This window comes from Gymnogyps californianus, chromosome 28 (assembly GCF_018139145.2).
Source record: "Gymnogyps californianus isolate 813 chromosome 28, ASM1813914v2, whole genome shotgun sequence".
NCBI lineage: Eukaryota > Metazoa > Chordata > Aves > Accipitriformes > Cathartidae > Gymnogyps > Gymnogyps californianus.
This window is the reverse complement of record NC_059498.1, coordinates 6,317,457-6,429,461: the sequence shown is the minus strand read 5'-3', so window position 1 is coordinate 6,429,461 and position 112,005 is coordinate 6,317,457. Positions and strand designations below refer to the sequence as shown.

Below are 112,005 nucleotides of genomic sequence, written 5' to 3'. Positions count from 1 at the left end.
TCTGCTCTTTTGCCCCCTTTGAAAACACCTGATGTAAATGCTTATTGCAGGGCTGGAGCCATTTCTAGTTCTACAGGTATTTGTCATTAACCAGCAACACCGCTAACACTGGAATGGGTTTTAAGCACACCCACAATAACAAGGCCTTAAGGAAGTGGAGTCAATCTGAAGCCACTTGGCATCCTTACCTGTATCCTTGTCCTTGGCTTTGTACACCTGCCCATATGTCCCTTCTCCAATAATCCCAATGATATCAAACTTGTCCACGCAACGCTTCCCCCAGTCGCTTTCCGTCTGTCTCCTTTCCCCATACCGAGGACAACAGATTCTGGAAGAGGGAAGAGGACTGTGAGACACCCGAGCGCTCCCCCTCACCCGCCATCCCACAAACAAATGCCCGTTTGCCTGTTTTAAGCTGTACCCTAAAAACAAAAAGCAAAGGTCAGGCACCCTGTCTTTACACTCCTAGCAACTGAGCGTTCAGTAGAGTTTAATGAACTATGCTATATAATCTCAACTACTCCAGATACAGGCACATTATCCTTCTATTTCATTCGGCTACTAAAGCACGCCAGCCAGAACACTCTCACTATCAGACCTTTTCACTTCAGTTATGCATTTATCAGCTGCATACGGCTAACGAGCAACACATTGTTCCTCCTGGGGAAATAAGGAGTGCAAAGAGTGGGGAAGACAAGCAAAATGGATATTATGCTATAGCAGAACCATTTTGCTATAGCCTACCGGGGGCATGCAGTTAGCTACACAGATTTCTACAAAGATCTCATTATCTACTTTTAACTGAGAGTAGCTTGAAGGAGAACCAAACCAGTATCTTTATCTAAAAAATACTAAAGAATTATGCTACAGTAGGACAAAAAAAAAAAAAAAAAAAAAAAATCAATGTTTGGAATCTTTTGCAGAAACACTGAACATTTGATTTTTATATAAAACAAAATGCAGCTAGCACTCTGTGTACAAAACACCAAGGGAGCTTGCTTCCTTGACAATTACATAAATTTTGTTATCAGGGGAAGTTGTACGCCTTGCAATGTGACCAATACTTCAATTGTGCATGAAGAAAAGGTGTATGTCTCCTATTCGGAATAACCAATTCCTAGAAGCACCATGAGCTTTGTATAGGGCTACTCATCAGGAGGTTTCTTTGGTCTGCAGGTTACAGGCTAAATCAAAAGATGAGAGCGCTTTCAGGGTAGATGCGGCTGGAGATTGAGTATGACGCACTCCAGCAATTTCTACCACTGAAAGGGTCAAAGCAGAAGACAACAGAACCTGTCACAGCTTCAGTATAACGCCTGAACCGTAGTCTCCATTTCATGCACAATTTATACAACCTCCTCTTCTTCCCAAACTGCCGTACTGTTAACTCTCAGACAGATGGGGCAAGCAGCCTTCAACTGGGTGATCCAAATACGAAACAACCCACAGAAAACAGGTAATATACCATAAGAAAAAACAGAAATATGAACTCGTTTTCTCCACATTACACTTACCTCCTCCATAAAGACAGCACTCAAATCTGGGGACAAAAGACTTTACAAAACTGAACTAAATCCAGCTAAAGACCTATAAGTAAGTGCACGTTAAGTGTTCTCCCCACCCAATACATAGTGGGGAGGCTGCTGAGAGCTGGCTAAGCAGCTGCCAGATTCAATTCCAAGAATGACTGCGCTTTCAACAGCACTATCTCCACACAGAGCATAGGGCATGCAGTCAGCTCTTCTAGGAGTGCTGCAGTATAACGCTGAAACCTAAAGCTTTGGAAGCCTAGACTGACATCTGTGTGAAGAAACAGAAAGCCTAAGAACTCAAAAAAGCTGAAAAAAAAAAAAAAAGCCAGCCTTACTTTGGTCTCTTTTTGAACGGTTGCTGAGGTGGTGTGGCTGCCTTTGGTTCCGGGGAGTCAGGAGGAGATGGGTCCCCTCCAGGGAGCTCTGGAGGGAGCGGGAGGTCCGTGAGTAAGTGTCGTGGTCTCTGCTCTCTATCTTTCTTCACAGGTTTTGGAGGAAGAATCTCTTTTGGACTAAACTCCGAAAAGTTAATACAATACAAACGTCAGACTTAACAGCCAATTAACAAACAAAAAAGCCTACTGCAGGACAACAGCTCTCTATTTGAGAATGTAAAGTTAGGAGCCCAAGTTTAAGTGCCAAAATTAGATTAGCCAAGTATAAAACAAAACAGCCTTAAATTTTAGAACGATAATACATCAGGAGAGAAAAGTGTTAGGTTTGAACCACTGTCCTCAAATAAACACACAGCTCTCTGCAACTAGAACTTGCTCATTTTGCACAAATAAGTAGTTATTCTGAGTTTCCTGTAAGACAGCTCAGGTTATCAGCCAGCACCCACTTTCTGACCCTTACTTCCTCTATTTAGTCCATTTATCATAGTGAAATTAAATGCATGACTTGTTAAGGACCACTATAAATACAAACCCAGAATTAAATCTCTCTACATAAGTAACTTCTAACTTCTTAGCAAGGACTGAAATGTAGCTCTAACTTGTGAAAATTGCTGAGAAACCAAAAGTTCACTTTAAAAAAAAAAAAATCAAGTTACCAATGGCATCAGAAGCTTGGTTTAGACTGGCAAGAGTCTCATAAGCAGGACCTAATTTCTCTCTCATGTATGCAGCGGGGAGAATTCCTAGGTCTGAATAGTCAGGAATTCTTCTCCACGCAAACCTCCACTTCACCAGGAAAAGATTAAGAGACACAACCAACCTTCCAAGGTTCGTTTTTAGGGCAGCCTGCAGGAGGTTTGCTGTTTGTCAGCATCACCAGGTCTAACGCTTCAGCACAGAGGAACTCTGCATAAATGAACTGATGGAAGTAGGTCATTCTCCTAATTTTTTTATTAGACACTGCCTAATCTGCACGACAATCTCTTGTGAAATATTGTTAAGAAACAAGCAAGACAAAGAAGGATACTATTCTGGCACCGAGCTCTGACATCTTCTGTAAGAGATGGGGGAGCAATCTTATCCCACTGCTAAGAAGTCACCAGGCAGCTGCAGAACTAATCGCACGTCACGCCAGCCTAGACCTCTGGAGGAAAGCGCTCGCTGACGGGCACTATTACCAGCGGTGCATATCCTAGAAATACCAGAAGTGGGAGAGCTGTACGGGCTGAAGCTCACCCCCCATTAACTGCAAATTCTTAATGTGCAGAATAATCCCCAGCCGGGTCACTTCACCAAGGCAGAATCCATGTTAAACCTCAGAAGAGGTTCTTCAAAGCTGGATCTAGACAGCCAGGGCCTAAAGCTGCATGTAGGAGGCAAGAGACTTTGTTCCAACAGAGCAGATCAACTAGGTTTTGCTTTCTTTACGGCTTTCATATGTGTATTTGAAGCACTGATCTAATGTCCAGTTCTTACAGATTGCACGTTCACAGTAACAAAAAAAGCAGTTGTTTGTTTGACTTTGTGTTTAATCCACCTCTAATTGGCAATTAATTTGTTCCTGACAGTATTTAAATATCTAGCAGAATATGCTAAGCTTGGGCCCTTTGACCCTGTCAAAAAGATTCAGGCTTTTTCCAGACACACATCAAAAGCCAACTTCTTTGCAAGACTTCTTGGGAAGGGCGAAGGTGTGTTTGTAGGTTTAACCTGCAGGTGCCCAGCCTCCCAGGAGGTCCTTTCTCTCCTCTTACCAAATAGTCACCATTTTCTCGCTGACACACTGTTATCTGTGCTTAGTTATGTACAGCTTAGTTAATCTATTCGCATATCAGCACTACTGCTACTAGATGGTTACTGTAACTTTAATCACACCCAGAACATTTGGACATTTCACCAGGCATTTCTTTCCAAGTGAGAAAGCCAAACAGACCCTTCAGAGTTGCCCAAGCAGAAAAACGACAAAGTGCAAACGCCAACTGCCTAACAAAGACTCCTAGAAGCTACCTCCCCTCTTCCCTTCCCCTAAAATAACAGGAATGCGATCAGTCAGGTCTGCATTTTTAACTATGCTAGTGCTGTGAACAGTCAGCCAGATGTTCCCAGGAGCCTATGCAAGCTATGCAATTTCCGAGTGCAACATCAAACACGTACAAAGTTTGTACCACTTGCTCCTAAACAGCTTTTCCTCTCCTCCTGCTACACCTCCTGCTAGGTGAAGCGACCCACGGTGCGCCTTGACTGCTGTGAAGTCTAAAAGCATTATAGACAGATGATAAGTCTTGAGAGCTCAGCAAGCAACGAGAAAAGTTAAGAGTCTCTAATTGAATGAGGCGTGTTTTGAACTTCCACACTTCAAAGCACGTTTCCAAATCCTATGCTTACCACGGTCTCAGAGCTGGAGCGTTCTCCCAGTCTCAGCATGTGAAAACAGAAGTCTATCTAAAAAAGTTTTGTTCGTAAATACGAAGGCAGTTGATTAAGAGTGAGCTTCTGCACGCAGTCAGTGCCATATGCAACTGCCACTACACTCAGCAAAATGAAGTGGGATTTCCCATCCTTTTATTGGGAAAAAGTCACCGTAAATCCATTTACTCAGCTTAGCAACCAGCTGTATTATCGCCCACACTCCTAAGTTCATAGTGATGGCAGAGAACACACAGTTTTACAAAACTAAGCCACACCTGGGTGGTAAAAAAGAGCTCTAGGTGTGAGTGGCTAAAAAAGTAAAATACAATTTCTGCATTCGGAAATAAGGGAACACAGCAGCAGAGTCTTGCTTAGACTGGCATCTGAGCTGGGAAAAAATCTGCAATCTGTCAAAAGCTACTGCTCATCACAGATACATTTAAACTAAATAGATATTTGCTGAACAACATTACACAGCTTAGGAAGGGTAACATAAACATGCACAAGCCTAACTTTTACGTTGATCGCAGTGACATTACCCTAATTTACATCAATACTAGGACAAACTATGAAAATCAATTAAATGAATCAGAATATGTAACATACTGTGTTCACTTAAACCACAGGGTAATTATATCAAGTCATAACTATTGTGTAACACACTATTCATTAAAAACACACTTTACTAACCAATGAGATACCTAGTACATCTTTAGCGATGGTTCGAAAGATACAGAAGTTGTTAGGAAACTACAGGCTAAGCAGATCAAGTAGAAAAAAAATATCAGTGTGACCTTACGTTAAACAGCACTACAACATACTAACAGCTACAAAAGGAAAAAAATATTTTTTTCTTCTTCTCCACCTCCATTTCGGATATTCTGTTCCATTCCCCTCTTCCCCCCACCAAAAAAAAACCCACAGTAAGGTTTTTCAGACAAGTTCATATTACAAGCCAAGACCACCACCAGCCAAGACCCAGAGCAGCGAGAGCTACAATTACAGGACAGAATTAAGTCTGCATGTTTTGATTAGAAATGATAGGAAACAAAGTTGAACTAGGTGTAGTTTCACTCTTTCATTTTCAAACAAACAATACCTACTTCTTAAGCAATAAGGATTGTATTAATTATTCAATAATTAAGACAATACTTAAGTTAAACCAATGCCATTTCTTACATGTGGGCATGGCCTGCACATTTGATGAATTTGGAACAGAAATTAACTCTGGTTTGTGTTCTTGTATTGGAATTGTTAAGCTCTTTCCTGTTACTTAAGTACAGGTTTTGGAGGAATTAAACAAAAAAGCAAATTCAAAATAAGCCTGTGCAAATGGCTGCAATGCAAGGGGGTGTATAATTCCAGATCCATGTTTCATTACTGTAATAAATATGAACAAAGAGCGATGTGAAATCTTTACTAACCAGCATTGAAACAGCAGCCAAACCTCTCTTTCTCAGCGAGGTAAGATGTAACTACCTGCACAGGATCATAAAACTCTCCACATAAACCTGACAAGGCCAAAACCAGGAATGGCCGTGCAATAATGCATTTATACCAGCGGCATAGTCCTCAGCGTACTCTGCAGGATAAGCTAGCAACCGCCAAACTAACCAAAAGAATCTGTTTATTTCAATGTTTGGCTTTTAAATGCAAACAGGATGCTCTTGCGTGACCTTACCTATCCAAGTCATCTTCCCCAACTAAAATAGGGGGGAGCGGAAGCGGAGGCAACGTTGAAGTTTTCAGGTGTGGGATAGCAGCCGTCACAGACACTTGTGTTTTTGTAGCGACTTGGACAGAGGACTGAGAGTTCACCTGAGAGGATAAAGTAGACGTCCTTGGGTGGGAAGAAGATGGCAAAGATGTTGGGGCTGAAGTAGGGACCTGAACGGGAGTCAGTTGGGATGGTGGCAAAGGTGGAACAGCAGGCGACGGAGGCAAAGGCGGCAACGGCGGAGTTGGAGGTGGTGGTGTGGTTGTCGGCAGAGGTGGAGGAGGTGATTTTATTGAGGGTAGTGGGGGTGGAATCTCCTTCTCTGCTGTGTCTGTGTCTTTTGGAGATAGGAGGTCCTCTACCACTGCTACAGGCTTCGAGTCTTTTGTTCCCGTCTGTTTTGGATCTCTAACTGGAACAGGATGTTTCCTCTCCGAGTTCTCCTCTGCCTTGATTTTTGTTGTCTCTGCAGGGGCTTTAGTCTCTGCATTCGTATACAGTAAATTAACTAATTCTGTATCTGAAGATGACTTTTCAGATTTAACAGTTTTGATGACCTTTTTAGATTCTGTTCCAGACTCCTTAAGTTCAGCTAAGCTGTTCTCCTTTCTAGACAGGAAAACAGGCGAGCCCTTTGCCTCCTTTCCATCCACCTTGGCTGCAGCTGCTGCCGCTGCCGCTCGCTCCTTTTTCTTCCTGCTGAGTTCTGCCCCCAGACTGGAGTTCAGCGGTAGCCTTGTCGGTGATATACTGGAATGGCGACTGCGTGACCCAGACCTCTGCTTTTTACTGTGAGATGATGAATGTCTTGAATAGCCAGGACTTCGGCTTCGGGACTTCACAGACTTCCTGTGGAGAGAACGGGGAGAAGATAAATGAAACGAAGCATCTCTCAACCTCTGAGCTACTCACCACCAACAACAGCTCCCTTTGAAAATAATTTAAATCCATTATTTGTCAACTAAGTTCAGAGAGTCCGTAACACCTGTCAGGAGAGACTAAAGCTACTGAAACAAGTTTATTGACTAAAGCAGTACAAGTTTCAGGTCATCATCCATCCTTCCAATGTCAGGACTACCCTCACAATCATACTGTTAAGACAGAAACAAAGGATCAAGATTGGACAAGCAAGCCTCAAGGTAAAGACGAGATCACAGATGCATGCACTAAACAGAAGACTCCAGTTGAGAGGATGAGCTGGCAGTTTATACGAATCTTTCACAGTAATTACGTACAACTTTAAAGGAAACAACGGATAAAATATGACTGCCCTCACGGGAATGCTGCCTCAGGAAACACCTCACTTCAAGCTAATTTTTCCCCCTGGTTCTTTTACTATCATCAGAACTCAAATTTCCGTATTGTGATTCAGGAGAAGGAAAAAAACCCAGGAATTTTAATCCTGTTTGAGGTATGTCCAGAGGGTCTCAGTCTTCCTCTACAACAAATGGGCTCTAAATTAGGTATATATGCAGAAATAAAAAAACCACACTGAAAGCCTGTGTTGCGATACAAGCAACAAGCAAGGCAGGAAACACCTCACACCATCAGGGTACACACAGTGAGCACGGGGTGAACCTAGTCAGAAGACAGCAGTAACCACAAGCTCAGTGGAGACTGATGTGGAAACAAGATAAAAAAAATAAAATGGAACTGGAAGCTGGTACTTTCAGTGTCCATATCAAAATAACTGACAAGACAGAACTGTTTCCTCCAGTTCCAGAGGAGGAACTAGGACTGTGCAGGTTATGAGACAGCATACTTTAAACTGTACGCATGGTAGGCTCTGATGGGTTTAGAAGCTGTGTGAGCCAACAGGAAAACAAGAAATCTTGATATCAGATCCTATGAGTACTATGAAACTATGCTCAAAGTTTAGTTTTATTCTGGATTTATTACTCAGAACATATCTATTTTTGAAAATACGGAATTCTCTCAAAACATAGTTCCACAGTAGTAATAAAAAAAACAACTAACAGCAAGCAGGTTTAAACCCAGTAGATGCTGGCTTGCTTGCAACCATACTCAGAATGTAATTAACAACACAATCTAAACTGTTTGTAGTGCTACACAATATTATCCTGAGACAACAAACATTTGGAAAATAAACTGGAGAACTGAGACAGACTACTGCAAAGTTCCTTGCTAGACACCACCAGCACCTTCAAGGATGGGCAGAGTTGTGATTGCACGGGAGGTGAAGGGTCTCGCCACACAGTGGCATGGAGTTTAACAGAACCCTCTTTCCTTGCTACTCCAAGCACAAGCATTCTGCCCTCTCACTAGCAAGTACAACCCCAAACCTCGTGCTAACAGTGGTCAAAGAACACTATGACTGTAGGTAGTCCTTACCTTTAGACTTACAAAATAAATATACAACTAGGAGAAAAAAAACAGTGTCATCTGAAGTCACTCAACTATTTTCCTCTTCAACACACTGTTCTGTAATGGGAACGCTGCCTCAGTATCGTCTCTTTTTCCAAGGTTTCTGCTTAATGAATTAACGCTCTCGGACGCAGTTTACCATTTGGATAGCAGTTCACCTGCCGCATCCCAGTGCAAAGTTGCCAGGAGCTGAAAAAGCCGTTACGTTTTCACTATGCTCAAAGATGTTCGCCGGCTAAGGAAAACATTCCTAATGAATCTTGTAGGATGTAGTTTACTGCAACCACAAATAGTTTTGGGGTTAGCATTCCCTATTACAATTTTTTCAGGATAGATTATTTAAGATGCCGCGATACTCCGTTTCCTGCTCCCTGTCTCCCATCCTCCCTCATGACTGCCCCCCAACAGTTACTCCAATTCAACTGGTTGCAGAGCAACATTCTCAACAAGATCACTCAGCAGATCTGATATAAAGTAAACTTCTTAAAATAAGGTAAAATTGGACTTTTGGAGAAGTGCTACATTAGAAATGCAGCCACCAAAGACACCTGCATAGACACAAGCAAGGGAAAGGTAACGCTGGAGGAAGCAGTGGGGTGCGCAGACAGGACCGCCTTGCGCAAGGATTGCTGCGGAAGGAGTTGCACCACAGAACCAGCACCTCCAAGGGCTGGGGATGACTCCCTGACCTTCCACCAGCAAATATGCGTGCCCCTCTGTTCCACCAGGGCCAAATCCACTTATTCCCTCCCAGCAGTCTTCGTCGCTCCACAGGCACCACTCACGCTTTTTTCTCTTCAGTCGTCTAATGATAATTACCTATAGTTATTATACAAAGAGCTGTTGTTTCTAAGCCCATTTCCCAGCTTGGCGTTTACGGCTTCTTTGTTAGACCTGAAAAAGGCACTGCATCCAGAAGCTTGCCTGCTTTCCCAGCTATATCAACGCAACCAGTAACAGACCACTCCACAACAAATCTTACCTCATATCATTAGACCATCAACAGCCCCAACACCACTACAGCACTTGCTGAGGGGCGGTCTTCCACAGCAACACTTGCTTTTATCACCGCTGGATATCTCAAAAAAGATGCAATGACAGAAGATGCACAGGCAGATTTCGCTTTTTGAAGATACTCTTTCCATCCTCCGGAATGATCTTTTCGTGGCTTTACCTGCAGCTAGTTAGTTAGCACTTTTACCCCTTTTACCCTTAATGCGTGTTAAGGCAACACTCTACAGCTTACTTGCTTTGCTAAGATTATCAGGGACGAGCAGGGGGTAATTCAGTCTCACATGCAGTTCTTTTTCTGGATAAAAATGCTCTGGGGTTAAAAAACACCTTGTTGTCTCTCTAGCACTAGAAACTAGAAGTACAAGATAATTCACAGTTGTCATGGTTAGTAACATAAAGAAGTCAGAGATGATGGCTCATCTAAAAACCCAAATAAAAAAAGCATTATTAGATTAATTCAACTGATACAATCAGAAGATTAGAATGGTCTTTGGAGGAGGGAATGCTAGAATCCTCCAGACCTCCTCACGCTGAAAGTGACCATGGCTAATAGCCGTTAGCAGAGGTGACCCTGAATCAGTTGGCAGAACAAAGCCCCACATCTACATACTTCCAGATTATCCACTATACAGACTCCTAGGAACATCTACAGACATTAAAATGTTTTACCTGCTCCAAGCCACAACAGAAGTTAAGAGTAAAGTGGAAACTAGTATCTGGGAAGCCTGACCGCATGCCCTGTGCTCTAATTGCTCAGGGAACAAGCTCAAACAGAAGGCCAACGTTTCTTATTTATGAATGCCCCACGACCTTTTGCCGTGGCAAGGATCTGCATAACACTGGCCACTAGTACAGCACGTGCACACACTCATACTTAGCTGCTATACTTAGTACAGAGCACAACCCACCTTCGGCAAGCTGAAGGACTCTGGAATTTTTTCTTCTTCTAGTTTTAGCTTCAGTGACAACAGTTGCTACAAGGAATGGCAAGCCACATCTGTTATTCTCCCTACTGACCAAATCATCCTCATTTCCTCCTAAATTGAACGCAAGTTGTTTTGCACAGCCATTTGAAATGCAAACATTCTGTATTTTCTCCAGTCAGCACAGCACATTGATTCGTTTTCCTAACACTGTATTTTGGACATGGAGATTAAAGAAAATACAGAATGCACTAAAAAAAATCCCCTGTATTGTCAGTCAGTGGAAATAATCCAGTGTCCCAGAAAAGCCTGTGTTACCTCTTCTGAAGAATTTAAGCCATAGTCAGATGTTCACCGCCTAAGTGAGTGTGCCAGTTAAAGACGTTTTCTCTCCCAAACTGTTCCTGCCCCTCCGCAGGAGCCAACAGAAGAGATCACGCAGTCACTCCCCAGCTACTCTGGTGCAAAGTCAGCTGCCTCCATTTACACACTCATCCGCAGCACATCAACCAAAGCGGGCTTCAGTGAAGCTGGCAAGGAAGGCTCAGCCGACCCACTCCTTCAGGTGAGCTCCCGAACAGCCGTCAGCAGAGGGGCAGCCCCACCTCTGGCTTCTGGAGCAGGCGTTTGACCATAAACTTACACCGACTGCCTCACCGTACAGCCTGCAAGCTCAGTGAAGCAAAACCAACAATGAATTACAACTTAAAATTTGCCTAACATATGGAAAACACATTAAATTCCCTCTGTCCCTTTACTAGAATCACTTCAGGCGGATGTTTTCTGAAGGCATAATCCGTATTTTTTGTTCTGCTTTAAAAGAATATATCACACAGTCAGTAAGTTATCTGCCCAGAAAAGAGAGAAGAGTAGTAGGCTATCAATTGAAGTCAGAGATTCAAAGAATTCAGTACAAGCTGAGCGTAAACAGTGAGTAACCTTTGGAATCTATTTTGGTTTGGGGTCTAGCATTCTGTCAGTGAGTCAAAGATGCCCTTAAAAAGTTTCTTACACGGGAATGTAAGTTCAGGGAAGCAGCAGAGAGTGCTTCAAAGTTGCTCCCATAATTAAGATCAGGAAAATATAACTGCTTGATTTCTCAAGTCAGAAGCAACTAGCCATTTACAGAAAGAGTAAGCTTCAGGTTCTCCTGGGAAGTGGAGTAACCTGGGGGGAAACACACCTCTTAGTATACCACTCCAGTTTCCACACGGTTCTTCCCTGGTTAGGGCTGAACATGGACATTTAACAGGCGCCGTAATACACAATTATATCATGAAGTATACATACGTTTTCTACCGCTGTATACTTACTCTTCCAAGAGTATTAGCAAATAACGTGTAAGAGCAGTGCCACCAGGGCAAAAAGGATTGAGGGGAGGGAGAAGAAAAACCATCAAGGACTATCCCTCAGAACCTCTCAGGTGTACACAGAGAAAACAGGGCAGAGGAGAAACAGCCTGAAGGAAGTTTTCACTATGTAAAATCACAGCAGAATAAGTAGATTTTACGTAACAGCTTCCCGGGTGCTAAAACCAAGACACCTCTCTCACAGCAAGGACAAAGGCACTATTTCAAGCCCACTATGGAAGACAGTATTCCTGAAGTTAAGAGAAGAGCTCTAGTAACAAAGGCCGAATTCCAAAAGCCCCGAGTTCTTTGGGAACTGCTGATCACATAAATGTGCTCTGGAGGCAGCCTCTTCACTCGCAGCTCCTGTTTGGACCAGAGGATGCAGTACAGCTAACACAGCGCAGAGCATTTCTATAGCTATTACATTCCAGGTCACATCTTAATTGCCATGGAGCTACAACCAAAGCTCCACAGCACCCATGGTGACAACTGGAAACTCACTTAACATAAGCTGAAGCTAGAAAAAAAAAAAAAAAGAATCAACATTAGACTATGTATTCGTGCATATAACAGGATGATTAACGAACATCTGAAATAAACCACACAGAACTACCTTCAAATAATAGTTTCCTTCCGTAGCAAGGTTACTGACTAAAGAAAAAAAGAGAAAATTATACTTAAGCCAGAATACAGCTGGTTCCTACTCGCCCTTCCAGAATGCCCCGATTTCAGAATGGAAGCAAGAAACTCTAGTACTGAGAAAAGAAAGTTTAGGCTAGAAAGATGGAGTTTACATGTGGTCATCTCTAATTCAAGGAAAAAGAAAAAGACAAGTCAGTTCAGAAAGAGCAAAATACACCCAAAACAAGCCACCCTCCTGAAAGGCATGATCAAGTTTCCACACGTAGTAAACAGATAAAGGCTTCCAGAAATAGGTGAAAACCTTCTCCCTGGCTGAACCTCTCGCCAGGCAAGCGCGTTAGATCCCGCATCAGGAGCTGAACGGCTCCGTCTCCCTTCAGAGCAGAACCCTCCCCAGGAGCCTCGGCCCTTCTGCGGGGGCCACCTCCAGAGGTGGGTGTAATTTAATCCCAGGAGCTCATTCAGCCCTAGGCCTCTCTGCTGAGAGCCAACATGGACGCTGCCTACCGCCAGTCAGCGAGGTGTTTTCCAAAGCGTGAACACCATTTTAAAGGGAATTGCCACGAGCCCAACCAAAGCAACTCCACACAGATCACTCTGCAGCCAGATTAGGCAGCCAGCGACCTGGGCCCCACCGAGATGAGGAAGGGGGTTAACCCCTCCCATGCCCAGAGCCACCCCGACCGCCCCCAGACACTTCCCCGTTCCCCAGGGCAAGGAAGGCAACGCAGAGAGCACGCACCTGGCGATGGGGCTTCGGCTCACGGACCGCTTCGCGGCGAAAGGGCTGCTCGAGCGCCGTCGGCCGTAAGGGCTCGGTGACCTGCCGCTGTACGACCCGCTGCCTCTCTCGTAGCTCGAGGAGCGCCTCCTGTTATAGGGGCTTATGGACCTCTGCCGCCGGCTGTAAGGGCTGGGAGAGCGAGTGTTCGACTGGTAGGCCACGGGCTCCTTGTAGGGTGGGCTGATCGACTGCCGGCGCGAGGAGCCGCCGGGGCTCTTCCTGTAGGGATCGTAGTTACTGGATGTGTGAGAGCGGGGAGGGCTGAGATCATACTCCTGGATGTAGGAGGCTCCTGAGGGGCTGTCGTCTAATTTAGGGCTGTCAGACCATTTTCTGTGAGGACTTCTGGATTTCCGCTTCGGACTGTCAATTGTTTTGTAACTTTTTGGAGCATCCCTTTTCCGATGGCTTTTACTGCGCTCTTTGTGGCTGGACTTGAGCTCCCGATCCTTCCTGGATTTCTCCTTGTGCGCTTTGGCTGACCGGGACTCCTTGTTGCTGCTCTTTGAGGACAGTGACTTGGGGTGCTCCTCGCTTTCAAGGAGTCTCTTGGAGGATCCCGATATTCTCTCCTTGGTGGACCCGGACCTGCTGGATGCCTCCAGGCTCTTTTCCAACTTCCTCTCTTTTTCTGCCTGTTTGCTCTTCATCAGCTCACGAATGCGCTTGTGCTGGTGGTGCCGGTGCTTCTGTATCCTCTCGCTCCTGTCCGCTTTCCTTTCCTCGTTCTCCCTCCTGTCCAGCTTGAGGGCCACATCATCTGAGAAGGTATCCGAATCCGAACTGATGTCATCGTACTCCACCAGCGGCTTGATCATCGCGCCCAAGGGTGCCGCTGTCTCCTGGGCTGCCAGCGGTGACTCCTTGGAGTGCCTGGACTTATGCCTCTTGTGCCTGGAGGCCAGCCGGTGCCTCTCCTTGCTGTTCGAACTCCCGCTGCCAGGCGCGTGCTGCGAGGACCCCCCGCCGCCCCCATCCTTCTTGCCCCCATGTCTCTCCGGATTTGGCATTCCTCCTCCACTGTGCTCGAGAGAGGGGAGGGGGGGGAATCCTCCAAAACCCCCAAAACTTCAAACTTCCTCAGCGCCCGCTCCTCGCACCATTCACCCCGGCCTCGGCCCTCCCTGCCGCCAACACCCCCTCCTACATGGGGAGCGGGGCAGGGAGCGCGGCCCCGCGGCGCCTCGAGGCCCCGGAGGAGGCGGAAGGGGGGGGCGGGGTGGGGGGAAGGAACCGGGAGGGGAGGGGGAAGGGCACCGGCCTCACCGCCTCATCCGAGGGGCCCAGGCCCGGAGGGCAGCGCCGCCGCGGGGGCGCCCCGGGAAGGCGGGGCCTGGGCCCGCGATCCCTCCCCACCCCCTCAGCACCGGGCGCCCGGGCCCCGTCGGCCGCCGCGCGGATCCCTCAGCCGGAAGGCCCACGGGGCACCGCCACCACCGCCCGCGTCCCCCCCCCTGCCCGGCCCGGCCCGGCCCGGCGCGCCCCGCCGCCGCCGCCGCCGCCCCCCGCTCACTTCCCAAAGCGAAACGGCTCCGCGTCCAAGGGGGGCACCCGCCAACTCTCGCGAGACCCGGCCGCCTCTCGCGAGAACGCCGCCGCCCTCCGCCCCACCGGCCGGCTGCCCGCCGATCCCGCGAGACCTCGCGGAGGAGACTGGAGGGGAGGGGAGGCGGGGTGGGGGAAGCCGCGCTCGTCCTCTCGCGAGAGCCGGGCCGCCTCCGCGCGCGCCGCCCGATGACGCGCTCGCCGGCTTCGAGTGAAACTTTATTGGGGCGCCGGGCGGGGACAGCCCGCCCCCCCCCGCCCCGCCCCTCAACAAATCTTTATGGCGGCGCCGCCGCCGGCGGGCAGCTGCGCGCTCCGCCCCTCGGCGCCGCGAAGCCTGTCACGGTGTGCTGGCCCCGGCCTCCCGCCGCTCTCCTCCGGGTTGAGTTTTAAGGCTGATTCCGCGGGTCGCTGCTCGGCCTGCCCGGGAGGAACGCGCTCACCGAAGCGCTGGGGTTGATGCTGCGGGCGGTAACGGGGCGGTGAACGCGCGGCTGCTCCGCGCCGGGCGCCGCCACCGCGCTTGAAGGAGGCTGGGAGAGGGGGCGGAGCTTACCGCTACACGCCCCGCCCGCCGCGTTCCGCGCGCGCGCGCGCGCGCTCCCGCTCCCGCCCTCTCGCGAGACGTGGCGCCACGTCTCGCGAGAGGGCGGGAGCACCGCCCGCAGCGTAGCCGCGGCCGGAGGGATGGCGGCAGGCGCCGCCGTGTGAGACCGGCGGGCAGCGGCCCGGCCGCGGCTCACCCCCCCCTTCCCCCCCCTTCCCCCTCCCCCCTTTCCCCGCTCCCGGCCCGACGCGACGCCGGTGCTGCGGCCCGTCGGGGGCCGCCCGTCCCCGCCCGCGGCATGAAGGCGGCGCCGGGCAGCGCCGAGGGTGAGTGCCCCCCGGAGGGGCGCGGCTGGCGCTAGGGTTTCCCGCCGTCCCTGTGAGGAAACGGGGAGGGAGGGGGGGGGGCCCGGCATCTCCGAGGCACCGGCGCGGTGGTCGGCGAGGCTCCGTGTCGGGCTAGGGCTGAGGTGTCTCCCCCCGAAGGGCTGCGGCCCGGCGGGAGGGCGAGGATCCCGCGGCCGGTGGCACCATGCCGGGCTTTTTCTCCGGCGCCGTGACTCGCTCCCCCGGCCGGGCCTCTGGGTCTTCGTGCTGGCTGCCGGGTGGTTCCATTTTTGAAGGAAATAAAGGCGAATGTTCACCTGAGGCTCTAACTTGGCTGAAATCTGGCAGAATTGTCCCTGGGCTTGACGGGATCTTATCGATGTACGTAAATACCTGGAGAAAGAGCGTAAAGCAGAGGGAGCCCGGCTCGTTTGGGAGGTGAACCAGAGGCCATGGGCACAAACTGAAAAGCAGGAGGCTCCACCTGAGCGTCAGGAAACACTTTTTCGCTGTGAGGGTGCCCGAGCACTCAAACGGCGTGCCCAGAGAGGTGGTGGAGTCTCCGTCCTTGGAGATGCTCAGGAGCAGTCTGGACACGGTCCTGGACAACCTGGTCGAGGTGGCCCTGCTTGGGCCAGGTGACCTCCGGAGGTCCCGTCCAGCCTCAACGGTTCTGTGATTCTAACGTAGCTGAGAGGTATAAAGTGTCTGCAAACGCCTAGCAAACGTTTATTTCTTTCTTACGCTTGGATTTGATGGGGTCAGCATTAGGTCTATGAACTGTACGTGCATCAGTAACGAAAACAAACCCTTGAAACTTTGCAGGTGAGGGCTTACAAGGTTGCGTGCTGTGGCAGTTAAAATGTCGTAGGCATCTGTTTGCCTTGGACCCACTAGTGCCAGTGACAGGGTTTATTTTGGCAGTGAAGTCCGCTGGGATTTTTTTGACAAACGCAAGTGTAGAAGAAGCTGTCTCTCAGCAAAAAAAGACAAAATTATAGTACTCCTGAAAGCTGCGTTCTCCTTGTGCATGTGTCCAACTAGATAGTAGGGAAAAAATGAACCATTTAAACTTGGAACTTTTTTAGCTAAACTGTCCAACACTAGTTTTTTGCTTAGTCACTGATCCTGTATCCCTCCTTTTCTCTCATCAGAGAGAGATTATTCATAACGGTGGAACTTCCTGAAGTACACAGAAATGAGCTTGTAGAACCACCAGTAGTACATGGGAGTCTGTGAGGTATGAGCGGTGTTTTGTAAAGGCTGAGTAGGTTCCAGGTTGGTAGAGATCTGTGATCCTGCCCAGTCGTCCACTGCTTCGTTATCTGACGGTGTACGGAGCCGTGCCCTGGCTCTGGAACAGCACCGAGAAGACACCAGCCCTCGGGTTTCAAGCTTGCGTGAAGTTGGAATGTGTCTGATCAGAGAATTTGTGACCACTGGCAACTGGACTGATTTGGTTGAGGTTTTCAGTGGTGGAAGGGTCTGTGAAGATCTTTATTGTGCAGGAGGTTGGAGAGTGGGAAGAGTGAACAGTGGAGGGGAATCCAGGAAACGAAGCTTAACCTCGCTTCTTTAACACCATGTTTTCTACACTCTCTGTTTCCTGTCCCGGGGAAGCTTCATCTTTAGACCATGCCGTTGTATCTTCAAACAGTGTCCCCATGTATTCCTGTCATGCCAGAATTAACCTGATGGGGCCACGTCATTCAGAGTCCGTGCAGAATAGGAGCCGGGCTTTTCCCGACAGGCCCGTAGGCATTTTATGGTCCTTTAGGTTTTGATAGCTTGTGATATATCCTTAACATTTACTTAACCTTAAGGTCTAGGTCGCAGGGATAAATCAGCAGTAAATAGTTTTTTTAAATCATGTTTACCTTAAAGGTGGAAAGTGTTTTCATTACAACTGCCAAGCTGTTTTAATTGTAGAACTGCAAATACTGTCTCGTCCTCTTTTCTGAATATTCCCCTGTCTTACAGAAACGGAGAAGCTGAATAAGATGAGTACCCTCTTAGAAAGACTTCACGCAAAGTACAACCAAAACAGACCTTGGACAGAAACCATGAAGTTAGTCCGTCAAGTCATGGTGAGCATTGTCAGGATCTCAGCAGGAGGGCTTCTGGAGTTTCTTTAGTAATAATTTTGTGGTCGGTTTGTTAGATCTCTTCAAAGTGCGTTACCTTTTGTTCAAGCCTTGACTTCCTCCTGGGCCAGTGTGGTTGAGGCGTGCCAGTTCTCGCACCCCGCAGCGTGCAGGGGAGGGAGTGATGTCCGTACCCTTTCTGTCTGGCGTGCCTTTGCCTTCCCCCATTGCAGCCTCCCCCTCTGCAGCCTAACTGACGTGGGGCAGCTGTCAGCTCAGCGCCGGGAAAAGGGTCGAACTTGGGGTTTCAGCCAGTGCTGAGAAGCCCAAACCGTTCTGCCACTTGCTGTTTCAGGCTGTTGTGTTTTGTAAAGCCAGTTTGCTGCCCGTTCAGTGATATTCAAAACTCGGTGTTGGCTTAGTCAAACGTGAGTTTGAAATATTGGTCTCTGGATGGGGGGAAGGAGGAGCAGGAGGCAAGGGAGAGCTACATCAAAGGCTTCTGCATGTATTGTGGTGTTAAAAGTTTGCCTGTCTCATGATTTCTCTGTCGTCTCTTATATAACTCTTAGCTTATGCCTATTAAAAAGTTGCTACAGTCTGTTCTTCCAGATGAGCAAGTTGCTTAAAAGAAAATCAATCAATTCCAGGCCTGCCTTTGTTACCTGCTTCCAAAACAGATACTGTTCTCCTACAGGAATCAAAATGAGGATGTAATTTTGGGATGAAATCTAATCTGGTTTTAATTGCCTAAATAAACCTCACTTGACTGAATGAAAGTTGCAATAATTTCCTCTTACTGAGTGATACACAAAAAGGACGTTTTTCTTCTTTCTGACTAAGGAAAAGCGAGTTGTGATGAACTCTGGGGGGCACCAACATCTGGTGAGCTGTTTGGAGACTTTGCAGAAGGCGTTAAAAGGTTGGTACGTTCTGTGCGTGCACTTTACAAACTGCTTAACAGTGATACGCTATGGAAATACTCCAAGTCATACAAGCAAGCAAGGTTGTTGCTAGCACGTTTCACTGTGTTCCTAGCGCATGTGTGCTCACGTTTACATAAGCACGCTTATCTCAGTGCCAGTCAGTACCCGTCAAGATTGCCTGTGTTACTTTTATTGTAAATGCCCATACCTGAATTTCACTTGTGGAAGAAAATCCATTCTCTCTTTGCAGTTCTGAGAACATTTGGTTTTCTCTATGCAAATTGTTCTGCCTGTATTTTGAGTACAGATAATGTATATAGTTGCACATGTGGAGGTGTGACCAGACGTGGGAGGGAGTAACTGGTTGAGGTTGGTTTTCATGCTGATGTCTTATTCCTGGGGAAGTGTCGAATCATTTCACTAAGCCTTGTTTTTTTCTCTCTCCACCTAGTATCTTCTCTGCCGGCCATGACAGATCGCTTAGAGTCTATAGCTAGACAAAATGGGTAGGTCTTCTCCTTTATTTTATGGCAAAAGCTTTTCCTGTTTATCTGTACGCATCGTAATCTCACTGCTGGTTTGATTGGTTTTTGTGTGCATCTCATAGCAATTTTTGTTTTGTTTTGTATGTAAGCCTTGGATCTCACCTTAGTGCAAATGGCACTGAATGTTACATCACTTCAGACATGTTCTATGTGGAAGTCCAGTTAGATCCTACAGGGCTGCTGTGTGATGTCAAGGTGGCTCACCACGGAGAAAACCCTGTGGTACGTATTACTGACAAAGATGAGGGTAATGCCTTTGTGCTTTTGGAACTGCCATTTTGGCTCCCTTGTGTTCGAGCAGAGGAAACGGATTGTATTGAATGTTCCGCTAGACCTAGCGTTACACCTTTGCTCCTTGTTCCAGTGGAAAATAAAAGCCTCCGTGGAGTAGTCTGTTCTTGTGGGTTAATCTGATCGATGTAGTGTACGTGTGCAAGGACCGTTTTACTGATGGTCTCTCTTTTTTTCTGAGTGGTCTTATAACTGGCAAAATTATTTGAGGATGTTATCGCTGTGTTTCTGAGAATTTTGTTTCTGGAGGAAGGATAGGGAAATTAATCTTATAAAACTTAGATCTGTGAATGGAAAGTACTAAAACGTGGAATGCTGAAAGAAAATGGCTTTACTTCCCTTCTGCACGTGTATGAGAGTTTGAACTTGCTATTTACATTGGCCTAGCCACTCTTCTGAAAACGGACCATTTTTAATATCTCTATAGAAGATCATAGGTTTTCAACCTAAGGCTTTACAATTTTAAAAGTTTATTTCAAATCAGTCATTTAAGAGGAAGTAGTATTGCTTCAGTTTTTCCCAGAGGGGGTTGACGAGCAGAACTAGAACCATAGCAATCTGTAGTTGTGAGCATTGTGTTGCTTCTCATGAAAAGCTGATGCTAGAAATTTTACTGTCCTAATATTTTACAGTTGCTGTACTGCACAAAGACTGAAATTGCTGCATTCGACATTGATATCGTTGTATGTTCTTTCCTTTTCAGAGTTGTCCAGAATTGGTGCAACATCTGAGGTGAGCAACAAGAGTTGTTTGTAGTGTTTTCTGACGGGCTTCTCTTTGCAGTAGTGATCTGATGCTATTTTATGTCTGGAAACGCAAAATGTTTCATAACTGTTCCTTCCCCACAAAGTCCCTCTACTTCTCCAGGGGATTTTCTGGCTTTGGTTCAGATACTTCTGATTCCAGCTGCTGTGCATGGTATCTTGGAAGTCACAGCACAACATTCATCAGAATCATTAAAGCTGCATCATTTAAAGAACACATTTTGTAGCTTTCACGTAGCAAAAGTCTTTTAAGTGTCTTAGTGTCTGTATTAATAGAACTTTTTAAAATAAAACCTTATCTGCTACAAATTTGAATACATGTTACTTTTTCTCCCACTTCCTTTCAGAGAGAAAAATTTTGATGAATTTTCTAAGCATCTAAGGGGGCTTGTGAACCTGTATAAGTTGCCAGGAGACAAGTAAGTCTAGAACATGTATTATACTTATTTACAACCACATATATAACATTAAACAAATCTACAAACTTTTTGTTCTGTGCTTCAGTTTTCATTGCGTGTGATCCTACTGACCTCATCACCATGGCTTGCATGTGCACACAGTGGGTGGGGAGGATTTAATGTGAAGTGGGAATGCAGAATGAAAAGTTGTAATTTCTAAATGCTCAATCTGATGGCAAGTACTGCAGCTTGTCAGCCAGCAGTTCTGTGAGCTGAATTTCATTGCACAATTCCTTTCTATTTTTCTTATATTGTTTTGTGTTTTTTTTTCCTAGCAAACTTAAAACTAAAATGTACTTAGCTCTGCAGTCCTTAGAGTTGGATCTCTCAAAAATGGCAGGGATGTATTGGTAAGGACATCTGTACGGTTTGTTGTTTTTTTTGTTGCTTTGTTTTTACTTAATAATGCTGATTCTGATCATGCCAAGTATTGTATATCCAGGAAGTGTCCCATCAGTGCCTGTATAGTCTGACATTATTGCTAAGAGTACAATGCTGAGGCTACAGAAGGCCTGTGCTAGCAGGGGAATGAGAGAGAGAGAGAGAGAAAAATTGCTTAGAGCTTTCTGAGCAATTCCTTTTTAACTGCAGAATTTAATTGAAAGAAAGTCTGGAAGGTAAAAAGTTTGTAACTAGATGGATTAGTGGTAACGTGTTTTACAGTAAGAAATTGAGAAACATTTGGCCATTTTTCGCTGCTGTAGATTCAGTGGATAAACCATCCATGCTGTAGAGAGTAAAGTAGCTTTTGTTTTGCCTATAACAGTGTGAAATTTAAGATTGCTACCTCTGTGTGACCGAGAAGCATATATATTGAGCTAAAATCTTAGACTGCCATCAGCACATGAATTTTGGCTTCAGGTATGACTCTGGCTTGTTACAGACCTGTGACTGCCTCTCTTGCAGGCAAGCCACCAATGCAAATCCCCTCGACAAGATTCTTCATGGCAGTGTTGGCTATCTCACCCCCAGGAGTGGAGGTATCTTTCGTTAACCCTTAGAAAAGAAAAGAATAAAATGACTTTGTTCAGGGTCCCCTTTGTGGATGTTAGTTTCACATTAAATGATGATAATAAAGGAAAATGCTAATCAAACTAAAAGGGGGACAAGGTGGTTGAGTATTTTTAAGTCCCATATGATCCAGAAAGCCAGCTTTTCTTTACAAAGCCACACTGTATGGCAATGGCCACGTCTGTGTCTCTTGACAGCAGAGAACAACTCTTTCAGGGTGCACCAGCAGCTCTGCACAGTGTGTGCTGTGTTACAGTGCAAATATTATGTGGTTACAGGGGTTAAGAATGATCAGGTTAACTTGTATCGTCAGGATGCTTGTTCAAAAGCTTCTCTCCCGCAGGTCTCCTGATGAATCTCAAGTATTATGTCTCGCCCTATGATTTATTTGAAGATGGCACTGGAGCCCCCGTTATTTTGCATGAGAACAATGGTAGGTCAGCTTTAGAAGCTAGTGTGGACTACTATGGCTTGAAGGAGAGAAGAAAGCAGAATTCCAACAGTCTAGCTCCCCTCTGCTGTCACCCTGTAATGCAGGAAAATCATAGGTTGACTTATAGAGGACACGGGTTCAATAAGCCCGTGTGTAACTGCTGGCTCAGTTGACCGTCTTCTCGAACCTCGTGGCTATTCTGGAGTTTGAACTGGACTGCTACCCAGGGTGATGGGGTGACAGAGCCTTTTTCCTTAGGGTGAATTTCATCGTTAATGTGATTTATTTTATTGTGGGAATACTTGTGTCTCTGCCATCTTACTGGAAGATTATTTTTCATGCATGTACATGGACATCTCTCTCTTGCTAAAATGACAGAACTAAACACCAATTAAATTTGAGGCTGGTCTTGGAAAAGAAGAGGGTGAAATTGTCCAAAATCATTATTTGTTTTGCTTTGTAAAGAGCATACGACAAACTTGCAAATGTATTTGGAATATATTTTAAGACTTATGCAATTGGTCTACCTTGCAAGAGAAAAATAGAGCATTAGGTAGCATAACTAGTTTGGCTGTAGTCCATTTAGTGATAAAGGTGAACGCTGAAAACTGCTTTGTGGAGGAAGTAAGATACTTCCACCGTAGTGATATTTAATTCATAAAGCTTGCATTGGTTTTTTTTTTCCACCAGCTTATGTTGTTGGTTTTTTTCCTTGCCTCCTCTTGCAGTTCCTCGGTCTTTGGGTATGAATGTGTCAGTAACAGTTGAGGGAACCATGACTATGTACAAACTTCCAATTGCACCACTGATTATGGGCTCTCATCCAGTTGACAGCAAAGGGTAAGCAAAGGACATGTCTGCCAGCCTTTCTCAGCAGCCTTGTTTAGACGCAAACTCAACGTTCAGTCCTCTGTTGAAGTCAGAGTGGGGACATGACTGCATGATGTCATAGCATATATAAAGCACTTATGTGCTGTCTGTAAGCCAAGAAATATGTATTTCACGCATGTGACATGCTTTTGAGGAGTGTCTTAATTTTTAAGAAGGTATAACAATCTGCTTGTATTTGAGCAAACAGTAAATTGCATGTCTGGCGCTCATAGCAGAAGCCGGAGTCATGCCCTGCACCTAACAAGATCTTGTATCAACCCAATATTTCAGAACTCCGTCTTTCTCGTCAATCACCAGTGCCAACAGTGTGGACTTACCAGCTTGTTTCTTCCTGAAATTCCCACGTCCCATTCCAGTGTCTCGAGCTTTCATTCAGAAACTTCAGGGCTGCACAGGTGGGTTGCAGATCTGTCAGACAGATGCTCCCTAGGTTTTTATTAATAAACTGCTGCTCATTTTTAAAGTGTGCCAGCAAAGTTGCTCAAGGTTTTGCGGTGTTTTCAGTAAAACCTGGATAAGTTTCTTTTACGAGATGGTAACACCCTCTCTGACCCACCATCTCTTTCTGGCTGCCAGGTGCTATCATTCTGTGCCATCTTGTTCCCTCAGGTATTCCATTGTTCGACACACCGCCAACGTTTGTACCCTTGTATGAGTTGATCACACAGTTTGAGTTATCCAAGGAGGCTGATCCTCTACCTTTAAACCACAATATGCGCTTCTATGCAGTAAGTATGTTGTTACAACCAGGGTGTTATACTTGGAGATGTGCAGTTTGGGGTTTTCATCTGTTTCAGGTATCTTTCAAGTGGGATAAAGGAAATTGGTACAGCATTTATTCATAGGCAAAAACTATGCTATCCAAGCACTAGAATTCAGATACTGACATGACCACAGTAATTAGGAAAATCAGGTAATGAAAAATCCATTGCTGTTGAAGTGCAGCTGCAGGAATGACAGCAGAGGTGTGGGACTGAGCCTTCCCAGATTCTGTCCCTTCCTCTTGTTCGGACTGTGATGTGTGGCTGAATGAATCGCGTCGCTTTGGGAGAAATGCTAGTTCTTAAATTTGTCCATGGCAGATCTCCTGTTAACTTCAGAGGATTTCTCTTTTCCTCGGAAGGGATGCCATACCATATGAAACTGTTTTAGTGGGGACAGTGAATACTGTTCTGCAGTACTACTTCTGAGGAGCTGAAATCGTGTTTTGCTTGTTCAGATGGGAAGGAAAGTGTCTTCATTGTTTGTCATTTTCAGCCAGAAAGGTGGCTTGGCGTCACTTGGATCTGGGGCCTGCTCTTTCCTTCCTAGATGTCTGTTATTGCCTTGTACCCAGCAGCAACAGGAGTAAAGCAGAAATTGTTTGTCAGGCTCTTCCAGGACAGCAGCACTGTTACTTTCTGAACAAAGATGCTCCTCTCCCAGATGGAAGAAGCCTTCAAGGAACTCTGATTAGTAGAATCGCCTTCCAACACCCTGGACGCGTTCCTCTCATCCTCAATTTGATCAGACATCAGGTGGCGTACAACACGCTCATTGGCAGCTGTGTCAAGCGGACAGTTTTAAAAGAAGGTGGGTACCGCATCGAGTGGAATATAATGTGTGGATAATAAGAAACCCTGGGTGATTTTCCCAGGTGTAGGAATAAGAAATGAGGCCCGTGCTGCTTTCCTTTTTTTTTCTTTTTCTTTTTTTTATTTCCTCCCCCCCCCGGGAGTATTGAGCTGGTGCCTCTCATTCATCTCCTGTGTTCCCTAATTTAAGAGTTTCTGTGTCTTTCAGATTCTCCTGGGATCCTGCAGTTTGAAGTTTGTCCTCTCTCTGACTCCTGTTTTAGTGTATCCTTTCAGCATCCTGTGAATGACTCCCTGGTGTGTGGTAAGTGGACTCGGTAAAAGCATGAGTGTGTTTATGGGAAGGAAGGCAGGGTTTTCTTCCACTGTGACCAGGATTTTGATCTCTTCCAAATGCCTTCTCTCTTTTAGTGGTAATGGATGTGCAAGACTCTACTCATGTGAACTGTAAGCTGTACAAAGGGCTGTCCGATGCTCTTATCTGTACAGATGATTTCATTGCCAAAGTTGTTCAAAGGTAAGCTGGATTTTTTTGTGCCGCCATGCACTCCAAATCATCTAAATGAACTCTGTGTCTATCTCGTATTTATCCTAGCGGTTTTGGAGCCGTTCTGTCTGTGGGTGAGTTTTGGTAGTGGTTGTTTGGAAGAGAGGAAAGCTTGGAGCCCTACTGAAAATTCCTTTCTAGGCGTTGAGCTGTAGCTACTTATTTTTGAGTGCGTGTCTGAGGTGCCTGTCTATTTACGCCTTCTCCTGTAGTTGGTTTCTTTCTAAGTCTTGTAAAATGTGGAAGAGCTCCCCTGCAGTTTGTCGTTTACACAGGCCTTTTATCAAGGTTCCTCCACCCCAGCCACCATTCAGAACGCAGCAGAATGTTAACAGGGCACAGCACAGACCCTTTGAGCGAGAACAGCTATTTTTTCTCTCAGAACGTTATAGGCTTGTTGTCCTCGAGTAGAATGTGGCATTATCGTTGATTTTTACAGGGTTGCAGGAAATTAGGCTTGCCAAGCTTAGACAAAGGTGTTTTCTGGCTGAATCAGAGTAACAACCCAGATGGCATCCTGTGCTTGAACTACAAGATCATGATCTGTCAGTTATTAGTTATTAGAGTTAATTGGTTGATTAATTCTCCCTTTGTGATTGCAGGGCAATGCATAAAGGCACAGTTGTCTCGTGGCTAGATAAGCGTGATGGGATAAGTGTAAATACAAGCAGAACAGCAGGGCGTTTACAGTGCCTGGACCTGTTGCTCTCTTGTGCCCAAGAGCCTTACCGCTTGCTTTACGTCGGATGAAGTTGTTAAAACATCTTCAGTGAACGTTGCTATAGGGCAGCAAAAGGCACGCTAAACCCTTTGTCTTGTGTCTTGCAGATGTATGTCCATTCCTGTCACCATGAGAGCAATTCGTAGAAAAGCAGAAACGATTCAAGCAGACACACCAGCCTTGTCCCTCATTGCAGAGACAGTAGAAGACATGGTGAAGAAAAACCTTCCCCCAGCCAGCAGCCCAGGGTATGGCATGACCACAGGCAGCAACCCAATGAGTGGTACCACTACCCCAACAAACACTTTTCCTGGGGGGCCCATCACTACTTTGTTTAACATGAGCATAAGCATGAAAGAGAGGCATGACTCGGTGGGCCATGGGGAGGACTTCAGCAAAGTGTCTCAGAACCCTATTCTCACTAGTTTGTTGCAGATCACAGGGAATGTGGGGTCTACCATTGGCTCAAGTCCAACCCCTCCCCATCACACACCACCACCAGTATCCTCACCAGCAAGCAACACCAAGAACCACCCCATGCTCATGAACCTTCTTAAAGAGAATCCCCCTCAGGATTTCTCCACTCTGTACGGGAGCAGCCCTCTCGAAAGGCAGAACTCTTCCTCTGGCTCCCCCAGAATGGAAATGGGCCCTGGGGGGAATAAGCAAAAGAAAAAAAAATCCCGCATGCCGGCCGACAAGCCCAAGCATCAGACTGAGGATGATTTCCAGAGGGAGCTCTTTTCAATGGATGTTGACTCCCAGAATCCCATTTTTGATGTCAACATGACTGCAGATGCCCTGGACACCCCTCATATTACTCCAGCACCCAGCCAATGCAGCACTCCTCCTACTACATACCCGCAGCCTATACCTCACTCGCAGCCCAGTATTCAGAGAATGGTTCGACTTTCTAGTTCGGACAGCATTGGAGCCGATGTTACTGATATCCTTTCGGATATAGCAGAGGAGGCTTCCAAGCTACCCACCACTAACGAGGACTGTCCACCCATTGGTACTCCAGTGAGAGACTCTTCTAGTTCAGGACATTCACAAAGTGCCCTCTTTGACCCAGATGTTTTTCAGACTAACAATAGCGAGAACCCGTACACAGATCCAGCAGACCTGATAGCAGACGCTGCTGTGAGCCCCAACAGCGATTCTTCAAACCATTTTTTTCCAGATGGAGTAGATTTCAATCCTGACTTGCTGAACAGTCAGAGTCAAAGTGGCTTTGGGGAGGAGTACTTTGATGAGAGCAGTCAGAGTGGAGACACTGATGATTTCAAGGGCTATGCATCCCAGGCTCTAACTACTTTGGGGGTGCAAGTCTTGGGGGCTGATGGGGGGGAAAATAAATTTAAGGGGAGCAATCAGTCCGATACGGTAGATTTTAGTATTATTGCAGCCGCAAGCAAAGCACTGGGGTCCTCTGACATCATGGAGCACCACAGTGGAGGTCAGAGCCCTTTACTGAATACAGGGGATTTAGGCAAAGAAAAGTCTCAGAAACGGGTAAAGGAAGGCAATGGTTCTGGAAGTAACATGGCGGGTCCCGGGATAGACGGGAAGCCGGGGAAGCGCAGCCGGACGCCATCCAGTGATGGTAAAAGTAAAGAGAAACTTCCAAAGCGGAAGAAGCAGGAGACAGATGGGAAATCTCCGTCTCACAGTTCATCAAACAGGCCTTTCACGCCACCAGCAAGCACAGGTGGGTCCAAATCTCCTGGGAGTTCAGGCAGATCTCAGACTCCTCCCGGTGTAGCTACTCCTCCTATTCCAAAAATAACCATTCAGATCCCAAAAGGAACAGTGACTGTTGGCAAACCGTCTTCACACGGCCAGTATACGAGTAGTGGCTCTGTCACCTCCTCCAGCAGCAAAAGCCATCATAGCCATTCTTCCTCCTCCTCCTCTTCTTCCTCTTCTTCAACCTCAGGCAAAATTAAAAGCAGCAAATCGGAAGGGTCTTCTGGCTCAAAGATGAGCAGCAGCCTCTACTCAAGCCAAGGCGGCTCAAGTTCAGGTCAGTCCAAAAGCTCAGCGCAGTCGGTGGGAAAGCCTGGATCCTCCCCCATCACCAAACATGGCCTCAGCAGCGGTTCTGGAAGTACCAAGATGAAACCTCAAGGAAAGCCATCGTCACTTATGAACCCTTCCATGAGTAAACCAAACATCTCTCCGTCTCATTCTAGACCTTCGGGAGGTTCTGACAAGCTTGCTTCTCCCATGAAACCTGTCCCAGGTACTCCCCCGTCATCTAAAGCAAAGTCACCTATCAGTTCAGGTTCCGGAGGCTCCCATATGTCTGGGACCGGATCAAGCTCAAGTATGAAATCGTCTTCAGGAATGGGATCCTCTGGGTCTATGTCACAGAAACCACCTCCTTCATCAAATTCTTCGACGGCATCTTCATCTTCCTTTTCGTCTAGTGGGTCTTCCATGTCTTCATCTCAAAACCAGCATGGAAGTTCCAAAGGCAAGTCTCCAAGCAGAAACAAGAAGCCATCTCTGACTGCAGTCATAGACAAACTTAAACATGGGGTTGTCACTAGCGGGCCTGGTGGAGATGACCCAATGGATGGACAAATGGGGCCAAGTTCCAATTCCTCAAGCCATACTATGTCCTCCAAACACAATATGTCCGGAGGTGAGTTCCAGGGCAAACGTGAGAAGAGTGACAAAGAGAAATCTAAAGTCTCTGTTTCTGGAGGATCTGTTGACTCTTCCAAGAAGACTTCAGATTCCAAAAATGTTGGAAGCACTGGAGTGGCCAAAATTATCATCAGCAAACACGATGGTGGTTCCCCTAGCATTAAAGCCAAAGTAACTTTGCAGAAACCTGGGGAAGGAGGTGGGGATAGCCTAAGGCCTCAGATGGCTTCTTCCAAAAGCTATGGGTCCCCTCTGATCAGTGGATCTACTCCAAAACATGAACGCTGCTCTCCCAGCCACAGTAAGTCACCAGCATACACTCCCCAAAACATAGACAGTGAGAGCGAGTCGGGCTCTTCCATAGCGGAGAAATCCTATCAGAACAGCCCCAGCTCTGACGATGGCATTAGGCCTTTGCCTGAATATAGCTCAGAAAAACACAAGAAGCACAAAAAAGAGAAGAAAAAAGTGAAAGACAAGGACCGGGACAGAGATCGGGATCGGGATAAAGACAGAGACAAGAAGAAATCTCACAGCATGAAGCCAGAGAGCTGGTCTAAGTCCCCAATTTCAGCTGACCAGTCTCTCTCCATGACAAGCAGCGCTATCCTTTCGGCTGAGCGACCATCCCGGGCTAGCCCTGAGTTTTTGATCGGGGAAGAAGATGACGATCTCATGGATGTTGCTCTAATCGGCAATTAATTTTCTTAGTGTCTTTAAAAGATGAGCTGTATGCAGGACCTGCGGGTTCTAGAGGTCGCAAGAAAGGAACCGTTCATTGCAAACCTGCCACGCTGATTTTTACGGGGTGTGTTTGACGAGGAAAAAAAGTATTTCCAAGGATCTCCAAAGTCTGAACAGAAAGTGTGAGTGCCGGCAGCTCATTCAGCAAGCCAGGTTCCTGACTGTGGCCTTCATCCTGCGGACACTTACACTCATTCTTAATTTATAAGTATTAATAGCCCCATTAGAGTTAATGGGCATAAAGCTAAGTATGTGTGTAAGTGTGGGAGCAGACCCCAAACTGGTGCAAACAGAAACATAGGCTATTCTGGGAGAGTCCGAGTTCCTCTGCCCCTCTTCCCGTTCAGAATAAGTTGCTTTTGTATTTAGGAAGTTTTAAACTAATTATTTTAGGACATGTTTTAGGGTTGGGTTTTATTCTTTTTAAAAGGGTGGTTGGAAGGAAAAAAAAAAAGGGGGTTTGAATTTATTTTATTTTTGTGGCATTTCTTCATTCAATGCCTGATTCAGTGTGGTGCTGAGGAACTTTGTCTTCCTCGGATACGAGCTGCTCTGCAGAATCGGGCACTGTGTTCTGATGGATATCAGGATTTTATTCCAGGTCGCAGTGATGAAGGATTGCTGTCTTACGTTTTGACTTCCCTTTCATTTTAGCTATTTATTTATGTCCATATCTGACTGCCTTGTGCTGCTTGTTTTCACGCAATCTCTGTTTTAATTGTATGATGCAGAGCCCAAAGGGACTTGGGAGTTTGGGTAGAGCCCACGGATTGGGGCAGCTCTGCATCCGTGCAGCCACTGTAGCTTTGGTGAAGTTGGTGAAATTCCGGCATGCGTTGGAGCAAATCTGAATTGAAAAGGGACTCCGCTGCCTTCATCCGAGCCTTGCTTCCTTGTAAGCCTAGCAAACAGAGCTTCCCCAGAATCCCCTGATGCTGCATTTGTAAAGCGATGGACTGTAAGCCGCACACGTCCCAGTCCTGCGAACACTTTAGAGCCATGTTTAATTTATCCACTACGAATACTTCCATTAATGTCGATAGAACAGCTAGTGTGCATTCACGGTTGAAAAAACGGGCCTTGTTTTCTCAATCTGTTTCTGTTTCTGAGCCCTTCAGGGTTTCATTTGGGTTTTTGCTTTTTTTCTTTTAACTTGCAGCGTGCTTCTCAGATAGTAATTCTGGTAATGCACACAAGCATTGCCTTCTCTCTCTGGGAAGTTGTTAGCCTGGCAGTGCGAGTCAGCCGTGTCCTGGTGTTAGCACGGACACTGCTGGAAAAACAGCCCCTAACTGGTTCATCTGGGATAAGAGTTGCAGCAGAAGCAGTGATTTCCTTAAAAGATGGATTTTCTCCTTTTGGCTGGAATTAAGAGCATGACTCAGGCATCCTCTATGGTCTTATCTTGTGGTCCCTGAAAGGAAAAGAGACTCAGGAGAGCGTTTTATTTTTAAAAGCAGTTAAATCTGATTCACTGAAGAGGAATGTTCAAAATCAAGAGTTCTGCGAACACATCTCCTTTTGAATTACGTACTGAGCGGAATCCTGCTCCCGTTGGATTTGGCTGTTGATTCCTGGAGGCCAGGATTTCCCCCGTGGGAATGAGATTATACTTCGCGTTTGGAGATGCAGTCTGAAAAGATGTCAAGGATTTGAGTTTTCTTTTAAACGACAGAGATTTCCAGTCCTGCTTACGGTCTGACCCCCGTCATCCCCCAGGCAAGCTGTTTCTTTTCTGGCTCATTCAGAGCCGTAGCAAGGCCGATGTCTGTTCCGCAGGGTGGCAACTATTCAGTTCATTGATTTAGGAATTTTTCACCTCTTCCTCCTGCCTTCAGCTTAATTCCAGGGCTCCTGCAGAATGCAGGAGCCTGAATTTCTCCAAAGCCCCCCCCCCACCTCCCAGGCCCTGGAGAGCTCTCCCTTCTTGTATTTTCCACCCTTCATCCTTTGCTCCTTGTGGTCTGCATACCGTAGCTTCCCCCTCACCGGTGCTCCCATCTTCATGTGCTGAGATGATAGGAAAACAGTAAATGAAAGTCTGAACGTGGAGCAAATGACGTTATCTTACGCAGCATTGGAATCGTATGACTGTGGGGTGTCTGTGAAGAGGACGTAAGAAACACACCACCAGAGGAATTTATCTTGAGACCCTGCTACAGCGGCCGCATCTCGGGAATGATGCCTGTTCAGACTCCAGCGGGTCGTCATCCGTTTTCATCCTGCCCCTCTTGGTTGTTTGGGGTTTTTTTTTAAGTTGTTTCGTTTTGCAGAAGAAGTTGTTTTGTTTTACAAAAGCCCTTCGATGCGTTCGGGGTTGTGTGAAGGCATAAACAGCCTTCGAAAAGAAGCGCTCTTCAAGCTGAATCAGGGCTGGGGATTTCACGGGACAGTTTGGGTTGGACTTGTCGTTAGTCGGAGTCACGTTGTACCGGTGTGAAACACGGTAAAAATTGGCAGGAAATACCGTTCGGCTTCATAATTAACACAAAAATGCGTTTTAAAGGAAAGAGCTGCACGTGTTTCCTCTCCGCTCGCCCCAGACCAAAGTTCAATATCCTAAATTTCTCCTGCGGAAGGCGGGCATCGCCGTCGCCTGCGGAAATAGAGGGAAGAAAGTCTCCTCCCGGCCTCCCTGGCGCGGCTGCTGCGAGAGGCGCGAGTCCCGGACCGCGGGGGCAGCGGTTCCAAGGTTTTCGCCCCATTTTGGTGCGCTCTCCCCTTCCCCTTCGTGTGATATAAATCATGTGAGAGAGAGAGAGAGACCGGAGCCGGCTGCACGACGCTTCTGTCGCCGTGATGAGAGATGAGGTACGCGACCACACGGACGTTTTGACGTGTAAATGCTGGGTCTCTGACAAATGTTTTATTTTTAAAATATTTTTGCGTATTCTCGACAATTATTTTACATCTTTCAGTATTGGAAAGATAAAAAGTGTAAACAAAATAAAAGCCAAACCTTTTAATCTCAGGTGGTGAAGCGTACAGGGAGATTAAAAGAAAATGGTTCTTTCCTGAGTGGTCGTGATGTAAATACCCGCCTGGAAATGTGCTTTTTTTTGTAGATCCCCGGCTCCTCTGGCATTCCCTTTGGACGTGGAGTGTACTTCCAACTTTTTTGGAAATATTGCAAAGAACGTGTTTATTTACATGCAAATAAAGCTCTTTGGTACAAAGAGGTCTCCGGGCTCTGGAAGCGGGGGCGGGGGTTCCCTGCCACGCTTGATTTTCCCGCGGGAATGACATCACTGTGACGCCACGCCATGCCGGCCCGTGATTGGCCGAGCTCCGCGGCCTCCCCGCTCCTCCCGGAAGGGAGCGGAGAGGAGGGGGACGGACCCCCCCCCCTCCCCGGGACCCCCGATCCCCGCGGCGGCACGGGGGGGCGCGCCCCCCCCCCCCCGGATATCAGGGGGAGGATCCCCGGATATCACGGGGGGGGGGGCGTCCTGCAGCCCCGGTGTCGCGGGGGGCGGGCCGCCCCTCGCAGCTCCCCCCCCTCCCCCCCCCCCCCGGTGCGACCGGGGGGGGGGGGGGGCGGGAGGACCCTTGACGGCGGCGCGATGGGGGCGGCGGCCTGCGGGGTAGGTGGGGGCGGCGGGGGGGGGGTCTGTCCGTCTGTGCCCCCTCCCCCCCCCCCCCGCGTCCCCGCCGCAGCGCGCGCCGCGCCCCCCGCCTACCCCCCCGCCGCCGCCGCCGCCGCCGCCGCCGCGCGCCGTGCCCGGCGGTGGCCAATGAGCGCGCGCGTTGCTGGCAGGTGCGGAGTGTTTTTGTTTTGGGTTGAAGTTGAGGCCGGAGGAGACGCGGCGGCGGCGGGCGGAGGCCGCGGAGCCCCGGCACCCCCTGCCCTCCTCCCTCCGCCGGCCTTCCTCCCTTCCTTTCCCCCCTCCTCCTCTCCGCCGGCCCCGCCCGCCCCCGGCCCCGCCATGCGGAGGGAGATGAACGGGGTCACTAAGAGCCGCTTTGAGGTGAGGCCCCGGCCGGCTCCGGGGGTGAGGCTGCCCGGCTCGGCTGAGGAGATGGGGGGCGGGGCCAGGCCGCAGTGTGTCCGTCCTGTTCCCCCCCCACCCCGGCCCGCGTTAGGGTGGGGGGCCCTCGCCCCCCACCCACCCGGGACAACCGGTCATCGCGGCCCTGTGGCAAAGGCGGGGGGAGGGGTGGGGTGGGGTGCATGGGGGGCCCCTGTATGAATGGGGCTGGGGGGGCTTTACCACAGGCCTGGTGCGGGGGGAGCCCTGCGGGTGTGGGCGGGCAGGGCGGTGGGTTCGGGCCTGCTTCCCCTCCCCGTCCTCCCGGGGTGTGAAACTTCTTGCCCCCGTTCCCCCCCGTGTACATCTGCCGGCGTTCCCCCCTCAGATGCAAACTCCCCCCCGGGGGGGGGGGCTGCGGGGGGGGGGGGGGTGCAGGGCTGCTGCCAACGTGTTGCTGCGGGTGTGAGCGCTGCCAAGCGAAGTTGATGATGGAGCAGGGGATGTGGGAAATAGAGCCTGGAAAACAAGCCAGGCTGGGCTGGGCCGGGAGGGGCTGGGGGGGGGGGAGGCTCGGGGAGGGGAAGGTGGCCCCGGCACGTCTTTTTTTTGGGCAGTAGCCGGGAAAAATTTGATTACGGGGAGGCTGGGGGATGGAGAGGACGGAAGGAGCAGAGGGTAAACAATAAGATCTATTCAAAGAATATGGCACAAAGCAGCCTATCGAGCCAGGGCTGCTTCCAGCTCTGCATTGTTGTAACAGCTGTCTTCCCCGGGTGGGGGAGGAGGTTGGTATCGGGAGTGAGAGCAGCAGCAGCAGGGTTTACTTTTCATCGCTGTAAGAGGCTGTTGTGGAGGATGAAAATACCTGCCCGTTCCTTCTCTCGACCGCCCGGCTCCTGTTGTGTGCGAGGACAACATGGGAGGAAAAGAGCCCGGAATGGTAAAGATGTGGCTGTGTCCCCCCCCCGCCTTCATAGAGAGGGGACGGGAAGGCTGTCAAGGGAAAATACTGGTTATTGGTAAACTGAAGAGTGTCTGGTTCCACAGCGAACAGCATTAAATTCCCCAGGAAACTGGCCCTGGAGTTGAGAAAGGTGCAGAAAATAATGGTTTTGTAATATTGCACATGAAATTATTTTCTTCCTCTATCAAATCCATATCAGCCGCTGTAAATAAGTAGCAGCATGTGTGTTTAGAATGGTTCCAGATTAAACAGTGTTATAATATTTATGTTTCTGTAGCATCCAAATGATAAAAACATTGAACTAAACCTGGGAACTCTGAAAGAGAAGGCTGCATGCGCAACGTGTTTTATCCAGCGTTATTGTTTTTACCGTTCTAGTCTGTTCTTGGCTACACAGATTATTTAATTTTTTTTTCTGAGAGCTTTTTTTTTTTTTTATTACTGCGGAGTGGCTGGTTACAGAGCAGAGTAAAGAATAAAAACACATCGGTAGCAGTCTTCTGTGGGGAAACATCATCTCATACGGCAACGACCTTTTTTGCTTGCTTAGCCTTTGTCTTGAAATACTAGAGTTCATTCCAGTATTGGGAGAGCTTTTCATCAGGGTTGTACCAAAACAAGATTAACCCAATTCGTTGTGGAAGACGAGTGGGGAAGAGCTTTGTTTTGTTTGGTTTTGATGTTTGTTTTTTTTTTTTTGCTGGAATTGTATGTTACTTTCTTCCTATAGTAAAAAATGGACAAGTGGAAAATAAGCAAAATGCTCAAAGAGTATTTGAGGTCTAAATTAATTTTTTTTTTTTTACTCTTTGTACAGGAAGAGTCAGTGTATTATAGAAAGGCTTACTTTGAGCTACAAGAAGTGCCTTTAAACATTATCCCACTTCTTGGATATGTTTTGGTTAGTAAATCGAGGGCATGGTTTTATTAGCCTTAGCATTGATTATCTCTGACCCACTCACCTATATATCCTGGAAGGGACGAGTTTAGAACTCTTTTGCTTTAAATATGTGCTTTTCTAGTGAGGGTGTTTTGGTCTGAAAAGCTTCTAAAATGTTAGTGTAATCACACTTATAAATAGATTTATTTTTCAGAGGGGAAGTATGGGTAGAAATTCAGCCATGCTTTCTAGAAAACAGTTTGTAATGTTTCTGCTTTAAAAGCAAAGGTCCTATTCACTGACAAGAGCGTGCCTTTTAGTGTAATAGTTCATATTTAATGTGACATAAGGACAATTATGCAAAAATGTGTTGAGACTGGAAGCTGCTATTCAAAATTGTTGAATTTTGTAAGATCAACGAAGACAGCACGGGGTTGAATGCTTGGTGATTAGTACTCCTCCTACATAGCCCTCTGCAATACCTCGGGATTAGACACAGAGCTGACTGCCGTGGTAGTTTCCTGGCTGAGGAGTGGTAAGTAGGGCCGTTGAGCGTCTGGAGTCTTATCTTGGGGTAGAAACAGCTTGATGCAGAGTTGTGACTAATGTGTATAGTGTCTGTTTCAGACTTTAAATAACAAGTGAGTTATTGAGGGGGAGTTTGGTTCGGGTTTTCAGACTTAGTTTATTGTCTTTTGTTAAGCACGTAAACAGATTCCTGAACTATTGTTGGGTAAAACTATTGTTGGGTAATTTTAAAATCCAATCTAGATTGGATTTAATAATCATTTCTTCTTACTGTAGTAATAAAATATGGTAATGGAATATGGGCTAAGCTTCTTAAATTTGACTTGCATATGGGTTTCTGGTACGTATGTGTAGCCAGCTGTCCATTCCTGGAAGAATGGAACTCTTTCTTTTAAATGAAAGAATGAACTCTGGCATGCCCAGCCAAAGGAGCATATTCTAAATAAGTCCCTTTATAGGAGGTGTGGCTACCACAGAGAAAATGACCACTTACTGTAGCAAAGCAAACAAAAAGGGAAAACATTACCCAGATTGACTCCTAATTTTCTGTGGTGTCGGTTTAATGTGGAACATGCCCTGACAGATCACGAGCCTGGCTTATAGTTGGGGTTTCTCTGCTTCCTGTCGTACCTACTATGTGATGCCTGATGAGCTACAACTAAATAATAGCAAAGAGGAGGGGATGTCGTCTCCTGATGCTTTTGATTGACTGGTACTCTGCTCTTTGAGGGCTTGTTTACCTTCCAAAGGCCCTAGTTCTCATCACTTCGTTAATCTGTTTCATCCGCGCTCTTCTGGCCTGGGATGTCATCTGGAGACCAGGTGTCTTAGGCTCGCTTTCACTAGCTCGCTGCTCTCCCTAACTCATCATCAAAAAATAAACAACGTCTTCTAGGGCAGAGGGCTCCTCTGAGCTTTCTGGTTTGCAGAGTGGAGTGGATGTGGTCGGGCAGCACCGCTCTGAGATGGTTAGCGCTTACATAGATGCGTGCACAGAGCTGGAAGAGATGATCCGGCACAAAACTACCTGCCTATGATCAGGAGCAGCGTTTTATATGAAACAGTGGCTTCTTTGGTATTAGACCAACCGTGGGAGAAGTTGTGGACGTCTTCAGCACAGACAGACTCCTGGCTTTTAAGCTTTCCCCGTGCAGACATCTCTTGCTCTGCAGTGTCTTGTGTTCCATTGAACCATGTTGTCAGGCTTAAATATAGTTGCTTTTTTTTCAGACTGTGAGCAATACATGTAGTCTCCTCTACATCCTTAAACAAAAACAACACAAAAAAAAGCATCATCCTTTCCAGCTTCCTCAGGGAGTCTTCAAAACCTCCAATTAGCAGGAGTTGATTCTGGCTGTAAAGCATTTCTTTATGGGGCAGTTTATCCTATTTTAAAAAAAAAAGTGAACACCAGGGATGTGTCTGAGGAACGAGCGCGTGTACGAGCCTTGCGAGCACCTTCAGCCGGCAAATGCATCAATCCAGTGCATGTCACAGCATTTCTCTCATCCTAGGATTCAGGATCCTCAATGTGAGGGAATTCTAACTGTTCTGAACTGTGCTAGTGGCCTCCATAGTTCCTAGGTCTTGCTTGAATTTATATCTGCCATGAAATGGGGTAAGCTGAAAGCAAAACGAGAAACTTAAAATGCTTCAAAATCGAGTTGCCTTCTAATAATTAATCCTGTCTGCGTTCAGAAAGCCGAATTGAATAACCTCAATTACCCTAATCCCATTTTTGAATCTGCTGGGTTCCTGGCTCTTAAATGCTGTTTCCATATTTCAGGGTTGCTTGGCTTTACGGTTTAGAGCCGATCCTTTTGGGGTTGTCTTTGTTCCCTTTGCTGGGCTGCTCCTGTGCTTCTTTCTATCCTTCTGGTTAGGGCTTTGTTATTTCAAGCAATGGAGGTTGTGTAAACAGACGGACACAAACAAAGCGGGCAGGGAGTATGGATAACTCTTTGCATCCCGTGGTGTCTCTCCTTGCTGTTTTCTAGCAGAAACTTGCAAAAACTGATGTTACACTTACCATGGCGTTTTATTTTATATGGCAAGAGAAACTGTTGCTGACATAACACAGTAAAGACATGAGGTAGTGGAGTTGAATCGAAACAGTTTTGTTTGGCAGGTATCTAATAATGTGGCTCCTAAGTAATGAGAAACACTGTCAAAATAAAAAATACAGACTTGGGGGGGGGTGGGGTGTCAAAGCTGATGGCTTTTCCATACTCTTGTTTGCTCCCCCTACCCCCATTTAATTTTTTTATTTTGGTGTTACCTCATGCCAGAGTTTTATGTGTAATACTTTTTAAGCCAGCACTTCTTTTTTGGCAGATGAATAATAAAGTGTTACTTTATTGTGTACAAAGTGGTTGTTTAAACATTAAGATAGTAAGAGATGTAAAAGGTAACTCGTGTTTCTCACCCCCACTGTGCTGGTCCTGTGGCTGCGCTCCGTGCTCTAGTAAAGGAAAGAAGAATTCGGCGAGATTTGGAAGCAAAAGTCAAATTGGTTGCGCAAAAGATACTTGACCCAGGTTGCAGGAGACTGGGGAGGATTAAACAGGAAGGCGGCTTTTTGTTGGAGGAGGGGGCAATGGGGGGAAATCTTAGTTGCTGTGAATTTCTCCTTTGCAATCTACGTGCCGTGTTTTGCCGTACAGGTGCCATATGGACAAGTTGCCAAAAGCCAAAGGCAGCATAGTGCGGGGGAACAAGTTAGTTATAAAATTGACCGATAAAGAAAAGGTATTTCAGAAACCAATTCTGATTGCTTTTCTTTTGCATCTTTTTGTTAAATTGGTGCTGGGGGAGGTTTTGGTCTCCCAGCTCTTTCACCTTGTAGCCTTTGTACTAGGCAGCCGCAAGCACATCCCTGCCATAATTAGGTAGAGCGACAGCTTTACAAGCGTTGGATTATGTGTGTGCTTTGACCTTAGCCCGTGTCACCTGAGAGACCAAGCTCGTGTCGCAAATTTTTATATCCCCCCCCCTCCCCCCCCCCCCCCCCCCCCCCCCCCAAATGGGATTCTCTTCTTTCTTTCTTCTTCCTCTGCAAGGAGTTGTGCTTGCAAGTTGGGTAACAGTGGAAATGTTGGCCCTGGCAAACAGTAATTTCAGCAGGAAATATAAGCAGAAATGCCAGAAAACCTGTATTTCCTCCCCTGTCCCTTGCTGACATTTGTGCAGTAAATGCTGGGGCAGCACCCGATAAGGACTTGTCCCTAATTTGGCCCGAGCTGTGCGAAGAGCAGTGCATTGGGCCTGAGGTTTGGGTTGTTTGTGTATGGCACTGGTGGGGGCTCTTCTTGCAGGTTATTGAGGCGAACACCTCCTCGGTGCCGAAACAGAGGTTCCCCAAGGTGGTTTCACTTGGAGCTGCCAGTCGGAGCAGCCACTGCAAATGATAGCTCAGGGACCGTGTGCGTTCCCGGTGAGAGGTACTTGACTGCTTGGGCTGTGTCCGTCCTGTATGGCAGCTTGCACAACAGGAAAGGGAGTTAGAGAGCCTGTATGCACACCTATGGCTCATTTTATTTTAGATACCATTATTAATTGGGGCCTGGGATAGATCAGGTAATTATTGTTTTCACTGTTGGATTACCTTCCTATGCGTTTCATTTGACTCATACCATTATGAAAGTCAACCCGATGAATGTTCTAGCCTTATTGATATGGTATGAAACATTTAACTGCACAGCTGTGTGGAGGGGCCCAAGTCTTTGTGTGGCTGATGGCTGTACGTGCCTGGCTGATCCGTCAGGTTTGCTTTCAGATCGACCATCCTTTTATGCGCGGCAAACTCACCCAATGCCCTTCACACCTCATCTCAGGTAGGGGTTTTCTTGAGACACCATCATTTGACTTTATTTCCAACTATGTATGCCAATAATACCATCATCATCTCTTACATAATAGCTGAGTACAAACCCAGTAGTGAAAAAAACTTATTACCAGTAACGTAGAACTGTAGGCTTTGGAGAGGGGCAGAACTATAAGAAACTTGTTTATCAAAGAAGCTTATTTGAATTGTGATGAGCCTTGGTACATACTTGGAGAGCTAGAGGAGTCTCAGTTTTGGCCTGAAAATATTGAAGCATGTCGCTGTTTTTGGGTTTGGTTTTTTCTTGGGTTTTTTTTTTTTTTTAAATCCATTCAAAGGGTATTTGTAGTAAACAGCTACCCTGCTAAAATGAGCTTCTAAAAAGAAAAAAAATAAATAGTGATAGTGGGTGTTGTATAGCACAGTCCATGGCCATAGGCTGTGTCCCTGTGAACTCAGGAAGTCTTTGTCTTATTTATACTCTCCTTCTTTGTTGGCCTTGGATGTTGTTCTTACGGGCAACGGTGTATATTTAAAACTTTGAAGGGTGTGTGTGAGAAAGTAGAATCATCTTAAATCAAATATCTGTAATAGGTCATAAAATACCCGGATGACCACTCGTAGGATGCAGAGGTTTTTAATGGAGCTAAAAAAAGTAGACGCCCAAAAACAGCTTTGATGACACTGTATGTGGTATTTTTGCTTCTCACTGCTTGCCCCGTCTATTTAACGTATAATGCCAACTAACTTTGACCTCTGCAGTTCTTGGACGTGCGAGCTATTGCTGACGTTTTCAGAGAGTGTTTTTCATTCAGCACCAGATACAACTTCTGGTAAAGACAAAGCCGATTAACTGCAAGCTTCTGCCTCCCCAATCTGTCACCAGGCTGCTTCAGGTTCTGCCCTGTGTCCCTGCCAGGACTGTCCAGTGGAAACTACTCAGATGTGTATCTCCTGCAGCCTGTGTCAGCCGGGAGAAGTCGGGTAACCAAAACACTGAGAATGGCTAGTGCTGGTGGTGTCTTTTAAAGTGCAATTTAAAAATGAACACAGTGAGCCTTCAGGTGTAGTTGTGGGATGCTTTGTTTGTGGAAAACTGTCTTGGCTCCGAAACAGGGTTAGAAGAACAAAACAGATGAACAAAAAGCATATCAATGTGCCCGTTTGGTAACTGACAGCAGTTTCTAGTTTTTAAAAAAAATTGAATATAGCACATGTGGTACTTCCAGTTGAAATGGTATTTCTTAAATCAGAAGTAGTCTTCTAGTATCGCACCTGCACATCTGACTTTGAAGTTTTACTTTTTGAACGCAACAACATGACCTTGTATATTTGCACATAAATCACCTGATGAATTTCTTCTCCGTGGCAGTTTCTGCGTTACACTGCTACGTCAGAGGTGTGCACAGCAGGCAGTTCTTTATCATGGGCTTGATTTCTATAGGGCTTTACTAGTTTTTTTTCCAGCCTCATGCTTTTAGCATTGCTGATTAAAAAAAAATATATATAAAAAAAGGCTATTTATTTAACTTTGTTACTGAATGCAGAATAGAGTCAGGCTGCACAGAAAGGTAGCTCATCCATAGCCCAGCTATTCATCACCAGCAGAAATTTAAGCTTTTCCAAAGCAATGAGAAGCAGATGAGGACGAAGTGATCTGACAGTATGTTGAGTAAATTGCCTATTGAGCTATTTTTAAGAATATTAAGCTATAGTAAGCCTTTTCGGCCAGGGTGTATTTCGTCTCTGTTTTGTACTGCTTAGTCACGATTTTGTTTGAGCAGAGCCCTGGTTGTGAGCCAGGCTGGGCGAGGGTGCCTGTGGCACGGTGCGTGGCAGGAGGGCGGCCGGCTGCTTCGCCTTCCCGGGTTCCACTGACACAAATGCTGCGGGAGGACGCCGGAGCATCACGACTGCTAACGATAGAGCTTGTCACAGCGGCGGCTTTATTCCACAGCCAGCCATTTTCCTTGGAGACTTAACACAGATTAAATTGGATGTGTTTTTGTTTTGGTTTTGTTTTTTTTTAAAAGTCCTGTGTAACTGAAGGCTAGAAGGAAAATTCACCCAGTCTGAACTGCTTGTGGATGTAAACAACTTTATGGTTTGTATCGTGTCCTCCAAAGAGCCTTGTATTTCACTGTCACTGCTGTGTGACTTATCTCTGCAGCGTAATTTTTTCTTTGCCTCCAGTAAGGCAGCTCAGCCTGCTTAAACTCTTGCTTCCTTAAATCTTGTACTGGGGAAGGAGCACTTGTGAACTAATACTCAATGCATGTCAGTTATGTTTCAGTTACTTGAGCCCTGTAACAGTAGTAGAATTTTTTTTTCCCAAAATGAACAGAACTAGAGGCGAGGTGTTAGTATATATTGACAGGGTTTGTAAGAAGTCACTGCAAAGCTTCACTGAGCTTTTCCAAAGGAAATACAGAATGAATTCCACATTTTTCTCGTTTTGTGTTTTATGCTCAGGTCTCTTTACTAGATCGGAGCTGTGTGCTATGAGCTAGGTTTGGCGTGTGTCTTGTCTTGTTTCGATTACTCTGTAGTGGGCTTGTTCATCTCCTCCATATGAACCATAGCAGATAAAAGTGATATAAATACTACCGGTAATAGTAGATTTTTGGATGTGAGCCAGCAGCCGTATAGCTGAAGAACACCTCACAGGGCATCTCTGACTCGTCAGGATTTGAACTCTTTGAATGAATTTGCACAGATGTTTCACTTCTTTCACTTCAGACCAGCAAAAGGCTCTTTTCTAGCTCTGAAGTTTAATCTCCAGAGTGTCTTGATGATACAGATTGGGTGGGGATGCAAACTGACAAAATATGCCAGCAACATATGTAATCCTTAATTTATGATGGCAGCTGCTGATTCCCCACCTTTCCTAGTTTAAAAACAGTTTCCAGAATGCATTATTTACTCTCTAATAATTGCAGTCTGTTTTCTGTCTTGGTTTTAATGGCTTAATTTCCTGTGGTTATAAGCAGTTGTGGAGGGTCTGGCCAGCATTTGCTTGTGGACCAAGGATAGTGAGCTCTAGGTCTAAACAGCAGCTAAAATTCCATCCTTAGTGCGTGGTTACCTTTTTCTTTTGTGTTTGTAAGGCTGCTGTAAGAAGTTTGTCTTACACCGTTTCTGTTACGCAAGTAAACGAGTTGCAGTATTTTAAAATTATAATATTTACTAATGTTTCATAGATTTTTAAGAGGGTATGCTTTTTATCTGTATTATTTTGCATGAAGTTTGCTTAAAATAGAGACATGAAACACTTCATTGGTTGTGTCTGTACTTACTTTCAGAAATGTTCATAGTTCTCATTTCCTGCTGCCCACCTGTATGGATGTGTCTCTGTTGTCTGGTTGGTTGGGTTTTGGTACCGAAAATGGATGTCCATCTTCTTTCTCTCCCTCCCTTTGCATCAGCCTGGTCGTGTCCTCAGCCATGGCAGCACACACTGCTTTTTGTTCATGCTTCTTGGGCAGTTTCAGATTTTCTGTCTGCATTCTCAAGGGGCTGGGTGTGCCAGACACCGTGTTATTTTTCACTTGAGTGAACATTAAGGTGGGTAACTGTGGGTCTCGGTGTAACGACTGAGTCGAGTGCCTTTGCTAGCCTTATAGCCACTGATTCCATAAAGCTCCAAATAAGCTTCATCCCTTTTTCTCCATTGAGCTTTGAATTCTCTGCTTTAGAAGAAAAGTGTTCGAGTTCAAAGTCCGCATCTAGGCTAGCACTGTGCACTCAGTTTTTGGCTTTGGCACTGATGCTTCTAAAGTTAAGCCTCCTGTGATTTTTATATGTTTTTTAAGACAACCATCCCCCTCCCCGTGCTGATGCCAGATGCAGTCTCGGGTGAAAACCAGCTGTGTTTGTCGGCAGTGCAGTAAATACTTCCACCCTAGCTGATGTATGCAGCAGCTGTATTACGCTGCTGGCTCGCCGGTGTTTAGCTTGCATCAAGTACAAATATGGACAACTACTTGATATCCTGTTAATGTTGATGGTAGCTTGTTTCTTGTCCAACTGAACATACTACTATTAAGTTCAGTATTTTTCAGGACGATACAGGTCTCGAATACCACTGCCTCTGTGTGTGACCGTGTTTGTGTCCGGGTAAAAGAGCACGGAGAGGGGTGGTGCTCCTTTCCTCCTCGGTGCCCGTAACAATATACGTTTTTATGCAGAAACAAGCTCTGCAAACAGTCAGATTGAAAGTGAATGATTGCTTGTGATCAACCTTGAAACTTTACGCCAGTAAATTCCCTCATGTTTGTTGACAAAGTAGGATTTTGGTGGCACTGGGACGTGGCACCGTACGTTGGTCAGTTCAGGTTCTGAAGCTCCGGCATCAGAGCTGCTTGGAGTATGTGAGTGTCTGTGCATCTTAGAGATGTGCCTTAATTGTAGACCACTTGTGTTACGCTGCAGATCAGCTCTGTCCTTTTCCTGCTGCTTGTCTCTTTAGTGGGCAAAATTCTGTGGAACAAAATTTTGGGAAAATTTATGGTGTTTTTCAGTGGCTGCTGTTGCACAGGCAAGGCAGTCTGGTATGTCTTTATGTCTAAACTGCACTTTATTGAAAAAAGTCCCTGCTGCTATTCTAGTGGAAATCTTTTTGGTATGTCAGACGACTGAACTGTTGTTCTCTTAAAAATGCAGCCAGTAAGCTAAGAATTGCTTACAGAGAGTAGTGTTGAGCATTTAGGGTAATGCAAAATAAATGTGCTTTGTATTCTGTACGTTAATATTCCTAACTACTTCCAGTAAACTGTAAATGTTGAAATAACTCATTTAGAAACTTCTCAAGTGTATTTTTCCAAACACAAAAAAGTGAAAAACGAAACTTTTGTTCCCTGTAGGAACACCCCTCCAGCCCTTCCCCAACAATAAAATCAAAACCATTGCCAGATGTGACATTTACAGGAGAACATTGCCCCCTCCCTCTGCCAGCCCAGACCGCAGAAGAGCTCTGCAGCCAAGAGCCTGCCTAGAGCCGGGGTCCGCAGCAGCTCATGTGGAGTTTTTCCAGCTCTCTGTAAGCTGGGAACGACGACTTTGTGCCAATGTGCGTTTGCAGACTTTCTGTGGAACTGGGGGTATGGGGAGCGTAACTGGTCTGGAAGCAAAGATTAAATTTTGCAGAAACTGTTGTATAAACACTCTTCTTGCTGGAGAAGCTTTTACATGCTGCTGTGGAATAAGTCAATCAACCTGATATTGAGACCTTCGTATTAATACAGCAACTTTTTTCTCAGATGGAAACTTCTAAAATACAGCGAAATGTATATTGAGTATGGATTTCCTGAGAGGAGCTGTAGGTGTTGGCTGTACCACCTTCTGTATTAGCATTTGCCAGTGACATAGGTTTGTGTCATGTAATAGGGAGAAGTTACGCAGTCTGTCCATGAACACAGCAGCTGAATCAGTCCAGCATGTGGACACTTTGTTTACATGCTAAATATTGACCGTATCCGATCGCTCTGGGCAGGATGGATAGTGTAGCACCAGACCTGAAGGAGAGAACCAAGATGAGTCTCCATGCTTGTACGGCTTTTGAAGCCTGGTCCATGACAATGCAAGACTTGCTCAAAGGCTAAATGAGTGGCTGCAATAATGACACAATACACTCTATTTTAACTCAAACGCATGCCTGCCAAGGGTTGCTTCACTTAGAGAGCTTGCATCAACTGTTGTTCACGCCCCTCTTTGCAGGCATGATGAGTACCGTATATACGTAGGTGTTTCTTGTGCAGGGACACTCATAATTATGTGCTGTCATCCATGGCACGCTCAGCTGCAAAGTGCTGTCATCTGGATCTTGTCTTGATGTCATACAGATGACCCAGTTTGCATTGCTGTGCCCTGTAATGAATGGCTGACATGACCAGCGCCTGAACAGCAGCTCTTGTCTTCTACACTGTTAGCAGTGCCTCGCAGCAGATAAATCTGTTTATTAGCCCCACACAGAGCACTTACAGACTGCTGCAGGACTGGACAACCAGATGAATTGAGCCAGTTTGCAAAACTTTTAATATTCTGAAAGGCAAGGGAAAAGTTATTAAAACAAATGGACAATTACATGTTGTGCTAAGTGACTTCAGTGTAAGGCTGCAAGAACTGTATCTTTTGAGCGCTTTTGTCCATTTGTTTTCATAAATTTGCTTGATTTGAATGCTTCTGGATGACGGTGCACTGGAGAGAAGCACAGCAGTGCCCATAAATACATCCTGGGAAGTACCAGTTTTCTGTCTTCTGGGTTATAATCTCCAGGCTTTCAGTTAGTATGGTAGAGTGCAGGAAGGAATACTTGAATTCAGGGGACAACTAGCGAGTTCCTGTGGATGACTGAAGGTTGGATGATCCTTGTCCTCACTCCTAGCTCCTCTGGCCATCTACTCTTAAAAACCATGGCAAAACAGGCCCCTCTGGGTGCGCCTGTCAAATGCTGAATGCACCAGACTGTTCTAAACTGGGAGCCAAATAGTTACAATTCCCCTTCTATTGAATAGTAAATGTAAACAGTGTATTAACATTTTAATTGGTTTGCGAGATAAAGGATTGATCTGTGGATTAAGTCCCCCAGTTTTGTCATTTCTTTGGGCTTACAAAGCTGGTGTCAAACGCAGGAGTTGCCGTTAGATGGATCGTGATTGTTCTCCCTTGTGAGCCCCTGTTGGAATAGGGGAAGTATTTCCATGTGCAATGCTGTTGAAGTGTGTATATGCAAAATATCTCATGGATTGTAAAACGTTTTTCAGTGTGAAGTATAAAACTGCTGGCAGATATAGGCCCTGGAAAACTCTGCAGGTTCTGCCCGTTTTCTAGCTTTGGTAGAAGAACTGGGCAATACAATATTTGCAGGAAGATTAAATCATCTTAACCGAGCAATGACCAAATCCTGTGTGTGCTCTGGCACCGTGTTGCTCCAGCTGCCCAGGGCAGCAAAGCCATCGCTTCCGCTATCTGTAGATCTTACTCTGAAGACCAGTAAGAGATTTATAGTAACATAACTGGGAAAAGCAGCACTCTCTATTTTATGCTTTGTCATCTGAGCACCAAGTTTTGAAGGAAGGCTTGAGAAAACAGGTCTGGTGATGTACCCTGGCACTTCACAGCCTTCCAGTGGAGGGGGAATTCCAGAGCCAAGGTTCTCCCACGGAGCACATCCTGCCTCGGCCCTGTCATGTTTCAGTCCAAGGACTTTTTTAGTAAGAGAAAAAACAAACGTTCCTTTAGTGTAGTACTGGTCAAAGGGTAGCTTCTATAGAAAAACAATTTAAGGCTTTGATTTGCACTGGAATCAAGGTAAGCTTTTTCTACTGAGCAATGTAATGGGCAGAAGTCAAGAAGTTACCTGTGTTTTGCACAAGGCTGTTTGTGAGTGTCCTTGATGTGCAATCTCGGTTAACAACAGGCAGTGACTATTGCCTGCATTCTCACAGTAAAATTTGAGTTCAGACAAAGCCTTGTTGCCAATACAGATCAGACAGAAAAGGCCGGCTGGCTGGCTGCTTCTGGAATCTCTATTTTAATACTTCCTGCCCCTTGCCTGTTCTCTTCTAGTCTGGTTCCTTTTCGGAAGTCTCCTACTGCTATCTGATTTGCTCCTTCAATTTCTCTCACCCTTTTTCGTGAGGGAGGTGGAGGGTGCTGGTTCAGATGTAAAATTCTGGCCTGGACAATAATGGGAAAGAGGATAGATCTGCCTGTTTACTATTGTTCTTGTAACTGGGGGAAGAAAAATCATAGTCTCATTTTTCCATGAATAATTCCTCTGCATTTCTCCTTCATTAGAGCGTTCTCCAGAATTTCCTTAATTTCCCAGCCGATCAGTTAAGCCGTCTAATTAGATGATCCAGTCCCAGAATGCCCACATGCGTTAGCTCCTTTCACAGCCTCGGCAGCGTCTGTCCTGACCCGCTGTGGCACTCTGCAGTTATCTGCCAGGCGTCAGCTAGCGTTCGTGACCGAGTCTGAACACGGTCCTTGACTCGAGGAGATGCTCTTCTGCCCTAGTCTCTGAGGGAACAGACTTCACAGAATTTGTGTTAGCTGGGGAAAGGGCAAAACTTCCATTTTAATTATCTGCAAAGTGGGCTGAGTCGTTGCCTGTCTAGTGGACCGTTTAGGACTTGCTAACTTGTGATATCTTCTGGTGGGAAGTGATAAAAGCGTCTGTGGGGGGAAAACAACACTTTTCTTCTGTGTGACATTTTGGGAAAGAATGCTGGAGAGTTCGTGTCCCACTTCAGCATCATGCTTCAGTATCTTGAGATAATTAAAAAGCAAACTGTGATTTAGAAACACAGCTTTTAAGTTTGACTGACTCTAAAAGCATTGGTTTTGGCGTTCTCTTGTAATGATGGCATTATTCTGTTGTCAGTTTGTTATCACTGATTGGAGCGTATTAAAAAGCTACTTAGCGGCAGCACGTTAGCTTTTCACGTTAAGCTATGATGGTTTCTTTGCTAGGTGATGGGGTTGGATCGATGCTCAGGTACAGAATATTTGCTGCTTGGAGAAGCTGTTGTCTGTCAGTGAGGCCTAGTGTGCAGCTTCATAAGCCACTAAGATCTTACTTTCCTTTTTTAACTCTTAATCTGATCCTCTGCCACTTAAGTGACCTAGCTGATGCTGGTTTTATTTGCTTTGCATACATACGACTAAATTGATTCAGACCACTTAGTCAACTGATTAGAATCAGCTTTTTCAGACTGTAATTTCAGCAGCAGTTTTTACCAGGTATGTAGCTCAGGAAGATCAGCTCTTAGTTGTTCCAGAGGTTAAAGAGAAAGTTTATTAATGAAATTAAAGCTCATTCTCATTGTTCCCTGCTTTGCTTTTGGAAATGTTGAAGGCATGCTTCTAAATGGAATGAGGCATCACTGCTCAGCAGTCTTAGTTCACAGATCACTCTAATCATTCCTCCCACAGGCGTAAGTGTGTGGAGGTTGTTTGTTTGTTTTTTCACCATGGCAAGACAATACCAAGTCTTTTAAATATATGTAGATACTTCTCAAGAAACACATGAGGCTTTGCTGTCTGTTTTTTCTTAGGACTCGTTTGAAAAGAGACGTTTCTCTCATTCTCACAGCTAGTGAGATGATTTTTAGCTGCTCCAAAAATCCATTTCAGATTTGTAAATTGGCCACTATGATGATGCTTTGCATGGGATACAACAAACAGCTTTGGCTTCATTGCCTTGGAAGAACACGGTGTTTTCCCAGAATCATCTTTCCTCCTGATGCAGCACCAAAGATCATGTCTCCCTTTAAACAATGCTTCATGATTAAAAAAAATACTGTTTGCCCCTAAGCTCCTAAGGGCTGCCCTCAAACAATTTGCTGCGAGAACGATACGGGCGCTGTAGTAGTTTTTCGTTAGGCTCCTGTTCACCGGCACTCTGCTCCCTTTTCTGTTACGGAAACCAGTCCTGCTATGCCTGCATCTTCAGCCTCCATGTGTTGGATGTTAGGGCTGCTTGATCACTCTTGTCATAGCCCTTCCCTCCAGCCCGTTTGCCATATGTTTGTTTGATGCGTAGTTACACTTCACCGTTTTAAAGTGCCTGTGCTTTGGTGTGCCTTCACAGAACTGTGACACAGATGGAAGCCCGTAGTAATGCTGTAGGTGATACCTTCCTATAGCCAGGGCCAGCCGACAAGTACGCCCTAATTATCATTTACTTTAATAGATAAATTAAAAATCTCTGTTTATATTTAATCTATCAATCCGCAGAGCATTCTTGGACCATTTTTTAAACTATATTGCATGTAACATTCTATCCAACTGTGATCCAATCCAGGAGTTTGAAAGCTTGAGCACAAAGTTTATCTTTTGAGAATTTATTGGGCCAGATGTCTCTCTTGAAATGGCCTCGTTAACCAGCAACTTCTTCCCTAGAGTAAAGTAGGTTTTGTTTCCTTAATGAAAATATATGGCTAAATTGTTTAAATTGTTTTTGTTTACAGATGTTCTCAAACAATGATGAAGCTGTGATCAACAAAAAACTTCCAAAAGAGCTGCTGCTTCGGTAAGCCTTCTTTCAGTTTGTGAGCTTGGAGGCCGTGTTGTGTATTGTTGTTTGCAGCCAGTAGCTGATTTTGCTGGTATGCTCATAAATCGTGAGCTTGCATTGGGTCACTTGTAAAGCCATAGACAAACAGAAGCAGATCAAAGGTCTGCATCAGCAGCGGTTTATGCTAAATATTTTTAGGTTTTGTATTTTAAAATGCTAAATTAGTGTGCTGGTTGCCTGTTTTGTAGATGGAAGAACTATAGGACTAAACAAGTCCTTAATGAAAATAAATGGTAAGTATGGGCTACTGTGTAGAACAGGATTCTGCCTCTCTCTAAATAGTGTTCAATTTAAAAAAAGTTAGTTCCTCTGCTCCAGTTACGCTCGAACAGACTTTGTCCTGTTCCTCATCAATAAGGGACAGATGTTCAGCACCTGACAGGATGGTCCTGTTGGCAGAGATCAAACCGATCAGACTTTGGATCTCGGTAGACAACTCTGCCCTCTCCCTCTGCTGCCCTTCCGTACACACACACGTATGTACCTTTTGGCGTTTGCCTTCCCCAGTGCAAGAGTAGTGTGATGATGTGTGTGTGATTGTACCTCAGTCGTCACAGTTTGGCATCTTGAAGTAAAGGCGTGTTCATCAGTGCTTTAAGCTGAGATATTGACTGTAAATGGTGAAGGCAATTGCAGGTGGCAGCTTGAATTATTAAGACAAAATTTTTACGCTGAAAGAAACTGTGTAGTACTGTCGACACTCAGTGGCAATAAAAAGTCTGGGGAGAGGAGCTCTGACACAGGAAACTGCTTCTAGTTCACTTGTGAAATAAAATGAATAGGAGAAAAGTCTGACTTTCTTTTTTGTTTTGACTGCACTGCCACCTTTGTTCTCTGTAATGGTATCTCCAATCTGATTCAGTTTCTTTTATTCCAGTATTATTCATCCAAAAGCAAGATGTATGGTTTCTAAAGCCCTCCTTGCTACTACTGTGGGTATTTGGTTTTTGAGCCTGGCGTACAGGCAAATGATTGTCCATGCTGTATAGAGATTGCTGTGTAAAAAATCAGCGTCCAGTACCTGGAAGAGACAAGCACCCTGTGGGAGGAGCAGGATGGAGTAACAAACACGATAGCATGCCCTAGCCCAGATGAGTTTGCACAGTTTTTTGCAGGTGACAGCAGTTGTCTTCACCCAGCACTTGCCCTGAACCATTGGCATGGACATGTTGTAGCAAAAGGGGAATTTGGAGAGTGAGAAAAATGTCTCTCTGGATTTTCTGAGAGGGGGATTCTTTTTCTCATGGGAGAAAGTAGGTACTGGTATTGCAGATGCAACAAAAACAGGATTTGCCCTTGTGGTAAGGTGACAAGACACAGGTAGGCTGGGGACAGGTTGTGAAGAGCACTGACATGTGAGGCAAGGAGTTCGTGTGGCATAGGGAAAGCAGGGAATCTGGTAGGGAGAAAAAGGTTGGAGGGTGGAATTTAATTGATATTTTGCATGGACTTCAGGGGAATAGGTGTGTGGTCGCTGGGCTCCCAAGGAGCAGGACCTTGATTAGAGCATGGGTGAGCTTTCTGGTAGATTGGTCAAAGTGGAATGATCCTGAGTGGGACCAATAAGCACATCTTGGTCTGTAGGGAGTGGCTGGTGTTGAGGAACATTACTAGACAATTGGAGAAGGATTTGTGGTAAGTAGGAGGGAAGGTCCTGCACCGAGCAGGGAATTTCGTTGGTACGAGCCACAGCGTGGCTGAGTTCTCAGCAGTACGCACGCTTCTGCCCTGTGGAAATGTTTTTATCTCTTGTGTCTTGATGTCACTGATCATCCTGACCTGCTGTAGAACAGAGCAAGTGTTCAGGATTGTGTGGAACCTAGGAGAAATCAGGAGACTGAGTTTATAAATGTTAAAGTTCATAAGTAATGGTTTTGAGAGTTGGAATTCACTGTTAGCATACTGTGAAAATTAATTAGTATGGATTGACAGTGCAGCCTTTGAAAGAGAAACTTGGATGCATTTATCTGCAGGAATCTCCTGTAAATGAGTGTCACTGTCTACAAGACAAAGACTTATGTGTTTAAGCAGTGCTACTGTGTAATGTCTTGTTCTCTGGTTTGTTCATTCTGCAGATGGCATTGATGTCTCATGTATGTGGTTGCAAAGTGGAAAGCTGTACTTGAGCAAAATAAAGAGTAGGAGGATATAAAAGGGGTGAACAGCAGCCTTTGTCACACCCCAAGATACAGAAATGTGCAACTCCAGTAATGCTTTTGTCTGGGAGGATGGGGTGGAGGTGTAAAGTGCTCTGGAGGGCTGTCCTCAGAAATCTCTCCTTTAAACGTGTCCGTAATTCAGCTGTCATGTCATGTTCTGCCCTGCCACACTACTGGTAACGGTGGTGTTTGTCCTGCATTACCCAGAGAGCAGGACTCTTAGACAAAGCTGTCCTGCAGCACGTGCGTAGAGAGGTCAGCTGATGGGTCACAAATCCTTGTCCTGATACCGCTGTACCTGCTTCAGCTTTGTCTCCTGCCCACTGAGTTTGTAGGAGCTTACACCTTTATACGTGAATATACCTTTACACGCTTACAAATGAGCCAAACCAGCAAAAAGCGAAGTTCCGTTCACCACCCTCGTTCCTCTGCTGCTGCCAGCTCCTCTTTGGGCAGCGTCTGGCTGGGTGACTCTGAACGGTGAGTTCGTGGTCCACGTTGGCTCTGGCTGTGGTCGTTTCCCCAGAAAGGGCATCATGTGCCTGTTTCCCTGTGCTGGCATTAACGATGCCCTGTTGAAAAGGTGCATTCATTCTTTGAGGGCTGCCTGCCAGTCGCTTTTTGTCTGCAAGCCAAACCCCAGCCGCAAGCCTGGATTTTCTGTGGCAGTGGTGGTCTCTGCTGGTTTCCTGAAGAAGGTTTACTCTCAGCGTGACGTGGGGCTGCTAAACAGCTTACGCTTGGCAGGTGAAGGGGACTGGGCTGCAGGAGTTTGTCTTTTCCTTGCTGGTTCATGGGCAGGTCAGGCACTTTTCAATTCCCTCCTGGCGTAAGCGGCTTTTACTCCGTGCCACCTCCTGCTACCTGCTAGCCCATTTTCAGCACATCCAGTCGCTGGCACTGGCTTTGCCATCTGACCTTCAAGCCCCGTGTTGATTTATTCCTCGGGAGCTTGAGTTCTGCTTGGGACAAGGAAGCGACAGAGCGTGGGGGGGACCGGTGAGTTGGCAGCAAAGTTGTCGTTTCTCTCCTCCTGGCCAGCCCATTGGCATAAAATGAGTATGGAGCGAAATTTAACTTGAATGGTGGGTCACTGACACAAATTGGTGTTGATAATTTTAGAAGGCTAAAGGTCTAAGCTAGCTCACCTCAAAGCCCGCAGCATCCAGGGATTTCATTAAAGTCTTGACCCTAATCTAATTAGAGTGGCAGTGGGAAAGTGAGGAGTCCTAGAAAACACTAAGTGGATTAAGAGGTTGAAACCTGAAAAATGCTCTAACTGCACTGTGTTTTAGCTAAATTGTCTGGTGCTGGACTGTTCAGGCAAAGTCCTAAACATAGTGACTGACTTTGCAGTGAAACTATTCTGCTGCAATACCGGACTTGTTTTAATTCCTGTTTGGAATACTCAGTCTGCCTTCGCCTGTGATCACCGTTTGATGATAAAGTTACTGGTGTGGATTATTTTCTTACTGTCAACTCTGAAGAGTAAAAAGACCAATGTAAGAGTACAGCAGTCAGCTGTGAGCAAAACAGAAATCCTGTGTGTTGGATGTAAAAATAAACATCCCAGCTATGTGCCTTTTCATCTATTAACGCAGAATCAGGGAAACCATTATTCAAGTAGTACTGTTCAACCTGCTGCTACTTACTCTTCTCTGCTTTCTTTCACCAGATAAACTGAATCTGACCAGAGCAGCAGATATTTTCTAAGGATTTGGTGCTTTGGAACAATTCCAGGAGGAATTGACCCTCTGTTACTGAGAGAGGGTCTGGAGCTGACTCCAAATTTCCTGTCAGCCCAGTATGTTTCCTTGTTGTCAAGCCCAGTTTTAATTGAGCCATAGGGTAATAGCAAGAATACATATTATTTCAAGTGAACATATAGATTACCTTTGCTTTATGTTATACTGTGCAGATTGCTGAAAAGAGACCCAGCATTTATGACCCGTACTGTACTCCTGTTGGAAGACGACGACTGCTCAATCATTGCTTAGCCATGTGGGCAGGTTGTTTGTGGGTTTTTGGGTTGGGTTTTTGGGTTGTTTTGTTGTTTTTTTTTTTTTTTAATGTTCCTCAGCAGCTCCTTGGAGAAGAAAAAGCCCGTCCTCAGGGCTGTGTTAGAAAACTTAGCTCGGGTCATTGTGCCTGCAAGACTTTAACTGTGCTTCTGCTGTTCTCTCCAGTTCACGTGAAGGGTTGCAGTTGGAGCCAATTCTGAAACGGCCAAAATGCACGACAGAGTAGTGACCGCTGCTGAAGGAGTAATTTTTGCATTCCGATTCTGCTGAGTCATTGGCTAATATTCTTGAACAAATGCAAGAGCAGTTCAGAAAACACTGAAAAATGCTCTTAAGCTTTTCAGAGCCAAAGTCTCCGAGTTAGACAAGGGAACTCTGGGCGAAGCTCAGCAATGTTAACCTCAGAGGTGAGAGGGGCAAGTTTTTGCTGTGTCGACATCCCTTTTACTGTGTGGGTAGACTGGGAAGGGAGGAGCAGGAAGTAGAAAAGAATTTGGCCAAGACCTAATAGCCCTGATAGAGGGATGAGATGGTTAATAATAGCCTGGGATTTCCATGGAGAAAGCAATTTTAATGAAAATATAGAAAGCTTGCGTAGTTATTGACCTAGCCGCTGTTCCCATGGAGTTCGATATTTTTTTGCTCCTACGATGGGAATCTAGGGTGAAAGTAAGAATTTTCCCTAGCTTCTATCATTTCCCTAGGCTTTCCTTGTATTGTTGTACATTGACATTGTGCTAAATAAATCCTCAGTGCGCACATACATGCACAAATAAATGACATTTAATTCAAGGGGAAGACTTATCTGTAAGCACTGAGTATGGAACTGCTTCTGAAATCCAGAAGTGGGTTCCCAAAACAGTGTTACGGTAAAGAACGTTAGCTCTTTTCCAGATGTTTTAACTGTGTATATCTCAGCATGTCACTGTAAATTTTGTCTCATGATGAGATGCATAAGGAACATATGAGAAGTATCTTGAACCAAACTCCTTGAATCTGTGAGTATCTTTGGGCAGTGTAGAAACACAGGAGAGTATGTGGCTGTTTATTCTGCCATATTCTGACTTAACTGAATGTTCGGCTGTTAAGCTACGCCATACCTGTAAGCGTCTGTGTTTTGATAAATAGTCTGCATTCATCCTCTATCAGTAATGTCCTTTTCTCTTCCACCAACGTGGATGTTTCTAAAGTGCTTTTTATATACCTGCTGGTCAAGAAAGCTTGATCATGCAGTTGTATCATATCGTATCATCTCAGCCTTGCTTGGGTCCTCTCCTAAAATTTGAAAATCCAGGATTTGCTATTTGTATATAGCAGTATACAAATACATGGGTCTCTGAAGGTGTGCAGCACATACTAGCATGCATACAAAACTTGGTGTCAGTAGCAAAAGCCTGGATAACCCCTCATCGTTTATCTCTAGGACAAAATGCAGTTTATCTGTGATGCGCACGATGTTTGTTCATTGTTCTCAGCATCTCTTCCCCCAGCTTTATCAGTATCTGTGCTATTTATTCAAATGTATTCTTTGTACTTATCTGGGCAGATGAGTACATCGTACGGCTTTCTTGTTTTTATATGAGAGTTTCAGTAACGCATTGGTACAGGGTGTGCGTTAAGTTTGTCGCACAAAAAGAACATGCTGCCGGCAACTTCTTCTTGTTTCTGAGCCTCTCCCAGCAGAGGCAGGTCTGCTGAGAATATAGGAAAGCTATGTATGCCCCCCAAGCCCATAGTCTTGTGGGGAGATGACTCAAGTGTTGCAGGTATCCAAACGGTTGCTAATCTGGGTATGCACTGTTCTCTTGAGAAAGTCTGGAGATTTTTGGAGCAGTGGAGTTTTGTTTGTTCTCAGAATTTCTCCTGGACAACCATACTTTATCTGACAAGAGTACTTTATAAAATAGTGTATAGCATTGGAACAAAATTGCTTGCCCCATACCTTTAACAGTTGCATCTGATAACATTTGCCTTCTCTTTCTGGTGGTCTTCAAGTTTAAAATATTGAAGCGTATCTGCAAGTATTTTCTTGTAGTCAAACACTTGTATTATCTTTGCAAAAACATTTCATCCTGTGGTTTTATAATTGCTGTCAAAGAGAATGAGACCTTACTGTATTGCTGCTGTCCACTTGACCTCTGTTTTGTGACATATGATTGTTTGAACAACCATAAACCATAAAATAACTATATTGGTATATTGGTACAGATTTGGGAGCTTTAAATGGGCTTGGTACTTCCTGCATTCACAGGTCGGGGTGTATATGCCTGAGGTAAAAGCAGGGATGTCTTAGCCCAGTATAGCATTGCAAAGTGTTACTGTCTAATTCCTTTATCCCAATAAATAGGACAGCAACACCAGGGTGTTGGCCTGAACACTGGGGTGTGCCCTGGCAGAGGAATGACATACCACAGAGGAGTGACCGCATCGCTGTACTGACACAATCCAACGAATCATCTGGCTGTGCAAGTTGCTTTGCAGCGTGGCAGAGCAAAATACTCCTCCTACCTCTGTGTTAACAACGCTTCATATTTAGCACAGCTGTGTGGAAAAGAAGAAATAATCCATGCACCGAAATCAGGCTGTCATGTCGCTTTGATCTATTAACTGTTAATTATTACAGTGCCCGCTTTTGGAGAGCTGTTGCTAAAGATGTTGGTTTTGTTGAACAGAGGTGCTGGGCACAGCGATGCTCCGGTGTCGAATAGGAGCCAAAACAGCCCAACGTGACTGTTCTGCCATATCCTGACTTAACTGAACGTTTGACTGTTAAGCTACACAATACCTGTAAGCGTCTGTTTTGTTAAATAATCGTTCGGTTTACTGTCAGTAAATACTACAAGGTGTGAGATTAATATTTCACAGTGGCTCAGTATCTGTCTTTTGCTTTCATTTGTTAACTGCTAGGTCTGCGCTTCTTTTCACAGTTCAGCTTTCAACTGAATTACAAAGAAGTTTTGCTGTCTCCAGTCCTTTTTTTTTTTTTCTTTGTTTTCCATGTTCTCTTTGTTTTAAATGCAGATAACCAATAAAGTGTCTTTTACTTCTGTTACAGAATTTTCTCTTTCCTGGATGTGGTCACTCTGTGTCGTTGTGCTCAAGTTTCCAGGGTAAGAACCTTCCTCCTTGCTGGTGGATTTTAACAGTTGATTGGATTTGGGTGACAGTCCTCTCGCTCCAGCCTTCCCTAGCATGTCAAACCGGGAGGATTTGTACCAGGGAGCTTTGTGCAACTCAACTATTGTTATTTAGTGTCCTGTATTGACGCCACAATACCAGAAACTTCTGATAGCACCAGTGAAGGGGGACTCAAAGCTTGAATACCATTTTGCCAGTGTCCCAGGCCCTGAGCAGGTTACGAAGGGGAGGTGGCTGACTTTTTGCCCAAGAACTCTCCAGTCAGCCTGGGTTTGTACAGGAGGCCTGCGCTGATGAAAATAGCAAACTTGGATGAGTCTAAAATGGCATCATGGGATTTTTGGTGGAGATATAGAAATTTTGATTCACAAAGATGCTGCACAGTCAATGAAAGTTTACTTTCCTACTTAGATGTAGTTGAAGTAAGCATGGAAGAAAAAAATGAGTGTCTGTTTTGTTTAGGGCTGTGTTTTTTCCTTAAGTAGCTCATAGTTTTGTGGGCTTCAGCTAATGAAATCCAGCTTGGATTATTTGCTTGGGAAAATTCCTCCAACTGCAGGTCCAGTTATCTAGAGCTACCAGATCTGTTCAGATACTTTATCCTGCCAGTATCTAATAAGACACACAGGGGAAGCATTACTGCAGCAAGAGTGGAAGGTCGGTTGCATGGAAAGGTGTTTGCAGTGGTGTGTTCACCGTACTGGCAGAGCCGGTGCTGAGTGACACCTGTACAAAACTGGTCAATCTTGGGTTCAAACTTGAACCATAACTTGTTTCATTATTCAGAGTACATAAGAATAAAAAAGGCTATGCTTAAACATTTTTAATTGCATTAAAAAATATCCTGTGTGATGTCTAGGCATTACGGTTAACATCCCATGTTCTCTGCATAACATAGGTCTTCTAGTGAAAGATCTTCCAGCTGAAATTCACTGCTCTAGCAGAACAATATTGACCAAAATGGGCTGTCAAAGATACTTGCCAATGTCAAGGTGTACTCCCGTTTTTTGTCGCTTGCTCCTGTTTACACAGTCCACAGGGCATCAGAGAATGTGTTAGTCATTATGTGACACAGCATGTACGGTAAAGGACTAAAGGATCTGCACAGAGCTACAGGAAGGCTGTATGTAATGTTCCTTACGTTACACATTAAAATATGCTGTGTTATAACTTGCATCCACTGATGCATTTCTTTTCCACTGGAGCTATTACTCTTCTCATGGCGGTAACTAGACCTTAAAACAAATATCAGCAACGAGATTTAAAATGCAGAAAATCAATTAATGCTTACAGTTCTGTTGGCTGTTCTAAGTCTATACATGGCTTGCACAAGAACTAGTATATTGTGATGGAGATGTAGCTTAGTGCATGTAATAGATGTAGTATAAAAATATGCCTATATACATGCACTCTTTCATAATGATGGACTCATGATTATTATGAGATCTAGTTGTTTACTTTGATTATGTAATTAAAACTTCAAGTAAGGTACTGTGTTGCCAACCTTTTTGATTCATTAAGGGCAGAATTACTAACGTTCAGTTCCTGGTTCTCATTTGGAGCATGAACCACATGAGATTTTGTTTGTTTGTTTAAAAAAACCAAACCAAACACTTAAGTCAGAGGTAGTAAACACTGTCACTCCGGCAGTGGTACATAGTTCTCAGGTAAGAGCCGGATGCTTTATCTGGACAGCTTACAAAGCTTTGAATTTCTCCATCTGTGGGACGCAGCATGCACCAAGCTGTGGAACTGCCTTGAACACCTCTTTCTGCTGGAGGCAAGAGAGAAGGTGTGCAAGATGACAGCCTCACCCCCACCGCTTACGGGATCTCACTGCGTAGTCCTCCGTCCCAGCGCCACCGAGTCCTCCACGCCCTCAGACTAGCTTCACTTCTCTTGTCAGTGTAGATGCCTGGTGTAGGGTCTGCTCTGGGACTCGCCCATGTCCTGGTATCCTTCATCTTCGTGCTGGTCCTGCTAGCATCCTCTAAAGGCGTTGGTTTAGCTGGTGATGCTGCAGAGGGGATTAGATTCCAGCCAGGACTGTGAAGATGCCCACGCTCCAGCACGGCCTCCTGTCCTGGGCTCAGCATCTACGCCTCCCGTGGGAGCAGAAGTGGCTGGGGCACCGCGGGCTTGCCTGTTTTGGGGACTTGCGAAGAGTGTGCCGTGTAGGTGAGGGGACTCTTGTCCGAGCAAGTGATTCTGGTAACTGTACAGTTTTCCTTGTTGGCTGTAATTACTTGTTGCTTTTACATCTGAGACAGAATGTTGTTTCTGAAAGGAACAAACTGTAACTAGGTCCCCACTGGCGGTTTTTTTCATATTAACAACACATTTACATTTTTTCCCCCGATAAAGGCATGGAATGTTCTGGCCCTGGATGGCAGTAACTGGCAGCGAATTGACCTGTTTGATTTCCAGAGGGATATTGAGGTATAATTAAGTGACATACAAACCCATTTTTCTTGTTAAAATGTAATTACAGCCTAGAATGGATTAATACTCCCAGCGTAACCCTTTTACCTTCCCTGGAGATAGAAATCATTAATTTCAGTTCTTCTTAGCTTCAGAGAGTCTTTAAAGTCTTGGCAATCCATTCAGCTTTTGAAAATGGACAGAATTATACATCTGTATCAAGACTTAAAGGTAGTAATAGAAGGAAAGTATTTTTGTATGTGTTCTGAATACAGAAATAAGTAGAATAGGTATGTTCTTGTGGAAAACGACTGCTTCTCTATAGCACAATTTAGGCTACTTCTCCTTTCACTCAAAAGGAATGTTAACATAGCGCTGACTTGGACCATTAAGACTGAATGTCTTTCGAAACATAGCCTGCGATATGTCTATCCTTTCCTGTCTATCTTTAATATCAAAAATTGAAACAGAAGTGAAGGTGATTCAGGGGGACGAGGTCAAAATTGTTCCTAAAAGATGCAGCTTTGGAAATGCTTCATTGTAGCTGTTATAAATCTGTTAGATGGGACTACTCGGCGCTGATAGGAATGGATGCTGTTGTTGTGCTGTTCTTAAAATTAAAATTGCATTAATCAGGAAAAGGGACGAGGAAAAAAAACCAACACCTTAAGTTTCTTATCAGAATGTTATATCCTCTCTAAAACATGTTGGAGGAGGGCGATAGGGAGTCTTATCGTTTTATCTCATTAGAGGCATAAACCAGATGATGACTGAAGATTCACACCTCGTGGGAGCTGGTGGGAAATACATTATTTGTGGAGGAAAGAGTGAAAATAATCTCTTTCTGCCAGCTGTGTATCTAAGCAGCTGACACGCATGGATAAAGAAAGAGGCCTCTGATACTGTGACGTCTGCATGCTTGCAGGGGTCTAAGTGGCCTGAGACTTCTTGAAGGAAGTAAATGGTGTGATTTTTGTTCTTGATAATTAATACTTTGTCTCTTAACATGCCTTGAAAGTTCTGGACCCATATAATTATTTACTTTCATAGAGATAGAGCAAAGTTATCAGTGGTGCCTGGTCTATGGAGGTAGCAGGAAACGTGGACAGAGCTGCTCAGCCTTGCTGCTGTCGTCGGTCTGCGTAGGAGGGAGAGAGGCAGGAGTGCTGTGAATACAAACTAGGCTTTTCTCATTCTTGAGTGGTTTTTGCATGGTTTTAATGTCTCTTTGTTCTCTAATGCCACTCTATACATCAAACACATGTTCTTGCATAAGCACAGACTTCCCCTTTTAAAACAAAATGCTTGAATATGTTGTACCTAACCTAAAAGTACCTGCTAGACTTTCTCGTGTCCTAAATGTTGTTTGCTTTAAAGGAATGTAAATCCATCAGTTGATGTACATTCCATATATTATATAAACGTGTTTGAATTGTCTAATTCAAGCATGTGAATTCATAGGCTCGCTAGAGGAACTGCAAAACCACATGGACTGTTTCAGATTCTCCAGCCCTTCTACACGGATGTGCAGGTTGAGCTTCAGTCCTCCGTCAGCCTTCAGCCAGGGCAGCGCCTCAGCAGCACACTGCGGCTATCGAGCTGCTCCCGTAGCCCCTGAAAGCAAGTGGCCAGATGTCACCAGAAACTCATGCAGATATCTAGTTAGGCTGGTGTCCCTTGTTTTGATTGTGGTATTACGTTGTACTGAGCCTGATGCTTGATGGGGTTTTTTGGACTGGAAAAAGATTATAGAAGAATATCTTCATTATAGAGGTCTTAAATGCCAACTAGTACCTGAAGAGCTGAGTGATGTTCCTGTTCTGTGATGAACAACCACATAGACTGAAGTAGAGGGGAAGGTTTTTGGATTTCTGGACACTGATGCAAATATTCCCTCAATGGTTTTTGCACTTCATTCACAGTGAGAAATAGCTGGGTAAATGCTAGCTTATAGCGGGGTCTTTGGAGGCTTCCACTGATTACAAATTAGACATTAAAAAAGCATTTTTCTAGATCTCTTGAAGACAAATGTTTGAATCCCTTTTTCTGTGAGAATAAAATTCGTGGGCTGTTTCTGCCTCATCTCTATTTTGAATAGAAATTTAAGTATATCCATTTATAGTACATTGACTGTACTTGTAAATCTTACTGCCCATGGTGTAGCAATGGCATTGCTTCTTTCATCTTTCTTGGGCAGTCTGTATTGATGTCCGGGAGCTCTGAACTGGAGGAAGTTCCTCAGTCATTAGCCTGAGCGGCTTTAGGTGGTTGTTCCTTGTCTCTCCATCTTCAGAAGCTGAATACTTCTCCCTCTCCCTGCCTTAGATTATTATCGTGGCATTTTTGTTTTCTTAGCACTGTTACCTAGAATAACAAACTGTTGTTAATCTGCAAAATTTTGAATTCAACTTTTTGAATGATCAGGTGACTTCTGGATTTTAATGTAATTCTTTCTGTCTCTGACAGGGCCGAGTAGTTGAGAATATTTCTAAAAGATGTGGGGGTTTCTTGCGGAAGTTAAGCCTGCGTGGCTGTCTAGGAGTGGGAGACAATGCATTAAGGTAGTAGTATGGCTTCTTTCTGCTCTTAAACGTGATGTAAAGAATGATTCAGTTTCTACAACCGCAGAGGATTGGAATAATTTGTGAACACTTTGGAACTGAGATCTTTAGCCTGTGTGTCTAACTTAAAACATTGAGAGCGGTAACATATAAGCCTTTTTAATTTATCATTTTTTAACTTCACACAGTAGCCATTTTTCTCAATTCTCATTAAAATAATGCCAGCTGCTGCTACGGGCTAAGTAGTAATTGGCACTGAATTACAAGCTCTTGCCTTTAGGCTGGGAAATCCCAAGGCAAGATATGGGGCAACATAAATTATTTATTTTATTTATTTACTTATTTATTTTGTTTGAGACAATTTTACAAAGTTGTATCTGATGTGTTACGGTTAAAACAAATGCTGTAAAACATCTGGAAGTCTATTGCCTGAAAAATACTGTGTTTTTCCTTTCCTTTAATAAAGGACATTTGCACAGAACTGCAGAAATATTGAAGTATTGAACCTAAATGGCTGTACCAAGATCACAGATGCGTGAGTACAATCCTTTTCTGTGTTTGCCCTGTCGTCCCCTTTTCTGTGTGCACCATGTTATATTCACCATCCCTTTTTTTAAGGGAAGGCCAGGCTTGTTTGTGCGGTAGATAATATAATGCATGTCATACAAAATGTATATGACTGGGAATAAATCTATTGCATGAGTGTGTCTTGTATGCTCTCTTGCAGTACGTGTACCAGCCTCAGTAAGTTCTGCTCTAAACTCAGGCACCTTGATTTGGCTTCCTGCACTTCCATAACCAACCTGTCTCTGAAAGCGCTGAGGTAGGAGTCAACAACATTGACTTTTGCCAGTTGATTCCAGATAGTGTGACCCACCATTGCCCCGTGTGTCTCCTGTGCCTTGGAGGAGACTGACACGGGCTGAGGTGTAACTGTGGTTAGAATTGAGGCATTCCCCAGCAGAGCTCAACATTCACACGTTGTGCCTCCTGGTTTGCCAAGACAGAGGAGGATGACTTAGTAAAAGCTGCCCTCGACCTTGTTTGTATCCGTCCTGATGGTTCTTAGCAGTAGAAGAAGAGTTATATTCTGTTAAAGTCTTGGAGGAGGGATTTTGGGGGAGACAAAAGTCTTAGTCTGCCTTTTTAAAATGCTCGTTTACTAACAGTCAGCTTCTTCATTGTAAGTGTACCATTGCGTACTTAGCAATTGTTTACATAGCTAGAAGGTGAACACCAGCATGTGACTATTTGTCTTTTTAAACTGCTTAGGAGACATATAACTGCTTAAATCTGCTAAATGGAATTGCCAAGTAATCTAGAAAAGGAAGGGACAGACAGACATTGGTGGGAAGATATTGGGACAGAGAAAAGGAGGCAAAAAAAACACTAAAGGTAACAATAGAGGCCAAGCTATTAAAAAAACCCAAACAAACAAACATTCAAGTGATGTACCAGTGAAATAAAAAAAAATCCAGGAAAGCTGTATCATGGGGAAAAAAGTACTGGAGGGTGAATCTAGACACCAGAAGAAAACACAGATTTGAAAGAACAAATGAATGATTAAATTATTTTTGTAGCTACATTAAAATACTTTGAGCCTGGTTTTTCCTTCCCTTGAGGGTCTTCATCCTTGTCCCTAACGTCACATGGTCAAATCTGTGCTGCAGCTATCTTGAATACATGATAGGATGCATATCTCTTCCTAATTACAAATTACACTTGAGTGTTACTCCTACTGGCAGCCATTTGCAAATGCAAAGTTACACCTGGACAGTTAGAAGCGGCATGGCAGAAATCGACCCTATTTTTGGTTTTCGTTGAGGGTGGTTTGGTTGTACTCAGATCCAGAAAGCCCATAGTGTCTGTCCTTGTATAGGAGCTGGGAGGCGTCCAAAATGGGATAAATCGGTGATCTTTTACCCTGCTAATACCCTGCTGTAGAGCTCCTGATGCTGCCTCTGGAGAGCTCTTCACATCTGGAGATGATGTTTGACAGAAGTGTTCCCCGTGGGTGCGTGGGGTGTGGGTGTACATCTGTGCTCATGTGGGTTCCAGAAATGGGAATTTCCTAGGTTCTGGCTTGAAGCAGGATTTCTTTCCAAAACAAAACCAAGTTTCCACACGCTTTTCCTTTCACCTCCGAAGTGAGGGATGCCCACTGCTGGAACAGCTGAATATCTCCTGGTGCGACCAAGTGACTAAGGATGGCATCCAGGCTCTGGTGAGAGGCTGTGGTGGACTCAAAGCCCTGTTTCTGAAAGGCTGCACGCAGGTACGGCTCTGTGGAGAGTGCTCAAATTGAATAATAACAGCTGGCTTATTTCTGCTGTAACTGAAAGTATGGGGATAAAGTAGTGTGGATTTTTCTATTTCTAGAGATGTTACGTTACTGAAATTACTCACAATCTGTCTGTTGGAGATTAACTGCTTTTATTGAAATTCTTTAATAGCTTTGAGCTCAGCATGAATAGTGGGACAGTGAACAAATTGCATATCTAGCTGTAGAATCATTCTTTTTTCCCGTCGGGAGCACGTTGAGCAAACTTTTTTTAAAGAGGAGATAAGTTTGTTATTCATGGCTAGACCCATCCGTTTCTGAAGGCTCAGAAAATTTTAGGAAGTATGACAGTATTCATCTGCGCTGGTGATAGAATTTCCTCTACGTGTTGTTTGGATCTTCTAGGTAGTCAAAGAGAATCACCGTATACGTGACTCCTTGAAAAGACATCTCTGCAGCCCGTCAGGAACTTAATACTATTCCCTCAAGTATATTGTATAGCTCTTGAGCTGTAACAGTATATTTTGAAGAGGCTGCAGAGACTGTGATGCTTGTACTTTGGAATATATAAATGGTGCACTCACTCTTACAGCTGAAAGGGGGTTTTTTGCCCCCTTTGTTATACTTGTTGTTATTTAGACTAACTTCCTTTAATCTTTCTTTACTGTCTTACCTGGTGAACCATTGGGGAGTTTAATATGTTAAATACTTCCCTGTATTACAACTTCACTAAGGAGTTGTATCGATTATGAACTGGGGCATGGGGAACATCAACCTTGACCGTTACTCTTTTAAGGAGCAAGAGCTTCTTGCAAAGCTATTTCACAAAGAATGTGGGGACTAACTCTTATTTTTTTTTTATTTAAGTGAGCTGGGGTCTTTTTAATGCAGACAGATAGGCTAGCAAGGAGCAAATGTGTATCTCGGAATCTTGTCCTTGAAAAAGGAGAGTAAAACTGACCCCGCAGGAGTTGAAACCTGTGACCCAGAGACTCCCGAGAGTTTAAGAGCCTCAAGGTAGACCTGGAAAACGATCTGTGATCTGTTAGGTCCTTGTACCCGAACACTGACAGCGCTTACTTGGTTTGGATTTGTTTTTTTTTTTTCTTGGGGGTAAGGATTCCTTAAGTATGAGTCAGTAGATGCCATTTTTGTCTGCTGTGTATAGATAAACAGCTATATGTTTTTATTTTGCAAAAAGCATATTTCTCCTGTGCGTGGAAACAGAAAGTCCTGAAAGGTTATTATGATAAGCAAAGCAATAATACACTGGTTATGTGCACAAAGCAGTAATACCCTTGTGTGCACAAGAAAGCCCAGCTGTAAGGGCTATAGTCAGTAGTTTTTCTAAATTTATACTACTGTTGGATTTTTAATACGTGAGATGGGTATACATGACTCTAAAAATGACTTGATTAAAGATATAACAATCTCAGCCTATTTTGAGAATTCAGGTCATAGAAACAGCTTGAGTTCCTAGTAATTTATGGAGTCGTGAGTAATATTGATGGCAATACATCCTTGTTATCAATTACTTGCCATCTGTTCTTATAGATTTAAGAATAGCAGGCTTTTTTATCATCAGAAAGCAACCTGGCTATGTTTGTGCTCCTCACATTGAAATAAGGCTTTTTTTGGGGTTCCAGTATTGCAATATAAAAATAGCGTCACTTGTAGGCCCTCACTAGTGAAGCATTTCCTTAATGCCTGTAAATAGTTTCTGATTTCACTACTTGCTTTGTTAATTATGCATGCTTGATCACATCAGCTTTTCTTTAAATCAGTAACTTAGTGCTGTGGGTCTTTGAACTCCGTTCCTGAGATGGTAAAAAAAAAAAAAAAAAAAGACATGCACTTATTTCTGTGTATTTTGAGACTGCATTGCATTGCCCTCCTCCCCCGTAGGTATCCAAACCACAGATGCTTTATTGTTCTCAGAGCTTTATTTTGAAGATCGCTTCAAGTATTAACAGGTTGCTTCAGTCTCTAAATTTTTCTTTCCAGCTTGAGGATGAAGCTCTGAAATACATTGGTGCACATTGTCCTGAGCTGGTGACTTTAAACCTTCAAACATGCTTAGTAAGTAAAGCTTCCTATGATTTCCCAACTCAGTCATCGTTGTGCATTTAGAGGCCATCTCTAAGCAGAACCATGCAGAATGTCCTCCATCCCAGAAACATCGTCATCTGTGCAGACAGGGCAATTGTAAATTTACGAGACTTTTAAAAATAGTTGATGAAAAACAGCTTTTTGGTAGCATTCAGTAACGTTGAATAAGCCCCCAAAACAGTGTCATAGCATTCACTTTGTGAGAATTGTTTGTCTCTTTGCCCTGCCCACGGGGCTTCTAAACTCATTTGCAGGACTAGCTGGAAAAATTCTTTCCATCGGGCTGGAGTGTTTGTGTGGTGATCTAGCCAGGCGGTTCCTCTGGTCTTTTTATAAAATTGAACCAAGAGGTGCAGTTTCCCTGCACAGAAGGGCTCTAAACCAGTTATTCTGCAGTGCCAAAAATGTATATTTATGCCAAAAAATAAATTGGAATGGGCTGTTTGTACATACCATTATGTGGTTAGTCTGACGCAGTGAGTAACTGGACAGTCTCTTCCTTTTCCGTGCAAGCGGGCAAGGCCCTTGGGGGCTGCAGGGCTGTCCTTTCCCAGTCCTGGTTAAGGAGTAGCTTTACCAGTTACTAGACTGGCTAGAGACTGGTGCCCGTCCATCTGAGACTGGGTGCTTGCAAAGGAGGAGCTGAACTGTTAGTGAGTTCCAGACCTGTGTCTGGGGTCTAGGGGAGAGGCAGCAAGGGGAGAGGCAGACAGGCAGAAGGGAGGAGAAAACTAACAAGGTTCTTGTTCGCCTTAACTGAAAATACCAAGTTCCACTCAGTTTCTATTTCATCTCGCTCCAGAACTTGGGCTTACCGGCCCACAGACTTGCTGTTTGCTATTTTAAAAGAAGCGATGCCAGTCCCTAGGTTGCTGCTTTTCTGTGGGAATTGAGTCTGGCTGCCTCTGAAAATCCAGAACCTAGGAATTAAGTGAGGTTTAACCTGGTCCTCCAGCATGCACAGCCTCTGCCACCTATTGTCCCTTTTTCCCTTATCCCACTGCCTGCGTTGCTCTTGATCCCGTGCGGCTCCTTGGCACAGCCACACTGAGTCCCAGCCCCTTCTGCTCTTCCTTATGTGGGGAAACATCTGGAGCAGATGTGTGCCCGTTGCCATCCCAGAGCAAAGCACGTGGGGCTGGACGGACCCTTTGCGTCCGGGGACGCGGCGGGTCGATGGAGCCGCTGTGCCACGGGGTGAATTTAACGTGATTTTGGCTGTAAGCCTGTCTCTTGCAGTTCAGGTTTTGGTCCCAAACCACTGAAGTATATTTTTAAAAGGCTGTTTGTGAAAACAACCTGCTGCTTATTTTGTGGGTAACTCCGTTAGGTGCTTTTCTTGTCTTGAGTTTCAGCCAAGAAGGTCTTTGCAAGCAAGGGTTGCAAAGGAAGGCAGGAGACAGAGTCTAGGCCTGCTGCTGCCATGCCTTCCCCCATCGCTCGCGTGGCCCAGCTCAGAAACGTTTCTGTCCATGTGGAATCACTTTCCAAATGTTTACAAGTCACTTCAATGTGGCTTACGCTGTTTCAACTGCTCCAGTGAAATATTTGAATGCATTTTTGGGTTGAAAGAAGTGTAACTTGGCCTCAGTTAAGTGCCTGGTTGGAAGTCTGGGAAGGAAAATAGGCAGTGCCTTGCACCTCACCTACGTTGTTATGGCTTGTGATGTTGTTATTGTTTTTCTTGTAGCAAATAACAGATGATGGTCTCATTACAATATGCAGAGGATGCCACAAGTTACAATCCTTGTGTGCTTCAGGCTGCTCTAACATTACAGATGCCATCTTGAATGCCCTGGGACAGAACTGCCCAAGGCTTAGGTAAGTTTTCACCGCCGAGTTACCCGAGCTCCAGTGACCTGTTGCATGTTGAGCAAAGGATCTTGGTGACGTGGTCGTGTAGTATTTGAGCCGTTTTAGACTCTGAAGGCCTTTCTGAAAGGGCACTTTTTATCACTGAGCTTTTTCCAGGCATTTGCTATGGGATGGTCATAGTTGTACCCGAACTTCTGGTTTCTAAACTTGTGCGAGTAAAACAGTGGTAAAAGAGCTCCATGCCGTGGTGGTGTGTGCTGCCAATAGACTTGCTTAGTAGCAGTCTCCTTTTACACCATTGTGTATCTACTTTTGTTCTTTTATGAAAAACAAGTTGAGTACTTTTGTACTGAGAACTGAAAACCCGTTTAAACAACATTGTTTCCTCTTGACATGTGATATTAACAGGTTTTTCACCATGATTTTGTAGCAGATGGAATTTGTGCAAACTTTCACTCTGCTTGACAGAGTGGGCTTCCAGTGACATCTCTGCAGGTGCTTGCTTTTTTTTATTATTTTTTAAGACTTTTTTTTATTAGGACAAGTTTCTTCAGGAAGACTTCGCTATAATTCAGAAAATAGCCAGGTGCAGAAAGAAGAGACAGTTTTATTATCTGACATCTGTAACAGCGGAGTGGCCTGTGTTAAATGGCATAAAATACATGTCTTCCAGGGGAAAACAAAACACAACTGTTTTCTGTGATATCTCATTTAAAGAATTATGGGTACAAAGTGCAGCATACAAGTATATGGAAACCAGTTTTGAAAGAGGAAGGTAAAATACAATTTCGGTTCCAAGTGGTTTCTGTGTTTACATTCAGCTTCAGCTGCAGCTTTACAGCGTTAAGCTCCATACGGTAAAGTGCGTAATGCACGTCAGGGAAGTTGGCTTCCTTTTCTATAAAGGTAGATAAATAGTTAACACTGCGAAGGAAACAGCTGTAGAGCTGCGGTAACTGCCAGAAAGTTTATCTGTTGTCACAGAAGCAAGCAGTTCGCCCTTAGAAGACTTCAGACTCTTCTATCGTGGCATTAAATATTTATTCTCTAATGCTCATCTGCCAGGTTGTTGTGTATTACACCCTTTTTCACAACGAGATCTGTAGTTGGGGTGGAAACCAGAGGAGATCACTCGGGGAGGTTGTGGAGTGTCCAGCAATGAAGGTTTTTAAGAGCACCTTAGTCCAACGCTTGTCGGATTAGACCTCCCTGCCTCGTAGCGGGGTACGGACTGGATGACCCTTGGAGTTCCCTTGTAGCTTGACTTCTTTTTTTCTTTCCCTGTGACCTACACTCAGGTATAGAGGGTGGATGCTCTGTGCAAATTATCCTCTCAGAGAGCACAGCCTAAACCGGGTCAAACTTTTCTGGGTTGCTGGAAGCTTTTAATGAAACACTGAAAAGCAAAATGACTCCACCATGGTTATTATAAATTCTTTCTGTGCAGAATATTAGAAGTTGCAAGGTGTTCTCAGCTAACAGATGTGGGCTTCACCACTCTAGCTAGGGTAAGTGCTCATTTCCACTTTTTCGTCCAGTATCTTTGCTTTCTTTTCATGATAGATACGAACAAGCAGTAGCTTTCTCTTGAATGTAGATTTTTGTAATGCTTTTGATCTCGATGTTTGAGTGGAAGCTAAGTTACAAAAATCAGGTTGTATGTAATCTTTGGCGTTGTCCTGACCCACACATCTAGGAGGATGTGCATCCAAACTACATGAAATGTTAAATACTTGGGAGTTATAAACTTTGCTGTTTGTTTTTCTAGATTAATCTGTGTTGTGTACAAGTGACCCTAAATTTAACTATCTCTACTTTCTATGGATAAAAACCTTAGTGCCTTTAAATAAGTGAAATTGCTAGACTTCCTTTACTATACTTGGTGCTGTTCGTAAAGAAGCAGAAACTTTCCTTCCAGTCATGATGTTTCATGGAGAAAAACCTTCCTTTTTAAAAAGAACTGTCTTTATTGTAGTTGTGTTTGTATTTGCTGTCTGAACTTTGCACTTAGTTTGTGTGTTCGGTCTTCTGTTTGTTCCTAGAACTGCCATGAGCTTGAAAAAATGGACCTGGAAGAGTGTGTCCAGGTAGGAGGTGCCACCTTTGGCTGTTTCTCTTTTAGCACAGTCACAGCAGTGTGGAAAGATGGTGAAAAAGTAGTAGATTGTCCCCAAATGAGAACTCTATTTAGAATCCTGAGCAAAAAGATTGGATGTATGTGGATAAGAAAATATTGCTTTTGTAGTTTGATCCTTTGTTCATATTTCGTAGTAATGACTGCTGCTGTAAATAATAAAAAAATCTTTAATAGTAATAGATGTGTCCTGAAGGTCACGTAATAGATGTGTGAATTGTGACCCTTGACACAAGGTGAAGTCCCAGAGTTGGAGCTTTATGCGTAAGGCAAGGGAAGGTTTGCACTACATATATTGCGAAAATGGAAGTTACCTCTGTTTTGAAAAACCATAGCCAGATTGTTTGAACAGCAATGATTTTATAGAGGACATGGCAACAACTTGAAATAAAACTGGGGTGCCCATGCTGCCATTAGCCTTCCTCAAAGGCAGTGGGACGTAACGTAATGAGTCTGTTATGGTTGAGTCTCTTATAACCCTGTGCTGCAGCCGTCTTCCTTAGTTTTAAGGAGGTCTCTCGTATGTGACTACACCCTGTTCTGTAGGGTATGTGCCATAAGCTGATAACCATTTCAAGGTAGCATTTACAGGGGAAAATAGCTGAATTTACTCAAGATCCCATGCAAAATCTCTACCCCTAAGGATAGATTTGAAACTGATTCAGATAAAGACAGTGGAGATAACAGGATTTTGCTTCCTGCCATGAAAACAGCGCAACCCCAGTATTCTGTACTTCCTGATGTTTACAGGGCAGAAATTCAGGAGATCACAAGAGGAAATTACAATAGTCCAGACAGGAAGTGATTTAAAGTTAACCCAAAAAAGGAAGAAGAAAAACTGGGCTGTGTCCTTGGACTGACTGCATTGAACAAAGACAGCCCAGCAAGTTCCCTTCTGAAGGCTTTTAGATTAGAAAGCCATTGTGTTGAGTCTCTTTCTTCCTGAAGAATAAAGAGGAACAATTCGGCAATCCACCAAACTGTTGGAAGGGGATTTGAACACCTCTTGTACTTTCAGAGACAAACATTTCGGAGACATTGTGGTGTTGAAGAGCTCTCCTCACTTGCTTCTCTTAATTGTGAGCTTATTTCATGAGAGCCGCTTAAGGAGGTTCAAAAAACCAGCAGTACCTCTGCCTTAACAGTCCTTTAAGGACATGAGTTGATTTCTGTAAGGGAGTGGAAGAATCTGTACATCTGAAAGTTGGTCACGCAGGAGATGAGTTCCCGAGGGGCTCAGGAGAGTGACTGTGGGGAACACTGTCGTGGATTAGGCAAAAGTTTGCAGTTTTTCTTTCGTAGGGGGAAAGAAGTCCTGTGCAAAGCACCCAGCATGAAAGGGCTTTTTCTTTTTTTTCCAGATAACAGACAGTACACTAATCCAGCTTTCCATACACTGTCCACGGCTTCAGGTTCTGGTGAGTATTATAAGTGAAACTTTCAGCATTTTCTTTCTATAAACAAAGGGATTTTAAGCACTGCCTGTGGGGATTTGTCTCTTTGACTTCATAGACGTGTTGCGAAGGCTTGGAAGAATTCGGCTAGAAACTTGACCCTGAAGAACCTATTGTCCCTCCCCTACTGCTAGCATTAATCGTAAGCCAGGCACCCACAGCTGCCTGAAAATGAATTATAGGACACTGGATTCTCCTGGTACCAGCCTCTGGCTGTCCTCAGCAAGCCTGGCAGGATCTGTCTGCAAACCGGGCTGTCAGTCCGTCTGTAGAGGCGAGGAAACTGCAGCCCTTCTCACCTGTAGTATGGAGCTGGGCAACTGAGACCTGGAAAGCTTGCTGGCTCTGGAAAGCAATGTTCCTCTTGGTCTAAATTTGTGGGAATTTAGTCTTGGTCTCCTCTGCGTCCCTGTGTGTACTGCTGCGTTGTCATCATGAGGAAACGTGTCCTGGGAGGTGGGGGGATGCAGTCAGTGGGTTCTCCTGTGCCGCCATCCCTTCTGCACGCTGTGCCCCTCAACAAAGCAACAGCCTGATGCTATCTCCTAGCTCAAGCCCTGCTTCCTCCTCAAGAACTTTTAAGATACAGCCCTCCCCAAAAAATGCACCAAGTAGGTGACATTAGATTTCTGCTGGTTCTTGGACCCAGTGTCAGGGTCCTTCCCGTGATGTGTAAGGCCACAGATTGTACAAAGGTGGTTTCTTCGATAGCAGAGGTATTTATTCTGTTTCTGTGCCGTCCTGTCTCCTGGCCCTGTGGGTCTCATCTTTCAGCAGCTGCCTTTCCCATTACGCTTCGGCTATGAGTTTCCCCTTGCAGGCACGTTAGTCATTGGAGGCCCGCAGAGCCCAGCGGCCGCGGTCTGGAGCGCAGCAGTGGCTCCAGTACAAGGAGGGAGCATAGACCTGTCCAAAACACCAGTGTGGCAAACCAGCCCAAACCTATGAAGCGCGAGCCATCTTCTCTCTTGTCCCACAGCGTCCCCCGGCAGGGTGTTGGCTTGTGTTTGCCGATGGCAGGGGCTGCTAACGTGCTGTGTTTGGATGCAGAGCTTGTCCCACTGTGAGCTGATCACGGACGATGGGATTCGTCACTTGGGAAACGGCGCCTGCGCACACGACCGCTTGGAGGTGATCGAGCTGGACAACTGCCCTTTGATCACGGACGCCTCCCTGGAGCACCTGAAAAGCTGCCACAGCTTGGAGAGGATAGAACTGTACGACTGTCAGCAAATCACGCGGGCAGGGATCAAGAGACTCAGGGTAAAAAAAGAAATTAAAACGCCGCTAAGGCTGTGACTTGAACACTTTATCCGGTGGGGAGGAGGGAGGGCTGAGGTTTCAGATTCCTCGTGATCTGGTGCTCATTCTTAAAGGTATTGTGAGAACCATCATCTATGAATTTAATAGCTGTCGTGCACTCAGAAGATTGGATGGGGATGAACGCTAGCTGGTAGGGAAGAGAGATAATTGCTGTGTCCACTGAGTAGTAGCAGAAAGGAACAGAGGAGACGCAGCGTGCAAATGCTCATTTTACGGGCACTCGTACATGACAGTGCTCTTCTAAACGGGGGACCGAGAGTTTGTGCCACAGCAGATGTGCAGAATGGCACCTCCTCTCCACTGCTTATGTGCTCAGCGTAGACTGTCGTGCGCTTTATACTGACGCTTCCCATATAAATAACTCGGGCTAATCCTGTAGTAGAGTCGGTCTGCTGTAGGGGAGGCTGCGTGGCCATGTGCGTGGGACAGAGCCAGGGCCGCTCTGGCACTAGCTGCCGGTCATCTAAGGCGCTCTGTGTCCCAGTGAGTCCCTCCTGAGTCTATTTCTCCATCTGTAAAAGAGGAGTAATGATAACATTTTATTTACAAAGAGAACATGGATCTGTACAGTTAGATGTTGTTCTGTTCCCCACAGGATTAACGGGGAGGAAAGAGCATCATTTTTTCTTATTCCCTGTAACTCTGTTTTCTGGTAACTTGCTAATCCACAGGCTGTGGGAAAATCACGCTGGTGAACTGAAAGAGTTCGACTCTGGTTTTTATGTGTGTATTAGTTTGTAGTCTGCAGACAAATAAGCCAGGCCTATTTCAGCTTCTCTTTGACTCTTGCACTGCCACTGCCCTTGTCACTTACACGTTGTGTTTGTCTTTTCAGACCCATTTACCCAATATTAAAGTCCATGCCTACTTCGCGCCTGTGACTCCACCTCCTTCGGTTGGAGGCAGCAGACAACGCTTCTGCAGATGTTGCATCATCCTATGACACTGGAAGCGGTCATCCTTGCAAACTGAGTATTTAATTACACTTGTAGAATTACGGTGGACACCAGTATCTTCGAGGAAAGCGATACCAGTGTCATTTGCAAGGGCCAGTGAGCAGGGCTGCGGTGCCAGGCCCCTGTAGCCACCCATACACGTACATATACACGCCTGACCCGTTCCAGCAAACTGATGAACTCTGCAGTATGGGAGCTGGAGCTGTGTTGACTTTTTCTGTAGGTGGATTGGTATAATTCTGAACCATTCCTACTGGGCATGCTCAGATGAAATCGTTGCGGTAAGGAGGGGAGGTTTTTGCGATCCCAGAATGACTCTTGCTGCTGTTGAGGTTGGAATAGTAACTGAAATCCTTTGAAATGGGGAGAGGGGGAGAGGAAAGGAACATGCTTTAACCCTGCATCTGTTGTCCAGAAGAAAAAAAAACAAAAAAAAAAACCTGAAACCTGAAAACCCCATCAAGTTTTGTGTCCATTTTTCAGTGAGGGAATGAAACAGCAGCTGTTGTGAGACATGATTTACTTGTGCTTCTCTACTTCCCGTTCCCTGCTGACCACCCTGAGCATGCTCACATTGAAGGTTCATCTGTTTCTTCTGTGTTCCGTAGCATCCAGCTCAGAGGCTTCCTAGATTGTTGTGATATAGCTTGAAATCTGTAATGTCAGGCTCAGTTTTTTTTACCCTCCCTACATCCTGCTTTTTTTTTTTTACAGATTTCTAATTCAGTAATTTTTTGAGATTTACCAAACAAAAGTTATGAATCAATAATTTAAATTTAAAAAAAAATACTTTTTACCATTAGAAGCCTGAGCCTGGAATGACCTGTTAGGAAGATTTTTAAATGGCGAGTGAGCTGCGCTACAGGCTAGGCTCTTGAAGGCTTCTTGGCCTGTTTTTAGCAGTGATCGGGTGTCCGAATTTGTTTTGCATTTCAGGTTTTATCCGAGTGACAAGAATATAACTCTTGATATAGGGAAAAAGTTACAGTCTCTGTTCCAGTGACTGTAAGTTCCCTACTCCTCCTGTCCTGTCCCTCCGACCCTTCATCCTGCCCCCAAGGAAAAGCAAAGTAGAAATCTTTTTGCTTGTTGCCCTGATCAAGAAATAATGACTCGCTAATGGAAGCGGGACGAACAGCAGGATGGAAAATACGCCCTCGATTATTGTCGCGGTTTTGTACGCTGAGGTGCGAGCGCTGGGTGATTTTGCTGACTTTTGCATCTTCCGCAGGTAAGTGTCTGAAATGGGGGTTTGCTCTGTGCCAGTCCGTCCCAGCTGCCAGGGGTGTGGGTTCATAGCAGCTGGTTTTGAGGCATTTCGGGCAAGATTAGCCCAGGCGCTTCAGAAGAGCATAGACAGCCCGGGCCAGCTCTGTGAACTCCCGGTTCCTTGATGCTGGCGGTTCCAGATGCCCAGTATGAAATATGGGAACAGATGGGCAGATGCCAAGGGTTTAACGGGGCAGAACTTGGTCAAACTCGAACAGGTTTGTGGAAGACGAGCTGATGTGGAAGTAATTGCGCTCTTCCTGCTGTCTGCACCCTGGGATGGAAGGGAGCGCACTGTGTTTACGGAGGGCTCCCAGCTGACTGAGAGAGGAGCAAGTCTGTTTAATCATCCTGGCTGCCAGCAGCCAAGGCAGTGATGCTTCACCTTTACGCTGAAGAATCTTGCGGTGGGGGAAGAGCAGGGAGCAGCACGAGGAATGGCTATTTTAGGGTCCCGGGGGCTTGGTTTCTCACTGGGGGTTTGCTTTGCGGACAGCGTGTTGCTTCCCAGCCTCTTATCGCTGTCGGAGCTATTCAGGCAGTCAGAAGGGTCGCTTAGTACCACCGAAGCTGTATCCCCCTTCATCTACAACTTAAATTTCCCCACCCCATCCGTATATGCTTAACAAAGTCTTGCAGATGCAGAGTCTGCTGGGAGGAAATCCAGTATGCTGCGTTTAAAAGGATACTGTCAGTTCCTTTCCTGTAGATCGCTTTTAATCTGTTATATTTATTCAGATCCTCTTAGCGCTGTGGATTCTCTCTCTCCTCAACGAGCGTGTTCCTATACTTCATTTGCAGAAGTCCTTTCTCCGATTTTTCAGGGTGGCAGAAGAGAATGGCGCTTCCCATGGTAACAGACTGACTCTGAGCGGGCGGGTGCGCCTGGGGCAGCACCCGGCAATCACAGTGTTTGCACAACTCTGGGAAGAACACTCTGTTTAGTTTATACTGTGGCAGGGGAGAGCTAAAATGGATTTGCAAGCCAGGGTGTAGTTGGCTGACTGATTTTCTTTGTAACAGAGCAGAGTTTTCAATGGAAAACTCAAGAATACAGAACCCAAAGTATATATATATTATTTTTTTTTTTCCCCCCAGACAGGGTGACAGCATTAAGGTAGCTCAAACTACTTGACAGTGTCCTTTTAAGTCAACTATCCATCTACAAATGGACTCTTCCTTATGTTTGTATTTATAAATACCAATAAACACCATTTTCCAAGCCGTGTCTTACTAGAGGAATACCTTTGTAGAGAAAAAAAAAAAAAAAAACCCCAAACCTCCTGCACGTGGCAGCGTACCGGACACGGGCTGTGTTTGGGAATGCTGTTTCTGCTCGGCACGCCTGCGCCCTTGTTTCTGCTGGGCTGGTGAGGAGTGGTAGGTGCTGGGTCGAGCGCCGGCCCTGGGTTTGAGCTGGTGGCTGCGGAGGGCGTCGAGCACTGAGATGCAGGGCCCATCGTTTAGAGGAATGTCTTTGTACTGTCGTTTTGAGGGGTAAGTGGTGCAAAATGGTGGCTCTGCTGAAAGGTTCGGTGACGAGCAAGCCCCGACTGAAAAAAAAAACCAATTTTGCAAGCTCCCAACTTGTGCCAAATGCATCTTTTCCAGCCTCCGCACTAGACCAGCTGGACCAGGTCCTTGATTTGAGACCCAGAGCTGTTCTCTACACGTTGGCCCTTTCCTTGTCCTCCCTTGAAAAACCAGCGTGCACCCCAGAACCCTAAGGTGCCTCTGTAAAAGTTGTGTCCCACAGTCGCAGGGCGGAGGCTGGACTGCCTGTTACCACCTCGAAAAAGCAAGTGTTTTGCTCTTAACCTGGAGCTGCCGTTCGGCGCCTGACCCCGGCCACGCAGCGCAGCCCGGCTGGAGCTGCCCTGGCCCCGGCGTGCGCTCGGGCTTCGTGAGCAGAGGGGTGCGGAGACGAAGGGACCTCCCTAGGGAAGCAGCCCGCGGCCGCCTGGGCTGCTGCTGCTGAGATCCCCCAGGGAGGTGGTGTGAGGAGATCTAACGCAACCAAAAATTAGGCTTTTTCTGGTCTTTCGAGACACACCGCAGCACTTTTTATCCCAATTCTGTGACTGCTCCCGGAGAGGATGAGGATGCGGCAAGTGTAACATGCTGTCACAGTGGTTATTTAAAACAAGAACTTTAACAAATTCCTGTTTTCTAAACATCATTGTAATTTCCTTTTTTTTTTTTTTTTTTTTTTTTAATTTTACTTTGAATGTGTTGTTCATGGCTGGCCCATGGTGTCATGGTTTTTGGGTTGGGTTTTTTGGGTTTTTTTGGGTTTTGGGTTTGGTTTTTTTTTTTTTGCTGGGGCGGGGGGTGGATGGGAGATCAGTATGACAAGGTTCTTCGCTACAGTGTCCCGTGGTGGGGGTGTGCCCCAAAAATGAGGTTTAAAACACCTTGGCCTCTTCTGATGAAGGATTGTGTGGTTGGGGGGGTGGTTTTGGTTTGGGTTTTTTTTTTTTTTTTTCTGTTTTGCCTTGTTTTCTGGCATCCAAGCAAGCCGGCCGAGGTTTCTGTTCTCTCTCCGTGCCGAAGCCTGGCCGAGGCCCCCAGCTCCGCTCACAGGTGCCGGGGTCCCTGTGCCGCGGCTTTGGGAGTTGCATGGGGCCAAAAAAAAAAGGTGTTGGGGGGGAGAAGCCACTTTCCTCTTTCATTCACAGCTTCAGCCCCCGCTCAGGCAGCCTGGGCCGTGCCTCCCCGGCCCCTCGCTCCCCCCTCGGCTTGCACCCCCGGGGACCGTTCCTGGGCTGCTGGCCGAGCGCTCGGCAGCCCCGGTGGCTGCTGTCACCAGGGCTCCCGTACGGAGGGGACGTCTCGGCATGGGATCCCATCACCGGTGACAGCTCGCCTGGTCCCCGGTTCCCTGGCACTGCCCTGCGGGCTCCGGCTGTCGTGGTGAGAGGGTCGGCTCAGCAGAGCCGGCGGTGCTGGGCTTCGCTGCCCTTGCTGCAGCCGGCAGTACCTGCTCTCCGCGCCGGCAGCTTTACTTGCATGGGGGTTTGGGGTCGGTTGTGTTGGGGTTTTTTTTTGTTTTTTGGGTGGTTTTTTTTTGTTTTTGTGTTTTTGTTTTTTTTTTTTTAAGAGATGAGGAAATGCATCCCCTGCTCTCACCAGCTGGTGAGCCCATGGGGCTGGCCAGGTTGTGCCAGCCTGCCCAGGGCACCCAAGGCTGCGGGGGGGGGGGCTGGGAAATGCCACCCACTGCCAGCAATCCTGCACCCCCCCCAGTACCCTGCCTTTCCCTGGGGCTCCTCATGCTGCAGCCACGAACCTCCCTCCATCCCTAAAGGTGCCTCTGAGCTCACCTTGGTTTTCCCCTCTGGAACTCAGCGTCCGCTAGAACGGGATTATTCCCCCTCCTCTATGCAAACCCCGAGCGTTCAATGTTCTCCTCTCCCTGCTTGGCCCAGCCGGTGCGGGACCTGGGGGTCGGCGCGGGGGCTGCTGTCCCCACAGAGCCCCGTGCTGGGGGACACGCCGGGCCCCCTCGGTATTTTTATCGCATTTTTAAACTCGGGTGGGCTCACGGTGTCTGTTCAGTCTGATGTACTGGACACACGAGCTGGAACCTTGTCATACGCTCCCTTGATTATATATATATATATAAAAAAAAATAGATCTGTAAAATATTATTTTAATGATATTGTAATCTGTGCTTTCCTTGACACTGTGTGGATATAATAATGCCATTAACTAAAAGTAAATATATATATATATATCTCTAGCTAGGTTGTCCCTTGTCTGTGTGATACGCCGTACACAGTCTCCGCAGGGCAGCGAGGGTCTGGTGGTGGAGGGACAGTCGGGAAAGGGCTCGTGGGCCGGAGCTCCGGCTCCCCTCGGCAGTGTTTTGGGGAGGGTCATGGGTGTTTCCTTCTCCCCACCCTGCACCCACCAGCGATGGGGCCAGGGGCCCGCATCTGTCTTGGCCCCCGTGCTCGCTGCCCTCCCCTGGGGGATGTCCCAGTGCCCTCCCTGCTTCTGGCCGGCGTCCTTTGCCTCCTCTCGGTCTCTGTCCTTCCTCTCTGGGGAAATCTCCCGCCGGCTTGTTTATCCCAAACCCGTCCTTTGCCCTGCGAGTCGTTTCCTCCCGAAGGCGTCCCCCCTCTCGCTTCACCACCCGCCTCTGCCCTCTGTGCCAGCAGCGGCCACACCGGACAGTGCTCCGGGGAAGGACTCGGTGTTAAAAATAACCCGTTCCCCCAGCCAAAACGCAGAAATTGAGGCTTTACTGGGTTTTGCCAGTCGGGGCTGCCCTGGGCTCTCTGCCATGGCCGGCTCCGTCCCCGTGGGGTGGGACAGGACCTGCTCTGCCCGGGCTTCCCCCTTGCCGACCCAACGGCTGCCGGGGTCTCACCGGGGAAGCGGGGCTGTCCCCGTGCCCAGCCCTGCTCGCCAACCCAGCCCAGGGGCTCCTCAAGGCTGTGGGGCTGCTCCCACCCTGCAGCGGGTGCAGGACCCCGGGGACCCCTCGCCCAAACCCCAGCAGGCGCCGCAGGGACGAGGCTGTGCTTGGGGCTGGCTCCCTCCGTCCTTTAATACGCAACAGGGATGAAGTGCAGGCAATGCGGCGGGTGCGGGGACACAGCTGCTCTCAGTCCAGGGAGAAAGGGATGGAGGCGAGGGGGCAGCCAGGACGGGACCCCTTCCTCTTGCCCCTCTGCACGAGGGGCCGGTGAGCCTGGCAGGGATGGAGGGAGGGCTTTCGGGGACGGTGCCAGCCTCGGGCTCCTCTCTCCATCCCCGCACAGCTCGCTCCGGTACTAGCAGGAGATCTCCCTTCCCAGGGGTGATGCAGCTCCGGGGGCCAGGTCCTACCGCAGCACGAGGTGGTAGCCCTCCGGGCCGTGTGCTGCCCAGAGACACGGCTCAGCTGGGGCCCTCGGCCCCTGCCCGCAGCCCCTGGTCACCGAGTTACCTTTGCCAACGGCCGCCACGAAGCACGTCTCATCCAGGAGGTTCCTGATCATCTGTGGGGCAGTGGGGTGAGGTGAGGGGGCCAGGCTGGGGCTGCGTGTCCCATCCCGGAGCCCGGACCCCCATCCCGCTGCAGCGAGGGGCACCCGTGGGGGCTGAGCCTTGGCTGGGAGCAGGTTGGGGACCCCGAGGGGCCGGGATGGCTGCGGGGTCCAGCACCACCCGGGTGTGTCACCCCCCTGGTCCTTACCACGTCGCTGACGAGGATGTGGATGCCGGAGGGTCCCTGCCGGGACACCCGCAGGATCTGGCCCGCGGGCAGCCCCAGCAGCTCGGCCAGCTTCCCAGTCAGCTCGGCTGCCGTCAGCTCCTCCAGGTGCACCTCCTGGTACAGCCCTGGGGACAGGACGGGGACGGGGAGGGGGCAACGAGCGTGGACCCTCCGTCCCTGCGCTGCCCCGCGCCGACCCACATACCTGAGCATCCATCCTCTGCACCTTCGGCCCCGCCGGCAGGCTCCCGTGACACGTAGAGGGTCAGCCGGGGCCGCGGGCACCTGCAGAGGCAAAGAGGGGTCTGGCGGGGGGGCGCAGGATCCGGCCAGGCACCGCAGAGGCTCCCGGGGGTCCCCCGAAAGAGGCGCTGAGGACCCTCGTGGGATATCCGAGCCCACCTGCCCGTCAGCGCGTTGCAGAGGCGGATGCCGTCAGGGGCTCCGCAGATCTGGATCAGGTCCCTGCGGGAGAGCTTCAGCAGGTCGGCGCCTGCGGACAGGGGGGCTCAGGGGGGTGGCAGCCGCAGGGGCTGGCTCTGCCCCCCCCGCCCCGGCCCGGCGCTGCCCGCGGCCTCACCTGCGAAGTTGGCGAAGACACGGGCGTAGGCAGAGAAGCGATGCTTGTGCAGCCACTGCTGCGTCTCCAGGGGGGATGCGCAGGGGCTCAGCGCCTGCCGGCAGCGGGAGTGGAGCCTCAGCCGGGGCATGAACCGAGCCGGCACGTTCTCAGCCCAGCCAGCCTCTCTTCGGGGGAGATGGGGGGCTATAGGGGTGCACGAGGCTGCACCGATGGCACCCTCACCTCACCAGGACTCTCCGCAGGGCTCTCGGCAGCGCAGGCAGGCGACACGCACACCCTGCAGGGAGTGGGGCTGGGGCTGAGTGGGGGACCCTGGCAGTGGGTGGGGGTCCAGGGGGGCCCTGCGTACCTCTCAGGGCTCAGCAGCTTGAAGGGGTGAGGAGACGGCAGCCCTGGGGTGCCCGGGGGGCTGTGGGGTGCACCCAGTGCGTCCGGCCACGGGGCGCACTGAGGATGGAGGGAGGGTGTCAGGAGGTGCAGGGTCCCGGGGGGGGGCACCCTGGCCTGCAGGGAGGGGTGCCAGGGCGGGTCCCACCTCGGCCAGCACGGTGCTCTCGTAGGCCGGCTGGAATTTCTCCCGCTCCGGCGCCGGCTGCTTCTCCACCTTCTCCCGGTCCGTCTTCTGCTTCCTGTCGGCACCCTTGGGCTGCGCCGGGGGCTGTGAGTGCGGCCCCGGGACCACCGCCGTGGCAGCCGACAGGGACCCCGGACCCCCAGGCACCCAGATCCTTGAGCCACGCAGACCCCTGGGGTGCTCAGACCCCCATACACCCACCCCCCCCGTGCACCCACCCCCCCATGCACCCAGACCCTTGTGCATCCAGCCCCCCGGGGTGCTGCGGTGGGCAGCTGACCCATGCTCAGAGCAGGATTTGCCAGGAACGGGGGGGCACTGGTCACCCTGGGGTCGCTGGTGCCCCCCCCTTGATACCTTGAACACCTTGACGAGGCAGCTGGCAGAGTGGAGGTGCTCGGGGGGGTCCCCCTTGCCCCCCACCCCGAAGGTGTCGATCTGGATGCGGAAAGGGACACCTTTCTCCCCCCCGTTCTTCCGCAGCGTGAACTCGGTGCTGATGCAGTGAACCTGGCCGGGGACAGCGGGGTCGGGGGGGGCTCCCGTGACCCCCCCCCGGCCCCCCCTGAGCCCCCCAGCCTCTGGCCAGGCCTGGCTCCCACCTGCACGAAGACGGACGTCCTCCTCGAGGGGTCCCAGAGGAACTCCACCGTGTTGAGCAGCGTGGGGTGGATTTGGGGTTCGAGGATGCCGACGGAGAGCGGGATGTCTGCGGGAGGGGGGTGAGCACGGCCCCCCCAGCCCCCCCCCCCCAGCCCCCCCGCCCGCCACCAGCGCTCACCGATGTCGAGGATGCGATCGCCTGGGCGGCTCCATCGCCAGCCCTCCAGCTGCTGCTGCTCCGAGTACTGCAGCCGCCGGTCGTGGAAGACCACCCGCACCACGCTCTGCACCGCAGGATCAGGCCCGCGCCACCAGCCATGGCCACGGGCTGAGCCCACGGCCACGGCCCCTCGCCCCGCGGGGAGATGGGGCTGGACCGGGGCTGGGCCAGGGCTGAGCTGGGGCTGAGCTGGGGCTGAACTGGGGCTGAGCTGAGGCTGGACCAGGGCTGAGCTGGGGCTGAACTGGGGCTGAGCTGAGGCTGGACCAGGGCTGAACTGGGGCTGAGCTGAGGCTGAACTGGGGCTGAACGGGGGCTGAACTGAGGCTGGACCAGGGCTAAACTGGGGCTGAGCTGAGGCTGGACCAGGGCTGAACTGGGGCTGAACTGGGGCTGAGCTGGAGCTGAACTGGGGCTGAACAGGGGCTGAACTGGGGCTGAACTGGGGCTGAGCTGAGGCTGAACTGGGGCTGGAGCAGGGCTGAACTGGGGCTGAGCTGAGGATGGATCAGGGCTGAACTGAGGCTGAGCTGAGGCTGGACCAGGGCTGAACTGGGGCTGAGCTGGGGCTGGACCAGGGCTGAACTGGGGCTGAGCTGGGGCTGAACTGGGACTGAGCTGAGGCTGAACTGGGGCTGGAGCAGGGTTGAACTGGGGCTGAACTGGGACTGAGCTGAGGCTGAACTGGGGCTGAACGGGGGCTGAACTGAGGCTGGACCAGGGCTGAGCAGCGGCTGAACTGGGACTTGCGATTAGAGCTTTGCCCCAGGGTGTGCCCCCAAAGCTTCACCCCAGGTTTTGGGGGGGGGTCCCCCCCACCATCTCACCTTAAGCATCCTCCGTCCCTCCCCACCGGGGTCCCCCCGGGGGTTCCCCATCATGCGGATCTCATACGACTGCCCTGGGGGGGGGGGGGGGGGAGAAACACAGACCAAAGTGGGTGCTGAGCCCCCAGAGAGGGACTCCCACCCCGGGGGTGCCCCCAACCCCCCCCCCCCCCCCGCCCCCCCCAGCTCACCCTGATTGAGGTAGGTGAGGGTCTCCTCGTGGTGCCGGACAGCGGGAGAAGTGGGGGCGCAGAGGACGTACTGGAAAGCCGGGCAGGGGGGCTGCGAGGTGGAGATGCCGTTGGGTTCCTCCTGCTTCAGGTAAGGCAGCACGGGGGGGTCCCTGCGGGAAACAAACCCCCCCACACCACCACCACCACCACCACCCCCGGAGGGTGGGCACTCAGCTGTGCCTCAGTTTCCCCAAAAGCAAGGGATGCTTTAGGATTATTGGGGGGGGGGGACACACACATACCTGAGCAGCCCAGGGCCGGAGATGGGGTACATCTCCCCAGAACTGGACCAGTAATGGTCGGGTTGACCATGCCAGAAAAGCATGGTGGGGGGGTCCCGGGGGGGGGACGGACAACGACGACACAGGACACACACACAAGGTGACAGCAGGGAGGGACAGGGTTGGGGGGGGGGGCTGAGTCCCCCCACTTTTATAAGAGCAGGGAGGGGGTGGGGAGAATGGGGTTAGCCCAGTTTGGCCCAGTTAAGTCCAGTTTGGGGAGGGAGTTGACGGTAAATAGTGAGGCGGGGGGGGGTCCCCACCCTGTGTTTGTTGTCAATACAAAGTGGGGGGGGGACACGACACGCGGGGCTGTTCCCGGGGGGGGGGGGGGCTCCAGCCGGCCGGTTCCCGGCCGGCTGGAGCCCCCCCCCCCCCGGGAACAGCCCCGCGTGTCGTGTCCCCCCCCCCAAAACTATGCCCTGTCCCCTTGTCCTAGCCCAGCCAAGGACATCTGCCCCCCCCCCTTTTGTCGTGTGTCCCCCCCCCCAGTCATTCCAGTCCACCCTGTCCAGGGCGCGAAGCCAAGGCCGCCCTGTGCCAGCCCGCGCGGCCCCCGCTGCATTTTAATTTCTCTAATTTCACCCAGATTTGGCTCATTTTGGGGAGAAAAAAAAGGGGAGGGGGGGGCGGGGGTGTTTGCTCATATAGGGAACTGACACCCCCCCCCCCCCCCCCCCCGGTGTCAGCTGGAGGGGTATGGGGTGTTAATGGAGGGGGGGATATGGGTGCTGCCCCCCGCTCCCCTTGGGTGTCAGGGTGGGGGGAATGGAGTGTCAAAGGGGGGGTGCTGCCCCCCCCCCCCCCAGGGTGCAAATGGGGGGGGGGTCTATGGGTGCTGCCCACCCCAGGGGGCAATGGGGGGGGCATGAGCGCTGACCCCCTCCCAGGATATCGGGGGGGTGGGGGGGGGAGAATGGGTGCTGCCCCCTCAGTGTCAATGGGGGGGGTCCCTGGGTGCTGCCCCCCCCCCGCAGGCTGTCAATGGAGGGTCCCCCCAATGCCCCCCCCATATGCGACGCCTGGTGATGGGGGGCATGCCCCGCCCCATGAGGGCCGGCAGCCAATGGGCAGCCAAGGATTAGCATATCTCACCATTTCCCCCCCCCCTCCCCTCCGGCGGGGAGGGGCCGGCGGCAGCTTGATCGCGGCGCTGTCGCGACCGGGTCGCGGCGCTGTCGCGACAGCGCAGGGGGGGGCGGGGAGGGGGGGGCGTGGCGGGCGCATGACGGAGCCGCCCCGGGAGAGCGAACCGGCGGGCCCCCCGAGCCGCCCCCCGCCGGCCCCGGGGCCGGGCACGGCAGCAAGGTACGGCCGGGGGGGGTGCACCGGGGGGGGGGTGTGCACTGAAGGGGGCTAAGTGTGCACGGGGGGGGGGGGGGAGCGTGCAACTGGGGGTGACTGTGCACGGGGGGTGTGAGTGTGCACCGGCCGGGGGGGGGGGGGGGACGTGCACCGAGCGGGGTGACTGTGCACCCTGTCCCGGGCGCTCTCAGCCGCTTTGGGGTGTCGCTGGCCCAGCCCGGGGGGGTTCAGTCCCGGAGCTGCCCCGGCCCCCCCCCTCCGCTGCTGCCCCGGATCCCCGGCCGGGCTGGGCTGGTGCAGCGGGGGTGGCAGCGGGGGGGGGGGGGAGGCGGCCGTGACCCTGGGAGGGGTCCCTGCCACCCCTGGGGAGTCCCCCCCGGCCCCTTCCGGAGTCATTGCCACCCCTGGGGGGCTCCGTGCCACCCCGGGGGGGTCCCTCCCTCCGGCAGATGCAGCGGCTGAAGCGGTCGCTGTCCCTCCGGACGCTGCTGCGGAGCAAGAGCGTGGAGAGCCTCTTCCCGCGGCCGGGCGGGGGGGTGCAGGGCCCCGGGACCCCCCCGTCCCCCCCGCGGACACACGGCTTCCAGCAGTACGTCTTCAAGAAGCATTGCCCCTGCGAGCTGTGCCGGCAGCTCATCGCAGGTGGGTGCCGGGGGGGGGGGGGGGTGGTGCGGGGGGGGGGGGGGGGCCAGCCCCTGCCCGTGACCCCCCCCCCTCTCGCTGCCTGCAGGCAACTCGCGGCAGGGCCTGCGGTGCAAGGCGTGCAAGGCCGGCGTGCACCTCTGGTGCTCCGAGGGGATCTCACACCAGCGGTGCCCTGGAAAGACGGTACGTGCTTGGGGGGGTGTGGGGGTACACAGCCCTGCCAGCCCCCCCCGAACCCCCCCCCCCCCCCGACACAGCCCTGTCCCCGGGGGGGCTGCAGGCACTGGGGCGCGTGGCTGCGCACACGCGTGTGCACTGGTATGCGTGCCCATGGGCACGTGTGAGCTCAGAGATGTCGGCGTGTGTGCAAGCACCCCCCCCCCCATGCACACGGGAGTCCCCAGTCCCAGGGGCACCCTCAGTTCCAGCGCCTCCCCAGCACCCCAGCTCTGCCCCCCCCCCGGGGGTGCCCGGGGGTGCTGGGTGCCCCTTTTCCCCAAAACCCCTGTTTTTTCCCCCAGGCCACCTCTTTCCGCCGCAATTTCAGCTCACCCCTGCTGCTGCCGGAGCAGGGGGGCTCCGTGCAGGGCTTGCCCCCCCCAGGTGAGCCCCCCCAGCTCCGGCTGCACCGTGGAGCCAGCCTGCACCCACCGTGGGGTGCACGCTCTCCCTGGGGTGCAGGCTGGGCTGGGGGGGCACCCTGACACCCCCCATTCCCCCCCCCCCCCAGACCCCGGCGTGAGGGTGGACCCGGTGTACGAGGCACTGCGGTTCGGCACCTCCCTGGCACACGGCGCCGGCTCCATGGAGCTGGCCCCCGGCATCCAGGTACTCCCAGAACTGGAGAGGGCTGGGGGGCACTGTGGGGGTGTGGGACCCCCCCGAGCCCTCCCTCTACCCTAGGGTGACAAGGCGGCAGCCAGGGAGGAGAGCGGGGACGCCCCGAGCAGCACGGGGAGCCCGAGCGGCGGCGGTAAGGGGGTGGCGTTGGGGTGGGGGCGGGGTGGGGGCCAGACTGGGGGTTCAGGGCTGACTCTGTCCGTGTCCCCCCCCCGTCCATCTGTCTCAGCAGCTGTGACCCCAGCAGAGAGGAACGGTGCAGAGGAGAAGAGCCCCGGGCAGCAGGTGGGGGTCTGGGGTCTGGGGGGGGGGGCAGGATGGGGATGAAGGGTGGGGACTGGGGGGCTCGGGTGATGAACTGGGGCCGTGGGGCAGAGGGATGGGACACTGGCGCGGGGCTGGGGGCCGTGGGGCAGGGCTGGGGGCCATGGGGCAGGGCCGGGGCCGTGGGGCAGGGCTGGCTGTGTCCGCAGGCTGCCCGGGGGCTGGCACGGCGGGACGGGGTGCCCATGTTCTCCTACGTGGCTCTCTACAAGTTCGTGCCCCAGGAGCACCAGGACCTGGCGCTGCAGTGAGTGGGGAGGGGGTCAGCGGGGCGAAGGGGGGGGGGCCGGACCCACGGGGGGCAGCGGAGGGGGGGGACATCCCCACGCTGCCCCACGCCTCCTTCCCCCCAGGCCCGGGGACAGGGTCACGCTGGTGGACGACTCCAACGAGGACTGGTGGAAGGTCAGGGGGGGGCCGTGGGGCGGGGGGGCTATGGGGGGGGGAACACACCGGGGCGGCCGGGGGCCGGTGCCCGTGTGCAGCCCCGCCACCTGCCAGGGCATTCACTGGTGCAGCGAGCGCGGGGGGTCTCAGCCGCCGCTCGGCCGCGCCGTAGGGGAAGGTGGGCGACCGGCTGGGCTTCTTCCCGGCCAACTTCGTGCAGCGTGTCCGTCCCGGCGAGAGCGTCTGGAGGAGCTGCCGGGCCGTGCAGGGCGACAAGGAGCAGGGGCGCATGAGCCTCAGGGAGAACCAGGTAGGGGGAAGCCCGCCGGTGCCAGCACCTTGCTGTCCTGGGGTGCACCGAGTTGGGTCTGTCGTCAGCGGAGCGACGCCAAGGTTGTGCCCCACTGCTCATCCATCTGTCTGTCTGTCTGCCCGTCCTAGATCTGCGTCGGCGTGGGCAGGACCCAGGGCCTCGTCCGGGTGACCAGCGGGAGGAAGCGGGGGCTGGTCCCCGCTGAGGTGCTGACCGAGATCTGAGGGGCAGCGTCTGGCCCCCCCACCCAGTGTCCCCGTCCCCATCCCAGCGCTACCCCTCCCCTGGATCACCAGACCTCAGGAAGCCCCGTCCGGGTGGTACTTGACCCCCCTGGCCATGCCCGGGGGCCTGTCCCCAGTGTCCCCATCCCTCAGGGTCCGGCCTGAGGCACGTGTCCTGCTGGCACGGGGCAGGGGACACGGGGGTGGCCCCCAGGGTGGCACTGCCCACGGATGGGGCACCCACACGGCTGCTCCTAAACCCCCACGTGTGCCAATTGGCGTGTGTGGACACGGCATGCACAGCAAGGATGCATGTGCATGACAGCACGGATGTGCAAATCCTCGTGCGTACACCAGGGCACGCGCCTCCGCCCGTGCACGCACGGGTGCCGCTCCACACGCGCAGCTCCAGAGCCATACACGCCTGTATCTGTGCACTAACACACGCATGTGCAGCCTCACACGCGTGTGTGCCCTGCCCGGCTGCCGTGTGCTTGGTTTGCCCAAGCAATAACCCCCCCTGTGCCCGGCCAGCGCCCGGCCCCGCTCCCGGGATGCTCCAGCCCGAGATCCTAAATTAAACGCTGCTGCTGCCGCGGTGTTGGTGCCACCGGGTTGTTTTTCTGCGCCGGGCAGAGGTGTTTCGGCGCTGCCGCGTGCCTGGGCAGAGGGGGTGCAGATGGTGTGTGTCCCCCCCGAGCGCTGCCAGGGTGCCCATCCTCTTGTCTTGATGCCATCCCCGTGGGGTACCACGTGCCACCCGCCGTGGACGCTTGGGCTCTTTTCTGGCTGCATGAGTCACGCCGTGCCCGGCCGCGGTGAGTCACCGTCGGTGGAGCCGGCGGCAGGGCCAAGGACGGAACGGGTGCCGGGGGCACGTCGGGGTGTCCCGGCATGGGGAGGGGGTGACGCGTGGGCACATGGTGCGTGGGCATGGCACGGGGCACATGCCGGGCATCAGGGGCACCCGGCCCCTCCAGCCCTGTGCCCAGGTGGTCCCCTCACCTGTGTGATGAGGTGGGAGGGTCTCAGCTGCATTTCCTGTGGGTGGGGTGCCCCCCCAAAGCTTATAAAGCCCCAGTTGGCCCCAGGGATGGTGCAGAGCTTGTGGGGGTGCGCTGGGTCCCCTGGGGAGGCTGTCTCTGCCCGCCCCCACCGCACGGACGGTCCCCAGCGTGGGGATGGCAGCGCCCGCAGGCGTGGGTTTGGTAAGGAGCCGTTTGGGGGGGTGTCCTGGGGGGAGTGTGGGGTGTCCAGAGGGGTCGGACCCCAATCTGGGGTGGGGGGAGTTCCCTGGTGTGAGGTCTGGCCCCAGCTCCCTCGGGGCAGGCAGACCCCCGTCCCTTCCCAGCCCTCCGTGTCCTTCCCCCGTGCAAGCCCTGCCCTGCTCGGTGCCGCTCCCGGCTGAGCTGCAAGGGCTGCCCGAGGGGGCGGCTGTGGGAGCAGAGCCCCCCCCAAAAGCTTCCCCTGAAAGTCAGCTCTGGCCTGAGCCCAGCGGTTTGGGGCAGGGGGGGCACGGAGGCTGCGGCATGTCCCCCTGCTCGGTGGTCTCCAGCCCCGCCGCAAGGACCGGCAGGGCTGGGAACCGGCTCTCTTATCAGGGCCCGCTCCCGAGGGCGCCGGCTCTGGCACACGCAGTTGGAAACCCCTCCTGGGGCTGTGCCCCCAGCCCGGGCATCTTGGTGGGCGTCAGGGACACTTGGGTGACTTCAGCTGCGCCCCCAAACCCACCGCAGCTGGCTCCTTCCCCGGGTGAATTGCGTCAGGTCACCCCCGTCAGCAGGTCGTGGGTTTTGGCCGTGCAGGGGAGGCTCCCTGCCCGCGCCCAGCCCGGCTCTGCCAGCGGCCACCTCCCGTCGGGGCGCAGTGACCTGTTGGGGTGTTTGGGGTCCCACCAGGCCCCTTCCTGGGGGTTTCGGATGGGCCCAAGGAACTCGTCGGTCCCCGAGCCCTCCAGCGCCTGAAGACCCTGCCGGGCAGGGACGTGCCCGAGCCCCCGGCACCGCGCGAGGAGCCCTGCCGGGGCCAGGGAGCCGCAGGGAAGGGCTCCAGGGTGCGGTGGGTGGCCCCCAGACCCCTTTTTCTCCCACCAGAGCTCCGCAGGGCAGCACTGCGGGCAGAGATGTCGCAGCCCTGCTCAGGAGGGGGGGGAAGAAGGCTGGGGCTGCGCGCAGAGGAGCTGCCGACGTGGGAACTGGGCTCTGCCAGCGGCACTGCCCTCCGCAGCCGGCCCTGGGACGAGGGCTGGCGTCAGGACAGACTCACTCCGACCCGCGTTCTCCTTCTGCTGTCAGCCCTGCGGGCTACGGCTCACCCCCAACCCCAGGAACTGCCCCGACCAACTCGTCTGGTTCCCAACAAGCAGGGCAGACCCAACACCGAGGTGGGGAGCGGCAGTTCTTCCCCAGCCCCTTCCCTCCCCGTTCCAGAAACCCTGGAGAGAGAGAGAGAGAGCAAGCGCAAGACCGGGCGGGAGGAGTCCTGGATGTGTTTTACTGAATACTTGATGGAAAACACTATGTACACAAGCCAGCGTTTACTTCTTGGTCTCCTCCTCCTTGGAGAGGGTCTTAATGATCTCCTCCTTCTTGGCTTGCAGGCGTTCCTCACGGCGCTTACGAGCTTCCTTGGTCTTGGACCTGCGAGCTTCGGCCTGGTCACTGCAAGAAGCGAAGAGTTCGTGAATTCGCAGGGATCACCTCAAACAGCCTCGAGAAAGCCTTTACCACCGGCCCTGGTCTCCTCTCGCTCCACAGGATCCTAGCCTACCAAACCAGCCGCTGAAGCGAGCTTTGCTGCGGCGCTCGCCTGCCATCCGCAGCTCTAACCGCAGTTCCCAGCGGTGCTAACCTGGTCCCGCTCAGCCCCGAGCGAGGACGCCGGGCTCTGCCGCCCTCCCTGCCCCACGCCGCCGGGCTCTCAGCTCTGGCCAAGGAGGAGCTGTGATCCCGGCTCCAGGGGCTGCCCCGTTGGGCTGGCTGGGGTCACACATCTTTACTGGAGAGCAAGGTTAAGATACCGGCTCTTTTACCAAGTACACAGCAGGATTTTGAAATCCATCGGCTCTTACGCCTCCTTACCTCCCCTCGTCAATCATTTACTGATCCAAGCGGCTGTATCAGTAGATTGACCAGTTTCAGAGCTGTATGAGCAACTAACATCTGCTACGCCTGCACTGGAACGCACAAAGCTCTGCCGGGATTACGTATTTCTCTGCTTCAAGCCAGCCCAACCCAGTTTTGGTTTGATTCTTCACCAGGGCTCCAGACAGAGCCACCAGCAACAGAAAGCACCTGGAATTACCTGCCTGCAGAGTTATTTAAAGAAAACTGATTCCTCAACCTGCAAGACCGAAGCTTAACAGTGAGGCAGCACTTACGCCAAGAGCTTCTTGCGAGCTTTATCTGCCTTGAGCTTGTGGATGTGCTCCATCAGGATCCGCTTGTTCTTGAACACGTTACCCTTGACCTTCAGGTACAGGCTGTGATACCTAACGGAGCAGAACGGAACGGACTGTAAGTGAGGCTGCCCGGGACATCAAACTACTGCGCAGCTTCCAGACATCCTGCACCCCTCCCGGCAGAGAGCAGCAATGCACACAAGCGTGCTGTGAGGAGCAGGGTCACTCTGAAGCTGCTGCACTGGCTCTTCCCTCCTCCAGGAGCTGCATACGGCAAGAAAGGGGTATCTAAGCGTGTGGACACGCGACCCAAAGCTGGACATGGCATGGCAGGCTTACATATGGCGGTCGATCTTCTTGGACTCCCTGTATCTGCGGAGCAGGCGCCTCAGAATTCGCATTCTCCTCATCCAGGTCACCTTCTCGGGCATACGAGCATTGGCCGTACCCTTTCTTTTACCTAGAGAGGGAAACCAGGATGAGAATGAGGCCAAATTTCTGCAAGTTGAACAACCTGCTTTCGCTAGAGTGTTTAATCCTTCTCTTTACTTCAAGAAAAAAAAACTATTGACGTACAAACTGTGTATTTTTAGGCCCTGCCACAAGACTCTTGGACATCGATGCTCAATATAAGCTTGTAGGTGGACCACGTACCATGGAAAACACATTTCTGGGAGCCAGCACTTACCGATGCCCATGTGCCTGCCCTTCCGGCGGGCCAAGGTGTTCTTCCTGCATCGGGCACGAGAGTGAACGGTCACAGGTTTGCGGATGATCAGACCATCCTTAATCAATTTTCTGATCTGCTGACCTATGGAAAGAAACTCCATGCTCAACATCTGACGTGCAATGAGAGGCCACATTAGGCAAGTACAGACTCCCATCCGGCTTGTACGAAAAGGATCCAACGCAAAGGACAAGGCAGACTTTCCCCCAAAGCCCCCTCATGCTGCTGTAGTTGCTCTTTTCCCCTCCCATTTCTCCCTCACTAGTTATCTCAGAGGACACCACGTGCTAAACCCACTACCAAGAACTCACCAGGCACTGCATTCTGGTCAGTGCACGGGGGAACTTTGTAAATCCTGCTGATGGACTCATTTCCACTTTGAAGTGCAAAGCAGTTGCTCAAGCGTCAGAACTTTACCTAAGCCAACCTCATCGCTCCTGAGCCAGTCAAAAAGCCTCTTCCCATATTCCTGACGCATCCCTTTTCCACGGGGCAACACAAGCGATGCGTAGCGTGGCCGTGAGAGGTGATTACTTACGCGAGTTAGCGTTGGCGATCTCATTGGTTTCGTTGGGATCCAGCCAGACCTTCTTTTTGCCGCAGCGCAGGACGCTGGAGGCCAGCCTCTTCTGGAGCCGGAGCATACTGCGGAGAACCACGCACACAGCTCAGCATCACGCTCGCTCCCGCGGCCGGACGGTGCTTTCGCAGCGCCTGAAGGCCCGGGACAGCCGGCAGCGAGTCTGCTGGACGCAGGCCCCGCTGCTGGAACAGCACGGCGGGGAAGGGGGAGCAGCCAAGGGCCGCAGGGCCCGAGAGCAGCGAGGCCAGCCCCGCTCAGCGGTCCTCTCCCTCGGGCTCCCCTCGGTGCGGGTCCCGGCCGCCATTTCGCCCCCTCCCCAGCGCGCGGCCCAACCGCCATTTTCCCCCGAGGCCTGAGGAGGCCGCAACCGCCTCACAGGGCCCGAGGCCTCCCCGCAGCGCGGTTGGGAAGCCCCCACTATTGAGGCCGCCCCACCGGTAAGCCCCGCTCCCCGTCGTTGCCGGGGGAGGCGGCGGAACGCTGCCCCTCACCTCATGGCGGCGGCGGCCGGGCGGAGAGGAAGAGGCGGCGGGCCTGGCCGCGCCCACAGACAGCGCCGCGGGGAGCGGCACGTACCACCCCGCTCCCGTCCCGCTCCGTCCCCGCGGCGTCGGGGCGGCCCGAAGCCCGGCGAGAGTAGAGCCGCGGTGGGGTTACGGGTGGGGAGGACAGACGGGGCGCCGGAGCCCACTCGGGATGTGGGGAAAGAGACGCGTTTCCCTCCTCGCACTCCCCTCGCCGCGGGGTGGTACAGCCCGCGCCTGCGCGGCGGGCAGGGCCGGGCGGGCTCGGCGCATGCGCGGTGGCGTGGAGGAGGCTGTGGGCACCACGTGTGGGGGGGGGGGGTGAACTGGGAAGGGTCTGGGGTGCACTGGGCCTGAGCTGGGCTGGGGCTTAGGGGCATGCCCGGGGGCCCTGCAGGCAGGCTGGGGGGCTGCAGGGAGCTGGGGAGATGCCCCCTCCTTACCGGTGGGCCTGCGTGGGGTGGGCAGCGCAGGGCCGAGGGGCGCAGGGAGATTGACCCCAGCCCGGGTACAGGCTCGTTGTTGGACCTGAGGAAACCTGGGCGCAGGTTGTCCCTCCTCATCCTCCCCGCCTTCCCTGGGAAGCTGCAGGTTAGGAAGAGTTTAATGTCAGCATCATCAACGTTGCTTTTTGTAGCAAGAAATGGGATCTCCGTTTGCCCAGCGTTGGTCTGCCGTCGTTCCTTGTTTCCCAAGAAGTCGCCCTAAAGGGTGGTGTGAAAGTCCAGAGGTTGGAGCAGGAGAGTGGCGAGCTGGGATCTCGGATCCTGCTTCCTTTCCGCTGTGGATCAAGTCCCACCTCTTCTGCAGTGATTGGGTTATGGTGCTGCTGAGAAAAGGGGGGATTCGTATTTTCCTGTGAGAGAACCTTTTGATAGGGGTGGTAACGGCTGCGGTGAGGGCTGGCGTTGGCAGAGAACATTTTGCCTTCCCAGTGTTTTGCGATCGAACACAACAAGTGAGGTCTGGGCGTATCGGTGGCACCATTTTGCAGTTGGAAAACTGAGGGCTGGACAGGCTGAATGATGTTTCATGGCTCTCCCAGCCAGAAGCGCCTCCCCAGAAAATGCCGTAGTGAGGCTTGAAATGGGCCCGGTGGCAACTGGCGTCCTTCAGTCGGAGAAACGACCCAGAAAAGTGCTGGAGCCTCTCCAGGAACAGATTGTTGAAGAGTTCCTGGAAGAAGGGAATGCTTGCGAAAAGATACCGTATAGACTGTAACTGGCCTAAAAACACGGGGGTTTCTCTGCGGGTGAATTGCTAGTCTAAAGCAAACTTGTCCAGTGAAAATGTTGCTTTTTAACCACCCAGATGTTAAATAGCGCCCAAATTCATCGTTGTGCAGCGACTCTTATCCCTCTTTCCTTTCAACCGCTGAAGGTTGCGAGTGGCTGGAGAGCGAAAGCCCCCAAAGGCGCCTCGTTAAACACCCGAGACAAGATGCTAACGGTTCCTTTTGAATCTGGCGGCCGTAGCACAGTCAACATATGGCGTGAGAAGAGGAGCCGATGGCAACAGATTTTTGGTTCCTTTTGAGAGAAAAACACAGATAAACACAGGCTTTTGCTGTTTAAAAACTGACTCATCATTTTCATAAAACAAACAGCAAAATCTGGAGGCTCCTGAGGCAGGAGAGTGGCTGGGTTTTAATTACCGGCCCAGGAGGGGCTCCGGGGTTTTGCCGCTGCAAATCGATGTCCTGTAAAGTTTTTGGGCAGTTGCGTGGGTTGGAGACAGGAGAGTGCGTATACCTTCATACTTATATGGGGATATGTATGTCCCCAAGTCCTATGGAAGTGTCACCTCGTGGTCTGTATTTTCCAGGGGGAGAGGGATGAAGAGGCTGGTCAGACCCCAGATTCGAGGAGAGGTTTCAGCCCGCGTAGGCATGCTGCTGCTTGTGCACAAGCCCCTCCAGAGAGGTCCGGGGAGATCTGCCATCCCTCCTCCGCCTGCTCCGTTGCGTTCCACGCTGGATGGTCACGTCCATAGCTCTGTGCCCGCCGAGCTTGTGCTCGGAGCAGCGGGCAGGGGCAGAGCGGGCACCCCGGTGAGCCCCCGCGAGGGGCCGTGCTGGCATGCCGTGCCCCCGGCAGCACAGGCGGTGGTCAGGGGGGGCCCGGGGAGCAGAGCAGCTCTGGCATCGGGAAGGGATTGATGCCGTCATTGCGTTACGCTCCCGTGCAGCTGCCTGGGAATGGTGAGCTCGCCCTCCGCCTCCGGGCAGGCTCCCCACTGGCAGGGCCCCCGCTGCCTCTACCCTGGCACCCGGCTCTGCCTCCCCAAAACACCCTCACCACCACCCTCTGCTCCCCTCCACAGACCCTCCGGGGGCTTCAGCTCCTGCATCGGCCACGTGGCCCAGGCCTGGGCAAGGTGGGCAAAGCAGGAGATGGGCAGGCTTTGGCATTGGGGGTCAACGAAGTCCCGACACCCGGCGCTTGGCCAGGCACAAGGCGCAGAGCTGGGCACGGTTGGGGCTCCCGGGTTGTGTCCCGGGGTCAGTGGTGCCAGCCTGCGTGACCTTGGGCAGCTCGTCCCCCGCCGAGCCCCCCTTCCCCACCTGCCCGGCTGCCATGAAGCGTGTGCCGGTGCCGTCGTAGGCACCTTACGGTGCCGGTGATGGATGGGGGCTAATAATGGAAAATGTGGCGTCAGCTGTCCCGCTTCCCTGGGCACATTGTCCCGCAGCTGCAGGAGCTGGGACGGGAGCAGGAAAAGACCCGCTGGCGCGAGGCGGGGGGGGCCCAAGGAATTTTTAACTTTCCAACAGCCGGCGGCAGCGGCTCCTGCAGTGCAGTTGACGTGAGATGAGTGTGGGAGGTCTCAGCCCGGTCCTGCCTGGGGAGGAGGTGATCGGCCCCGGCGCCGGCAGCCTCCCTGGGGAGGGGGCAGAGGCAAGCCGTGTCCTGCCCGGCACACGCTGCCTGCAGCCCTTGCCCGCAGACGCCCAGGGACAGTGCTGGGGTCCCTGCAGGGTGGCTGCAGCCGTGCTGGGGGCCAGTGGGTGTCAAGTGCAGCCCCTTCCCCACCGCACACGGGGTCCATCAGCCCCGGGCGCCCCCCCATTGCCATGGGGTCCCCGGGGTGCCCTTTCCCTGGATGCTTCATGCGGGGCGTGCAGATGGCTCTGTGTCCGGGCATGGATGCCCCTGGGGAGCAGAGGGGCTCAGGGGGGACGTGGGTCACTCTGAGGCTGCGGGGATCCCAGCTGGGGAGGGTCCGGGGGGGAGAAGCTGGAAATTTAGGGGCAGCCTTGTCCTGAGGGAGCCCCGGGTTCCCCAGACCGCGGCACATCCTGCTCCGGGCACTGAGGTTCGGGGATGGGGGCACGGCTGCCGCTGCATGTCCCGTCCCCCCCCCCAAACCACACAACAGCCTGGGGGCCCTGTGTCCCCCCTATCTCTTTTTGGGGTCCCCCCCTCCCCAGCAAGCAAGTCTGCTGCAGGCTAAAGGCTGGGCATGCAAGCCGCGGTGGGCACCACTGTGTGCCCCCCCGCATTTGGGGAGGGGGGGATCCTCATCACCCCCCCCTTTTTTTCCCCCAGGGGAAGGAGCTGCTTTGGGTGTACCCTACCTGGGAAGGGACGGGGGGGCCTTCATCCCCGCATCCCCCATTCCCTCCTGGGAATACGGTGGGAGCGGCCGAGGCGGAGGCGGCTGCCCGCCATCCCTCGTCCCCCCCCTGCCGCCGTTCCCACTCCTCCTTCCTCCTTCTCCTCCTCCTCCTCCTCTCGCTCGCTGCACGCCGGGGCTGCCGTCACCGCGGGGGCCGGTACGGCGGAGGCCAGGCCTGGGCTCCATCGTCATCGTCTTGTCCCTCTGTGTGTGTGTGTGTGTCCCCCCGACACGCACACCCCAAAACCCACCGACCCCGGCGAGCTCCATGGTGCGGGAAGGCGGCATGGCCCGTACCCCTTACAGCTCCACGCAGGACATCCAGATGGACGTCTTCGACAACGCCACCCTCCAGGTGACACCCCCGGGAATTTGGGGACGAGGAGGGGGGGGAGTCTGCATCGGTACCATTGTGCGCAGCCCTAGGGTGCATGGCGGGGGGGGGGGGGGTGAGCCCCATCGATTCCCCCCAACCCCATGGGGGAATCGATGGGGCTCACCCCCCCCCCCATCCCAACCCCTACACCCCATAACGGGGGTGATTTCACCCCCCAGCATGCAAAACAGGGTGCCCCCCCCCCCATAACCAAACTACCCCGGGAGGGACCCCAAATGCAGTCAAACCCCCCCCCCTCATAACACCAAGCATCCCAGGGAAGGGGATGGCCAGACCCCAGATTTGGGGAGGGTGGGGGGGGGCAGGGGGGTGTCTCTGTGCTGCTTGCTGTGTCACTGCTCCCCCCACCCCCCACCTCATCCCCTGGGGTTTGCCCACCCGCAGCACCCCAGGGTGGGGAGGTGGGTGCGGGGGGGTGTTGTGCACACCAGGAAACTTTTAGGAATTGGGAAAACTCTGCCGGGGTGGTGTCCATCCCGTGTCCCCCCCCCCCCCCAGCTTGTCCCCTCCAGCTTGGGGGGGAGAAGGGATGTGTCCCCAGCTGGTTCCAATGGGGTGGGGGGCACCGCAGACTGGTGGAGCACCTCATCCCCATGGTCTGGCTGGGTGCTGTGTGTGTCCCCCCCGCTGCTGCACACCCCCATGGGGACAGACACCCCCGCCCCCCTCCGTGGCAGCTTGGGGAGCATCAACCAGTTGGGGTGATGGTTTTGGGGGGGGGACACACACAGGGGATGGAGGCACAGGCCCTGGCTGCATCCAGCCGCCCGGGTGCTGGCAGAGCTGGGTGTCTCCCCCCTCCTCAGGGGTGGAGGGGGGGTTTCTGGGTGACTGCGGTGAACCCCACACCAGAAGCGGGGCCACCGTCCCCACCCCGGGGACCTTCACCGCTGAGCCCCAGCCATGTCCATCCCCTGCTGGGAGCGGCGGATGGGGTGGGTGGGGGGCCGGGGGTGAAGGACCTAAAAATACCCGGTGCTGCCCGGCGTGGGGACCACCCATCCCCAGTTTGGGTGGCAGCTGGGCCCAGCTGTCCCTCCGAGACGCCGGGGAGGTGACAGCACCGCTCGCCCCGGCATGTCCCAGCCTCTCGCCCCCTCCAGGGCACCCGCCCCAGGGTGGTCTGGCATCCCCCCCCCCCCCCGAGGAGGTGCTGCAAGGGGGGCACTGGGGCATCCCCATCTCCTCCAGTCCATCCCAGCAGGAGGCACTGGAGGAAGCGGGGGGTGTCCCGTTGGGGTGTGGGGTGGGTGCCGGCTGGTGTGGGTGGGCGTGGGGGTACACGCGTGTGCGCACCCCGTTACATGGAGCATGTATGGGCGAGGGGACGGTGCCCACACTGCGGGGGGGGGGGGTGGTGCACACGCGTGTGCAGGGCTTGGGCGCTGGGGTGGCGGCGTGGGGTTGCGGGTGTGTGTGGGGTGCCCCCCATAGCGGCCGCTTCCCCGGGGTGCTGGTTGGGCTCTGGTTTGGCCGGGGCCGCCACGGTGTTTGGGGGCCACAGCCGGGCTCTCCCCAAATCCAATCAGCCCCACCAGCTCCCTCTCCTCTCCATGGGGATCAGAGATCCAGCCCCCCGGATAAGGTGATGCTGGGTCCCTGGGGAGGGGGCTGCACGGCCCCCAAGCAGTGGGGCAACCCCATCCCCTTCCCTGCCTCCGTTTCCCTTCTCTCGTCCCACAGGAGCTGGGTTTGCTTGCAGCGTGGGGGTGGAGGGGGATGGAGCATCCCTGGCAGCTGGGGCTGGGGGGGGGCAGAGCTGCCCCCCGAGTCCTGGGGCTCCAGAGCTCCCCTCTTGCCCCCCCTCTCCTCTCCCTAGGGCAAGTACAGCAAGCGCAAGAGCCGCTTCAAGCGCTCGGATGGCAGCACCTCGTCCGACACCACCTCCAACAGCTTTGTCCGGCAGGTGAGTGCGGGGGGGGTGGCTGTCCCGGGGGGTCCCAGGGGACCTGTCTGCCTGCGGGGGCCCTTGTCCCCCCAGGGACTGAGGTAGGGGTCTAGGTTTGCAACTGAGCCTGGCCTGAGGGGAGTGCAGGTATTGCAATGGCTGAGCCAGACCCGGCTGTGCCCCCCGTCCCCTCTCTGCCCTGCGGTGGGTGCTGGGGGGAGTCATCCCCCCCATATTTGGGGTCCTGTAGCCCCCCAGGGGTTCCCTGCCCCTCCTGGGGGTGCCGGCCAGGGGACATAGCCCTGGCATTGCCCAGCTGGCATCAAAGCCGCCCTCCCCAGTCCCATCCACCCGGCAGGGCTGCTGGCTTGGCAGCGGCCCCTGCGGCCCCCCCCGGCCCCCACCCTTTGCCCGGCACCGGGCTAAATATACCCGGGGCGGCTGCAAACGTCCCAGGGCTGAAACCTGACCCACGGGCGCCCCAGCCCAGCACCCGCCCGACCCACTCACCCCCGGCCCTGCCACCATGGAGATAGCCGGCAAAGACCACCCCGCCGCCCCGGTGAGCGTCCCCCCCCCACCCCGCCCCGCAGCCCCCCAGCATCCGGGACGTGGTCCCCGGCACCCTCCCGTCCCGGCTTGCCGGCTCTGCCCTCAGTGCAGGGTCCCCCTCGGTTCTGTGGGGGTTGGAGCGGGTGGTCCCAGGAGCTGGTGGGACCCATGGGGTCTGCGGGGTGAGGGCATCATGTCTGGACCCCAGGTGACCCCCCCCCAAAAGCCCCTCCAGTCTTGCCGTGGGGCTGGGGGGCTCAGGAAGGGCCAGTGGCAGGAGGAGATGGGGCAGCCGGTCTCTGCCCCATGGCTTTTGGGGAGGGGGGTCCCCTGGGGGGCTGCTGCCCCATGGCCAGGGGTAAGGGCCTGTGCAAAGGAGAGCGGCCCCCACCTCCCGGTGTTTGGAAAGGACAGGGCAAATTGGGGACGGGGGATCCCGCAGCCCCGGGGGGCTCTGGTGGGGCTCAGGGGATTATAGAGGGGCTGGGGGGGAGCAGCCCCCCAAGGGTGGTTGGTGCCTTCACCGTCCCCCATGGCACCCACTGCCCTGGGGCTGGGGGATCCCGTGAGTCTCCCCGCTGCCCCTGACCCAGACTCCGGCCCCAGGGGCTGGGGGGAGAACAGGGGGTCTCCGATCCCACCCCAGCTCCAACCTTGTCCTGGGGTGACCCCGAGTCACCCCACAGCACCCTTTCCCCATTGCCATGGGACCCCTTGGAGGGGGACAGCGCTGTCCCCGCTGGCCTTCCCTCGGGTGGGGGACAGACGGGGGGTGACGGGGAGGCACGGGGGGTCCTCGTCGCCTTCCCGGCTCTGACGAGAGGCCCCGGGGAGGCCGGCAGCAGCGGGACGGGAGCAGGCGCCGGCTCGGTATCACGTTCCGTGCCAGAGCGGTGGGAACAGCTGCGCCGGCCCTCGGCCTGCCGTAACCCCGCCGGGATGCCACCGCACAGGATTTGCCCCTGCCTGGGGAGGAGGCAGCTTTTGGGGTGGTTTCTTCCCGGCGTGCCCAGAGGCCACAGTGATGGGCACCAGCCCTAGTGAGAGGGTCTCCTGCGGCGGGGGGGGAGACGGCTGCGGGGTCAGGCGTGGGGCTGTGTTCTCCGCTTCGGGGGGGGGAACTGACCCCTCTCGTCGCTCTCCCAGGGCTCGGCGGAGTCCTACACCAGCCGCCCCTCGGATTCGGATGTGTCGCTGGAGGAGGACCGGGAGGCACTGCGCAAGGAGGCCGAGCGCCAGGCCATGGCGCAGCTGGAGAAAGCCAAGGTGGGAGGGCTGGGCTGGAGAACCCCCTGCCTGCCCTCGCCTCCCGGGTGCAGGCAGGTACCCCTGCCACCCACCCTGCCCGAGCAGGATGGGACCCGCTGCGGGAAGGGGCTGACCCCATGCACAGGGACCCCCTCCAGGACCCCCGCGCTGCCCCTGCTCTCCATCCCCGCAGCATCCCGTCCCCTGAAGTGGTGGCCCCAGGATCGCTGGGTGACATTGGGAAGGCAGTGGGGTGTACTGGGTGGAACTGGGAGCCTGGATGTCTGGGTTCTCGCCTTGGCTGAGCACCCATCACACCTCAGCTGCGGGCCCAGGGCAATTGGCTAATGAGCCCCTCGTTAGCTCCCGGGGCTTTGCGGCCACAGTGTCCCCAGCCCAGGCTCCGGTGAGCGGCTGCGCCGTGGTGCCCATAGGAGCCAAGCCAGCCCGGTTGCCCAGCTGGTCGTACTGGTACTGGCACCGGCACCTGCCTGGCCTGTGGGGGGACCAGCTCTCGCTGTGGGGGGGGTCTCCGTGATTTGGGGTGGGGGGAGATGCTGACCCCTCTCCTGTTGGCAGACGAAGCCGGTAGCGTTTGCCGTGCGGACGAACGTCGGCTACAACCCATCCGCCAGCGACGACATGCCGGTGCAGGGCATGGCCATCTGCTTCGAGCCCAAAGATTTCCTGCACATCAAGGAGGTGGGGATCGGGCTGGGGGGGGGCTGGCAGGGGTGTGGGGCTGGGGTCACTCTGGGGGTGGCAGTCCTGGGGGTGGGCGTTTGGGGGTTTCAGGCATTTCCCCCCCCCCCCCCCCTCCCCGGCGCAGAAGTACAACAACGACTGGTGGATCGGGCGGCTGGTGAAGGAGGGCTGCGAGGTGGGCTTCATCCCCAGCCCCGTCAAGCTGGAGAACATGCGGCTGCTGCAGGAGCAGAAGATGAGGCAGAACCGCCTGAGCTCGAGGTGGGGCTCATCCCCGACCCCCCGACTCCCCCAGCCCCCCCATCCCACACTCACCCCTGTCCCCCTCTCTGTGCTTCTCCCATCCAGCAAATCGGGGGACAACTCCAGCTCCAGCCTGGGCGACGTGGTGACGGGGACCCGCCGGCCCACCCCCCGGCCAGCGGTAAGAGTGTCCGGGGGTCCCCGCAGCCCCTGGCCTGAGCGGGGCAGGTCCAGCCTGGGGGGGTCCTTCCCCCACCGCGCTGGGTAACCCCTCTTCGTCCACAGCTCCGGCCCCTCCACCCCGGGTGCAGGCAGGCGGGTGCATACCCCCCACACTCCCCTGGGGACCCCCTTTCCTCTGCTTCTCCCCCCTCCCATCCCCACCACCCTCCCGCTCTTCCCAGCGCCCCCATCTCCATTTCTCCCTTCTTCTATCGCCATTATCGCTCTTCTTTTCTCCCTCCCCTCTCCCCGGCTCCGGCTGCCCCTCCGTCCCCAGGTGCCCTGGACATGCCTAGCTTTGCCTTTGACCCGATGAGTTAGAGGAGGAGGAGGCCATGGAGACCCACCGCTCCCCTAAGAGTAGCGTGAGCAGTGTCACCACCCCCCCCGCCCACACCAAGCGCATCCCCTTCTTTAGGAAGGTAACGGCACCCACCAGCCCTGCGCTCGCCTGCTGCACCCTGCCTGCCCTAACACTGCCTGGGAGGGCTGGCGGGGGCTGCGGGGGCACCCGCCGGGTGCTGGGGGCCACGCACTGCCCGAGCACCCTGCCTGCGCCGCCACGGCGTGTCCCCGTGCCGTAGCATGGGCATGAGCGTCTGCAGGGGACGGGGTGGCAGGGGTGTCCCCCCTGCACCGGGGGGTGGGTCAGTCTGTGGCTGCCTCCCCCTGTGGTTCATGGGATGGATCAGTCCGTGGCTGTCTCCCCCCCATGGGCCATGGGATGGATCAGTCCGTGGCTGTCTCCCCCCCCCATGGGCCATGAGATGGATCAGTCTGTGGCTGTCTCCCCCCCATGGGCCATGGGATGGATCAGTCCGTGGCTGTCTCCCCCCCATGGGCCATGGGATGGATCAGTCTGTGGCTGTCTTCCCCCATGGGCCATGGGATGGATCAGTCCGTGGCTGTCTCCCCCTGTGGCCATGGAATGGATCAGTCCGTGTTGGCTGGCTGTCTTCCCCCATGGGCCATGGGATGGATCAGTCCATAACTGATCCTCCTCCTGTGATCCATGGGATGGATCAGTCCGTGGCTGCCTCCCCCCATGATCTATGGGATGGATCAGTCCGTGGCTGCCTCCCCCCTGTGGGCCATGGGATGGATCAGTCCGTGGCTGACCCCTCCATAGGCCATGGGATGGATCCATCCATGGCTACATCCCCCCATGGTCTGTGGAATGGATCAGTCCGTGGCTGTCTCCCCCCGTGGTCCATGGGATGGATCAGTCCGTGCCCCCCCCCGCCCCCCCGGTTGCCTGGGGTACCCCAGTGTGCGCATGGTGTGTGCCAGCACGGCCGGTGTCTCGTCTCCCCCGCGAATGGGAATGGACTGTTCCTCCCCCCCAAACTGGGCAGAAGCTGGGGGGGGTTCGGGCGCAACCACAGCCCGGGGCGGGGGGGGGTCTGCAAGGGCTTGTGGGGGTGAGCAGGCCCGGGGGGGGGCCGAGCTGCCCCCCGCCACCCCCCATCCTGCTCTCCAAGCCCCGCAGAGCCCCCACTTGCACCCCAAATCTAAGAGCAGGGCGATGCTTCATGTGAAACACGCTCATGGAGCAGCCCCCCGGGGCGGGGGGGGGGACACACACGCATCCCCAGGGCCAGCCCCCCCGGGGGGGGACACACGTGCATCCCCGGGCCCCCCCAGCCCAGCTCGGTGCCCCCGCTCCCCGCGCCCGCGGATAACACGCATGCCTTGTTTGTCTTCTCTCGCCCCCCCCCCCTCCCCGGCCCCACGCGGCCTCTCGGGACGTAGCGAAGCAGAAGCAGAAATCGGTGAGTAGCGTCAGGACCCCCCAGGGAGGGCCCGCGGGGAGGGGAGGGGGTGCCCCCCGCTTGCAGACCCCCCCCCCCCCCCATCCCCAGAGCTGCCCCCGCAGGGGCGAAGCTGAGCGTCCCCCGGTGTCTTTCCCCCCCCCCCAGCCCTGCTAAAGCCCAGCTCTGTCCCGCAGGCCGAGCACGTGCCCCCGTACGACGTGGTGCCCTCCATGCGGCCCATCATCCTGGTGGGACCGTCGCTGAAGGGCTACGAGGTGAGGAATGGGGGGCACCGGGGCAGGGGGGGATATGGGGGGGACCCCCGCCCCATTCTCTCCCTCCCTGTCTGCCTTCCTCCCTCTCCAGGTCACGGACATGATGCAGAAAGCCCTCTTCGACTTCTTGAAGCATCGCTTTGACGGCAGGTGAGACAGGCGGCTGCGTGGCTGGGGGACCCTGAACACCACAGGGGGACCCTTCATCCCATAGAGGGACCCCTAATCCCACAGGAGGACCCCTAATCCTGTGGAGGACCCCTAATCCATGGGGGGACCCCTGATCCTGTAGAGGACCCCTAATCCCATGGGAGACCCCTGATCCTGTGGAGGACCCCTAATCCCATGGGGAGACCCCTGATCCTGTGGAGGACCCCTAATCCTGTGGAGGACCCCTAATCCTGTGGGGGGACCCCTGATCCTGTGGGTGACCCCTAATCCTGTGGGGACCCCTAATCCCATGGGGGGACCCCTGATCCTGTGGAGGACCCCTAATCCCATGGGGGGGACCCCTGATCCTGTGGAGGACCCCTGATCCCATGGGGGACCCCTAACACCACGAGGGGACCCCTAACCCCATGGGGGGACCCCTGATCCTGTGGAGGACCCCTGATCCCATGGGGGACCCCTAACACCACGAGGGACCCTAACCCCATGGGGGGACCCTCAGCCCTGCCCTGTGGTTCTTGCTGTTGGGGGGATCTGTCCCCCGAGGAGCAGGAGTCCTGTGGCTCCAGCTCCAGGCAGCCCTGTGCACGGGATGGGAGGAAGGGGGTGGAAGGAGGGTCCCGTCCTGCCCCCCAAGGGGGTGGGTGTGTATGGGGGGGGGGGGTTGCACCCACTGTTGCTCCCCCCACCCGCTCGTGCCCTCTCCGTCTCGCAGGATCTCCATCACGCGGGTGACAGCCGACATCTCCCTGGCCAAGCGCTCCGTCCTGAACAACCCCAGCAAGCACACCATCATCGAGCGCTCCAGCACACGCTCCAGCCTGGGTAAGGCGGTGCCACGGCTCGGCCGCCCCACGCTGACCCCCGCCCGGCCGGGCAGCGTGACCCCCCCCCACCCCAAGCCTCCATCTGTATCAGCCCATCCCCCCCACCCTCCCGGGGTGCTTGTCCCGCCTGCGCCGGGGCACAGCTCGTGGGGCTGAGGTGTGGGGGTCCGCCGCTGCAGGGTGACTAACACGGTGGGGACCCGGGGTCCTGTGCTCCCCCCGGCCGGTTTGACTCAGTCTCTCTCCCCCTCCTCCCCTTTTATCTTCTCTCTGTTGTGTTTTTCTTTCCTTTTTCTCCTTTCCTTTGGGTTTCCTCCCCTCCGCGCTGCTTCCTTCCTCCCCTGCTCCTGATACAGATGTCTTGGGTATGTAGCTTGGACCCACCGGGACCCCTGGCAGCCCCCTGCCTGGTTGGGGGGCAGTGGGGGACGTGTCCCCTTGGATCCTCGTCCTCCCTGCCTGGCCGTGACCAGGCTCTGGGACGCAGCAGGGACTGGCCACCTGGGCAGAGTCTGAGGGTTGGGAACACCCTGGACACAGACCCGTCTGACCCCCACCCCAAGTGCGTGTGGTCTGGGGGGCTTTGCCCCTTCCTCACCCAGCTGGTGCCAGCACTGGGAGCCCACTGCCACCTCCCTCCCGCAGTGAACCCCCCCACCCCTGGGACTGGGGTGACATTGGAGTGGCCAAGTCCCAGTACAAGACCTGTCCTCGTCCTGTCCCCGTCCCGTTCCCCTCATCACATCTCCCAGCAGTTGTCCCCGCAGCCCCCACGTGCTCGCCCGTCCCCCCGCGCTGTCCCCCTGACCCTCGCTGTCTCCCTGTCCCGGCAGCCGAGGTCCAGAGTGAGACCGAGCGCATCTTCGAGCTGGCCCGGACGCTACAGCTGGTGGCCTTGGATGCCGACACCATCAACCACCCGGCCCAGCTGGCCAAGACGTCCCTGGCCCCCATCATCGTCTACATCAAAATCACCTCCCCCAAGGTGGGTTGGGCCCCAGAGTGGGTGGGGGGCAGCCCCAGCCACTGCCCCGCCGCACTGGGCGGGGCCGGGCGGTGGCGGGCGGGGTCCCTGCGGCCACCCTGGGTTGCCCTCTCCTGCCCCAGGTCCTGCAGCGGCTGGTGAAGTCCCGGGGCAAGTCCCAGGCGAAGCACCTCAACGTGCAGATGGTGGCCTCTGACAAGCTGGCGCAGTGCCCGCCTGTGAGTACGCCCCGCCTGGCCCCGCCCTGCCCCACCCAGCCACCCTGACCCCGCCCTGCCCTGCCTAACCCCGCCCCAGCCCCTGCCCAGCCTCTGCCACCGCCCTGCAGCCATTGGCTCCACCCACCCCACCAGAGGCTCCACCCCTGCAAGCCAGAAGCTCCTCCCACCACCTCATTCTGGTGTAGGGCTCCACCCATATTGTGGACCAGAAGCTCCGCCCCTAGATGCTAGAGTCTCTACCCACCACCTCATTGATGTCAGATGCTCCGCCTCCAAGGCCACAGACTCCGCCCCAGCAGGCCAGATGCTCCTCCCACCACCTCAGCTTGGACTACAGGCTCCGCCCTGGGTCCAGAAGCCCCGCCCTATCCCATTGGCCCCACCCTGTCCCATGGGCCCCACCCTGAGTTCAGCAGCCCTGACCTGTCCCATTAGTCCCGCCTTGGTCCGTAGCCTCCACCCTGGGTCCGAGTGCCCCGCCCTGCCCCACCCTGCCCCGCCCTGGCCCATGGCCTCCTCCCACCCCCAGGAGATGTTCGACATCGTGCTGGACGAGAACCAGCTGGAGGAGGCCTGCGAGCACCTGGCCGAGTACCTGGAGGCCTACTGGAAGGCGACGCACCCCCCCAGCAGCAACCCCCCCAACCCGCTGCTGAACCGCACCATGGCCACGGCCGCCCTGGCCGCCAGCCCCGTGCCCGTCTCCAACCTCCAGGTACAGGTGCTCACCTCCCTGCGCAGGAACCTGGGCCTCTGGGGGCGCGGGGGTGCCGAGACCACCCCCAGTCCCCCCGCACCCCTCGAGGAGCACGCGCTGTGAGATGGCAGCGGGGACGCCCCCCCCACCTCCCCCCCAACCCCCAGCCCTTGGGGACACCCCTGGGATCGGGGCCGCATCGGGGAAGTGCGGCCCCCCAGGAGTGGGACCGTCCCTGGGATCGCCCTCCCTGGGGACCTGTGGCCCCCCAGGGGTGCTGCAGCCCCCCCAAGGGTGGGACCGTCCCTGGGATCGCCTCCCCTGGGGACCTGCTGCCCGCCCTGGGTTTGGGGCCACCCCTGGGATTGGGGCCACCCTGGGGAACTGCAGCCCCCCAGGTTTGGGGCCACCCCTGGGATCAGAGCCACCCTGGGGAGCTGCAGCCCCCCGGGATGGGACCGTCCCTGGGATCGCCCCCCCTGGGAACCTGCTCTTCACCCCGGGTTTGGGGCCACCCCTGGGATCGGGGGGCCACCCCTGGGGGACCTGCTCCCCTTCCAGGATTGGGGCCATCCCTAGGATCAGCCCTGGGGATCTGTTCCCTGCCTGGGACTGGCGCCAAGCCCAGAGTCGGGGTCCCCCTGGGGATCTGTGCCCCCTCCCAGGCCTGGAGCCCCCCTGGGAATTGGGGCCCCCCCAGGAATCTGCCCCCTCCAAGACCCCCTGGGAATGCGGGTCCCCTCTGTGCCTCCCTGGGGGCTGCCGGGGTGCCAGAGCCCCCGCTCCCACGTCTCTCCGGAGCTCTGGGGGGCCGTGGCAGCGGCGAGAGCTTATGGGGTGTCCTGGAGGGGGGTGCGGAGCCCTGTCCCACCGTGGGCTTCACGGTGCTGAGCCCGGGGAGTCCGCGGCACCCACCCCGGGGCAGGAGGCAGAGGAGGGACGCGTGTCCTGTGTTGTCTGTCGCTAATTCTTCCAGCGAACGGGACGCTGCTGGGGTGCCGGCCCCCACCCCGCAGCCCTCCCTGCGCTGCTCTTCCCCCCCCCCCCATTCCCCCGTTACCCCTTTCCTGCCCTGGCTCTGCCCCGGTGACCCCCCCCCGGTGCCATTTGGCAGCGGGCTGAGACCTGCCGCCGTCGTGTCCCGAGTGAGCGGTGCGGTGTGGGCAGGCCAGGCTGGGCAGGAGCGCATGTGCCCCCCGCCAGCCCCGCAGCTAACACCCCCCCCCCCACTAACCCCTCCCCAGTCCGTCTGTCCGTCCGTCCCTCCTTGCACGGTGTGGTTGCTTCTCCTAACCAGGGTCCGTACCTAGTGCCTGGGGAGCCGCCGCGCGAGGGGGAGCACGGCCGCCTCCGGCAGGGCCCGGGCGAAGCGGGGGGCCACGGGCAGGGCCGACCCCCCCTGCCGCCTGCCCGCCCGGCCCCCCGCAGCCTGTCCCGCCAGGACACCTTCGACTCGGAGACCCCGGGCAGCCGGGATTCGGCCGGTACGGAGCCCGGCGATTCCTGCTGCATGGACATCGAGATGGACCCCGGCGAGGAGGAGCCGCCGGGTCCCCCCGGTGCTGGACCCCGTGCCCCCCCGGCCATCAGCACCCCGGTACCTGGGATGAGGACGAGCCCAGGCGCGAGAGCCGGGGGCTGCGGGGCCGAGCCAAGGGCCAGGACCGCTACTGCCCCGACCCACCGGAGACCCTCGGCCTCGACCAGAGCGACGTGGAGGGCTGGGGCCAGGACGTTTACATCCGTTAGGGTGAGGGGGTGCAGGCAGGGGCTGGACCCCCCCCTCCCAGCGCTGGCTTTGGGGTGGGGAAGAGCCTCACTGGTTGCCTTTGTGTCCCCCCCCCCCCCCCGAGCCTGGCCAGCTGTGATGTGGGGAGCCCCCTGCTTTGCCCCGGGGGCTCCCCCTACCCCACTCCTTGGTGGGGGGGGGGTCTCCCCCCCACCCCCCCCAGCCCCCAGCATCTCACGGTGCTTCGGGCCCTCCCTGCTTGGCAGGGAGAGCAAGTGACCAAAGGGGACCCCGGGGGCTCTGCCCGCGGCCGGCGTGTCCCCGTCCCCTGCCCCCGGGCACGGGGTGGGGGGCCGTGCTCCCCACCCAGCCCTTGCCTGCTGGCCACCCCCCCCCCCCAGGTGCCCCCGCTTCTCCATGGTGCTGTTTGCCACCCGGCTACAGGGGGACCCCTGAGCTGGTGGTGGTGGTACTGGGGGGTGTCCCTGCCAGCTGCCCCCCTCAGCCAGTGCCTGCAGCCTGGCACTGCACCCCTGCAGGGCTGTGACCCCCCCCCCGGCCCCCCAGCAGCTGATGGGGGGTGCATGCGTGTGCGGTGTGTGCAGGGCTTTGGGGTGCTCCAGCAGTGGAGGGGTCCCCGCTGCCCCAGGCCGTGCCCCCCCCGGGGGTGCTGCCTGCCTGGGGGGGCAGTTTGCATGTGTTTGCCTTGGAGGGGCTCTGCCTGAATTGAAGGGGGGGGCAAATCTGAGCCAGTTTGGGGGGGTCTAACACGTGCTAACAGCCGCCCAGCCCTGGCCTGCCGTGGCAGCACCCGGAGGGTCCCTCTGCCCTGGGGGGCCCCGTGCCGCCCCCCCTTTTCCTGGGACCGCCGGGGTGCGCCGGGCAGTGCCAGCCCCCTGTCCCCCCACAACCCCCCCCCGTGCCAACCCCCCCCCCCGCCGTGCCTGTCTGCTCTCGCCCCATCCAGCTGTGTCTGTCCGTCTGTCCGTCCGTCTGTGAGCCTGTCTGTCCGTCCCCCCTGCCTGGCAGGGCTGCCTTCGCCCCCCCAGCACCCCGGGGCACTGCCTTCTCCCGCGCCCGCCCCGGGGCATCCCTCGTCCCCCCGCCTCTGTGGGGGCGATCACACCAGGGTGGGGTGGGGACACCCCACATCCAGCCCTCACCGTGGGGCTGGGCTTGCTCCACTTATGGGGCAGCCCCTTGCCCCCCCCCCCCCGGGGCAATGCTGGGGGTCCCCGGGGTCACTGCCTTACCCAGACCACCAGCCTTGCCAGCCCAGGCCGGGGGGCTCGGGGGCACTCAGCTGCTGCCAAGCTGTCTCCGCCAGTTGTGTGCCTCAGTTTCCCCTTTTTGGGGGGGGGGGGGGGGAACTCAGTGTCACTGCCTGCCAAGTGCTTTGAGACCCGCCTGCCCTGGCACTCGCCCCTGCGGTGGCCAGGGTCTGGCCAGTGGGCCCCCCCGGCCCCCCCACAGGCAGAGGGACATCCCGTATTTATGTCACTCCACAAACTTTATTTAAAGACCCGACAAAGTGTATTTTATTTATTTATTCTCGTTGGTGTGTGGGGGTACTCGCCCCGCTCGCTTGGTTCTTTGTAATAAACATTTCGGTGAGACCTGCCCCGCAGCCGTGCCTGGTGGGGTCTGCGCGGTGGCGGAGGGGGGGACAGGGACACACACCGGGTCCGTAGCCACCGGGGGCCAGCGCTGAGACCGGGCACAACTCGGCTCTGCAGTGACCCTCCACATCTCTCCCTGGGGTGGGCCTTCAGTGGGTGCCCAGGGAGGGGGCACTGCCGGGGCCGAGACGGGGATGGAGCCGGGACCTGCCCGGCTCCTCGGAAGGGGCGAAGACCCAAAGCAGGGATTAGTGGGGCTCCTGCTGCCCCGCTGCCAGGGTGATGGTCGCCGGCAGCAGCCGGGCTCAGCACGGCGCTCGGCCGGGTTTAGCGGCGCTCGGCCGGCTCTGGACACTCTATTTACAGGGAATAAATACAGCGCTGCCGGCTCAGGGCTGCCGGCACCTCCACTCGCTCTTCTCCGGCCAGTACTCGAACGCCTTCCTGCGGAGAGGACACGGGGACGTCAGACCGCGGTCCCTGCCCCGTTTCCATCCCTCCCCACCCAGGGCAGGACCCGGGTGTCCCCCACTCCCCCTCCCCGGCTTGGGGGTCCCCGGCAACCCCGTACTCACTCTCGTCCAGGCGCGGTGGCCCGGCAGACCAGCCCGGCCTGGCATGGGCAGACCTGGTTGATGCTGAAGGCCAGACCCCCGGGGGGCACATGGCAGCTCTGGGCCAGTGCCAGCCGCCGCTGGCACACTCGCTCGCCGTGCCGCCGCGCGCAGCAGCCGTCCGCGCCGCAGTCCTCGTCCCGCTGGCACCGGGCTCCTGGCGGGGCGGAAAGCGGGGTTAGGGAAGGGGGGTCCCCCACCTCATCCCCAGGCTGGGGGACAGGGATGGAGCTGCAGGGGCTGGGAACAATGGGGCTGGGTGCCCCCAGCACCCGTTGGCTTAGCACCATCGGGGCTGATGCTGGAGGTCGGCGCTCACCCCATCAGCATCGTGTCCCCCAGGGTTGAGGCTGAGGGGGGTGTCCTTTGTGTCCCCCCGCCCCGACACCATCCCAGACCCCTGCTCACCCTCCTGCCCGTCGGGCACGGGCTGCTGGCACTTCCCGAACATGCAGAGGAGGCCGTGGGTGCAGTGGGTGTCCCGGCGGCAGTACTGCCCCGCAGGGCGCGTGGGCAGGCACAGCCCGAAATGCTCGTCGCAGAAGTGCCCATGGGTGCAGGGGGTGGCCGGGCTGCACGCCGTCACCTGTGAGGGGGGAACGTGGCACGTCAGGGGAGCGGGCCCCATCCCTGTCCCCGGGACAGGCCAGAAACAGCAGCACGGGGCAAAAACTAACTGTTCGCACGTTATGAAGTGAAGCAGGGCTGAGCATGGGTGCGTTTTAGGGGGGCGAAGGCCAGGAGCAACTCAGCAGTGCTCGGCCGGCTTGGAGTGCAGCTGGAGCGACCCATCCCCGCGGGAAACCCCCCCGCAGCGGCTCCAGGGTTTTCTCTCGGGAAAAGAAAACCCGGTGGGAATGGGGGGGAAGCAGCGGGGAGGCGGCGTGGCTGCCGGAGCCCGTAAAAGTCCTGCTCCAGGTGAGGCTCGAACTCACAACCTCGGCATTGCTCCGCGTACTGCCCTATAAGTACCGCGCGCTGACCGATTGCGCCACTGGAGCGCCCGGCGCCGCCCGCCGCGCCCGCGCTCCCTCCCGGCCCCGCCGCCCGCCCCGGCCCCCGCTCCGCGCCCCCGATCCCCGGCCCTCGCCCCTCGCCCCCGTTCCCACCCCGGCTGCAAATTGTGCTGCCACCGCGGCTGCAAACCCCGGCTCCCACCCTTACATCCACCCCTGCTGCAACCCAGCTGCAAATTCTGCACCCACCCCTGCTCCCACCCTGGCTGCCAACCGAGCTCCCACCCCTGCTCCCACCCTGGCTGCCAACCCCCACCCTGCTCCCACCCTGGCTGCCAAACCCAGCTCCCACCCCTGGGCTGCAAACCTCAGCTTCACCCCTGCT

At 52.2% G+C, this 112,005-nt stretch overlaps 7 protein-coding genes and 1 non-coding gene across 13 annotated transcripts; 4 read left to right on the top strand and 4 right to left on the bottom strand.

Annotated features, from left to right (window-relative positions):
* Nucleotides 1–70: 70 nt before the first annotated feature.
* CDK12 (cyclin dependent kinase 12) lies at nt 71–14,443 on the bottom strand. The gene is made up of 5 exons (XM_050912076.1): nt 13,112–14,443; nt 6,018–6,902; nt 1,868–2,044; nt 189–328; nt 71–108 (listed from the first exon to the last, which is right to left on the bottom strand). The coding sequence occupies exons 1-5, from the start codon at nt 14,161–14,163 to the stop codon at nt 71–73; spliced, it is 2,292 nt and encodes a 763-aa protein (XP_050768033.1). The 5' UTR covers nt 14,164–14,443.
* Nucleotides 14,444–15,543: 1,100 nt separating this feature from the next.
* Nucleotides 15,544–32,385, top strand: MED1 (mediator complex subunit 1). Its single transcript, XM_050911669.1, has 17 exons — nt 15,544–15,571; nt 17,552–17,658; nt 18,499–18,577; nt 19,033–19,087; nt 19,216–19,348; nt 20,121–20,149; nt 20,529–20,600; nt 20,915–20,989; nt 21,546–21,619; nt 21,994–22,083; nt 22,812–22,923; nt 23,245–23,369; nt 23,584–23,702; nt 24,345–24,546; nt 24,757–24,852; nt 24,960–25,065; nt 25,924–32,385. Exons 1-17 carry the CDS (start codon nt 15,544–15,546, stop codon nt 29,171–29,173), a joined length of 4,752 nt encoding a protein of 1,583 aa, XP_050767626.1. The 3' UTR covers nt 29,174–32,385.
* A 691-nt stretch (nt 32,386–33,076) lies between these two features.
* On the top strand, nt 33,077–76,329 carry FBXL20 (F-box and leucine rich repeat protein 20). Of its 6 annotated transcripts, none has more exons than XR_007767744.1 (16): nt 33,077–33,183; nt 49,356–49,417; nt 56,698–56,752; nt 59,145–59,219; nt 61,668–61,762; nt 62,229–62,297; nt 62,490–62,585; nt 63,911–64,037; nt 66,048–66,122; nt 67,843–67,973; nt 69,415–69,475; nt 70,010–70,054; nt 71,463–71,519; nt 72,606–72,818; nt 73,714–75,065; nt 75,928–76,329. XR_007767744.1 is itself a non-coding variant. In XM_050911650.1 (15 exons), exons 1-15 carry the CDS (start codon nt 33,142–33,144, stop codon nt 73,819–73,821), a joined length of 1,311 nt encoding a protein of 436 aa, XP_050767607.1. In that variant the 5' UTR covers nt 33,077–33,141; the 3' UTR covers nt 73,822–76,329. The 6 variants fall into 6 exon arrangements, 4 of the variants coding, with proteins under 4 accessions (XP_050767607.1, XP_050767611.1, XP_050767609.1 ...); XR_007767743.1 differs by having other exon boundaries at nt 75,842–76,329; XM_050911650.1 differs by having other exon boundaries at nt 73,714–76,329.
* On the bottom strand, nt 75,289–83,674 carry LOC127026765 (transcription factor CP2-like protein 1). Its single transcript, XM_050912075.1, has 15 exons — nt 83,592–83,674; nt 83,308–83,459; nt 83,117–83,190; nt 82,248–82,353; nt 82,069–82,175; nt 81,824–81,976; nt 81,428–81,538; nt 81,278–81,339; nt 81,115–81,190; nt 80,890–80,983; nt 80,712–80,802; nt 80,515–80,594; nt 80,289–80,434; nt 80,040–80,091; nt 75,289–75,377 (listed from the first exon to the last, which is right to left on the bottom strand). Exons 1-15 carry the CDS (start codon nt 83,672–83,674, stop codon nt 75,289–75,291), a joined length of 1,476 nt encoding a protein of 491 aa, XP_050768032.1.
* Nucleotides 83,675–85,384: 1,710 nt separating this feature from the next.
* On the top strand, nt 85,385–88,253 carry STAC2 (SH3 and cysteine rich domain 2). The gene is made up of 10 exons (XM_050911848.1): nt 85,385–85,577; nt 85,666–85,763; nt 86,102–86,183; nt 86,221–86,408; nt 86,484–86,553; nt 86,653–86,705; nt 86,894–86,991; nt 87,098–87,149; nt 87,304–87,441; nt 87,573–88,253. The coding sequence occupies exons 1-10, from the start codon at nt 85,385–85,387 to the stop codon at nt 87,666–87,668; spliced, it is 1,068 nt and encodes a 355-aa protein (XP_050767805.1). The 3' UTR covers nt 87,669–88,253.
* A 1,886-nt stretch (nt 88,254–90,139) lies between these two features.
* RPL19 (ribosomal protein L19) lies at nt 90,140–92,924 on the bottom strand. The gene is made up of 6 exons (XM_050911849.1): nt 92,870–92,924; nt 92,334–92,440; nt 91,757–91,879; nt 91,408–91,528; nt 91,048–91,158; nt 90,140–90,328 (listed from the first exon to the last, which is right to left on the bottom strand). Exons 1-6 carry the CDS (start codon nt 92,872–92,874, stop codon nt 90,205–90,207), a joined length of 591 nt encoding a protein of 196 aa, XP_050767806.1. The 5' UTR covers nt 92,875–92,924; the 3' UTR covers nt 90,140–90,204.
* Nucleotides 92,925–96,788: 3,864 nt separating this feature from the next.
* CACNB1 (calcium voltage-gated channel auxiliary subunit beta 1) lies at nt 96,789–108,455 on the top strand. Its single transcript, XM_050911677.1, is given in 17 exon segments — nt 96,789–96,875; nt 98,737–98,823; nt 100,504–100,623; nt 101,185–101,307; nt 101,435–101,571; nt 101,659–101,720; nt 102,038–102,079; nt 102,082–102,197; nt 103,724–103,804; nt 103,896–103,954; nt 104,688–104,797; nt 105,156–105,164; nt 105,633–105,784; nt 105,907–106,002; nt 106,535–106,720; nt 108,000–108,296; nt 108,299–108,455. Coding segments are annotated over 17 exon segments (1,917 nt in total). The 3' UTR covers nt 108,452–108,455.
* Nucleotides 108,456–111,574: 3,119 nt separating this feature from the next.
* TRNAI-UAU (transfer RNA isoleucine (anticodon UAU)) lies at nt 111,575–111,665 on the bottom strand. Its single transcript is given in 2 exon segments — nt 111,575–111,610; nt 111,628–111,665. It is a non-coding gene; the product is annotated as a tRNA-Ile (tRNA).
* Nucleotides 111,666–112,005: the final 340 nt, after the last annotated feature.

Coding starts and splice junctions, on each gene's coding strand:
- CDK12 (XM_050912076.1), bottom strand. CDS start 14,163: ATGCCAAATCCGGAGAGACATGGGGGCAAGAAGGATGGGGGCGGCGGG. Junction 2,045..6,017: donor GGGGAAGATGACTTGGATAG/GTAAGGTCACGC, acceptor TTCGGAGTTTAG/TCCAAAAGAGATTCTTCCTC. Junction 109..188: donor AGCCAAGGACAAGGATACAG/GTAAGGATGCCA, acceptor AACCCATTCCAG/TGTTAGCGGTGTTGCTGGTT.
- MED1 (XM_050911669.1), top strand. CDS start 15,544: ATGAAGGCGGCGCCGGGCAGCGCCGAGG. Junction 18,578..19,032: donor TTTGCAGAAGGCGTTAAAAG/GTTGGTACGTTC, acceptor CTCTCCACCTAG/TATCTTCTCTGCCGGCCATG. Junction 19,088..19,215: donor TCTATAGCTAGACAAAATGG/GTAGGTCTTCTC, acceptor TTTGTATGTAAG/CCTTGGATCTCACCTTAGTG.
- FBXL20 (XM_050911650.1), top strand. CDS start 33,142: ATGCGGAGGGAGATGAACGGGGTCACTAAGAGCCGCTTTGAG. Junction 33,184..49,355: donor TCACTAAGAGCCGCTTTGAG/GTGAGGCCCCGG, acceptor TTTTGTTTACAG/ATGTTCTCAAACAATGATGA. Junction 56,753..59,144: donor GTTGTGCTCAAGTTTCCAGG/GTAAGAACCTTC, acceptor CCCCCGATAAAG/GCATGGAATGTTCTGGCCCT.
- LOC127026765 (XM_050912075.1), bottom strand. CDS start 83,674: ATGCTTTTCTGGCATGGTCAACCCGACCATTACTGGTCCAGTTCTGGG. Junction 80,984..81,114: donor CTGCGGAGAGTCCTGGTGAG/GTGAGGGTGCCA, acceptor CGCTGCCGGCAG/GCGCTGAGCCCCTGCGCATC. Junction 75,378..80,039: donor CGTGGCGGCCGTTGGCAAAG/GTAACTCGGTGA, acceptor CTTCCATCCCAG/GGTGCAGACAGCAGGAAGAG.
- STAC2 (XM_050911848.1), top strand. CDS start 85,385: ATGCAGCGGCTGAAGCGGTCGCTGTCCCTCCGGACGCTGCTGCGGAGC. Junction 85,578..85,665: donor GTGCCGGCAGCTCATCGCAG/GTGGGTGCCGGG, acceptor CGCTGCCTGCAG/GCAACTCGCGGCAGGGCCTG. Junction 86,554..86,652: donor GGGGAGCCCGAGCGGCGGCG/GTAAGGGGGTGG, acceptor CTGTCTCAGCAG/CTGTGACCCCAGCAGAGAGG.
- RPL19 (XM_050911849.1), bottom strand. Junction 91,159..91,407: donor AAGAAGATCGACCGCCATAT/GTAAGCCTGCCA, acceptor CTGCTCCGTTAG/GTATCACAGCCTGTACCTGA. Junction 90,329..91,047: donor GCTCGCAAGAAGCTCTTGGC/GTAAGTGCTGCC, acceptor CGCTTCTTGCAG/TGACCAGGCCGAAGCTCGCA.